Consider the following 144,179-nt stretch of genomic DNA (forward strand, 5'->3'; position numbering starts at 1 on the left):
CCAAATCTCCCTCAGCTAATCTGGAATCCCAAAATACTGAATACTTTATATTTGTAGGCTACTGCTAGAATTCCTGGCATCATTATAAGAAATACCTGGTGAATGGATGCTTCATTCTTTTCTTCTGAACTGGTTAGTAAAATTGAAAAGGACCTGAATATTCTTCAGAGTAATTTCTCCAAAACCCCAGGACACTTGTGTTTCTTTCCTCTTCTGATACATCTAAACCCATCATTATTCAAGTCTTCTCACATATGGATTTTAGGGAATCATTTGCACATGTCTCCTTTCAAACAGTATTTTGGGTTGTTTCAATCACTGCTCTCACGACCTTCTCTTCTTTTGTTTCGATGTAAATGTCAGCCAGTTTGACATATGCAAAGAAATATTCGTGGCATATTACCAAGCAGTTTGTATTCTTTAAAAGGGAGACACACTGATCTTCATTTTCAAAATAAAAACCAACACAACTGCAGAATTATACATTCAGAGGGCATACGCAATTGTGCAACACACATTCTCTGCAACTATGAACCAAATTACATGCGGTTTTCACTACAGCAGACAGAAAAGCATGTAGTGGATCAGACACCATTTGAACACACAATTCTGAAACCTTCTTAAGTAAGGGTGGGGCTGTAATACCATCTTTATCTGGATAAAGTGGAAATCGGGAAAGTTTGGAAATGTTTCCTAAAATACATAGAGGCTTTGACATTTTGCTCCACTCTGAGTCAGAATGAATACTTGGCTTTTTCAAATTTTCTGAGAAAGAAAATTCAAGGAGAACAAGACTGGGACTGATCAAGCCCTTTTGTTCTGACAACATATTGTATTTGCAATATTGCAATATGAAAATCAAAACCGAACCAAACTATTTTGAGTGAATACAAACATTTCTTTCCAAAAGCAACAGAATCTTGAGCAGTTAAATCCGGGGTGAGTCAGTATCCATCCTTGGTTACAGAGCATAGAGACATGAAAGTGCTCCCAGAAGCTTTAAAAATGGTTCAGTATCAACCATTTTGCTTAACTCTGATGTTCCACTGAAAGGACACTTTTAAATCAAATGGGTCTGTACTGGAACACTGTTGGCAAACTCTGCTCCTTATCTAAATAGACGTGAAGGAACGACACATCTCACCTGTATCTCTTTGACAGTCACCTTTCATTTTCCATTGCTATAGTGGAGTGAATCACACAGTTCTAGAAAGAGATTCTAAAAAAGATTGCTTAGAATAGGTAAAGAAAAATCACATCTTAAAAATGCTGAGACAGTCTAGAAACTCATTCAAATGGAAACATCTATGGTTTAAACCCACATCAAGTATATGACTGGGGTGAGCTGTTTTCTCATAGCTGATTTGGCATTATCCCATATGAGTTTCTTATACACATTACCATGAATTTTATCTTTTATCTTTGACACTGAATGGCGTACACACAAAATGTGGTGGCATTTAAAACCAACAGAACTGGGTAAGGCAACACTACATACTCTTTACTGGTTTGTGTATGTGTAAATAAAGTATTGGTTATATCAGTGAAAAAATAAACAGTATTTGAAAAACAAGACTTGAAAAGTGCAGGTAGCATTTAAAAATAACAATTGTGCTTATATTATTTTGTATTAGTTCATGTTTAAAATTCATATATTCCACTTTGCTGTGCATTAACATCTGAGAAATACTATATATAGTATTATAAGAATTATCTTTTGATCATTAAGTAATTTATACACTAAATTGTAAATTAGAGGAACCATATTATCCTAACTCTAGGAATCGCATTACAGTTCTTTGACAGCGTTTGCTTCTCCTGTTGCAGTAGGAGTTATGTGGAATTACATGTGACCGAAGAAGATAACTGAAGATGTTTTTTAGTACTTTTCTGTACTTCTGAGAGCTTGGAGAAAAAGCTAAAGGCTGGTGGACTGTGCATTATTTGAATCAGTTCCTTTGCACACTGAAAGATCTTGATTGTATGCATTGTGCATAAACCTGAAGCATTGAACTGATTTTTAAGCAATTGTGTGATTTCTGGCTGTATAATCAGCATTATACCCGATAATCCAGGGCAAAGAAATCTTAATATTCTATCTAACTGCATTACGGGCTGAGTGAAATTACTCTAATACTCTATTTTTCAATCTGACAGTTGGAGAGAGATTACAGATATATATCAGATATGTCATTATAGTCAATTACACTATTAACTGAAGCAAAAATTTTTCTATGCAGTAAAAACTTCAATCTTTATTTTTTTTTTCTTCTTTCTTTTTCTCTCCATTGTTTCCTCAACTGATGGTCTTACGATGCTTGGAGGAATATTTAAAAATGTCAGCATTTGTGTCAGCATTTAATCCTATCCAGCCTAGTCCAAGCAAGCGGCTGCTAAGAGTCATTGCTTCCACATGCAGGGTTTTTCCCCTGAAGTACACATTAGCGTCATGAGTGGATATCTCATGATGACTGTCTCTACCACACGTGTGGGAATACCTAGCACAATCTATCCAGCAGTCTATTTATTCTATAACTGCATGTCAAATTCTAAAATCATTATAAAAAGCACCTTCCTGAAGACCTGCATAAATCTCAGCCCAGATGAGAAGCCAATGTGGGTCATTTACTGATTCAACATTATTAGCGCTCAGTCCCTGATCACTGCTGCTACCCAATAAGTACTAACAGATTTGACACGGTCAGTTCTACTCCTGTGACCGTTGCGGGAGAGTGGTGTGCAGCCACTAAAGAAATTAAAGTTTTCTGTTGCAAGGCTTTTAACAACCTCTAGTTGTCAGAAATAATTTGTAAATATACAGCCCTCCAGTCACATTCATACAATTGACAGAGCCCACACTCTATTTATAATTATCCAAATCCTCATGTAGGATGTATTTATACATCTAGGCTGTATTTATAGAGTTCATAAATACTAGGAGTTCCTTTAGTAGTTTATAGAGGAGCTCATATATACTAAGATGAGTTTCTTCAATGTGTTCTAGTGTCTGATCACTTTTATAAGTTCCATTAGCATTATTGCCGGTTAGCCTAAAACCCCTGTAATCTGAAATTTCCAGGCGTTCTGACCTGTTCATTGTAATGGAAAAAGACTAGCTTGTTAGAGAAAGTTGTGCTTTGGAAACTCCGCTAATCCAGAAGACTTTGCCTGTCCACTAGCAGCATGGCTGATGAAACCTTTTATCAGATTAGAAAAGAATTAACTGTCACAAAAGGGGATGCAGGATGATAGAGGGGTATGCTCTTGGGAAACTGATGGGTAAACAGCAAATGCAATGAGGACTCTGGAGGCAGCAAGCAATGCCTGCCTGGAATTACAAGCACATGCTCAGTCCCGCACATCATCTGAAAAGCAAAGGAGAAAATTTTGCAGAGCTGAGAAGATGCTTTACAGCTTTACAGTTCTCTCTCAGCCTGCCAGGGGCATGGCTGTGCACCTGCATTGTAAAATAAGCGTGTTGTTTCATGTAGTTTCACAGAGTTACACTGTGATGGGCATTATTTATGGCATTTATTTTCTATGAAGTTTTTCCATAGAGTTAGGATGCCTAACAGGCTGCTGTGACTGAAGCAGGATTCCAGTGAGGAAAATGTTGGAAAGTGACTATATGGACCATAAGTACCTGCTGTGACCGGTAACCCCGCTCCCAACCCCAGTGCCGTGGTTAGCAGAACTAAGGCCATTTTATGACGCAAGCAGCCCTTCTCTGTGACCGAGCGGGTCACGTATTCGTTCCCTTCCCCTTGTTATCAGGCCCCGAAGGTCCCGTGCACCAAGCAGATAAACCAAACAGATTTCTTCTTCCCCTCCCCAAGGTTCCCGGGCGCCAGGCCGGTTACTCCCCCCTCCCCGGCCTTGAATGTCCCAGGCACCCGGCCAGCCCGGTGCTGGTGGTGGCCCCGGCACAGGGGCAGGAGGCGTGACAGCGCAGAGCGCGGCCCATGAGGTCAGCTGTGTTAGAAACTCGGTGCTACCTGTGAGTTGTGCTACGCCGACTCTGCCTGTAGAAATCCTGTGCCGTTCCCATCGTAAATGCTGTGCTACGCCGATCATAATATCCTGCTGAGAAAACGAAGCCTTAATTGTAACTACAGCTTAGTGCTGTCATCATTCTGCCAAGGATCCCTAAAAGATCCCGACTGTCCCCGCAGTGTTGAGTGACTCCTCCTCAACATCTTCATCAACTGCCTCTGTGTCTGATTTTATTTCTGATGGCTATGAGGCTCCATTTTGTCACTGTAAATGACATCCCTGCCAGCACTGTGGCTACTGAGAAGTTTTCCTTCACCATCTTTCTGTCCATTTCTTTCTCCTTCTGCTCTAGCCTATCTCTTACTTGAGAAATATATTGAATTGCTGAGCCAACTTTCCACATTCTTACAGGTTTTCAGTAGTTCTGTTAGCCTTTTCTTTTATGCCGTTGCCTTTTTAAAACAAAATAAGATAGTGAGAAGCAGTTGACATCAGTGCTTTTCAAGATCTGGACACTAAGGTGTTACTCTGCAATATTAAATTTCCGTAGCAATAAAGACTTAGGAGAATGTTAGTACAACTCCTGTCTTCCCAGAACCTCTGATGGGTTGAGGCATTTTGTTGCTTTTTATTTGTTTTTTTATGTTTGTTGTGGTTTTTTTTTTAAATATTGGAGGTACGTAGCTTTCTACGTCTCTTCCCATATACTTGAAAACCATTCTGTGGATCCACCCTGCCTGGGACACATTTGATTAGAGATGTGTTGGTCTTCATTTCAAATAAGGAAAACACAAAGTTAGCACAGGTCTTGGGGGCTATCTTTGAATTAAAAAAAAAATAATTAGAGCGTGGCATTGAATTAAATGTAGTTTTTCTTTTGAGGCTGACATAATTCATCATTCTACAGGATTCTTAATGCTGAAAGTTATTTTGCCAATCCAGGCAATGAAACAGCAAAAGAAACAAGTATCTCTCCATGACAGCTAAAGGAGACATGACAAAAAATACAAGCAAAGATACAAAAAAAAAAAAAAAATTAAGATGACAATGGTTCCCATTTCCTCATTTTAGGAAGGGCAGATGGAGATAGGCAGTTCCTACAGCTCTAATATGCAGTTTTTGCAAACTGAAATATGATTTGTTGCACCTTGTGGCTGGCCTAAATTTTGTGTTACCATGACTGCTGCTTTGCAATGATTTTCAGCAATTTAGGAGCTTAAACAGTTGGTAAATTGTAAAATACTCCATGTAACACAACATCAATACGAAGTTTTCATATTGCTGCAATATTTTTTTAGCAAGCTGAAGAAACACAGATGGGAATTTCTGTTGATTAAAATAGCCTAAATTTGATGTTAATAAAAAGTAACTTACTAAGATTTTACTGATTGATGAGAATTTTTGGATAAGCTACAGCAATTAACTGAAGTAATTCCTTCCATGAATAAAAACAAATGTGTACCACATAAACAAATAATAGTATCTATAGCATTCGACAAACCTCATTTCTAAGGCAATTTTTTTTAGTTTTGCTTTCAACAATCTGTGATCGTGCTGTATGGGTGTGTGAAAATGTCTGACTCCTCCAGTAGCTTTTGAACCTAACAGCCCAATGGTGACCAAGTCTTTACCAGGACTCACAAGTAATTACTTTTTCACAAGTTTTAGGAAAATTAAGATAAGATGAACAGATTCCCAGAAGCTCCCTCCTCTCCCTCCCCCTCAAGAGAAAGGGCTCAGGTCTGCATGTGGCTTTCAATCAAGTAGTCCACAAGTGGTTCAGTACCAGCTAGCTCCTCCTCAGGCAGTATTTAGAGAAGAAAAGAAGAGATGGTGATGATGATGGTGATGATGTGGGAAGATGCAGGAGGCACAGATGCATAGAAATGTACAGCACAGATTCATGAAAAATTGCTGCTTATGGAATTGCTTGGTTGTTTTTAATTTTCTTTCCGGCACCCTATTTTCACTGTAGCACTGCATAGCAATTCACCTGAGACTTTGCTTCTCTGCTGTCACAGTACTACTCTCAAATATGCCGTGTTTTCTGTGCCTGATAGGTAAGGTTTGCTTTCATTCCTTCCTGGGCTCTGATACGATCCATGATCTTAGCTTAGGTGAAGAGGTATGGTAAAGGTCTGACTAAAATAGTGTATTTTCTAGCTCTGCTGATATCAAAACTGTGGGATAGAAAAAGGCAGAATATGGCCAAACCCCAGCATTCAGACAAGGAGGTCATGTCAGGCAGTCACGTTGCCCAGGTACTTTATTCCCTGGGAAACAGAGGTGATGCCAGTGGGTGGATTGGCTGTCTAAAATGGTAAATTGGTTGGAAGGGTGAGAAAGCAGAGCAGGAAGGCAGATGCAGAATTGCTAGAAAGTCTGGCATAGATGCAACTAAACAAATTTATGTCAATGCAAATTACTTTTCATTCCCACAAGAATAAATTCTCCAGAGGAAATTCGAGTTACAGAAATGTGAGTTATACTTAAGCTGTAGACTGAAAGAGTATCATGTGCACTGCTGTAAATCTCTCAGATACATAAGTCCATAACTTTTTAAATTAGCATCTGCTTTAACTTGAGGCATGGAATTGCCAGGTGTTTAAGGAGAAGACAATTAAGGGTAGGAGGTAACAGCAGGATCTGTCAGTCCACCACTCCCCTGCTCACACACAAAAACTCAGAAGCACAAATATTAATATTAAGAAGCACCCTTTGCCAGTGAGAAGGGACTCTTTGTTTTCTTGTGCAGGCATAACATGAGCTAATCTGTCGCTAAAGAGAGATTTCTTCCTACAGGGAAAAAACAGATTTTAAATGAAGGAGGAGTAGGCTCAAAATCCTGCACAGATATGCACCAGTGGAGACTCAGTCCCATTGCCAGTTCGAATTCCATCAGAAAGGTAACTTTAGCCTTGTCTGAAACCTGCCAGTCTGACTTCATTCCTCCTGGAATTGCTGACCATCATCTCGCACGAATTTAGCCAGAAGCCAGAACCCTTTGTTCCCTAGAGAGAAGATAGCTTCTGATTTACTGCAGGTCTGTTGAAAATAGGCTGGAGCTTGTCTCACAAGCCCTGGAGGGAAACCGCCCATCCCTGACGTTCATGTCAGAGACAGCAAGTGCCCACCGCTAACCACAAGATGCAGAGGTATCTTTAGCTCTTGCTTGCAGTTGCAAGCTGCTTTTTGCAGAAAGCGAAGCCTCTCAGATCATCTGCTTCCTCTTCTTTCTGAAGTACTATTAAACTGCTTTCTTGCTTAGCGTTATTGACAGTGGAAGATTCCATCACATTGCCTCTGTGCTCTCCTGCTGCAGGGACCGGTCGTGCTTATTCCTTGTGTATGTCAAGGCAGCTCCTTGTTTCGCAAACTCCTTCTAACCATCTATACTGCAACTTCTCATTAGTTAGCATAGAAGGATACTAGTATTTAGCCTTCCCTAATTTTCTATTTACTGTGCTAGACCCTGTTCCTGTTATAAGTTCTATGCACTTACTGCTGTTTACATGGTAAAATTTTCAGAATAGACCCGGAGCTTTGTGTCTTCTTATCATTTACTTTGTGATTGACATACTTCTCTAAACAGTGACACCTTTCACTGTTCTACCTATATACAAATAGAAAAATCAATGTGTAATTGCTGATTAGGAGGAAATGGGTATCCTTGCAAATTGTGCCATGTCAGTGAAGGCAGCAAAGATATTCACGGGATCTGCAAAAGAGCTATACATCAGCACATCTTGGAAAATCTTAGATTAAATATAAACAGTGTGCAGAAGTTATCATTTAGATGTCATGTGTAACTAATGTTATTTATAACTAACTTTTAACTGCTCCTACAATAATTTTTCTCATGTAGCAGATGCCGTACATCAGATGCAATGTTTGAACCTCTCATCTTCCTAATCATAACGAATGTCATGTTGAAGCGTATATATCAGACTTCTACCCCTTTTAAAGTAATTACGGTCAGCAGTGATTTCACTATTACCATTAGATCCTCAGGTACCTCTGACTTAAAAGTCAAACAGAATAGTGGGATGGCAGCTAGTAATTTCTTGTTTAATATCACCTAGCATTTGATCCACAATTCGTTAAAATCCAGCAATCGCTGTGTAATTATGGTTAGATTACTCTGGAATGAGTTATACCACACTTTAAATCTATGGACTGCTTATGTTCCTGTTCCTAGCAGTTTCTTACTGTGGAACTGATTTCAAAGTCAACAACAGAAATACAACTATCTTAAATAAATTGCTTTCATACAAGGAAATACTATCATAAGCAATAAATAGAATAGTGATGGAAAGAGTAATAAGTGGACTATTTGAAAAGTATACATTGAGATTAACAAGCTACAAGGTCAAGAAGTTTTACATAATATAAACATAATAATTACATAATATAAACCACAGCACTTCACCTAATAACTTTTGCAATTAGATTAATACACTGTGTCTTAAACAAGTCCTTGTATGCTATAACAAAAATAGCTAAGAATTGGTTTTAACATATTGGATTTTAAAATTTTGTTTCTTCTAATTTAGAAACATTTCTTAATTGAAAAATTCGTCCTAGGATGGAGGACATATAGGAACTAAGCTGTAAGTAGAACAGGACACCTAAACTATCCCAGTGTACTACTTGAAGGAACTTGTTTCATGGGAGTATATACATACCCATAAGGAAACAGGAATCTTCATATTCAGAATGGATACTTCAGATGTGTAAATATGACCTCAGAGACAGTTACCAATTTTGCAAATATATTTTATATGCCTGACATGCAAATGCTGGTTTCTGTACAGTCAGTAAGTGTATGCACAAGTTTTGTTGGCACCGTGTGAGCAGCCATTTTTAAAAAATCACTGGCTTTATGCAGATCTGATGTCCATGAAATCAGATCTAGCTACATCTTAGATAAACTCACATCTGTTACATGAAACAGTACTTCCTTTCCTGATTTTTCAGGTTTCAGTGACACCATTCATGAAGATATTAATTCAAAAATATTGGTCAAAAAGAGTTGATTATTATTTTCCAGTAACTGGAAACTTAAGTGAAATTTTAAAATTAAAAAATAAATCATTTCCATTGTTATTATTTTATGAGCTCCACTATGCAAATATTTTTTGAAAAGACCAATATATAGCTATTTGTTACCCACATTACAGCTATATCTAGAAATACTCTATTTAAATTTTACACTTGAATTTTTCTATTAAGGAAGGATATCCATTTCTATTATCAATGCAGAATATGAGCCTGCTGAGTAATATATGCATTACAGTCTTTTGTTGATTTTGACACATTATGCATATAATTTCATTTACAGGAACACCTGTTAGCTACATCTGACAGAAATATCCTTTATTTAAATACAAGATACAGGTAGGTGGCTTATACTCAGTCATTGCAACTAATAACCACAAACTGAGAAATTTTTTTATTGAAACTAATGAGAATGATATATTCCTCAATAGTGTGATTAAACCATCCATTTAAAAGTGCAGGGTAACCAGCACGAAAAATTGTCCAAGCTTGAAACGAAAGACAGTCCTCCACACAACGACTGGGATTATCCTGCATAGGTTACATCACAGGTCTCAGAGGAAGTTCTGTAGGTATTATGAGCGTAATCACATTTTCCTGTTTGTTCGTTCTTATCAGGCTTTTTTCCTTTCCCTAGCTCCTGTAAAAGCACCTATACAAACATCCAGAGGATACCTAAACAGCTGCAAAAATACAAAGATATTTGTCAATGTGTAAATTTTTGTCCATCAACAGTCAGAGATACGCTGCAAAAACCTAAGGTCATTCATTGCTGAGAAACCTTATGGAACTTAGCTGTAATTAACTAAGCAGGTAAAACTATTACATGCAAAATATTTTCAAATTCAAAATGGAAAAAAATGTTGTTTGTCCTTTGTAACTCAGTTTTTCATCTCTTCTTATGGAAAAAAATGTAATAACTAACCAATCAGCTTCCAAAAATGAGGATACTTTTAGCATTTCTTTAAAAATTTTGTAACTGTTCAGTATATCTATAAATGCAGCCACTCAATACTTACAGGCTCAGGAGAGAATCTGTACTTGTTTTGTGTGAAGACGTAAATTATAAATGTAGACAAATAGAAATAGACAGGTTTCTCTCGCATTTAAATATAGGCAATAATAGGGAATTTTGATTTAAGGGCCACAGTCTTTAAGTCAGACTGACAGAGCATTCATGTAGCACTTGCTCCTATGCTACTGAACTTAAAGGGGTGTTTTGCTGTGGCCTTTCAGGGACATAAACTCCAGCTCTCAGAACTGGAAAAATTGTTCCTCACCAGAGGAAAAATCCTGGTGCTGCTTAATTAATGCTGCTTAATTAACTATTACATACTAAAAAAGACAGCAGATCTGTCAGAGAGGATACTGCTAAAGACATATATGAAAAATCACGTATGGAAAAATCACAAGCAGTTTTTGAAAGCAAATAAAATAAATGTTCTTAGGTGTGCTTTTTTTTGTGTGTGTGCCTTTTTTTCCCCCGGTTTGTTATTATGACTTAACTCTTGCAACATTTCCTTTGGAAAAATACACCATTTGCATGGCTGGTCTATTTTCTGGGCCCCGTGTCCACTTATGCCCTTGCAGTTGCTGCTCTATTTCAGGTAGAAAACACATCGTGGCAGCTACCACCACCGTGCAGTACTATATGAAAAGCAAACTCCCACCTGCTCCCTGTGTGCTAAGATAAGATGCCACCACCTCTGTGACTGAAACTTACCTCTTTATCATTTTTTCTTCTATAACACACCTAAAGTTTATAGATGGCAATTCCTTGGCAATGCCAGATATATGAACTGCAGTTTCTGCTTACTGATCAGTGTCATCCCGTCTCTAGACTAGCTCTTGAATTTTCAGGTTTTCATATAAATGAAAACACAACACTGACCATTCCTAGTACTGACACAGGGCTGTGTAAGACCATACTGCACAGCACAACACTCCAAGAACAAGCCAGCACAGGTGCACCTGGATGTGAATGTGCTATGCCTGAAATAACAAGCCTGATCTCTGAAATATACTGTTTTGTCAATATATTTTGCCAGATACAAGCTGATAGTTATTGAGATGTAACAATTACAACTAGAAAATCTGAATGCAAGAACCAGTAAAATTTTATTACCTGGATCTTTTCTTAAAACATTTACTGCAGGAGGTTTAGGTGAAGTCCTAGGACATCAGCCTAAACTTGGCAGGTAAAATGGATCCAAAAGTCAAACCACAGGGGCTTTTCTAAAAACCAAAATCCTGCAATGCCATAAAAAGCTGTAGCAAGGTGCATCAGTGAACGTGCATTTTCTCAGACAGAATGATAGAAAAGTATTTGGCCACAGGAAAATACAGTAAGTAGAACAATTTGAGTGTTCTGGTACAGTTCTCCATTGTTTTTGCTATACACAATTTCATTTTTTTGCACTCTCTTATGCTATGTGTACTTTCAATGGTATTAATCTTTACAGGCGCATTTTCATAGCACCTGGTTAGGATTTGTGGAAAAAAACATTATCATCTGCTTTGTCACTGCAGAAGGTCTGAAAGAAAAAAAAACCTGCGCACAGACTTATCAGGCAAAGGGCAGCAGCAAACAAAGCTTCTGACTCCCTGTTAGCACAGGCCAAGGTGTGGCCAGGAGGCTGTGCAATGCCTCCACACAGAGTGCTACTGAACGCTGTTCTCTTGCTTGAAATGGTTGTGTCTGAGTAATTCGCTTGCTGATATACTATATAACCTAAGACAAATATTCATTCAGATGAATACGGTATGGTTGCATTGGCATGGTACAAAACACCGAATAAAAGAAGACAGCAAATGGTCTAAAACTAGAAATGTATCAAACTGAAAAATACAGTACAAAATACACAGTATTTTGAAAAGCCATTGGTAATGTGGCAATAATTAGGGTAAAACGTATACTGACATCAGTGTATTACACTTAAAGAAAGAGATTTGTTTAAAAGTTAAAACAATTACTCTTTGTTTAAACTCGTAAGCTCTGCACAACATTTAAATGATGTGGTACAGAAACTTTCCAAATGCTTTCCAGTTCTCAAGAAAACTGCAACAGAATAGGTTCTGAGCACATCTGTCATGATGTACAAATAATAAAGGTAGGAAAAGTATTTCCATCAGTGTTCATGACTGGAATGACTCGGTTGAAGTATGGCCACAGTCAGATCAGCAAGGAACAAGATTTGCCAGAAGAAAAGATTTTGAACCTCAATGTTCTAATAAACATAAGGCTACAGACTCTAAGACGTGTTGTGCTGAGGCTGAGTATTGAACTGTAACATCAATTTGTTTCTGAAAGGAAGATTTGCTGAGTGCACTGAGGGCTCATGAAAAGGGACTGAAATACCACATGTCTATTTACACCAGCAAACCCATGAAATACGCAAAATTAGAGGGGAGAAAAAAACCCCAACTTCTCATCCAGATGCAGCCTGAAGTGAGACAAGTGAAAACCTATGCGTCTACGTAATGGTGCTGTTCTAAAACTGAAAAGAGAAAGTGAACTATACAAAAGCTTTATAAACCATTTCGGAAGGACGAGAAAAGAAACCAAGAGAACAGTATCACATACTAATAAAAATTATTACCTCAAGGTAGTTGTTCACATGTATTTTTGCATTTGTTTAAGAGACAAAAATAAAGGTAGTGCTTCTATAGGATTCAGCAGTAATTTCTTTATTAAAGTTGTATACATACTGACTCTTAAGGTAGGATACAATTTCTATTAGTATGGGGATTATAATCTTTTATTTGGGTTTAATTAATCTACAGATTAAACATTTATTTGAAAGCATATCAAACTACATGAGAACAAAATGACTAGGGACAGAAGGTTATGGAAGAGTTTGGAGGTTGAGAAAGATCATTTCTTGTGACAAAAACGTTCTTGAAAATCAATAATAATTAGGAAGTCATTAAACAAAAATAACATCTGAAAACTATTGATCTTTTAAAATGAAGGGAAAGATTTTAAATATAGCTTATCATTAATGATCTATTCAGAGATTCAATATAAACACAATATTCAATGCAAATGAAAGTTTCTAATTTGTACCATGAACTTTGGAGAACTGACAGCAAAGACTTAAAATTAAATATGAAGACAGTGATGATGACCATTCAATGATTACCTTACGATAATCATTCTGGGAGCACAGTCAGCTTTATTCCATAAAAATAAAATATAAACATGATGGAAGTGAAGAATTTAAGTTACAGGAAATAAAAACACGATACTCAAGTTCTTACCCAGACTCTGCCTACCTTTCCACCTCCCCACGTGTGGCCTCCCATAGGGTTATAACAACTATGCAGGTAGGAAGAATCAGCACTTACTCTGTAATTGTTTATTATACAGCTGTGGGAGTACAAGGGGAAGAACTGGAATAGTTGGAGCATTCCAGGTTCTTCATTACAGGAAGGCTGCTTGCTTATCACTCCATCCTGCGACAGAAAGATTGAAAATTCCCATTGTTATTTATTGCTGAGATATGATAACACATTTGGAAATGTGGAAATAATTTGCACTCAGGTAGAGGACAGAAGCAGGTTTTATGCTGAAATAAGAAGTGAAAGTGAAGGTTACATGGTGTTTGTATCTATGATCCAAGCAACACCTTCTCTATAAATAACTGAAACACTGGGTCATTCACTTTACCTGGCTTTTCATCCTAATAAGCACTAATGTTTAACAGCTTTCAAATGTTGTAAAAAAACTAATTACTCCTCTGACACATCTGTGAAATAGCTTCTTACTTTACTGATGGAGAAAGTGTAACCTTGTTCAAATGACTTGCCCAAGGCCATACAAATCAGTGACAAACCCAGCCTGAAAACTCTTAAGTTCTTAATCATGCATTCAGCTGCCTGTAACATCTCACTGCACCAATCCTATGGTATGTACTATTGTATTAGTCCCAGCTGTGTATAAGTGGTATGGCACAAGTATCCTACATACACCAGGGTCTCTGATTTAGCAAAGTAGCTCAAAGGCCTGAATGCTGCTCTAATTCATGCTACACTGCAAGACCCAGCTTTGCATCCCACAGCTTTGCATCCCACAGTCTTTGCGGTATGAACTAGCTCTGTGAAGGTCACCTGTCACTATTAATAAAGTAATGGCAATTTTGGCTGTGACTACTCTACATTAGAGAACCAAGCATCCCTGTGCATGGGCTGGGTGCGACTCCAGACAGGAGCTCTCCTGTTTCCCACGGCAGGGTGGATGCACGCAGAGTCCCAGCTGGGATGGGTGCCTGCTGTACGTACCTCCACTTCTGAGCGGCACCGAGCTGGTGGTCTGCTGGGAGATGCAGCTGGAAAGGTTGCTATGCCCTGGGCTCTGCAGGCAATGGTTTTCAAGCGCCTGAGAACACTCAGTTTTGTCTACAAGCACAGGCAGACTGTTAGTTCTCCACAGACAGAATCCTGTACTGAGAATTTTCTTTGCCATAAATCAACAAATAAACAGGTAGTTCTAATGGAAGCACTAACAAATGTGCAATGATGTACTTCTATGTGTCAGACTCAGTTTTGGCCTTTCTACAGATTGGTCTTTAAATTAGGTCAGAAAAATAATAATCTACCTGTGCTCTGACATTTCAATACTGGACCAAGGGTAAGGGATATCAGACCCAATAGAAAAACATGGATATTCCCTGATTCACCATCTTACAAACTGAATCTAGGAAATATGCAAATAGACTTCTTGGAGAATCTAGCCTGACACCATCCATGAAGCAGGAATGAAGGACTAACTATCCCATCATTTATACCAGGGACTGCAGAAAGAGACATATTTGCAAATGCACGAAAAGCATCAAGAAAAATAGTTACACTTGTTCCTTCGTCCAAATATATTCATGTAAATAAAGCCCCACGAAGGCTTGTATAATGGGAGTCAACTTGCAAGCTTTAAGAGGAAATGCAGAGCGATGTGCGTTATCTGCAGCGCCAAGTGACCGGGAACAGAAAACTTTCGCCTGCAAAGTGAACAGAAATGGTGTGTCAGGGTCAGCGATGCAAGAACTCACCTGGTCCTACTAGAAGCTCTCTTTCTGCGGAATCCTTGCCAAATTTAAAACTACTCTCCTCAAAATAAATCTCCTGAAGGAGTGCCGCAGCCACATTACCTCGTCCTGCAGGAAACACTTAGCACAGCTGTCCTTCCAGTCCCCACACACCCATACACATGCTCCTGCCCTGGAAGGCAATTAGAAAAGCCTGCCTCAGAAAGGGAATCTTATAAATATTTACACTGCATTTCTATACTTAGGCACATCACTTCTATAACAGCAACAAGGCTGTGCTAAAATAATTTTATTTAGAAATCTGTAAGGGAAAGCAAACAGCAGTAAATAGAAACCCACAGAGACAGCAGGCTACAATGTTATTTGAAATTGTAATACTGACACACAGTAATGCAAAAACAAAGTTCTAAGAAACTGCTGTTGAAACTGCAATTTCTTAAACCAGAAAAATGGCACAGTATGAACGCATTACAACGTTGTAAACGGAGGGCCGGAGCCAGGTTCTCTTTTCACTGACGCTGAGTTCAAACCTAGCATAATTCCACTCATCTTAGCGGTGTAACTAGAAGTAAATTTTGCCTTTAGAAGGCAAGATATGAAACTTCATTTCAACAGATAAAAAGAGGTTGGCTGAAGAGCTGTGAAAGTGGGAGTAGTAGTTTGTTTTAGTGGCCTCAGGAAAAATTCACTTAATACTTTTGGGTAATGCAAAGCTTTGAAAACCTGAATGTTTAGATGCCTTCTGAGAACTCTCGAGAGACATACAAGTGTCAACGTGCTGCTATTTGTCAGCTCTTTTAACACTGGGAGGTGGGGAATAAAATCAAAAGATATCTACATGTTATATTGCCTGGTAATGTTTGTCACACAACATCGTCTTGATCATAGAGCTACTTACATTCGAGGTGAACCTGGTATGCCAAGCAAACCCACTTAAGTTAGCAGAATTATTAATGACGAAGATAGGCTTGGGGGTGTGAGAGTCTGGAGGCTTGAGTAACAAGAGAAAAAAAAAAAGTACAATTTCAGAAAAGTGCAGAGTAAATACCTTTTTAGTAGCAATGCAGTCACAACTCTCACAAAATAATATCTTTTAGACTCTAGGATGTATTTTTTTTTAATTCTTAGTGTGAGAATATCAGGTCTTTACACTAACATGCAAAGGAAAGGGTCCCTCTTAAGTCAATTTCTCTCAGAAAACCAACCCGTTTGCAGCTTGGCCACCGCGTATGAAGGCAGCCAGGCCAAAGGCGGTGGCTCTTTCCACAGCCCGCGGGTTTCTGCCCCTAGGCCGGGGTGGTGGGGCCGCGGGACTTGCGCCGCGGCTGCGAGACCCGACGGCCAGATCGCGGCCCGCAGCTGCCCCCGAGCGAACCCCGCCAGGGCAGTACGGAACGCCTGCCTCCAGGAGGGCTCCACCTGCGCCAGGGGCACGCCACCGGCTCAACCACCGCGGCAGCACCGACAAAACCTACCCCCCACCTCTAACGGCGGGGCTCACAGCCAGGCCGCTCGCACAGCACGTGCCGCCCACCCAAAGAAGTGATTTGGCCATTTTTATTTTTCCCTCAGACGGCGGGGGGGGGTGTTCCCTCTTTACACGCCCCCCCCCCCGCTACCCACACGCGTGCGCCTGTGTGTTTGGGTGCGAGTGTGAGGGGGGGCGCGGCGCGCAAGCGCGGTGCGGCGCGGCCCGTCTCGCTCCCGCGCGCTCTCTGGCTGGCCGGCGGGAGGCGGGGTGAGAGCGCGGGGCCGCGGCAGCCGCTCCCCTGGCGGCCGCCGGGGGCCGAGGCACCGCGCCGGGGCCCTGCGGAGCTGCCCTGCGCGCTCAGCCCCCGCCCAGCCGGGTATTGTTCGCAGCCCGTCTCTGCCGGGGAAGTTTTGCCCTCGTCCCGGCTCCGCTCCCCGCCGGGGCGGGGCGGGGGGGGGGGGGGCAGGGCCCCTTTGTCGCCACCTCCCCGGCGTGCAGCGGCCGGTGGAGGGGGGCCGGACCGGGGGTGGGGGGGGGGTGTAAGGCTCAACATGATGGCGGCCGAGGCCGGGGGTGAGGAGGGCGGCTCGGTTACCTCAGCCGGGACGGCGGCAGCCGCCGGTGGCGCGGAGCCGGGACACTATCCTGCCGTGTGCCGAAGCAGGGGGCTGGGGCCGCAGGCCCCCTTCCCGGCCGGCTCCGGCGGCGGCAGCAGCCCGGGCGCTGGCCCCCCGGCTGGCCCGGCTTTGTGCTTGGGGCTGGGGCTCCTGGAGCCTGGCGCGGGGCCTGTCCCTCCAGCGGTCGGCGGCGCCGCCACAGCGGCCGGCTCGGGGCAGGGACCGGAGGCGGCCCGGGCGACCGATCCCGGCACCGCCGCCTTCCCCCCGCTGCCGCCGCCGCCCCCCTTGGCCGGGGGGCTGGGGACTGTGGACGAAGGCGACTCGCTGGACGGGCCGGAGTACGAAGAGGAGGAGGTGGCCATCCCGCTCAACGCGCCCCCCACCAACCAGTGAGTAGCTGCCGCCCCGCCGGGCCCCGCCACGCCCGGCCGCTCTCCCCCTCACCCCCCCGCGGGCCGCCCGGGAGCGGAGATCGCGGCGCCGGGCCCCCGCGTCCGCTCGGTGCAAAGCGTGTGTCAAACTCCCGTGGAAGTCCTGCAGAAGTTTTGCCCCCGCCCCCCCCCCCCCCCCATCTTTTCCCGGTTCCGCTCCAGCAAGAAGGCTGCTCCGCCGGGAGAGTGCCCGGGGACGGGAGTCCCGCTGCGGGCAGATCCGCCGCCCCGGCCCGGAGGCTGCTCGGCGGAGGGGGCGGCCCGGCCTTGTGCCGTGGGTGAAAGGCGAGCCGCGGCAGCAGGGACGTGAAGCTCCCTTTCACTTGGAGGTGGCATTCCGGTAATAACTGGGGTCAGCTCCTGGAAAAAGGTGCTCTGCTCGAGCCGAGTTAGGTTTTTTTTTGCAAGTTTTCATAGCGATACTGCAAGCTGCCAGGAAGAGTGAGCTATTCCGGTTGTGGTTTAACTACCTGTTGGGGAGACTTTTCCAGTCTCCGGTAGCGCCGTAGTCTTTCTCAGAAGAGCCATAAACATATTTTTTTAAAAAATAAAAGCTAACAAAAATGCTATCTGTGCCATAAAATAATTCGTATGCCATGTCATAATTTTGTATTGCATTGCTTTCTACTGAAAAAAAAATAAGGTTTTTCATTTCATACACAAACATAGCCAAAGTACTGCACACGTGTTTGGTCTTTTTTTAAACTTAGGCAGTCTTGAAACATGGATTTAAAATTAATTATAATTCCTTCTAAACTTAGCAGAGAAGCTGTTTCTATAAATAATGTCTAAGTGCTTTGCTGCTCAACCAATTTAAAATAAAGTTGTTTTTAATTAGGTTATGTTTGGAGAGAGGAAGCAGTTGAAAAAAGAAACTGTAAACCTGCAGTTATGTTTTATTATACTTATCTATCCATTAGGTTAATCGGGATTCCTGCAGTGCTGGTAATAGAATTTTGTACTAGAGGCAGACCAGTTCTGTGTTTATATTGTGTGAAATATAAGATCAGATAATGTTATATAGCATTCATGTAATTAGTAAGTACTCTAAACACAACCTTTGGATTTAACTGCAGAAAGTCTGCAGGTTTACATAAAGCACTTGCAAGGCTTGTATTAGAACAGAAAATAGCCCTCGAGCAGGTACCTTGCTCTCCCCAAAATGCAATTGCTTCAAAGGCTTCAATTGCTTCCATCGGTATCTAGAAATACATTGTTTCTGAAGTTACAGTGAGTTTAATCGATAATTTTGGGTTTTGAGGTACAGGGTGGAAGATGTGTTCAAGATACAGGTCAGAAAGTTAATCTGAAAACCCATCTGAATTTGGGTTCTCATAACTTCACTGTCAGAGAGTTAGTTTATGCACTATTGCAGGTACTTCCCAGATTTCAGGAGCCATTGCAGTTGTAAGAAGTCCTCCTATAATGTAATGTTACAGAATTTCTTTTAAATTAATCTCTCTAACCTTGACAGGCTTCCTAGTAATCCTTTATTCTTTGACTTTCTGTGGAAGTTTGTAAACATTAAGGCCTTGTTTTGTGAAGACAGTGTTTGAATTGTCTTAAACTTGTAGACTTCCCTAACGAGCTAGAAATAGGATTAGGCAGATTTGATAAAGGATAAGGAGGGACACAGAAGCACATAAAAGCAAAGTTACTTCTTCAGTATTGTGTGGCAAGCTGGTGAGATACAGAATTCTGCTCTTCTGCTTTTCTCTTTGAAAGATCAGACTGCTTCTTCTGTTAGACCCAGCTAAGTTCCTCAGAGAGCTGAGGAAAAAGCCAAAAAGCGATTTGTTTTTTATAAATATTTTTTAGAAAGTGGGGTAATTATTTATGAATAATCACCTGTTTCATTCTAAATAATTGCTACCACATTTACAATTCTGAGTGGATTTTTGCAGTCAGAATATTGTCTTGCATGTCATGTGCAAGGATGATAGTTAACTTTCATGAAAGAGGATGTTAGATTTCTGACAAGGAGTACTTGCTAGGGGAAGATTGCAGAGGCCCCGATTTAGTTTTGGTTGTCAAGGCTGCTTACTTTATTCAGACAAAGGAGACATTGAAGTTTTTGCAGGACCAGGGCATAGCTCTGTAGTTAAATGTTCTTCTCTTGGAAGATTCTTTAATACAGAAACATCTAATAAATAAAATACATTTAAAAAATTGATTCAGAAGTTCACACCTTCATATACTTAACCTTTTTCTTTGTAATTTTATCTTCGGTGTGTGACTTTTCCATGAAAATAATACAAAGTTGGCTGATTAAAATAATTAGAAGCCTTTTTCCCTTTCATTCATCTCTTACATATTTTATACAGCATCAGTTTTTACCATTCTCAGTTAAGTCATTTAATTTGACCATATGTTGATAGGTAATTGTATCCTTTCAGTGCTGCTGTTTTATTTTGAAAGTACCCTTTCTTTGTAGTCACACCATCTGCTTCTACAGAGTTGAACTCTTGATTTATTACCAAAAACAAAGATCAATACTATCTGTCATCTTATATAAGGAAAGGTCCAATATAAGTCTTTAAGAGCAGTAATTGATCTTGTAATTTAAACTTGGATTGAATTTCTCCAGTTGAATGTGATTACAAAATGCTGTTCCATTTGTTTAAATGTGACTGCCAGCTCCACCCTTTCCCACTTCCTCCTCATTCATTCAGTTTTTATAGGAGGCATGCAGGGTTGGCCTGATGGATAATTCCACGATTCTGTCAGATGGTTTTGTTTCTTTGTCTGAATTGCTTACAATGTATTATTTGTACATCAGCAAGTTGAGAGTTCTCTTTACTCCTGGCCTGGCTTTATGTGATACAAAATTACTATTCACCTGTATAAGAATGAAAATGCATTAATTTCTTTCATAACGGTTACTACACACTAGCCTTCTCTGCCTTCCCACGGACATGCATGGCGTTTCAGCATTTACTGAATGGTTGGTTACTGACTCCAAACAAAATATCTGGTAAAGGTTGCTGCTGGTGTTTCCAAGTTCATACTCCAATCTTAGATTAGACTTTCAAGTTTAAAATTAAATGAAGCTTTCTGTATAAACTTAGACACAACTTTATCACTTTTTCATCTCCTAACTTGTTTCTGCAAATTAAAAATAAAAACCAACACACACACAAAGCAACCAAAATCTGAGGTCTCAGTTTGCAAGTGTTAGGCCATAAAGGTGTTACAGACCAACTGGGTTGTTTTGAATAGGAATGAGTTTTAAAATACTGTATAGTTGACAGTCTTACTTTCACAGTAACTAACCTGAAGGGATGGGAAGTGAAGCAGATGCAAGTTCTGCACTTCCCATCAGGATGCTGTAAATATAGTTTGTTCAGAGTAGTCAGGATGTATTTGTCTTCACTAGCAAGCACCTAATGCACTTAATTTCCTCTTTTCTTTTCCACCTACCTAAGGAAAAGAAGAATATGTCTTCTCTTGGTGTATTTTCTTTAATTTTCTAGCAGTGGGTGGAGATTGTCAGCATGTGACAGGTTCTCTTTATTCACAAACTCAAAATCCCCAAGTAGGGTTGATTTTTATCTTCTTTGATCCTCAGTTAAACTGACTTAAGGCTTGTCTGTACAGTGTGTGTGTGGTTTTTCATTTTTCTGGAGCACAGCAGTAGCATGTTTATCTTGTAGCTTAATGGTAGGTGGGAGGCACAGGGTGCTAGGGAATGAAGTGGGCCACTGTTTTGGTCATTTTTTTTCCATGCTTTCTGCCCCATTTGCAAAGCTCACTGATGGAGGCTGAAGTAGTGTAAGGACATGCTGTCAGATTTAATGAATGAATGCTATTTTATTTGGTTGTAAACCAGCAGTATGTGGAATAGTTCAGCTAGTTAAGATTAAAAATCCTAAGTTGACAAAATTATTTTAGGTCCTAGTGTTGCATTAAGGTGGCAGAAGCAGTTCCAGTATATTCCAGCGAGACTGATATTTTCGTACAATGTTTTTGAGCAGTGGTTATCAGTTTGAAATGGAAATCAATTGAAATTGAAAGCTATCAACCATACAAAATGAAATAGGCTGTCAAAATACAGTCTGGTTAAAATAAATCTTAATCAAAGCAGATGTATTTCTGCAGTCACTGTTGGTGCCCGTTGAGGCAACATAATAGTGAGGAAAAGAGCTGAAGACAGATGAAGAGAGAAATATTAAATAAGTGTGGATTGCATGAGACTATTTTTCTGCCTGAACATGGTGTGAAGTTGTAGTTTCTTCCTATGAGTGTCGAAGGTGGCAAGTCCAGAGTTCAGCAGCATTTGTTTATTTTAGTAACTCATGAAAAGGAATTTTTTTTCTGAATAATGGTTGAAGGCCTTTTTCCGTACTGATGAATAAATCTGAAAACTGAGGGGAAATAATACTGGCATGTTCAGTTAAATTGTGTGTAAACAATAAGAAATTAAATGTGTTGTAACTTGATTTTAGTATATGAGGTTTCTGTTTCGCAGTTAAAGTGGTTAGCAGGTAAACTTTTTTTAGATAATGAATTTTTTTATTATTATTTATTTATTTCCCTACTGAAGGGAAACACTTTTCTAAAAGTTGATTGGTACTGTACTGATTTGGCCACTTAAAAAATAGACCTGAATATAAATCTGCTTTTAATTTTGGCTGAATGTGTGGTATTAGAAGTGCTGTCTGAAATGAATGGTTAAAAGCAGAGCAAAATTGTACCTAGTCATATATAGGAAGTGAAGCAGTAAGTGAACTGAGTATGTTAGGTACGTGTATAAATGAAAGCTTCAGATGAAGAAAACCAGAAGTAGAACAGCATTTAATGCTGGAAAAAGTTGGAAGAGGATTTTTCAGTAGTTTAGTCAATATTTCTAGTTAACATCAGATGATGTCATTTGTTTAAACAGTGAATAGAGTCTCTTGACCTGCACTTTATCTAGTTTTTATTTTGTGTCACATATTGACTCCCAGAACTTCAGTGTGGGACTTAAGCACTTCATCTACTGGCCTGCCCTATTGAGAAGCATAATATTGTGCTGTATTTCTTCACTTTTGCTTGTTTTAATGTTTTGTGTCTGGGGAGTGGGGAGGAACACTAATTTTACCCGTGGGGACACAGGTCTGTTCTGTGTAGGACCCCTGTTCTTTCAGCCATAAATTCTTAGGATTTCGTAGTATTTTTCCAGTTTCCCACATATCTTCCTTTCTCCTTGAACAAAATAAAAAATAATCTTGGTATGTGTCTCGCTGGTAGGCCCAGTAGGAGGGAGGAGAAGGCATCTTGTTTTAGCATTGTCTTTTTGCTGCACAGAAATATTGCAGTGAAACAATTCTGTGTCCCTCTGGAGTGTGGTCAGCACCAATAAAATCTTACCAATGCTCAACAAGTTTTATATACTTGTCCTGTTTTATATACTCTTCTGTACTATAAAAGACTGCAAGCAGTCTCTAGTATTTTTTATTTTTATATACAATATCTGCTTTATCACTGTGGAGCAGAAAAAAAATTTCTGTTCTTCCATGAGTCTATCTTTAAATTATGTTTTGCGTTGAAGATAATGGGTAGTAGTTAGCCTGGATTTATGAGGGGGAAATTGTGCTTAACCAACCTGACAGCCTTCTACAGTGAGGTCATTGGCCTGGGGAGAAGTGAGGAGAGTTTACCTCAGCTTTAGTAAGGCTTTTGGTACAGTCTCCCATAGCCTCCTCACAGACAAGCTGACAGTGTACAGGCTAGATAAGTGGACAGTCAGACGGATTGGAAACCGGCAGAAGGGCCATGCCCAGAGAGTGATGATCAGCGTTACAAAGTCCAGGTGGAGGCAAGTCACTGGTGGTGGTCCCTGGAGTGTACCCAGGGACTAATACTCTTTAACATTTTTATTAATGACTTGTATGCTGGGACAGAGTACACCCTTGGCAAGTTTGCAAACAATGCAAAACTGAGAGGGATGGCTGAAGCACGAGGTGGGTGTGTTGCCATCCAGAACGACCTAGACAGACTGGAGAAATGGGCTGCGAGGGATCTCGTGAAATTCAGCAGAGGAAATGCAAGGCTCTGGCACTGGGGAGGGATAACTCCAAGCGCATTCCGGGGGGCTGACCAGCTGGAAAGCATCTCTGCAGAGAAGGACTTGGATGTCCTTGTGGACAGAGCCAGCAATGCACCCTCATGGCAAAGAACGCTAACATTATCCTGGGCTGCACTGGGAGAAGCATTGCCAGCAGCTCGAGGGAGGTGATCCTTCCCCTCTGCTAAGCACTGGTGAGACACATCTGGGATGCTGTGTCCAGTGCTGGGCTCTCCAGAATGAGAGAGACATGGAGTTACTGAAGCAGGCCCAGTACAGGGCCACCAAGATGATCATAGAATCCTAGAATGGTTTGGGTTGGAAGGAACCTTAAAGCCCATCTAGTTTCAACCCCCCTGCCATAGGCAGGGACACCCTCCACTAGAGCACGTTGCCCAAAGCCCCATCCAACCTGGCCTTGAACACTGCCAAGGAGCCAGGGGCAGGCACAGCTTCTCTGGGCAACCTGTGCCAGGGCCTCAGCACCCTCATTGCAAAAAATTTCTTCCTTATGTCCAATCTAAATCTCCCCTCCTTCAGCTCAGGGCCATTACCCCTTGTCCTGTCACTACATGCTCTTGTAAGCAGTCCCTCTCCAGATTTCCTGTAGGTCTCATTAGGTACTGGAAGGTGCTGTAAGGTCTCCCGGGAACCTTCTCTTCTTCAGGCTGAACAACCCCAACTCTCTCAGCCTGTCCTCAGAGGAGAGGTGCTCCAACCCTCTGATCAGCTTCATGGCCTCCTCTGGACTCGCTCCAACAGCTCCATGTCTGTCTTGTACTGGGGACCCCAGAGCTGGACACAGCACTGCAGGGGGGTCTCACCAGAGTGGAGTAGAGGGGCAGAATCTCCTCCCTTGACCTGCTGGTCACGCTGCTGGGGATGCAGCCCAGGACACGGTTGGCTTTCTGGGCTGCAAGCGCACACTGCCGGCTCATGTTGAGCTTCTCATCCACCAACACCCCCTAGTCCTTCTCCTCGGGGCTGCTCTCAATCCATTCCTTGCCCAGCCTATAGTTGTGCTTGGGATTGCACCGACCCACGTGCAGGACCTTGCACTTGGCCTTGTTGAACTTCATGCAGTTTGCACGGGCCCACCTCTCCAGCCTGTCCAGGTCCCTCTGGATGGCATCCCTTCCCTCCAGCGTGTTGACCACACCACACAGCTTGGTGTCGTTGCCAAACTGGCAGAGGGTGCACTCAGTAGGGATGAAGGGACGTCTGTCAGATGAGGAGAGACTGAGAGAGCTGGGACTGTTCAGCCTGAACAATATGCTTGAGTGGGTCTTATCCATGGCATATAAATACCGGATGGGAGGGAATGAAGACAAAGGAGCCAAACTATCCTCAGTGGTGCCCAGTGACAGGGCAAGAGAAATGGAAACAAATTAAAAAATGTTTAAATTCCACCTGAATATTAAAAAGTGCCTTTTTTTTTATTGTGGAGGGTGGTTAAACAGTGGCAGAGGTTGCCCAGAGTGGTTGTGGAGTCTCCATCATTGGAGATGTTCATTACTCGAGTGAACGCAGTCCTGAGCAACCTGCTGTAGGTGACCCTGCTTGACTGGGGTAGGAATAGGGGGTTGGACTATGTGCCCAGCAGTCACTTCCAAGTTAAGTAATTCTGTTTGTGTATAAATACACTGTTTATAGTTGAGGATCAGTGTTACAGGACCTATTTCCTGAAAATTATTTCTTGAAGTAGACAGGAATCACATCAGTAGCAGTAGCTAATAAGAAAGACTTTAAAGGAAAGTACAAGAAATCCTTAGGTGGGTAAATAGAGTATTTCATTGTTTTCTGTGTAGGCAGATTTCCTAATTTCTGCTGTAAAAGCTGAAGAATTTGCCTTTTTTTTTAGTCTAAGTTAGCTAACAATGCTGCTTAAATATCTAATAAATTTGCTTAGAATGTCTACCTTTTCCTTCTAAGTTATCTTTTTATTACAGTTATTAATGTGTACAAATTAATGTATACAAACCAAGATAGCTAGTTGTAGTTGATAGTTGTATTTCAACAGAGGACTATCGAGGTCGCCAGGACACTCAATGTACCCAGTGTTTGGATAGGTTAGCAGTCTGATTCCGGTGAAGATCAGGCCCTTAAAAAATCATTTTCATCTTCAAGTTTTGATATTTTCAACTGCTTTTCAGGCCAAATTCATACCAAATAATTTTTTTTTGTTAGGGTTTCCTCTTTTGTTCAACTCAAACAGTAATAATTGTTCATCTTCAAGTGCTAACTGGGATTTGTGAGTGTACAGTTTCATCAGGGTTGGAATATATCAAATCATAGAGCTGTAAAACAAGGCTGGAGGGACCCTGAGACACCATCTGGTCCAGTCTTTTGTGGGAAAGGGAGCATAGCTGAGGTTATGTAGCACCCTGCCGAATCTTATCTTGAAAACCTTTGGTGATGGGGGATCTACCACATCTCTGGGTAGTTTGTTCCAGGAAATGATTGTTCTCACTGTAAAAAAAAAATAAAAAAAAGTAGTGGAATACTGTGGTGAGGTCCCCCTGAACCTTCTCCTCCCTAGGGAGAAGACACCTACCTCCTTCAGTGTTTCCTCGTGGGGCAGGTTCTCCAGCCCTTTGATCTCTCATGACCCTCCTTTGTATCCTCTTCAGGCTGTCCCCATCTTTCTTGAATTGTGGGGACCAGAACTGGACTGTACTCCAGGTGCAGCCTGACAAGTGCTGGGTAGAGTGGGATGATCAAGTCTCTATCTCTGCTAGCAACGCCCCTGCGATGCAGCCCAGGATCCCATGTGCCATCATTGCTGCAGCGGTGCTCTGCTGACTCCTGTTCAGCTTGTTGTCCACCAGAACCCCCAGGTTCCCCTCAGCAAGGCTGCTCCCCAGCCACACAGACCCCAGCGTGGGCTGGGCTCTTTGGTTGTGTCGTCCCAGGTGCAGGACCTTGCACTTGTCTTTGTTAAACTTCATACTGTTCTTGCTAGCCCGCTCTTCCAGCCTGCCCAGGTCCCTCTGTGAGATGGCTCTCCCCTCTGACGCGTCCATCTCACCACCCAGTCTGGTGTCATCAACAAACTGTGAGGGTTCTTCAATCCCATCATTTATGAAGATGCTGAACAGTGTGGGGCCCAGATAGAATACAAACCATTGATCACCACACTCTGAGTGGTGGGCCTGTGACCCAATCTGCTATCTATCTTGGAGACCACCCATTCAGTCTGTGTCTTGCCAGTTTGTCCAGTTCATGTTAGTGTTGAGTTGCTAGCTGTATGTAATTATACTTGAAGGAGTATGTAACTACATGGGAATATTTAAAATGTTAGAGTTTGCTGTTAAGGATTACTGTCACTGGCTCAGCAGGGGTGGGTATATGATCTTATTAATAGCTACTTACAGATATTTGGACAAGGATTTCTTCTATGAACTTCCCCTTGCAGAGTACACTGCTTTCTTTTCCGGAGTAGTTTCCAGAAAACATCTAGGTTTAGCCAACTTTTGAGAATCAGCTCAGGAATCATACGGTAATTCTGTGTAGATTTGTGTAAGAAGTTTTTCTAAAATTTGTCTTTTTTTTTTCTTATCTGTGACTTACTCATTGGGTTTTGTGTGGTTATTTTATAGATAAATTGTATCATCTTTTTCTATATATAAAATTTAAGAGTATCCATAAGTCAGTCAATTCCTTTTTTATATTGCCATCTGTTAGAAGAGTGACATAGATTCACACATTGGTAGGGGTTGGAAGGGACCTCTGGGGATCATCTAGTCCAAGCCCCCTGCAAGAGCAGGATCACCTGGAGCAGGTTGCATACCATTGCATCCAGGTGGGTTTTGAATATCTCCAGAGGAGACTCCACAGCCTCTCTGGGCAGCCTGTTCCACTGCTCTGGAACACTACAGACGTTACAAGACTCAAGCTTGGATACTCACTTAATCCAGAAGATTAAGGAATTGCTTGCATTATCTTGTTCAAACCACACCTTTTTCCCAGATTTTTTCTTGCGTAGATTTTTGTGCTTTTTAAGCATCTGTGGAGAGATTTTCTTTTTGTTCTTTCCACTCCTTGGCATAGAAGGGATGCTGGAGAAGTGGATTTATTCTTACAAAAGCAGTATGTAACCAAGCCTCTGTAGTAATCATATCGTTCTATATTCAAGTCTAGAAACAGTGTTTTTGTCTCTTCTTAATTGTACACACAGTTCTTTTATGTCACGCTATTGGATTTGTCGTGTATGGATTGTACTCTCTAGGTTATATTCCCCCGCTGTTGTTCCTAGTACATGTGGGAAGTATTGGACATCTTTTAATTCAGGTGTTTTACCTATCTGTAATTTTTAGTGCGTAACAGTCAGGGTTTTCTCGTTATAGAAGCAGTTACGTATCCATGGGTGTGATGCACCTCTCTAGGGAGGCATTCTAGCTTGCAAGAGGAGGCGAGAGTGAAGCACAAAAAAACTCCTCTGCTTGGGTAGAGAGGATGAGGTGCAAGGAGGAGGAGGAAGGTTAAGCAGTATGTGGTACATTTAATGCAGTTAATGGCAGACAAGATTAACATCTTGGAAATTCCTTAATTATTACCAAAGAGTATCTGTTGATTTGTTTAGCAGTACTAACATTGTTTCTGTAATAGTTACTTTTAGTTCAAAGAGAGGAAAAAAAACCCCATATTTTTCACCTGAGAGCACAAGTAGGAAGCATGTAAAAATGGGAAGCTTATTTGTAAAAACCTTAATGAGTTCCAGAATTCACTTCCTAAGCTGATCCTTCAGTAAGAAAATATAAGCTGTTTCAAGAACTATTTCTAGCCAGTTTAGCTATATTTCACCTGCTTATCAGTGGCTTTTGCAAAAATGAGTTAGCCAATCAGTCTTCTTTCCACTAAGTATACATCAGGTAGGACTGGAAGAAATCTTTTGGCTATGTCAGATATTATACTGTTGTCACATCTCTGTCTCTTTTAAAGTTTATAGCATTGTCACAGCAATTGAAACTTTCAGAACCTTTCTTTCCTTAGTGATTTAAATGTATTCCTTTTAAACTGTCCGATTATCTTTGCATAGTCATTTTTTAAAGATGTACTGAGGTTTTTGGTTGATCTGTTTTGTTCTAGCCCAGAGCTGATGTAAAATCTGCTGAAAGTGTTTTAACAGCTTTTTCTGGTGGTGTGTGCAAGTCCCACGGTTCACACGTTGGCACAGCTGTTACACTGAGGAGTGCCTATGGTAGTGACTTCCCATGTTACTTGGCAGGTTCCTGGTCTTGAAGTGCAGCACGGTGCAGTTTTCCACATGCTGTTTCTAAGGGGTTTTGGAACACTCAAATGAGAAAAGAATTATTCTTCATTAGACTTACATGGGTATGCTTACATGCATTGTACTGCCTCTTAGAAAAAGGCATAGCAATGCAAGGGGATGAAAACACCTCCCTGCCTTTCCTAGAAGAGTATGTGACACTCAATTTCATGCATACTGGACAAAGAACACTTAATTAGCTTCACATTAGTTTCAGCTCTTTTTTCATTATTTTAAAGGTGCATCCAGTTTAGTGGTTGACACATATTTGCAGAGCTTTTTCTGGCAGGAAGTTCTTTGTGATGCAGAGAACTGCAAAGACTCGGTCAAAAATTGATAATTACTGAATAGTAGTAACTAACAAGATAGAAGGAGGACATGAATTAAAGTCAGAGTGAAACAATCTTTCCAAATAATGTGCATAAAGGAAGTAATGCAGCCTTAAAAATGTGACAGAGATGGGGGTTAGAAGTGTTAAAAGGCAGAGTCTGGATTAAAATGGTAAAACCAGGAATGTGTTTTAGGCTGAGAGAAGCTATAAGACTGAAATGGAACTTGAACAGTGAATAGGAGCATCAAGTCTTCAGATTGAAAGCTTGAGAGGGGTGGTTGGTATCAACAGGATAAGAAGAAACAAAAAAGAATACAGGATTATTTTTTTGTGTTCCCTCCTCTGTCTTCATGAAACTGTACTTGAGATTTCTGTGTGCCATTTGAAGTTGATTTTCCCAGTTCAAGATAGTCATCTTTGCTCTCTTTTGCTTCTAATGATAACAGAGCTCACAGAGGTGATAACAAGAACTTGTCATCTGTGAAAGGTACTAAGGCAGTGACTGAATTGATAGGAGGGGAGCTCTGACCATGACTCCTAAAAGTTCTCCATTCTTACAGGTTTTGTTCAAGCAGCAAGGTATGGCTAAGAAGAGCATTGAGTGAAGTGGCAGTGGCATTTGATGACTGTTTTTCCAGTGCACCATAACTTTTTTCTAGATGGAAATAGATAGGTCTGCAGCTATTCTCAACATCTGCATTTGTACTAAGTTGCTGAAAAGCACTTTTACTCCCCTGCAGCACTTTCTCCTGCATTCCCTCCTCCCTAACGTACTATGTTTCTAAGTAAAAATTGCAGTGTACTGTAACAGCAGAATCTTTTAGTGGAACAACAAAGCTTTGTAGTATTTGCTTTTCCCACATGTAAAAAGGAAATATGTAAATAAAAGGATTTGGTTCAACAATGTGACATGTACAATAGCAGCTGCCTCCTTCCAGATGGTAAATTTACCATCTGCTACCTCTTTGCGAACAGCCTCTGCCTTGTACGGACCTTGTGGTGTGTCCATGTTGGGGGCCAGAAGTCCTTTGACTTCCTAAACTGTGAACTTGCTAAAGGGATGCAGTGTAATTGCATTCCTGCTCACAGTAGAAAGTGTTGGCTGGGCCTAATGAGGCTGGTGCGACTGGGTGTCTGGTACCCAGCATCTTCCATGGAGCAGAGGAAAATTAAGGAGCTCTTGTTCGCAGGCCAGAGGTTGCACAGCTCTAACTGCAGTGCAGCTCATCTCATGAGGTTTATGACCTGACTTAGGGCTGTCAGCCACATGATGCAGCTGTGGCTGTAGCGCGGGACCATTCTCCTACGCAGCTGTGTGTTGCTTGTGTGCATATATAAGCTGCTTGCAAGTTGTGTCTGTGTTCTGTCTGTTTGCTGTAATTAAGATTGTTATACATAGGGTTGGAGTTCTGAACATGCTGCCTTTGATTTAAACTGGCAGATGGGAGTATTTTCTTGCACAGCTTCTGACTGGTTTGTGAAACCTGCAAGCCTATTACTGGTATTCTTTTAGAAGCAAAATAAAGGTCTCAATCTAGGTAACAATTTTACAAGTTTGTTACAGCAGTTAGGGTGGTTGTGGAAACAACCATCTAAATTGTGATCTGTAGTTGCTAAGACATTTTATATTTGAATCACTCCAAAACATTCTGTTGCAAGGATACTTGCATTTTCTCTTTTACTGCATCTTGTAATAGCTGTTGTATTGTCAGGGCTCTAGCTGTGATTCAGTGTCATTTAATTATGTTTGTTCAAAACACTGTGAAAATAGTGGGTTGTCAGCATTTAAAAATTTGCAAAGTTAATGTTAGAAATACGAAAGTGTTCCTAAGTAGGACTAGGCAAGCAAGCAGAGGTGACTGACTACAAATAATAGGGATCTTGTCTTTGGCAATGATGGAGGATATATATCTAAGTGGTAGTGAGTTATGGTGTTGAGTACATGCATTTGATAAGTCACAGCCACAGGGGCAACTTTATATTTATGAACAGCTAGGCAGGTTTTTTTATTTGATACCCTCCTATCCAAACCTTAATTCCTTTCACGAGACTCAGTGCACTGTAGGTAGGACTGCCTTTTACATCTGTTCAGAAGCTGTATTTGATGTAAATCAAGAAATCTGGTTAAGCATTGCTTCTGACTGTGAGCACATTAAACTTGAAGCTGTTACAGCTGAAAAATACTGAAGTTGTTGATCTTGACCTATAAAACTTGAAATAGTGCAGAGCCTCTGAAGAGGGCTCCAGTTTCTTGTGATGTATTTTTGCAGAAACGCTGAACTCAAGCTTCATTGAGATACCTGATTGAGGGTTAAAGCCAGAGGATCTGGGATTTATTTCAGAATTTATGAAAGCCTGGTCCTACCTTCGGAGTGTTTTGCACTCTTTATTCTCTGATGAAATTATGAGTAGGACGAGTTCTGTAGTTCATTTCTGTTAAACTTTCTTTGGATAGCATTGAGTATTGGCTGGATTCTTCCTTTATAACTGATAATACAGCATAAGTGATCTTACCATTTTTCACTAGTATGAATTTATGCTCAGTACATTAGCCAATATTCAGAGAAAAATTGATCTACAAATGTATTTCAAAGCAAAAAAACCTCACAACCTTTTAGCAGAAGTATTGAAAAAAGATAATGCCAATCCTTAATTGAGCATCTGATATCCTTAAATCAGATTGAGTACTGCAGTTTCGTAAAATAGTCTTTACTATTTGATATCAAGCTACTTGAAGCTAATAATGCAAAGTTGCAGAGTGCATCTTCATATAATACTGAAAACAGGTAATAGCTGGATGAAATATAAGACGGGCACTTCTGAAAATTAAGTCTTTCAACACTTAATGCTTTCTGTTGCTTGAATAAAGAGGTTCTGTCTAGTGATGAAACTCTGCTCTCTGGAAAAATGCAGTTATTTCTCGACAAGCATTTTGCACGCTCTAATGCTATCTTAAAAGCTTGTACTTCAGTGTGTATCCTGTTTTTTAAAGATGTGTGCTATCTACAGAGGCTTCCTGAGGATATCACTTGAGCTGTTTTCTGCTATCATTGCTCTATATTGTCTGCTCTACTGCTATTTGTATCTTCATATCAGTTGGTAGCTAAATTCAGTGTTGATGCTTAGTTCTGTAGTTAGTGGTATAGAGTAATATGTGTGTTACACGAATGTACAGTGAGCTGTAAAATACAGTGTATTTTGCATCAGCTGTTAATACTTCAAATATGTGCTCAGTGACACTGAATTTAATTGCACATAGACATTAACTAGAAATTTTTATTTCAGAAAACAAACTTCTTCTGAAATGAGGAAGCAAATAATTTTTAGCCCTGCTTCTACTTTACCTGGTAATAAATGTCATCTGTTATGATTGATATAAAACTGTTGAATGGGAGAGAATATATATAGCCTGTTCAGCATTAGAGGAAGTAATCTCCAATATGGGGGAGATATATATATATATATAGATATATATTGCTGTCATCGGCAAGAAGGGTGTCCTCTTTGTTCAAAACTTCTGGTCTTAAAATTGGAACACCCAAGCTTGTGCTATCATTGTAAAAAATCCGGTCCCTTACAGAAAAGTTGGAATGTTTTGTTTGCAAGTAATCCTGCCTTTTTGTTTTCTTAGGATGTTTTTATTAGTAATTTGCATTCTTACTAACACTCCCACCTTCCCCATTTTGAAAGTGTGCCCTTCAGTTTGGAATGACACAATGTGTCTCTCAATAGAGTTAAGATAATTTTAAAAATAAAAGCTTAGTGAACCTATTGTTAGTTTAAAATAGGCTTCATGGAATGTTGGTTTCAAAGAATTTCTTGATCAAGAAAGTTTCTTGGTTCTCTGGGGAGTTTTTTACTTGGTGACAGTTGGTCTATCCAGAACAGCAAAGCCTGATTGTTGTGAATGTGCTGGGAAGGAACGAACAAACTTGGGTTTTCACCATGCTGTGCACACTGAGAAGCAGAATATTTCATCCCAGGTGCTTCAAAATAGATGGTCTTGATGTTGTTTCATTTCCTAAAGGACCCTCCTGGTGGGTGTAGTGTGATCCACTTCTTTGCAGACGATCTTTAAGCGACAAGTTTCTGCAATGCTCTGGAATGGGATGAGACAGGAGCTCGCTGGCGTAACTCGACCTGCAGCAGCCTCAAGTGCTCTACCTTGTACAGACACAACAGCATTTTTCCTGGTTTAATTTGTTTTGATCAGCATGAGGAAGAGAAGCAAAGGAGAGCTGTGCTAGCAAGCACACAGCTTTGCCAGGTTAAACACTATCTACACTGGTGCTGCTTCTGCTGGTGTACATGATGGTTATTGGTTTAGTCTATCTGATTTTCATTCTGATAAAAGCTTTCAAGACCTTTGCTTCCACTTTGTAAAAGAAAAATGCTTCTGGTCAGATTTTATCAGCAGCTCAGCTATTCTTTTTTTTTTTTTTTTAAGAACTGCAATCTGTGCAATTTTTGGTGTTGGTTCAAAAGGTCATTTAGATATCTCTTCCAAAATGCATTTTTGTGACTCTTGCAAGGCATATGTGAACTGTAAGAACTAAAAGGCGAGTGGTCTGAAATGGTAAATGATTTAAATTGTCTAAAATAGTGGCTGTGTGGAACGTGATGTTTTCTTGAGCGTGGAAATTAAAGGTTAAATGGAGCATAGTTAGACGATGGATGCAGAGCAGATAAATTATTACAGTATGTAGCTGTGGCACATGCTGTGGCTTTATGAAGGTGATGAGAACAATGCTTGGCTTTATATTTGAATGATGCTCTCCATTGCTGCTTTTTTAAAAAAATAAAGTAATACTTGAGTGAAGTGTTCTGACAAAGCTGTGTAAATAAACTGAGGTAATGCTAATGAATTCTTGAATGGTAGCAGTCTAACCTTTACTTTAGACTGAAGTGTTCCTTTAGCAGTTTGTGATTTGCCATGCCTCTATCTGCACTGTCTTTTAATTGGTAGGGTATGCATTGTGATTAGGAAAGACTGTTTTGGGGCTGGATGGTGGTCTGGTGGCTGCTCTCCAATTCAATGCATGCTCTGCTACGGCAGTATGTGTGTTTGTCAGCTGAGAAACAGGTTGTTACAATTCACTTCTCAGTTTATGCTTTTGGAAAATCCAGCCTGAACTGAAGCCCGTGTAGGCTTCAAAATACAACAGTTTTCCGAGTCACATCAGTCACCTCTGGTTCTGTTTATTTAAAATAAGCAAATTAGAGAGGAGACAAAAGCTGATGATATCTATAGAGCCTCTGCCCCTTGGGAGGAGTATGTTATCTGAAAAACTATGTTTATTGGAAATAAGTAAACTGAGAGGTTGAACATGTAAAGATGTGATAACTTTGAAACAAGGGTTTGGAGTTAAATCAGTTTTGACTGAAAGTTTTTGTTAGTTTCACAGGTCTTAAGTTCTAAGGATAGCCATTATTATTCTTTTTTCAGGTGGTATCATGGAAAACTTGACAGAACAATTGCAGAAGAACGTCTTCGACAAGCAGGAAAACCTGGAAGTTACCTTATTCGAGAGAGTGATCGGAGACCAGGTTCATTTGTGCTTTCATTCCTTAGTAAAACAAATGTCAATCATTTTAGGTGAGCATTAAATGTTTTATTTTAAAATACTGTAATCTGTTTATTTTTGGGTTTAGAACACAATAGAGTACAAACAGAAAAAAATCATTGTATTATAATTGAATATTTTCGACTCTTCATTCTTGCATGGTACATCTTTTTACTTGTGTTTAATTGTTTTAAAATATGCTGCTTAAAAATTACTTTATAGGCTAAAGAACAAAAATGTGAGGAAACTAGCATCTGGATAGAGAAGCCTGTCTAAAGCAGTTGTGAATAGACTTAAAGCGACATGTTTCATTAGTCAGTCAGGGAGATTGTTTTGAGTCTGTCCCGTAGTAGCCATTGTAGCTCACAGGACGTACTTAAAGTGCTAGCACATCTGGTTGCTTCTTTAATTTTGAGAGAAAAACTGTCAAAAAACCCCAAAACAAAAAAAAAAGAAACAAAGAGATTATATATTTAATAATCTGAAGGTTTACTGGAAACAGCTTTCATTGTGTGTTAGAATTAGTTGTTCTAAATACAAGTAGCTCTTTATCCAAAGTTGTAACTAGGATTATTTTATCATTGCCAAACTGAGTACATTAGTAAGTTCATTAATTCATTAGTGTAAATGACATGTATTCTGAGAAGAACTTGAAGGTTAGTCAGCAAGTGGAGTGCTGCAGTATGATGTTCATCTTACAAAATAAGAAAGCAAATGTTTCTTCGGTAGTAGAAGTCTTTGTCAGTTGCCTTGACAGCAACAAAGAAATTCAAAGCAAATTCTTCAACTTCTGAAATTGGGAATTATCCAGAATACCAACATATGAGCCACTGTGTGCATGGTTTGCAAATGTAGGGGGTTTTTTGATTGCATCTGCTGTGTGATGAAGTGTGGTTCAGAGGTCCTGATCTACCATTGACATGAAGGCATAATTCTCTGAAGGTGCAGACAGTATAGCACAGAAATAGTATCTCATGTTTGCATCTTGCCATCTGAGCTATCAATTTCAGCTTTTCAGCTATACTGATGCTGTTTGGGAACTGGTTACTGTGTAGCAGTAGCAGAAAAGTAAACTGTGCTAATACTTGCTTTCTAGTGCTGTTTTAGAGTCCTGGATTACTTTTAATAACTTCTCCTTTTGTAGTCAGTATCAGGTAGTTGACTATTGGTTCATGCCCACCATAAAAGTGTTTCTGGCATCTCAGGTAAAAAATAGTCCAATGATTTCCGATTCCCTAAGGAAAGGGTCCTGAGAACATTTTCAAACCTTAAAGAACCTTTCATTTTGAGATCCATAAAGCACACAGAGATAAATATCCAAAGGGAATTAATTTGTTAGTTAATACTGGTCTTCAGAGATTGAACATGTTTTTAGTTTCATTCTTTGACTGCCAAGTGTATATTTTTGTTTGTTATTAGATAGACAAGTGTTACATGCAAGAACATTGCCTACCTCAAGAACGGCAGCCTTAAAGTAACTTTAAGCAAATATAGGGGTAGATGTCCTATGTCCCACTGAGCAGAAGTGCTGTTTTCACCAAAGCTTGATCTTTGCCAGTTGCAGCCTAGCAGGAATAGGTGAAACTTCCATTGCTAAAAAATATCCCTCATATTTTGTTTCCTAAAAGTGTTATTTTTCACACTAAACTTAGATTTCTGTGCAACTGAAATCCCAACATTTTAGATGAAAGTTTCTTAAACTCTTTTAATTCTTTTGGTGCCTCTTGAAAGTTGCATGAAGACATATTCTCATGCAGCATATGATTGCTTTATAGCATATGAATCTGTCAAAACTAAATTTTCTTTCACTGAAGTGTTACCTTTTTTTGGTGAGTCAGTGATACAAAATATTTTGAAGGAAAATATTTATAGTTTAGTCTTGTCCTTCAGAATTTTCTGTGATTACAGAAGTCTTTCTGTGTTTGCTAGATCAGTGTTCTGAAGAAAGGTTTCATTTAAGCTTGGTGAAATAATAATCTGAAACACTAAATTTCATTTAGAACCTAATCTCTATTGAATAGTTTTACCAAGCAATCTTACAGAAAATATACCAAAAGATCTAGCCTATATCCTTGAAGTTATATTGTTTTCCGACTCCCCTTGCAGTGCTGTATGCTTAAAAACTTTAGATTTCATCTCTGAAGATTCATCTTTGTATACATGTTTGGGATACATCACTGGGAGAAATAATTTTGTTCAAAGAACTGACCGAGAAGGAAGATTTTTGGGCAGAAATGTATCAGAATACTGACCTGCTAAAGAAAAAGAGTAAAAATGGAAGAAACCAATAAAGATTGTACTCGTTTGGGATGAAGGATAAGTTTCTTGGCAATTGAATGTTTGGGCTTGGGGTTTTTTTTCCTCCATTTGTTTTTGAGTTGTTCACAAGCTTTGTGAAGAGTCAAAGTAGAACACTAAAAAGAGTCAAATACATTTATTCTTGGTACTGTAATTTATTTCAAAATATCCTTAAGATAATTTGTCTCTCTTCTGGAAACTGGAGAGACAATTAACATCAGCTTTTAGATTTTAGCGTTTTTTAACAGCAAAATTTACTTAGCTTGGTAATAATTTGTTTCTCAATTTCTTACATTTTTGTAATAATGCAAGTCGGCTGCTACTCCGGACTCTTGTCTGATCTGTGCGTTGCTGGAAAAATTCAGGTCTGCTTGATGCCATCGATTTCCATAATACGATCATTTCTTTGGACTATCTCATCAAAAATATAAAAGTTCTTTCAGATTAAGTTCTTCTTCACTTTTGCAAATGACTCTTGAGTGTAACAGGACTGTTTTGAATACTGTTAACCCTTTTACCTAAATAATTTCTGACTGCTTTTAGAATTTGTATTGATTGTCAATGTGAACAGACATGGTACTTCCCATTTTTTATATGACAATGCATTAACAAATCTCTCTACTTTCAGAAAAACACAACCCTTAAAGAATAAAGTAAACAGTTTTGTGAGAATTCCTTGTTGTGTTAAACTACTGAAATGTTTTTGTAAGCTTCTTTCCCATTAGTTAGCAAATTTTTAAATTGAGTATAAGGAGATACTTTGATTATTCCAAAGTAATTTCTTAATTTTAATAAGGATTCTAAACTAACTGTAAGCAAGTGACTGATTTTTGAAGGAGTTTGTTTTCTGCATTGTATAATCAAGTGCAATTATTTGTTGTTAAGATATTTTAATACTTTGTTAAATATGTATGAAAGCCTGTCATAAAAGGTCTGTGTCCTGCATGATACGGGTAATAATGCTGTTTGATCTACTAGTGCATTATTTCAGTTTTCAAGACACTCACAATTACATTTTTCTGGTTAATTTCATTTAGTTCTGACAAATGTACTGGCTTTTTTTGTGAATCAGCACTTCCTTTACAGTCTTAAAATACTGGTGCATCATGTGATATATACTTACATGCTATACAGAGCTTGTAATACTGCATTTTGCTGAATATCGACACTGCTTTAATAATTAAACATTATCCTAATTTCCTTTTTCTTAAAAAAATGTGGTTTTATGTCAAGCTTTTTTTTTTATTAATAGGATTATTGCCATGTGTGGAGACTATTACATTGGTGGACGTCGTTTTGCTTCGCTGTCAGACCTAATCGGTTATTACAGTCATGTGTCCTGTTTGCTGAAAGGGGAAAAGCTCTTATTTCCAGTAGCACCTCCGGAGGCAAGTAGTAAAGTTTTTATAGTAAAATTTTTAAGTGTCATTTACTTAAATGTTAGTAACTTTAATCACCATTCATAGTTTTCTTCAGAAAAAGCATTGTAGAAAGTTCCCTGTAGTTCTGGATAGGTTCAGCATATGTTGAAGTAGAAGTGTATGGGTTTGCATGGCAAGATTTTGACAGGGGTGGCTTCTGTGAGAAGCTGCTAGATGCTTCCCCCATGCCCGATAGAGCCAATGCCAGCCGGCTCCAAGATGGACCCAGCCAAGGCCGAGCCCATCATGATGGTGGTAGTGCCTCTGGAAAAAGTATTTAAGAAGGAAAACAAAAAAGGAGCAGCAGCTTTTGCAGCTAGAGGGAGGAGTGAGAAGATGTGAGAGAAACAACCCTGCAGACACCCAGGTCAGTGCAGAAGGAGGAGAGGAGGAGCTCCAGGTGCCGGAGCAGAGATTCCCCTGCAGCCCCTGGAGAAGACCATGGTGAGGCAGGCTGTCCTCCTGCAGCCCATGGAGGTCCATGGTGGAGCAGAGATTCCCCTGCAGCCCATGGAGGACCCCAGGCCGGAGCAGGTGGAGACACCTGAAGGAGACTGTGACCCCGTGGGAAGCCCACGCTGGAGCAGGCTCCTGGCAGGCCCTGTGGCCCCGTGGAGAGAGGAGCCCATGGCGGAGCAGGTTTGCTGGCAGGACTTGTGACCCCGTGGGGGACCCACGCTGGAGCAGTCTGTTCCTGAAGGACTGCACCCTGTGGGAGGGACCCACGCTGGAGCAGTTGGTGAAGAACTGCAGCCCGTGGGAAGGACTCCAGCTGGAGAAGGTGGTGGAGGACTGTCTCCCGTGGGAGGGCCCCCAGGCTGGAGCAGGGGCCGAGTGTGAGGAGTCCTCCCCCTGAGGAGGAAGGAGCGGCAGAGACAGCGTGTGAGGAACTGACCCCAACCCCCATTCCGCGTCCCCCTGTGCCGCTGTGGGGGAGGAGGGCGAGAAATGGGGAGTGAAGTTGGGCCGGGCAGGAGGGAGGGCTGGGGGGACGGGGTTTAAGCTTTGGCTGTATTTCTCATCGCTCTGCTCTGATTTGCTCGGTCATAAATGAGGTGATTTTTTCTTTAAGTTCAGTCTGTTTTTTCCGTGACGGTAACTGGTGAGTGATCTCTCCCTGCCCTTATCTCGACCCACCAGCCTCTTGTGATATTTTCTCCCCCCTGCCCAGCTGAGGAGGGCAGTGACAGAGCGGCTTTGGAGGCACCTGGCCTCCAGCCGGGGTCAACCCAGCAGAATAAGGAATATAAAAATGCATTCTTACTGATGCAAAGTAGTGATTAAAAAATTTAAAATTGCTGTTTAAGAAAATGTGTAGTGAGAAAGCTAGGTGTCAGATGTTGCAGTTATCTCCAAATGTAGTAATAGTGTAGTAAGTAAACAGAATTAAAAAAGAAAATGTGCAGTTCTTGGCTAGTAAAGAGCACCATTGTAATATAACCTCTATTCTTTTATGCCATTTTGTGTATCTAACAATGATTTCAAAATATGCATCCTGGAAATAACCAAGGTTTCTGCAAATGGGGCTTCTTTCACATGCCCATCCTTAAAACAACATAAGTAATTAAAATGAAACAAAACACTGCATAATGGCACTCCACAAACAAAACCCAAAATGTAAATAAAGATGTTTCTGAATTTTGACCTTATGGAAATTTTCACTCTAAGTGAAAGAAAGTTTAAAAATAAAATTTTATGGGAATTATCTTACTGATAATTTATTTTGAAGATGATACACATCTGTCATGCTAGAAGATGGAATAAAATGAGAGCTCATGTAGCTAATTCTGTGAATTACGCTTTTCTCACTCTCAGTGGCTTTGAAAATTTAAAACTTGCAAGGGGATATAAGTGACTGTTACCAGTCCTTTGCTTCAGAATAGCGTAAGGCTGGGGAGAAGGATTCTACACTGCAAAGAGGAAAAAGCATTATCTTTGCTCTCTTTTAAATTGTAGCCTGTGGAGGACAGAAGGAGAGTTCGAGCAATTCTACCTTACACCAAAGTGCCAGATACTGATGAAATAAGGTATGTTATAATAATAGTAGCAGTTGTGAAATTCTCAAGAGTATTTATAAATACTAATGATTTAAATATGTGCTCATATGCAAATACCATCCAGTTGCATCTTAAACTTAATGCGGTTAGGTTAAAGGATGGTGCCTTCCTGTTCAGTTTTTTGGGGGTTTTTTTTTTTGAAAATAGCAATAAGAATTTTTATTCTCAGTATATTTTTTTGTATTAATTGTAATGAAAGTTACATTAGGTTTATAGAAGTAAAATTAGAAACTTGTTGACTATTTTTTTCTAAGTTCTCTTTACTTCTCTATTCATAAAATGGAGAGAGAACGATTCTCCCTTCCCTTCTCATCCCTCCTTCCTTTTGGAAAGATTCTGTATTGAACAAATTGTACTTTTAAATTTGTCATCTTCCATAATTTTAAGATCTTAGAAAATTACTGAATCGCAGGCCTATCTCTCATGTTCTCATACTTTTCTGTTAACTGTTACTCACTTCCTTTCTAACATTGGTACCTCAATAATTTCTTAAGGATTGTCAGTACTCCTCACCTTTCAAGAGATGCTATGTGGAAAGGAAACAAACCAAGAGTCCCATATCCAATAGAAGAGGATATGCTGGTTACTTGGAATTGATACTGCTTTTTTGAGATGTCAGAATTATTTTTTTTTCACACAGAAAAGTAGGAGGATTTGAAAGACATTTGTCATGATTTCTAATCTCTCTAATGAGACAGTCTGGGTTTCCTAAGTTGATTTAACACACCAATTGAATTGGGAATTGGCTTGGGTTTGGGAGCACTAGCCTAAGATACAGAGAAAGGCATATGGAGCTTTATATCCTCATTGAGATGGAAATTTATCCCAAGGCTCACAATCCAGTCCGATCTGACCTCTTTAAAGAATGCTGTGAGGATATTTGTCTTTGAGATGATATTATTCTAAGCAGATGAGAAGAAGATGGTATGACAGGGATGGGACTCTCTAATTGCATATTGCAAGTAAGGCTTCCTACTATGTGCAAGAATAAAAATACAGATTGAGTCCATTAAGCGCCTTATTGCACCTACCAACTTAAGAGGAAAAAGGATTTTATTACTTTGCTATCATAACAAAAAATGTAGAAGATTATACCTTTTTCTCTCTCTTTTAGTATGCAGCTAAAATGAAAAGTTCTTGGGTTTTGAGATCCACATGGCTAAAGTAGTTCTGTTCATGGCATAGCTGGGACCGAAGTTCTCAGTTTGTTCTAGGTTGAATTAATATGCTCTTGAAGACTTCTGCATTTCAGAGAATCTTGACTTCAAATTTTAATATCGTAGTTTTTAAAAAGTTTGAAGTATTACAAGCTTAATTTCAGCCTGTGTTCCATGCAGAAACTTAATGTATAGTTCTTTGTAATAGAGCTGATGGAGGGTGCTCTTGCTGTCTGTCACCCATTCTTAGGATTTAGATTAATTCAGTATTTAGATTCATTATTCTGTGTTTTCAATAGTGTTTTGTTGGGTTTTGTTCTTGCTGTTTGCTTAGTGCACAAGTTAATGCCTTTTCTGTTAGCCTACTTCAAATTAAAGAAATGCTATGGAAATTTGATATGTAATTTTGGACTGAAATAGTAGTTAATGAGCTTCAATACTTTATTGTTATTTCCTGTACCCTGATCAAACTTGATTGAGAAGTCTTGCTGTGCTACAGTGAAAGGTTTTCATATGACCTGAGTTTGGGATAACACTTAAGGAGTAACTTAGACTAACGTTCCAGAAATGAAACTCCCTTAGACAAGTTAATGCTTCCTATTTATGCTTTTCTTGTAGCTAATTGCATGGCTTCTCTGCTAACTGTTCTGTATTCTCTTTGTAGAACTTGTCTTCATACGTGATAACATAAAGAGTAGATATTCCACGGGCTTTTATTATACAAGATTAGTTTTTTATGAAAGGAGTATTATTTTCTGAAGGACAATTAAGGGTATCTCTGGTTATTTTACTTGTGTTTAGTATTTGATCCCTCTTCATAAAAGAACAATATTACTACTTTTAATATTGTGATGTTATTTTTGTTTTATACATCCTTAGCACACTTCAAAGTTGACAGAACTGAACTATGTATTAGCTACTAAATGTAAAACAAAGTATTCATATGCAGTAGCCACTTAACTGTGAGGAAAAAGACATGTAAGGTGGTTGGAGTATCAATTCATGCATTTTTCAGGTTTCCTCAAATATTTTGCAGAAATTATACTCAAATTCATTGTGTTCATTAAACTTAACATTATGATTGTATCTCTGATTTAAATCTTGCTGTAACCCTATTCAGTTTCCTTAAAGGAGACATGTTTATTGTCCATAACGAATTGGAAGATGGTTGGATGTGGGTTACAAACCTACGGACAGATGAGCAAGGTCTTATTGTAGAAGACCTGGTAGAAGAAGTGGTAAGTAATTTTTATATTCAAATTTCTTAAATTAATGAGTTTTTTTGGTAAAATAATATTGAAATAAACCAAAGCTAGCCTATTTTCTAGTTCTGTACTTTTCTAAACATAGTAATTGGATCTACTTGTTTTAAAACAGTATAACAAACCTTTAAGCCTAATTCAGTATCAATAAAGTACTTATTTATGTGTTGTCCAAAGAGAAGTACAAATGAATGGTGCTGTAAATTTACTAGGCAGTTTCCTAGACTTGACTGTCCTGGTGAAGAATCTGCTACCTTTTTATATTTGCCATGAAATGTTCACAGCTGTACAGAATGTAATTTTGCATTGTGGTAGGTCTTTCTCTTTTTTTAAGGATGAAGTGTGGGTTAAAAATGTATTGATGAGTTAAGTATACCTAGAAGGGCTTGTGTGGGTGCAGGAAGCCAACCAGGTGACCTGCAGATAATTCAGTTCCTGTAGGTAAACAGATGGTTTAATATACTTCGGGGGGGGGGAATAAATTTTTTTTTTTTAACAAGCTCAGCATTATCTTGAAGTCAAATATTATCAAATATTTTTTATAATATTTTTCGGCACAGTACATGTGTTTTGCTAATAGCAGTGTTACCTGCAGGTGCTTCTCACGGACCTGTCAGGATGTGAATAGCTAAATTGAAGTCACAGTACCAGACTATTGAACTGTAGGATGATATATCAGTGGTTAGGTTAACCTTAGGAAAGCTGAGATTTTTAAAAAGCTACCACCTCTACAGAAGGACTTGAAACATGACAGAAGCAGTCCTCTGAAATAACATATTTTGGCTGAATTTCCACTTAGTGAATGAAGAAGAAAACTTCTTTACATGGAACTGCAACAAGTCCTTTAGTTAAAAAATGTCTCAGACTTCTTAACGGGGTTTTTTTGTACAGAAGGTCTTAACCTATGAAGGTCTATTTTTTTTAAACTGAGCTGTACTGTTGTCATGCACTTAATATGTTAATTTTCTCATTAGGGAAGAGAAGAAGATCCACATGAAGGCAAAATGTAAGGATTTTTGTTTTGTTATTAAAAGCAGTCATAACTGTTTGTAAACTTCAGCTATGAGATTTCCCAACTTTTGGGAAGGTGAACCAAAGAGATGTATGTATTCATCTCAAGGCTTTTTTCTATACTAGCTGCTGAAGATGCATGGATAATTAACATGAAAAAGTGATGTAATAGGTATGCCTATTGCTAATGGGTTTTGCAGTTTTAACGTCTTAGATGAGTCCCTGTATGATCACTTTCAGCCAAAATACGCACAGTGGAGTATTTCTTGAACATAGTGTTTGCCTTAGAGGTAAACTTTTTCCAGATCTGCACAACTCTAAATGCTGGAGAGAGAGCAAAGTACCATTAGAAAAATGGTAGTGTGATAGTTACAGCTTGTCTCTGTTACCTTCATGTAATAACACTTAAGCGTTAAAGAAAAAGACAAAGGACTATAAGATGTGTTCCATTCGCTTAAATATTTTTTTTAAAAGATTGAATACAATTTAGAATCAACAATGTATTGATATGTCAAGTTGTTGACAGATTATGTTCAGTAGTAAAGGTGAGTGACAAAGAAAGTTCAGAAAAACTTCTAGTGGCTTGATTATGTCATTTGTCCTCCATTTGCTTGCTGTATATGCTTCTGCTGCTTTTTCTCTATTGCCCAGTTTGTGGTCTCCAAGAGGCTGATGGCTGAAGGAGGCATTTTTTGTTACCTTAATAGCAGAAGGAAAATCACTGGCGTGTTTGTTGTTTATGTACTGTTTGCTAGTGTTCTGCTAGTCAATTTGGCAGTAGGGATACCTTCAACTGTAGGATTTTTTATTTATTTGTTTGCAAAGTAGTTTGTAGCAGATGCCTGGAGCTTTGATACTCTCTGCCCACAGTTATTTGTGCCACTCAAAGGAATCCTGGGGAGACAGCGATTCCTTCGAATGTTCCAGTAGCCAGAAATTATCCTTTAAAGGTAGTACAGAAAAAGAAAATTAAAACTAGAGCTCTTTTCTGATATATAAAAAGTCCATAATTTAGCTGTGCTTTACAGGACAGAATAAGCTATTAAGTTGTAGCATGTCAAGCTGTTCTGTATAGTCATAATTATGAGGCTGAAACTGGACAGAGGCTGCTGAACATTTTTAGGATACTGCTCTGACACAGGACTCTAAAAAGGTATGAAGTGTGAGATCAAAGGAGTTTGTATTCAATATTCTAACAAAGCCAGGTTTTATTTCCACAGCTTTAGCAAAATTGTTTGAATTTTTCTGAACAGCATTTAACCTCCTTGTTTGAGCTTTGGATTTCATGATTCAACTAAATTGCTGTATTAGACTGACTACAAATAACGCCTATCAAACTATCTACTGTTTAGACAATTCATTTTCATCTCTAAACACAGTTGGATCGGACATTTTTATAGAAATCAATTTATTTATATACCTGTTGATGTTATTTTTTTCATGCTATTGTTAGAACAGAATCATTAAGTAGCATAATCATTGATTATCTCATCTATATGTATTAGGTCTTTTTAAATAAAGATCAATTCATAGGTGCCAGAGCCTTGGATGTCACCACAGCCAAAAAAGAGAGCTGGTAGTCTTGCTTTCTAATTTTTCTCTTCATCTTTGTTAAGATGGTTCCACGGGAAGATCTCCAAACAAGAGGCTTACAATTTGCTGATGACAGGTACTTGTATTTCTGATTGAATGGTAGTGAGATGGCACAAAGTGATCCTATTCCTATTAAACTATGGCAAAACTTCCTTTTATGTGTGAACACACGAGTGTCTTAGTCTGACCAGCCCCTGTGGTTGTTACCTCTGTAAAATACTACATTGGAAGAAAACTGTTGTGGCTGTGAGTTGGGTATGTTCTCAAGTACAGTTAATTTAGTAATTTTTGATTTTTTTTTATATTAATATATCTGTAATAAATTATTTCACTTAATGATATTTTCATCAAAATGCTGTGGAGAAAGAAAATATATTACAAACTTTTTTAGCTTTCATAGAACAAATATTTCTTTAAATGAAAACATCAAGATTTCTGACTGAATTTGTTAAATAGCATACTTTAAATATTAGAACAGAAATTAATTTTTAAAAAAATGTTGTCAAACTATTTTTTGTATGCTCTTGTAAAGAGGTGGCAAAGATGTGGCTACGTTGCCAGCTACAGCTAAACTATTTTACATGAATTTTGGCAACTCAGTACTAGCTCATCTAGTTCGAGATCACTGTTTGAACTTACCTTATAGACTTTGTATTTCTTGAAGCACGCAATTCTTGCTAATATACATTGGAAATAGATTTAGTAAGGGCTCGCATATAACACTAAGAAAAGTAACACTATTACAATATCTTTTCAGTTGGTCAGGTGTGCAGTTTTCTTGTGAGGCCTTCAGATAATACACCTGGTGATTATTCACTTTATTTTCGGACCAGTGAAAACATTCAGCGTTTTAAAATATGTCCAACATCAAACAATCAGTTTATGATGGGAGGCAGATACTATAATAGGTAAGTTTTAACAGTAAAATGAATTGTGCGTATTTTGTATTTGTGTAAAGAATTTGTATAACTTGCTCCTGATAATTATTACTGCTATGATTATGAGACTGTAGTTTTCTTAGTAGTATACTAACAATGTTCCCTAACTTGTGTAGTATTTACTTGTAACTGAGCAAGTTTTTAAAGCTTGCAGAAGCCTCAGCATAGTTTGTTTCTTTTGAAGTATTGTCCTCCTTCTGCAAACCTGTTTCTTCACACTATAAATTGGGGATTGCCCATTCTCTACTTATGTGGCTTATTAGGAGGACAACAGGCTAGGAGCCCACACTCTAGGTGATGTCAAACTAATTAGCAAATTAGTGGAAGTCTTATCAGTCTCAAATGGTTTTGCAGCATTAAATAGTGTATCTTCAGAAGGTTACTACATTAAGCAAGCTACTACTTTAGATTAGAATAGAGTGCTGGATTCACTTGAGGCATGTATATAAATTACATTTATCTGAAGAAGATTCTTTCCATGGTGTTGAACAGAAAACAAGATTGTAAAGTTAAGCAGCATGAAGTTATGACAAAATGCTTTTAGAATTTTTTTTTTAATATTTTGGTACCTAGTTTGCGGAGATCTTGCTCCTGAAAGAGAACCTGAATAGCTTTAAAGGCTTCATTTCTCTTGCATGCTTCGGAGTATTTGTACTATGCTCCTAGGCTTACATTCAGTCCAATTCAGTATGTACTGCAAGTTGCTAAACATCATGGAAGTTCAAGCATCTAATGAAGTATGCAATGCAAGATAATAAAGGCACAACATGAAGATAGTAACTGCCAAAATCCTCTAGAAATCTCCTGGAGAGTGCAATAAATTAGGGGTGGGAAAGAGGGAATAACTTTGTGGGGTTTTTAATTCTTGCATTAGTTCATTTAATGGGGACACTATAAGAAAGAAATCTTTAAGTATGTGAAGACTAATGTGGCTTTGTTGTATGGAGTAATCAGAAGTGGCTGAAAAAACAACAAATACGGCATTGAATCCAGAGTGGAGATATACAAAGTATGAATTTATGCAAGATAATGAAACTATTTATAAGCATTTCTTGGTGCAGGGGGTTCTGTCTTTGTGGCTTATCTAAAAATGCAGTGTTGTCTTCAAGGTGAAAATTTCAGATTTAAGAAGTGCTGCTTCTTGTTTAAATTCATCTGTTCAACAGTTTCCATTAACTTTTAGCTTTTTTATATTAAGCTATTTCAAATAAATGCTTTTAAGGTATCTCTTTTGAAATCTGGTATTAGCATTAGAGTAGATCTTTACAAAACAGTCCTTGATAGTAGAGTATTTTTCATATTCTCTTACAATTTTTGTGATTGTAATTGGAATAAAATATAAAATGAAAGCAATCTGCTCTTTGGCTACAGAGTATTGGTTACAGTTACAGTCTCAATAAATTATAGACCTAGATTTTCTATACAAAAGAAAGAAGCTAAAGAATAGTAAGGAAACACAAAATGAAAGAAGTTTGTTTTATTTCTCTGACATTTTGAATATCCATACATGGGACTGGAACCACTATAACCTATATAAGCAACAGTACTTCTGCTTGTGTTCCAGAAGACGTTACTGCAGGTGATCATAGGGAAGAGGTCCTGGGTACTTCTTGGGAATCTCGTAGTCTGTGCTCGTAGGAAGACTTATTTTTTCCACCAAGCTGTTCCTTTTGTGTGTGTTTCCACCACTCTGTATGTAAATTGCTTAAAGTTTCTGTTGATGAGTGTGACCGACAGGCTGTGTTTGCAGTCTGTCGTACAGATATCTGCTTTCATTATTTCGTTCTCTTGCATCAGTTCTGCAGAAGAGCCAGCCTGTGGTCTTTTAGGTGTTCACTTGAAGGTCCCAATATATAGCACTTGTATTGCATGCATATTGCAGGAATCATGTTGACTATGTAATGAGGAAGTATTTTCCCATGGACTTTGGTAAACTATTTAACTTTTTTGTGGATCTTTCTGTTTATTCCATGGATAACAAATTACTCCATTAGTCATCTTTCTACATTTTCATGGGAAAATTGGCAAAGCTATTTCTTGGTGGTTGTACCGAGTCTGACTGGTATGGAGTTAATTTTCTTTACAGTAGCCAGTATGGTGTCGTGATTCAGATTTGTGGCTAACACAGTGTTGATAACACACCAGTGTTTCAGCTCTTGTTGAGCAACGCTTGCACAGTGGTGAGGCTTTCTCCGTTTTTCAGAGACCCAAACTGACCAAAGAGATATATTGAGTAATAGAAACTGAAGGGGACGTTGCGTCTTCCAAAGTGAGTGTTGCTCAGACTGTTTGAGCATCAGTCTGCTTGTGAGAGGTGGTGAGTAATTGCTTTTGCATCACTGGCTCCCTCCCCGCCTTCGCTTATTAAACTGTCTTTATCTTGACCCATGAATTTTGTCACATTGGCTTTTTGTGTTTTCTGCCCTGTCCTGAGGGCAGGGAATGAGTAAGCACTGGAGGGTGTTTAGCTGCTGGCTGAGGTCACCCCTCCACAACCTTTTAATGCCCCTCCTCTTCTTTCTCCTTTTCTTGAGGTTTTTATGTCTGAGTGTGATGTGGCAGGGAATATCCCTTTGGACACTGCAGGCCAGCTGTCCTGCTGTGTCCGCTCACAGATACTTGCAGTGTGGGCGCAGGGGAGCAGAGTGGGGAAAAGAAAGCCTTGGCACTGCAAGTATGGCTCAGCAATAGCCAAAACACCGGTGTGCTGTCAACACAGTGTTTCAGTCATACATCTAAAACACAGTGCTGTGTGGGCTGATAGGAAGAAAATTAACTCTGTCCCAGGCAGAACTTGCACAGTTGTGATTTTAGTAACTGTGTTGTGAGATCTCAGTCCAAAGATGCACAATTTGTGGTGTATGGCTTTTACTGTGAGGGTGGTCAAACACTGCAACAAGTTACCCAGAAAGGTATGGAGTCTCCATCCTTGGAGATGCTCAGGGTATGGCTGAACAGGGGCCAGAGCAGCCTGCCATCATCATTGGCCCTGCTATGAACTGAGGGCTTGGGCGAGGTGGTCTGCAGAAGTGCCTTCTGTGCTCAGCTGTTCTGTGAATAACTTCCATATGTGTTTCACAGTGTTTCTATGTAAGACAGCATTTATTAATGTTTCAATTCTGATTTTGGAACATGTGGTAGGAAAAGCATACCAGGCCATTTCTCCATCCTCCTCCCTATCTGCCTTCTTTCCAAAATTCAATGTACGTAACAGGTAGCATTAAAAAAAACCTGTAAAATTCGAGATGGTTCTTTGTTTCTGGTGATTCTATGTCAAAGGAGAAGATAGGAAACATTGGCCCAATAGTTTATAGAGTGATCAAGCTTTTAAGTTATCTTGAATTTGAGACAGCGTAATTTGAAAATTTAGTAGATGATTAACAGATAATTTTGTTTCAATGGGTAGATTAATCTGTATTGTGATGGGCTAAACAATTTAACATTAATTCCTTGCCTTTATAATTAAACAGTGTATAGAATTCTGTTGCTTAGTACTGCTTTCTGGATTCTTCATTATTTCAAATGTCAGCTGTTCGGATAACTCTCAATTCACTCTTTAAATATTAAAAAAAATGGTACTATTTGTGATGGTGAGATAGTTTTAAAATCATTCAAGTAGCCAAGGCCTGGGGAACCTAACAAGCCCTATACTGAGCATTTTAAAATTACTAAAGTAACTGTAATGTTGTACTGAGATCCATCTTTATTTCTGTATATCAAACCAAGCTTAGCGTCTTTTTTAAAATCTGTGCTTATTTGTACCTTTCTTGATACATTTTGTGTAAGTAGGATTTTTGTTGCTGTCAGACATTGAGGAAGGCTATGATTCATTTTCCTGTCCCCTAGATAAGTTTTGTGGTCAGTCTGATTTCATGCTTGGTGTTTTACATATTAGATAAGTCTTATCACTTGCAGATTCACATTCTGTAGTGTGCTTGTCTGGAGATACCTGGTATCTTTGCAGTGTTCAGTTTGTTCAGGCATTTGAGCTGTCATAGCAGTAAGGCAATATACCAGTGGCCATCAGAATCGAATTTGCTTGCAGGAGAGGACTGCAGAGCCAAGCCTTTGGTCACTCTGTCAAGGCATAAAGTCCTAGTCTGCATGGTGCTCTGACTGCAAAAGGAGTTTTCAAATGCAACTGAGTTTATTCTTCAGCTCATTTTATGAAATTGGAAAAAATTAGGCACCCTCCTCCTTATATTGAGGAACTTGTGCTGGTATTTTTAACCAAGCAAGGAGAGGAGGCATTGGCAGTCAAGGTATTCTTGTTTTGATGAGGGAGAAAAATTATATAAGGCTGTTTTACTTAATACAAGATGTTGGCAGTAGCTATTCAACATGCAAAATATAATGACTGAGTCATTATTTTCTGTAGTGTGGCAAAATTTAAATTTTTATGCAGAAAATGGCATATGCAGATTGCATCTCAGTAAAAATGGAAATAAATTATTTGATTTCAGTAATACTGAAAGAGAAATTCATGTCATTATACATACCTGGAAAACAAAAATATTTATGGGAAGAGTAATCATTGTATGAATCAGGTACTAGTTCATAGCTTTGGAATGAGAGAAAAGTAAACAAAAATATCTTGCTATAGCTTTATTTAAATGTTTTTGATATTATTTTTAGAGTATCAGATATTGTTCCTGTGTTGAACACAACTGTATCCAGTTGTAACAGCTCAAAGATTTAATTGCTGCATGCCTTGTTGATTGATTATCTTTGCACACAGCTAAGTATGCATGAAGTGAGAAGACATGCTCAATATATTTTTGTTTTCTACTTAATTATTTAGCTCTTTTTTTTAGGTTGGTATTTTTCATATGAATGATTAATTTTTATTCATGTTCATGTTCCTGTTCTTATTACAGTGTAAATTTCAGTAAGTGCAAAAAAAAGTTAGAGCAGCTCAAATGCCTTGAGTTTTCAGGTTGTATCTGTCACTACGTCTCTCATGAGCCTTCCAAATGCAATTGCAGTGTCAATCTGGCGAGTAGAATGAATGCTTCCCTGTAGAGGAGTGCTACCGACTGAGTATTTAATTGCACAGGATAGCTCCGTGATTTCTGAGTATGATCTGTGTAAACTCTGCTTTAAATCTTTTCTGTTCCTGTCTTCCTAGAAAGAAATTTCTGTGCACTTGCGGTATCTCCCATTCCCCTTCCCTAGTTATTTTAAACTTTGAAAATTATTACCAATGAAACAGCAATTTTTAGCCTGGTTGGGGAGCTGGTAATGCACATGTGCTACTTGAGTCTGAAAAAAGTAGTGTCCTTATCTGGCATTTTAAGCAACGAATTAAAATATTTTGCAGAGTTTAGAATTAATACATTCTGAATACAGTTTTGTGAACTTTCTTGACTTCAGTATGTTAGTAAATTCTCATTGCTACAAATGAGATTATGATGTTTAATGCTTGATTTTATTAAAACTTTGTGAGAAAGTTTTCTGTGGTTGTATGGAAAAGCAAATTCTCAAACAGGAAAAACTAACCTGTTTTAACATGTGCATCCTCTTTTTCTTATTGGAACAGTATTGCTGACATCATCGAGCACTATAGAAAAGAACAGATTGTTGAAGGATATTACCTTAAAGATCCTGTTCCAATGCAGGTAAGACTTCATCTCTGAGTGTTTGTTGTTGAAGACACAGACCTAATCATCATCAAATCAATTTATGAACTGAATTACAGCAGATACACCAACAGCATCATCTCCAATTTTATTTTTTTCAACTTATGTGTTTCTTTTGTTTTATCCTCAAATGCATTCACTTACCAAAGGTTGGCTTGTAGTCAACAGAAAATATGGTAAGCTCTCTCTGTCCTTTGAGGTGCTCATCCTCTGCTATGTGCCTCTAGCTCTAGTCCTTGGCTCAACCATGCTGTGCCTTAGTCCCGTGTTAGGGGGAACCAGGCTGCCCTCCTGTCTTGTGTCTGGGGTTTTTCTTCTGCCAGAGGAAACCTGTATGCACAGAAGAGCTTCAGGGGTGATTGCAGGACTGGTTCTGGAGCGCTCTTGCCCCATAACAGAAGTTCATCCTAAGAGACCACCAGTAATAAGCACACCACATCATTTAACTTTTCATAACCTTATAGCTTGTTATAAAGTATAGATGTATATTTTGTTCCCTCTCTGTTCCCAAACTTTCTTGTTTCAGTGGTTAGAAATTTGCCTCTAATTTCCTCCCTAAATTGAGTTATGATCAATTCATACTCCTTTGTGCAATCTGTCGTATTAATACAAGAACATTTCTTGTATTCTTTCTTAGTCAGCTCACTAAGCTAAGCATAGCAAACCTGATCCTGTCCCCTTGTAATGTTCTCGTGGTTGCCCTGCTGCCATCAGTTGTAGTGCAAGCTTGCCCTTCTTGAATGTGGTGGACCAGAACAGTTTACAGTACGATGTCATAGGTAATTCCCTTTCTCTCTGGAAAATACTTAACAGAAATCCTACAATAGTTGTCATTTTCTGTGGTGGGTTGACCCTGGAGAGCAGCTAAGGACCCACACCTTTGCTCACTCCCCTCTCCTGTAGATGGAGACAAAAGCAAAAAAACTCCTGGGTTGAGATAAATACAGGTTAATAAGAAAAGGAAGGGGTGGTGGGAGTGATGCAAAGGCAATCACTTGCAATCTCCCACAAGCAGCCTGATGCTCAGCTGATCTCTGAGCAGCGGTCACTCAGGAAGACAGACAGACAGAGAGACATATACACACTCTCACACACCCTTACTTTTATTGCTGATCATGATGTTATATTGATGGAATATCCCTTTGGTAGTTAGCATCAGCTGTCCCGGCTGTGTCTGCTCCCAGCATCTTGCCCACCCAAGAGTCCCACTGGAAATGGAGAAAGTCCTGGGCTGTACAACCACTGATCAGCAAGAGCCAGAACACTGGTGCCATACCAACACTGTTTTAGTCACAAAACCAAAACACAGTTCTGTAGGGGCTGCTGTGACAGAAGTTAACTCCATCCCTGCAAGACCCAGTATATTGTCATAGCCATGTTATGTCATAGCTCAGTCCTCCTGTGAATGACTCAGCTGTTCACGTTTCTCATTTTCTGTTTTCTGGTGGTAAGTATCAACAGGTGTAACTTTTATGTTGTACTAGTAGACTTACACCTTGTTATTCCAATCTTTCCTATACTGCTAATTGTCTCGTGTCATCAGTGCTTCCCAGTTGTTTGCTGCTGTTAACTCTTGCTCAGTAATGTGCTTGGGACAAAAAGCAAATGTGAATCCTGAGACTGCTCGTTGAAAGGCTTCACTAATGACTTTCCTCATGCTCCACCATTATTCTTGAATCATGGCAGTACTTGTCTTCATTTTAGCTGTTTGCATATGCACTTGCAGTTCCTGTATTAATAATCTGTGCATTGACTAATTTTCTATGTGAGACTACTTCAGATTCTTTTATCCTGTTCAGATGTATTTGTGATTTGCTTTGTTTAAAAATTCAGTGGTCAGTGGTGCAATTTATTTGGCTTTGTGATATCTCCCTTCCACGTACTACCATGCTCTATGTTTTTGAGGGTGGGAAAAAAATGTTCAAAAGTCTTGCACACTTTTGTCAGTCAGATTGAGTGCCTGTGTATAATATGAAATTTACTTGAAAATATTTGTCACTAGATCTGTTGTTTTCTGCACTGTTCATTGTGTAGTTATATTATGGAGATTACCTTGAGCTCATAAACACCTGGATGTTGCTTCCATTGTACATCCTGTAATTCCTGTTAGTATTACCAAAGTATTTTTCATCTTGCTTTTGTCATATTGTTCAAAATCATAATTCTTGTAGATATATGGGCAGGAAGAAAAGTAGAATATTTAGTATGAGCCTGCTCATGTATTGCTTTTCATCTCAATGCTGTTCTCACTGCTTGACAGTCTTGCTTTTCATGTTTTCTTATGGCTAAAGAACTTTTGCTGATCAGCTTACTTGGTAAGGTCAAACTTGGCTTGACTTTTGGCCATTCTCATTTGTCACTTGCGTTTCCAGATCCTACAATTTTCTGTGTGAATATATCCTTTTTCTGTTTCTAGTTTCTACTTTCTTCTCTTGTCTTGAGTTCTATTCAGTTAGGACATGTGAGTTCTAATGAGATTAATGAGAGACTGTGCAACTTCAAGTGAGTCGTTTTTAATTGTAATCTGCACCATTCTTATTGCTTCAGAGTTTATCCATGATTAGTCAGTCCTGAAACTTTGGTGGAAGACAATTAGAAGCTAGATAAATCTTGAAAGACTTGCATGAATTTAACACAAATCACTGAAATGCTGCTTTCTATTTAATATGAAAAAGACACAATGTTACTTTGTAGAAGTTGGTCTGTATTGAAAACTTTCTTCTTCCATCATAATTCTGGAAATATGGAATTAGTTATATTACATTTATAGCAAAGGTATTGTATGTAAAATGGTATTGCTTTACTAAAATGCATGAAAGAACAGTAGTAGTGAGCAGGTAACATTCAGTAAGATGATCTTGGTTGTGGTTTCATAGTATGCAATTTTTTAATGACAGTTTCTGAGCTTCAAATATGTTTTTCTTACATGTTTACCAGCACCAAGAACAAGTGCTTAATGATACAGTGGATGGAAAGGAAATCTACAATACAATTCGTCGGAAAACAAAGGATGCTTTTTATAAAAATATTGTCAAAAAAGGTTATCTTCTGAAAAAAAGTGAGTTTGCTTCTATAAATTATTTTTTTTAAAAAGAAAATGCAGGTATGGATTATAGAATCCTAGAATATCTCAGGTTGGAAGGGACCCGTAAGACTCAGTCCAGCTCCCGGCTCCTCACAGGACTATGTAAAACTAAACCATATGACTGAGAGCATCATCCAGACGCCCCTTGAACTCTGAGAGGCTTGGTGCCGTGACCGCTTCCCTGGGGAGCCTGTTCCAGGGACCGACTGCTCTCTCAGTGAAGAACCTTCTCCTATGTCCAGCCTGAACTTCCCCTGACACAGCTTCATTCCCTTTCCTTGTATCCTATTGCAGGTCACCAGAGAGAGATCAGCACCTCCCCTTCTACTGCCCCCCTTAAGGAAGGTGCAGACTACCATGAAGTCACCCCTCACTGATGAGGTCACCCCTCAGCCTTCTCTTCTCCAAGCCAAATATGAATACTTAGTGAATTTAGTATAGTAGTGGTATTAGAAAGGACAGAATTGAAGTGGGGAAAAGGTTCTACAAAGTGTACGGAGAGTATGAAAGACTTCGTTCGTTTAGTAGAACATTATTAGAACAACATGATAGATAAAATGACATGCAATGTGAAAATGTTGATTAGCAGTTCTGAAAAAAATCAGAGCGCAGCACAAAAAATAGGCATCCTTGTCAAAGGTAGCATTCAAACTCATTAAAGTATATTTTCATAAAAAGTGTTTTTATTTAATACAGAATTCGTTAAATTCTAGCTGATGGAGTAGGTTAGAGAGAGATAGAATAGTATAAATCTGTGCATTCATTGGAGAGCACAGCTGGTTTTATTTTGTTATTCCAAGTTAGGTCATATGTTTTAAATCTTAAATTTAAAATGTATATTCTGCTGTACAAGATACATAGTGATTTTTTTTAGGGCTCCAACACTGACAAGAGTCAACATAACATAAAATGAATACATTAAAAGCTGACTGCTTGACTCATCTCATATAACCCTGAAGAATTGCCATTGAGCAAGTCTTTGAAGTTCTGAGGAAGCTAGTCCCTTACTAAGTGTTACATTTCTACTTTTTAAAAAATCAGCATTAATAGAAACAGATAAACTATCAATAATAAAATTTCTGAAATGACAAGAGACCATAACTGGAAGGATAAGCTACAGATTGTAATCTGAACAGCAACCAAAACTGAGAAAGAAGGTATGATTTTAAATATAGCTAAATATAAAGGAGACATTAAAAAACACAAACCACCCCAAACTGTAGACCCTTTGAACTGAACAAGAAAAGCATCTCTTCTATTGAGAAGGCTGATTTTGAGAGAAGGTGTCATAGAGTGAGGAATCAAGTAAGAATTAATTGAAAACCTTTAGCTAAAAGAAATGATGAGATACTTTAGATGTGCAAACCGGAATACAGAGTAGGTGTAGATAGATGCACATAGTTGCATATGGAACAAACTCAGTAAGATCACTTCCATCTAGGAGGCAGAGTGTAATAGCTGGATGCTAGACTTGTCTTTTCAAAATAATGCTAGTACTCATTTACTGAGGTCCATGGTGGTTTTATAATGATCAAAGTATAAAATTAAGGCTGAAAGTTTTTTCTGAATGGTACTGTGACTTATGCATTAATTAGTTGCAGAAAGTTCCTAATCCATTGTAGTTCAGAGAAAATTTTCTGTGAAACAAGTGGAACCAGCCACATGCTTAGATATGGTTGTGTTTGGGCCATGGTTCGGATTTAAGTTTTCATAAAACATATTCCCATTTCTGTTCTCCAGCCATACTGTTTAAATCTGTACTGTAATACAATCTGTTAACATTAGTCAGAGGTTAGGAGTAACTTTCTCGTGTCAAGAGTCTGTTTCTTCATTAAAATTGTAATAAATGGGATTCACAGCATCATTATTTGCAAACTGTTTAGATACAGAGTCTTAACGCTGACAGGAACCCACTGTCCAAGCAGCTCATATGCACTTGCTTAATGCTGTTAAAATCAGTGAAAATGTTCAAAGTTGTGCAATGCTACCTGCATCTGTGAAGAGGGTCTAGTTGTAGCCACATGTTGCATCAAATTGAGTACGTATACTGATAATATAACTTAACTCTGATTATCTGTACATTGTTCTTCTGTTTGCAATTTGACAAAAACTTAACTGCCCTCTTGTTTTCTTTATTTACAAAATTTATACTTTCTTTTAAACAGTATTGTAACTTTTTGCTTGACCTCTCCTACAGGTAAAGGAAAGAGATGGAAAAACTTGTACTTTATATTAGAGGGAAATGATGCCCAGCTTATTTATTTTGAAAGTGAAAAACGAGCCACAAAACCCAAAGGACTAATAGACCTTAGCGTGTGTTCCGTCTATGGAGTACATGACAGTTTGTTTGGCAGGTAGGACACTGGCTTTTAATTCTCGTATGTGCAGCAGCAGAGTTGACTGCTAGTTTGAGGCATGCACATGAGACATGGGCAATGTGTTGCCCCATCTTGCATTGTGGCTCTTGGTTCATACCAAGAGTCTGTAGTTGGTGTGGATTGCAAGAGCATACCTAGACAGATGTAGCTGGTGAATAGTAACTTGTTTAGCAAGTAACTGTTTAGTAACTTGGCAACTTGATTGCTAGCAACTGTACATAAACAACTTCTAGCTAAACATTTTAGAATTTAGTATTAAATTTTTATTGAGAAATAAGATGTGATGATTTGCGCTTTTTTGCATTGTAATTTTTGAATATTGAGTGCATTAATTGTTCCAGCTTTCATATTACAATATTAGATATTATGAAGCGAGGGTTTTAATCCTTTTGACAAGATAAAGAATTTTGTCGATTCCAAAAGATCTATGTTCTTTTGATAGGTATTTGAAAGCTAACTTGGTTAGACAGAGTCTGTAAGTGCTTTTCTATTTAAGAACAAGTACTTTTGTTAGATTAGACCGACTTAGTAGTAAACTAGTTCATATAAGTCAACGTCCTCAGAAATGTGGTTTTGCACAATTAATATATTCAGAGCTAATTTTCACATCAAATCTTATTTACTGTAGTATTTTGAGATTCAAAATATGCCAGCTGCAAGGGATGTGATTATCAGCAAAGAAGCTGAGAATCAAAAGTCTTGGCTATCATTGGTAATTAGCAAGAAAGAGTTAACATATTTGTTCATTGGTAGTTGCAAAGAACCCCTGTGCCGTCCTGTATTATAACATCATGTAGAAGAAATAGGTATGCTTAGTCCTACAAGTGTTAGACAGAAATTCTGGTTATCCCATTGACCTTAATATTTATTAAAAAATGATATATAGTCAACTTCTGGTTATTTTTGTGAAAAAACTTCAAGACAAATGCTTAAAATTAGTGGCATTTCTTAAGCTGCAAAACTGGTGCTTTTGTTTGATCTGATTTGTGGGGTTTTTAAATCTTTTTAATAATTTTGAAAAAAATGGTTAAACTAATGGAATGAGGAGCATAGATACAAATAAAGAGTACCAGAACAGTAATTAAAAAAATACTGAAATGTTTCTTATGTAAGTTGGCAATTATGCAGGAAGCTTTGGTGTATATTGTAAACAAGGAACATTTTAGTTAACAGTGACTGCCTCTTAAACAGTTTTTAAGAAACACTGTGCTGTGGGTTAAAGTGTAGTTGGACAGTAAGTGGTACTAAACGAGGGTAGGAGGAGATGCATGGTTGCACCAGCTTAGGAAGCTGTTAGTGAGAGACTGTAGCTGAGACAAGGTTCCTCCTGTATTTTAAGTAGCTGGTAAAAACTGACTTTTCCCTTTTCTCAGAAGTACAGTGAAGTCTAGCTTTGATGGTTCTTTGGTGGCAATGATTTAATTAGCCCCAGACTCGGGCTACTTCCTGCTCTCCCCCACCCTTCTGCGGATGGCCACAGAGTGCTGTGTCAGCGTTTCTCCCAGCAGTAAAATGCATGGGGGAACTGACGACTGAAACTCCTTTGCAAATGAAGTAGGGTCCTTCATGTAACGCTGGTTTTGGGAGAGCTAAATTTCCTTGAGCACAGCGTGTAAGGTCATGAGTGAAGCATGCACTTTAAATAGCTTGTAATTTAACAACAGGAAGTACCTGTGATTGACTTTTTGGCAAATGAGTGGAGGTACATAAAAAGGCAAAAACACTATAATTGTGTTTAAGGTTGTAGAGGTTTGTGTCACAGGCATTCAATGATCAGTATATGATCCAATACACATTTTATTGGTCGTGAGAGCTGTGGGACACGTTCAGATAGGGGATTCCTTCTGTTAATATTGTTTCCTGAACTCCTGAAAGAACAAATCCTTAATGTACGATTAATTGGTTGGGAACTAATTCTGAACCTCTCCTGCTTTTAAAGTCTCTGGGAATAGTCCTTGTTGACAAGTCTTTTCCGTTACCAGATGGCTATTTTTTGCCTTGACTGTAAGTCAGCATGCATGCCTGTTCAGTACAGGCCATTCTAAAAGTTTCTTGATATTCCAAAACAAACTAGCTGTACTGAAGTGTGGTTTTCTTAAAATGACATAATACATTCAAAACCAAATGCAGTTTTGAAGAACCTGAGAAATTTTTAGTTGGAGTTCTTTCTCTTGCCATGTGAGATGATGCTATGTGTATACAAGCAAAAAATGATGCAATGTTCTATACTCCATACAGACAAACAGCAGAAATATATTAGTTTGGTGTAAACTTTGTTTTGGCACAGATGGACAAGTGAAAGTGTCTGTTACTATTACACAGAATAATAAAACTTAATTTGTTTTGTTTTGTTTATTTTTAAGGCCAAACTGTTTTCAGATAGTAGTTCAGCACTTTAGTGAAGAGCATTACATCTTTTACTTTGCAGGCGAAACTCCAGAACAAGCACAGGTGAGAGCTTTTGTTGGTAAATACGATTTTTAAAGTAACTTTTTGCCATATGGTGTTTAATGATATTGCCGCCCTTAAACAGGAAGTGTATCACAAATAGTTAGTGGCTGTGTCTATATTAGCAGGTGTTACAATGGAGTAGCAGCGGACGTGTAAGGGGAGCAGTTAGAGCTGAGAATCTAGCACCTACGTTAACCTGCACTTGGGGATTTTGCTTTGGTCAAGTTCCAGTCAGGTCCCATGCACTGAACTTCCATTATTTTCCATCGCGTGTTTCTGGAGAACATTTTTTTTTTTTAGGTAGTTCATTTCAGAAGAATAGTTTACTTTCCAAGACTTTTGCATGTTATAAACCCAGGCACACTGTGGGAGGTTTCCTTCAAAGGCATATTGCTGATATGAACTAAAATGCTAATGCACATATGTGTGCCCAATGACCAAAGTATATTGAACACCTGCCTTTTGCAGTTGCTTATCCTGTCCATAAATTGGTGCTTGTTCATGGTCTTGGGCCTGGATCGTGCACAGAAAGTAAGGTTTTCTGGTTTTAGTTGGTATCCTTTCATTACTAGCTCTCTAGCGGTTATGTTTGCTGAGTAAGAATTGAAGGATTGGAGCATAATTCTCTGAGATTCACTCACCAGCAGAAGGCAATATCTAAGATGAGGCAATGTCCTTATTAAGTTTATAGCTCTGAAAGTCCACAAGTCTGAAATACAACTCTTGCATCAGAAGTTAAGCTTTGCATTTGATTTTATCTGAGTGGAATTGAAGCTGTTTAGAGCACTTGTAATAGACTACTATTCACTAGACCGTGAAGGCTGTATAAATTTAGTATTCTTCTTGTGCTGTATATAAAGGAAAGCACAAATTTTCTTGTTAAATTACTACAAATTTATGAAAGTCAGTGAGATGACATCAGAATGATGCAATGGCATTTGTCACACAACTCTTAATGTACTGTCTTGGAGAAGCAGCAAGCTGTATAGTAATTGAGAATATATACATTAATTTCCACACTCATTACTGTACATTGATTTTTGTCACCTCTGCAATGTCTTTTATGTTCTAGAAATTAAAAGAATTTAGAATGTGTAGAAGGCAGAATATCCTGTCTTGTTTCCTGAACATTTGGTATAATCTGATTTTGGTCTTGATCTGCTGAACAAGCTGTTCACTGCATTTATACAGAATACAGGGTTGGTTTTTTTATAATATGGCTTTGGCCCAGGAAAGTTTATAGATATTTCTCTTTTGAGAAAGTTCAGCTTTCTTTGGTCTGTAACTTTTCATGTAAGAATAGTTTTATTTGTATATTAAGGCTTTCTTACAGTAAATATCAAAGCAGTGCCATCCTATGGACTGCATGTTGTCTTTGTTTTGTACAAAAGCAAATGTAAAATATAGCCTTATGTGCTAGTGTCACTGCGCTTTATGTGGCACATTGTTTATTCTCACTGCTGTAAGCTTTGGCATTAAACGAGAAAGGTTTTCCAGCCGTGAGTGAGGATAGAGGCTTACTATGCATCCAGGAAATATTTCTGTTAGAGTGTTTAGGAGACATTTGTTTCTTCGATTGCCACTCCTTCTGAGAATAAGGAAACAAGCTGCTGAAACTTTGTAATGCATAGTTGAAAGCTTTTCCTTCTGTGGAAGGTTTTGAAAGCTGAAACTTGACTCACAAAGTGGTCTAGCTGAGAATATCTGCAGTGCATGTTCCTGTATTTTTAAGATGTGGAAGATATTGTGAAGGATAAGATTGAAACAGTGTTGTGGGTTTTTTAATGACATCGTTCAATTCCACTTTCAGAATAAATGGTGGATCTTTGAGATACAGGCTTAAGAAGGCTGTTGGTCAAAACCTATGTTTTGTGCTTTGCAAGAGCTATACAAAATTCGGTGGCTGGGGAATAAAAGTTAGAGAATGAGGCTATAACTTATCTTCCACCTTCCAAAGGCCCCTTGCATAGCTCCTCTGTTAGCAACTTTCTCACGCTGCAGTGACTTTTTCAGAGGTGGCCTGGCTAGTTGGCAATGCCTCTTAGCAACTTAGTTAATTAAAAAAAAATATGCACAAAGGTTCTACAGTCAGTTTGGTGTTAGACAACCTGTTTATTTCCTTGATCAAAATGGAATCTATCCATCCACTCTGCTTTATGCATTTGTGAGCAAAGTGGGGAATGTTGGATATGTGGTTCTGTTAACACTGTCTTAGTTTTTGTTTGAAGTATACACAGTATTATGACTGCCATACAGAAGTACTGGAGAGAATCACCAGAACAGTTTGGCTTGTTAACTGTAATTTTCTCAGAAGCAAACAAGTTTTGCTTCATTTTTTATACCGTTTGTAATTTCACGTAATATTACTAGACTGGAAAATTGGTAAACATCACATTGTATATCTATTAGTAATGCTCGATATTTCTAAAAGAGAAAGTGGTTCAGATTTGTAAATGCTTTATTAGGTTTTGCTCAGTAAATATTTTGCTTTAATATTCAAACTTGCATACTTTGGAATTACAGAAAACTTAGGTTTTGCCAAGCTTAAGGGAAAACTTCAGATACTCTTTTTAGATACATCTGTTGCACTACAAGAAGCTGTATCTGACTTTGTTTTATTACACTATTCTGCATCCTTCTCTATTAGGACTGGATGAAAGCTCTGCAGATGTTTTGCAGTTTAAGAAAAACCAGTCCAGGAACATCAAATAAACGTCTGCGTCAGGTGAAGCTGATACTATGGGATTGGTGGTGCATGTGCGGGAGTGTTCTATCTCCTTGTTGCAAAACAAGGATAAATTAGAGAATTTTCCTCTCAACAGTAGTAAATCCTGCATGTACTTACTTCCCTTTTTGGACTTATGCAGTACCCTTATGAAGCCAACCAGAATGACTTACACTTTGGGTTTTATGTACATAGATATTATAACAAAATAGCTTTAGGCAATCTGCACATGCTTTGCTAGGTATTAATTTCTGATGACATTTGATTAAAAGTGTAAATAAGTCAGTGTTTGTATAATCTTAACTTTTAAAATTTAACACATATGGGAAACTTTTTAAAAATTTGACTTATGAGATGTGTAAACAAAACACTTCTTTAACTACTGTTATTCATTTCCAGTAACAAATACACGCTGAACCATGCTTGTGGCTTAATTTCTCTTGGCCTCTTGAAAGTGCTGTGTTTGCCAGAATTTCCTCAGAGGTAGAGGACGAGTAGTCATAAATGGCTACATCTGCGATGATTGGAGAATAACGGGAAAATACTTGAAGAATCCATGATATTTTTGAATGTTAGGAACATTGCATGTGATTGTTTTAACAGACAGTGAAGAAAGAAATAAAATGGGATGTTTTTCAGGATGCACAACTATTCTGTAACTAACATTAAAGATGTAATTAACATTAAAGATGTTTGGATACTTCTGAGTAAATGAGCTAAATTAGGTGAATTCACAGTTAAAGTGGCAGGTGAAATTGGGGGCTTCAAGCTGCAAAAACAAAGCAGAAAGAGTGACAATCTGAAATAATTCTTTACTTCAAAAAGTGAAGAAAATGTTAATCTACATAAAGGAATACAATGCAATGTGTTGCACAAGGGAATTGTACGTAATCTGTTAGGAAAGCACCAAATAAGCCATTGTGTTTCAATTTGTCCATGGCTCTTCTTCAAGGTGCCAGTCTTCAATTTTGGTAAAATTTTGTGTGCACAGAAAATGTAGTATTTGCAAATCATAATGCCTCAAAGATAATTGTAGAAGAAGAAAACAAGATGCCTTAAAAGCATGGGGCTATACATTTGTTTTCAGTAGTTATTGGAGTTACTCCTACTTTGTCACTGCTGCCTCTTAAAATGTTGTTCCATTACTTCTGTTCCTTGCTCTCTTTATTAGGAAATTTTAGTTTGTATTCAGTATTCATATATTAACGTTGCTTCCACACTGAGAATAAAAAATAATCCATTCATGTGGTTTGTATTTCTGTTTTAGCAACAAAAAGTAAATTATGTGTGTTTCTTTTTAGGTCAGCAGTCTCATTTTGCATGTAGAAGAAGCTCATACGCTCCCAGTAAAGCATTTTACTAATCCATATTGTAACATCTACCTGAACAGTGTCCAGGTAGCAAAAACACACATCAGGGAAGGGCAGAACCCTGTCTGGTCAGAAGAATTTGTCTTTGAGTAAGTCTTAATCTTCTTGAATTACTGAATTTCACTTGTAAGTTGCATTGCATTTAAGGTTCTTAACACTGCACTGTTTTGCATATGCTTTTTAAAAATACTGTATGTGTATTTATACAGCAGCAACCTTTCAGCCAAATTCTATATGGGCAGAATTTTCTGTAGGCACCTAAATACCTTTGTTAATACAAGTGGTTTTGGCTGATAATGACAACTCAGGATTGAAATGAGTTTAGAATAAGCATAAATGCAGTCAAGTATAGTATTAATTGAGGCTTTCTGTCTTTTCTCCTAGTGATCTTTCATCTGATATTAATAGATTTGAAATAAGTCTTAGTAACAAAACAAAGAAAAGTAAAGATCCAGATATATGTAAGTATTTTTCTCTTAAAGATGCATATATATTGCAGCAATGGCTACTTCGGGTGGTTTTCATTACCTTTGTCAAACATTGTCACAAGTGAATGAAGTATTTATTACACTCACCATTCTGCTGTGTTTGTATGTTTTGCGTGTCTGGTACTGGCCTTGCATTAATGTTTTTACAAACCTGCATGTTTTTTAGTAATAAAATGCACAGTAATCCAGACCTGATGGTTTTCCTAGCTCTACTCTAGAGTTGCCATCATGCTTTACAATCACTGTGCTTACCAGAAAGCAAGAGGAAAGAGAAGCTGTCAGTGTGAGTCTGCTTCATAAAATGCTAAGTTCCATGGAGTTGTAAGTCTGATTGCATGGAATTCCTTTTCAGGTTTTTTGTTGCTTCCAGTGAGAAAGAGAAAGGGAGCAAAGGTTGTACTACTTTCATCATTAAATTTATTGATTTTTTTTTTTAAATTTTGGCAGTCTCCAAACAAAATTTGCCTTGTTTTCCTTTCATTTTACCTCATATATCTACTTTCTTTGTACCACCTTGTACGTTGGGCTTAAATCTGCAGTTATGTCAGTATCACTTTGAATGGGAAAGGATAGATATTTTCTTCTGCCTTTTTACAGAAGTTTCCAAGAATTTATTTTCCTCATCTAACCCAGACAGCTGGTTCTTCAACTGTGGTTTTGTTTCTGTTCCAGCAAATTAACAGCAAGGTGGTGAGATCTGTCAGCTTCCTAGAAAAGAAGGGTTTGAAGAACATGGATTCTGAGCCCATCGATAGAAAAAATTGATTATTTTTTTTTTTTAAATTGTTGGGGTTTCTTTAGGTTAGTTCTCTTCCTATACAATGTGGGTTTAGTTTTTCTTTTTTTTTTTTTTTTTTCTTTTTCTTTCTTCTTATTCAAGGTATCTTTTTTCCCACCATACTTGTTCTGGAGCAGCTTCAGCTCCCTGCCTCCTCTTTGCTGCCTGCAGGGCAGGATTCCCTCCCTGCCCCCTTCAAATTTGTTACAAGATTTTTTCTTTTCCATTGCATTCAGAGCGGTCTGTTCTAAAGCCTGTCAGAGTATTTATAATCTATTGCATTAGTTTTCAGTTATATATATATTACATATATTGCTTTACTGGCCTATTACATATGCCTCAGTGCTAATTTCTTTATTTTATTTTCTTTTTTTTCTTTTTTCTTTTTTGTTTTTTCTTTGATTTGTAGGGAAACCTTGACCAAAGTAGAAGAATTACTATTTGTTTTGAATGCTCGTGAAGAACCTAATTCAATTTCAAACCTCTTTCTCCTTCCTCTGACTAGAAAACTTTTTGCATAGCAGGAGGAAAAAAGATACATTCTGTCTGACAGACAAAAGGGCTCTAGTTGCAGTTGTGACCATGTTCTTGCGCTGTTCTTTTATTCATTTGAGCTGGAAAACCTGTTACCTATCTACAGCAAAGTTCTGGTTAGTAGACGAGTCTTTAAAAGGGTAATTCTTGAATGGAATACTTGAGTAGCTTCTTTAACAGTGTTTTTGTAGTTTCCTCCTCTGTCCAGATGAAGGAGGTTGTGTTGGCTTTGGATGCATCTAGCTGATGGGAGGTGATAGAAGGTTATCTAGCTCAGGAGCAGGATTGGCTGAGTTTCTTGATTGCGGTTAGGTAAACTCTTATAGCATAACCCAACAGTCCTTTTGTTTTTGGATAAGGATTAGACTAAGTCAGCTTGAATGAACACATACCTCTGATTACGTCCCCAGCCCTATTAAATACATGAAGTGCAGGGGGTGGGGAAAGAGCTAAACCAGACCTTATCTAACTTATGTATGTGCTGCATTGCCTGAGTAACCCTTGAACTCATCAAAAGCAAGAGAATTGGTTCCTTTCCTGGACGTTCTCCTTTTCAGCCATAGCTGTTAAATGTGGACTGCTGTGAAGTGGGAGTCATGCGAAGCTAGTACTATCCATCTTCCCAGTTAATTGGTTAAGCCAGCTTGTCTGATTGCTTTTTTGCCACGTAATGCAGATTGAAGACCCCAAACTCTGTTATTGGTCTCACTGCTTCTTTCATCATAGTACACAGAAGTTAAATACCAAAGTGATATATGAAGGCTGTTTATTCAGTATTTTAAAACACATACTGAGTTTTCAAGTCTTTGACTTTGAAGTTGGCTGATTATGAGTATTCCGTAATTATTTTAGTATTTTTGGTTTTAAGAAGTATTTCCAGTAGTCAAAATGATAGTAAACAGTTTAGTATCAATCCTATTTAAATTTTCTTTGTTTCTCTAACTGCAAATCGCATAACGATTTATTCAAATCAATATATATAATCTGGCTAGGAAAAAATAAAGCCCTAGAATGTAGTATCAGACTTCATCTGCTGCTACTGCAAACTGGGATGCTCAGATATGATTAGACAGTTGAATTAGTAAATCTCTCAGGACAGTACCACACAGTGTTGAACTGGAGTGGAAGTTCTGGTTTGATTTTGCACCATGATGGTTAATTTCAAATTAGTTCTTGTTGAAAAAGAAATATTTTTATAATGGAGGCAGTCACCTCATGCAGGCAAGTCCATAGAGCAAAGTATTAGCCAATGTCTTTCCTTTCCGGCACATTTGTTATTTGCAGTAGTGCCAAAGCTTGTTTTTGAAACTGGTAGCTGAGATGATGCAGCTGGCAGGAAGAAACTTTGCTCTGGTGCACATTTTCCAGGAAGCAAGCACTAAGCTTGTCTAGTGCAATGCATGTAGCAAGTGTGTTCATGTAGACATACATGGGCTTTGGGCAAAAGGGAGAAACTCAGGCTATGGAGCCCATCAGAAGCTTATTAATGGTAGTGAAAACATAGTGCCTGCCACCACAAGAGAACAAAAGGACATTACCAGCAGCACCTCTGAAGAAGTAGGCGAGTACAAAAGCTTCCAGTCCTGAACAGCTCCTCACCAGTTTGTAGGATGGACTGTGCTTATGCAGCAGTGACTTGTGGCTGCAAAAGGCAGGATTTAATATGTCCACATATCGAGGAATTTCCTCTTTCTCAAGATTTCAAATTACTTTTATTCTGAATCAGTATTTAGATTTTTCTAGGGTTTTTTGATGGCTCCCTTTTGTTCTGGCAGGGTTAGACAAAGGCTTCATAGTAAATGCAGGTTCATGTCCAGTCTAAAGACTAGAGCAAACCTAAGTTTGAACCACTTTTCACTTTGATTCCCAGGTTATAATTACTAACAATCAAAACACAACCTTGTTACTAAATATTATGCCCAAAGTTTCATTAGCAAATAAGCCATTAAGAAAGCTCAGTCTTATGTTTTTTGTACTAATGTTCTTTCTGAATCAAGATTGTTGTCAGGAGAATTCTTACTTGTGTCTGGAGAGGAGAGATCAGCTATTGTTTGTTTTGATGATTTTCTGTATATTATTTATCTTTTAAAATGTGCTATATTGCAAAGTGCAAATATCCTGATTTTTTTCAACTAATAGCATTCTCTTACTGAAGGTAGCCTACTAATTCAATGTGAGCTGCTAAGTGGGAAAAACTCTTGTTCCTTTAAAGTTATTGAATATAAATTATAATAGCAACTGTTCTGCAGTCCCTGTATGGATATTTCTGTTCTAACCTTTTTTTTTTTTTTTAAATCAAAGCAAGATTATAGTATTTATAGTATAGCTACGATGCGCTACTGTAACCACAGGGAAAAATGAAATCATCAGTTTATTCTAGATCCTGTATTGCATTTACCATTCCTCTCACTGAACTATATGTGCCTTACAAATGCAAGCGAAATAAGAAGAAAAACACATTGCTTAGTTGCAGGTACAGGAGTTTTGATGATGGGGAGAAATATTCTAGGAAAGTCAATTGATTATCTGATCTAAAGACGTACACGTCCACAATGGTGATAAGTAGCAGATGATGATAAATTGCTTTTCACACTCCTTGGCTGATTTGAATACATTAGCTTATATCAGTTTAGCAGCTCCAAAGAATATGAAATAGGCGACAGGAGTTTCCTGAAGCAAGCATTATAAATGTGATGTTTTTCTGTTCCAGTATCAAATGATAGCCTGCGGTGTATTTCAACACTGGGGCAATGGGAAATCTACTGGAATTGTTGACAAATTCTGCAAGGCAGTGTTGTGCATCGGCTTTGCAGAAATGTGAAAAAAAACAAAACTCTTGGGTTTCGGTTTTGGATTTTTTTTTTTAATCTGACAAACTGAAAAACAGATCTCACTGAGAGACATGGAAGGAGAGGGTGTTTGCTTGAAACATCCAGACTGATGGGCTAAATGTGAAACTTGAGCTGTGGACCAACACCACTGAAAGGTGAATTAATGATTTGGCTGTTCTTGAGTTGACTTTCATTATCTAGGCAGCAGGCTGCCTGCGAACACTTTTTTTACATAAATCGCATAAACTGTTACAGCTTTAACTTGGGAGTTACTATAAAAGAAATAGGTATGGCAATGTTTGGGAAAGCCATAGCAACACTTTAATAGTAAATAGTGAGAAGTAACAAAGTGTTTAAGGAGCAGACCCCATGGTGGTATCAGCCCAAGACTGGAAAGAGGGCAGCGAATTCTGAACACTTTATCTGGTTTCAGTTTCTGACTGCTACTTGGATTTTTTTACTTACTACTTGGGTATTACAAAGAAAAGTGTGTCAATATCTGTGGCATTATTGGATGTAGATGTATACATTCTTTACACAACACTTTATGTTTCTTCTTCATTTTACAGGAGTCTGTTAAACCATTGAAGAGAGAATCTGTCAATGTATTGATGACAAAAATCTTGATTACTCTTATTAATACTCTTTTTCTGAAACAAGATGACATGTGCTGAAAATGTTTTTTTATTCAATAGTAGCACTGTTTCACTGGAGATAACTTGAACAATGCTTTTTTCCCTTAAGTGTTTATGCGTTGCCAGTTAAGCCGATTACAAAAAGGACATGCAACAGATGAGTGGTTTCAACTCAGTTCCCATGTACCATTAAAGGGTATAGAGCCAGGATCTTTGCGTGTTCGAGCACGATATTCTATGGAGAAGATCATGCCAGAAGAGGAGTACAATGAGTTTAAAGAGGTATGAAATTGTTTAACTTTCCTTGGTTCATCTGTCAAAACTCATTTTGTTGTTTGTTTGAAATGGATCTCAGTAACACTAGTTGACATCATTAAATAATATTTATAGTGACATCTATCACTACGGATGTATGATACCAGTTTTTTCAAAGCTGTTATACATTAGGAGAAGCTTCTGAATATTTTAAAATTCTGTTTTTCTTTCAGCTGATACTCCAGAAAGAACTTCATGTAGTCTATGCCTTATCACATGTTTGTGGACAGGATAGAACACTGTTGGCTGGCATTTTATTGAAGATTTTTCTGCATGAAAAGCTTGAGTCCTTGTTGTTGCGAACACTAAATGACAGGGAGATAAGCATGGAAGGTACTGCACTAAATTACAGTTTACTGGAAATCTGGGCAGGTGGGGAGGGAAGGGCTTTTTTCCTCCTTCTTTAGTTACAACATATATCAAAGTGTAAACACAGCACATTTTTCCTTTACTTTTTGTTGTCTCCTTTTCTCACGTTTTCTCCTTGCTGTCTTTTTTTTTCAGATGAAGCTACTACCTTGTTTCGTGCCACCACTTTAGCAAGTACACTTATGGAGCAGTATATGAAAGCCACAGCAACAAGTTTTGTTCATCATGCACTGAAAGACTCTATATTAAAGATAATGGAGAGCAAGCAGTCCTGTGAGGTGATACCTAGAACTATGTTTTTAAAGATTTTTCGTTTGTTGACACAGTTACCATTGTAATTGCATTAAACATTAGCTTCAGAGACATTTATTAACCTCTCAGAACTAAAATTCATTTACATGAGACATACAGGAACTGAATTCATTAAGAGATTTTTTTTTCCTAGATGTTGGTTTGAACAATATTCATAGTAGAACTTTTAAAGTTTTTTAATTAAAATTTCTTTAAATTATGTATTTATTATTTACATTTGTAGGCTGATCTGTACTAACCTAAGTAATGACTAGTAAACTCAAGATATCATAGAAGTCAATGTCTAAACTTTAGTTTAATTTAAAACTTCCTGATATTAAATGATTGTTATTAATCCTGAAACTGTTGTTTTTAAAATGACTCTTCTGACCTCTGTGTTTAACTTAACTGTGGAAAGGATGAGATCCCTCAGAAATTTGGATTGAGAGAGACAAAAAGGTCATGCAGATGGATAGTGGTGAATATCTGAGCTGTTAAAAGCCTAATGCATTAGAACCTAAAACCATTGCTTCTTCACATTTCGTGACTAGCCACTGAAACAGACTTGTGAGTTCTATAGCACTTGTACAGCAGCAGAGTATTTACTTTACTTTGAAGTGGTATTCAGCATGTAATATTATGAAACTATATATGTAGTTCTAGTTAGGAGAAGAAACAATCTTTTTCTCTTTTTGTTTTAGTTAAATCCCTCAAAGTTAGAAAAAAACGAAGATGTAAACACTAATTTGGCGCATCTACTCAGTATACTTTCAGAATTGGTGGAGAAAATATTCATGGCTGCAGAGATACTGCCTCCGTAAGTTTGCACTTTTCTGTTCGGATTTGTATTTGAAAATTCCCAAGAGGTCAGGGAAAGAATAATAAAACTAGTCAATATCTTATTTCCAGAAAAAGGTAGCAGACAATTATATTATATTTGATAACAAATTCTTGCCAGGCTTCCTCCTCTTACACAGAGATGGAATTATTAACAGCATATTAAAAATAGAAGCAGGAAATAGTAGAATGATACCATGCTAGGATTGCTTCTGTGTGCTAGAGAAATGCAGAGATTGTTTTTTTCACCTTTATTTTAATTGCTAAAATAACAGGCATTCATAGTTTAGATTTGAACCATCTAATAAAAAGTGGATAGTACTAACAGTTTTCTTTCACTGTGTCATTTAGCTTTTGAAGTAAACAAAATCCTCAATTTTGAGATGGCAGAGTAGGACAGAAGTGTTTGCTGGCAAGGTTAGCACTAAAAGCTGCACTCCTTTTAAGTATATGATGCAGCTGTCAACATTTTCTGAAATACACCACAATTTTCCCGTTTTTTTCATGGGAGGAGACTATTGCTGTGGTTGCTTAACTCTTAAATACCTAACCCTCATTTACAGAAAGAATAGTTGTTGTTTAGTTAAGAAGATAAACATTTAAAAAAAAAAACCATCAAAATTGTCTTTTTTTTAAAGGAAATAGTATTTAAGAAACAGGAAACAGTTATAAAACATTTAATGTACATCTGTATAATCACTGAATTGCATATAGAACTGTGTATTAATGGAGGTTTTTCCTTGTCATTTATAAATTTACTTCTTAATATAAATTTATAAATTCAGAAACTTACTTTTTATGAATTTATTAACTTACAAATTAACTTTTAGTTAAAGTTAAGTTAAAGCTTATGTCTAAATTATAAACGACATCGATAATAGTTCTGTATCAAGTAGGAGGCTAGTCTAGATCCCTTCTGACCAGCTTTTTTGATTCTGTACGGTTAATGGAATGAGTAATTAGCTATGATTTTTGCAGGACGTTGAGGTATATTTATGGGTGTCTACAGAAGTCTGTTCAAAACAAGTGGCCAGCTAATACCACCATGAGAACCAGAGTTGTTAGGTAAGTTACTTGTCACTTTTTTCTGGAAATAATGTTTTCAAGTGTTGTTACAGACATACTTCAGAGTGCTTATCTATGTTTGTTTCAATGACAAAACTGTATACTACTTACATAGGTTACAGCAGTGTTTAAGATACTTATGATGCTGAGGCATGATATCCCAATCAAGGATTATGATCTTGCTAGATTCTTAATCATATTCTCAGAGCCTTGGCAGAGTAAGGTGATGTTGTAGAGAGGTCAGTATAGCTTTACTTAATAGTTTTCATTCTGAATATACTTGCATTGTGTCAAGTTTTACAAACTAATCTAAAATAGCAATTTCCCTTTTCGTGCTGGGAAAGAAGAACAACTCTGAACGCAATAGTTAACCATTGTGATATCTCTAGAGAGCAGTGATCTCGGAAGATTGTGTTCCTGTCATATGCCATCTGGGAGGACTATGCCTTACCCAAGGACTCTTACGTAGTGTGTGTTAATTGCTGGAGAAATCTTACATGGTTTAAGATCCACACCCCTTAAAATGCAGACCCAACGTGGAAAGGAATCTAATGGCTTCTCATAAAGACAACTGGGGTGTTGTCAGATGTCACTGAGGTACTGTCTGCGTTGGGATATGTAGTTCTCTGCATCAGAGGAGCCTCCTGGGCTGTGGTGTTGGGCTGCTGGTTCTGATCACTCTGAATCAACACTCTGTGTTGGTTTCCGAAAATACGTAATTCTGTGCCATCCCAGTTTTGTTTCATTTCTTTGCTCCAGCCCAATCATGTTGAAATATTCCAGAGCTCCTCTAAAAATGTTGCAGGTTACTGAACCTGGCTCCTCTGAACTCACACCAACCGCAAAACCTGCAGTGAACATTCACACACCAGTGCAATACACAAGTTCTTCCTCTAGCACTGCCCATTGCCAGTGCACATCAAACAAAAATCCTTGACGAAGATGTGGTCTTGACACTGTTTTTCTAAAGCTACTGGGGGTTTTAAGGGCCACATCTTTCCTTTTTTGCAGTGTCTGGCAGTCATATGATTTGCTGAAGTTAATCTCCCATGGAGGGAGTCTTTCAGAGGATTTGTCTTTGGTGTGTGATTATCATTTTGAAGCCAGAAGCCTTATGTCTTCCAGGGTATCATGCAGGGCCATTGCCTTCAATATCAGTCAGAAGGTGCTGCCATTTCTCTCTGATTCTAAAACCCCCATATAGATATTGACTCATTCTTAATTTAGGCAGCTTGACTAGGGTAAGAAGCACCAGGTCTTCTGTATCAGCAAGGTCCATCCCTGGATTCATACCTCATTGGCCTTAAACTTTGGGCACTTTAAAAGAGGAATATGTGTATATGCCATGAGTTCAAAATTATTTACTTCCTCATAGCTTTAAATCATATCATAGAATATATTTTAATTTCACATAGGGCCAAGAAGCGTTGTCTTACTAGCCCATAATTCATGGGTTTTGGAGAAGAAACATCTGTAACACTATATATTATGTGTCTTGCACATATGGAAGGTGTGTTAACCTCACTACTGTGTGTGTCATTTCCAAGCAATATGGACATTACCATCACTCTGTATTAAGAACAGGCAAGGTAGTGTAAGGTCTCCTTCCTTCTTTTAGAAGTGGTCAGGCTTTGGTATTGCTGTAGTATAAACCAGTCAAGCACTCCAAACAAAATCAAAGAAGATTTAGATTGTTTTAGTTGGTCCATATGAATTTGAGGTGGATGTGTTTTACTTCTGCTATTAACAGAAAGCTAGATTTTTCTCATGCTACTGAAGTTCTCCTGCTATTCTGTGTTTCTATTGAATGAGATCCCAGTTCTGCAGTCAAAACAGAGCACATTTTCCCCAGATTTCTAGATGGCAGCAATTACTTCAGGGGGGAAAGTAGCAGATCCCTTACTATTTTTCTACTGTAGCATCCTGTCATCAGGACATGGATGGACTTAAAGTGACCCAAGGCTGTGTTGCTGCCAAAAGAGAGGTTCCCTTTGCCCACCGCTCCTGCGCTGCTCCTTATGTTGGCATGGGAGAGCGGGTGGCTGCGGGATGGATGCCTTGCTGCAGCAGACAATGGAAAACCTTTGGGAGGTCAGAGACCAGGGGCTGCTCCTTTTTGAAGCTGGTGTGGTCCGATACTGGCTTTACAATTGAGTTCTTCCAACGTGGTTTCAACCATTCACCTTAATTGGGAAATCAATATGCCTATTCTTTCAGCTTTTATCATAGTTGAAGTCATAGCATGACATTCTTTGTTAACGTATTCACAGAGCACAGGCTGGTTGGTTGGTGTCTATCTCAAAGAGAATCCATGCTAACTTGAACCTTTAAAAACTACGCAATTTTACATTCATTCTCTAATTTTATTGAACAAAATACCATTTTCTTCCTATTTCAGTGGCTTTGTTTTTCTTCGACTGATTTGTCCTGCTATCCTGAACCCAAGGATGTTTAATATCATCTCAGGTGACTATGCTTCAGATTGAATTCATATTTCATACATTAGTAGGCATTAAATTAGTGTCTACTGTAGCAAAAGATTAAGTTTTTTTGAACACTGTGTCCAAAGTTATGCTACCCACTTCACTTGACTGTCATAAGGCAGTCAGCGTATGCTTTTCACCCTCAAAAGTTAGATTGTGGTAATCCCTAATGTTGTTTTAAAGTCCAGAAAAACATGCATTGTGGTATTTAATACAATTTTGAGTTAAAGTCTAGCAATGTGGAATATACTCTAGCAGTGTGAACAATGCGTGTGTGATCTTCAGATGTCACTTTGAATACAATGCAATGCCAAAGTTACCGGCTAAAATTCAATGGTATCTGTTAAATAAGCAAGATTTATAAAGTTGAAAATGTGTCTGCAGAGCTCAGAAGACATTTGTGCACCTAGAAAGTTACACTTGAATAACTTGTTTGGACATCCTGCTTAGATAGCTTCCACTGGAGAAGTCTTTGACTCATTAAGTACAGTCCATCTCATATTCAGAATCTTAAAGGTGAGAAAGAGGGTGGGGGATAGCATTTGGAAAGGGTGGGTTGTGCAGACTTGAGATGGTCATCTTGGCTGACGTCAAGGCCATCAATAGGAGAGCTCCCATGGGCTTGCCTACATGAACGTTCTCACCATGTGAAGTCTCACCCAGTTTTTTGATGCTTTGTTGGTAGAGTGCATCTAGAGTAGTTAACTAAAAGAGCAAGAACAGGATTGCTGAGCTGCTCCACTGGCCTGTGGCATGGCACTGTTCTCCCAAGCAGCTCCCGGGGTGCCTGGGATGTGGCACACAGCAGGGACCGCATCTGGCATGCCACCGGCATGGGGCTTTCCTGTTGTGAAGCTTTAACAGGGCATGGATCATCCCATGCCAATGGCCTTGAGCACCTAGAAATGTCTGTCGGCGTTTTTAACTTCGGTGCAAGGAAAAAAGGAAAGTCAGGAACTACTGAAAACTCTATTACTAAACTTAAAATATTGGGACATCTGAGTTGCTTGGTTTTAAAAGTTTGCATACGTTATATTTCATCTTTGTTTCCTGTTGTTTTTTTCTTGACAAAGATGACCCCAAGCTAGAGGGCTTTTAGTTTGCACTAGACATTGCTCTTCCTCTTTCCCTCCCTAGCAGTTTTTCTCATGTTTACCAGTAAAATGCTGATTTAGAAATAGGAGGAAATCAGAAATCTGATTCAGAAACGCTTTTTTTCTTTATTCAGACAGTTCTTAAGACAATGTAGCATGCTTTCTATTGTCTCTCTTTAAGCTATAGTAAATGAGAAGGGCTGTGTCAAACAGAAAGTTCCTTTCTCTCACCCAGTAATCATTTCCGTACATGCTTTGGAGAAAATATTTGAGAAACATGGTCTGGTACACAGTGATCCTCTCTTTAGGATTTTATTTTCTTCAGGTAATTTGCAAGTTAGGTACCTCCTAACTTGGGTTGCACTGTGTCTGCAGGTGTAAAAAGTTATCTATAAATTCGAGTAATCTCTTTTAAGCTTGTCTGTCAGCGTTAAAGTCCTGCTCATGTACATCCAGCTAATAATATTGACTACCGCTAAGGTAAACTTACAAACTCCATGTAGGGCTTTTAGAGCTGATCAAAAAAAGGGATGAGGCAGTCCTTTGGGAGCAAAGCTTCCACCATACCTTCTTCCCTTAACAGGGAAAAAAGTATTCTGAAGGCTGGGTGTATAGGTACAGCTCAGTATCAGCAGCAGTCCTGTCACCTTGACAACTGTAACTGAAAATAAATCTTTGCTTTGAAAGTTAGATCCTTTCTTTGAGTTTAAAGTAATTCACTTCCTTAGGTCAGTTCTAACCTGAAGTTCCAGATCAAGGCTAGTGAATTTTTCCAGCATTGCTGCTTCAGAGGCTTGTACTGCACCAAGCACCAGAGATGATGAACAACTGACATTAGCTGCATAGCTCCAGCTATGCAAGGAAAATCAGAACTTATTTTTCAGTGGATTTTGGAGGGGGAAGGGAAGAAATAACAACAAAAGATGCCGGTAGACAATGAACAGCATATAGCATTCTTATGAAGAATTATAAAATATTGAGCTTATATAATAACCATGTCAATTTTGGAACACCTCACACCTGGCTGTCAGCCCGGCCACTTACTGTAACTGGAGGGTTAAGATACTACTGGGTAATAAGATTTGTTGGAAAAGGAAGATTTAACTGACAAAGTGGTTAATGTCAAGTGTTAATAAGTCTCATGTACTGTGCAGTACGTGACACTAATTTCATGGAAATACAAGCCGTGATTGCATGTAATGTTTGCTCTGTTTTTCTGATGCCAGTAAAGTATAACTTGTGTAACTTGTCAGAGCCCACTTATGTGGGTATACACAAACAAGGAAAAAGGTAAACGTTTTATTTTTTTTTTTAAATTCTGCAGATAAATTAAGGGTTTTTTATTCTAACAACAAATAATCCTCCTTTCAACAGAACCGTTTCATTTTATGAAAATGGTTCTTACTTTACATGACTCTTACTAACACCACCTTACTTTCCATATTTGTTCTGTATGCAACTATTACAGAAAATGTGATGTTCATTTTAGTATATTTTTGTGGACGTTACTAAAGCAACAGAAGTTTACTTCACCAAGTGAAATCTTCCACATGCAGCTCTGTTATAATATTAAAAATATTTTATTCCATGAAAAAAGAGAAGAGCTTTACTTTCATGTGACTGTTATTCGTTTTAAATGGAATGGCCAGTAACTCTCTACTTTGTATTCCTGCCAGATTCTCCTTCCCCTACTGCTGCAAGAACGCTGACGCTGGTCGCCAAGTCTGTGCAGAATTTAGCAAATCTGGTTGAATTTGGAGCTAAGGTGAATATAATTTTACACACAAAAAACAGCCTAAAACTATGTTTCCAGTACTCTTCAATGCTCCTGTTTAATATGTGCAAAAATTTGTTGCTGTTTTCTTGTGCAAAGCCCAATTACATCACCTGTTTGACCTCATCAGCAAGGAGGCCTTGTTGCTGCAATTTCTTCTGTCCTCTTCGTTTAGAGCTGAACAGGGTGTCAGTCTGAATTACAGCAGTAGGATAAAGTCTGGTCAAATTGGGAAGAGGAGCCATAATCATTTGAGAGGAAGTGATCTAGAAACTCAGGTTCATGATGTGGTGCATCCCATGAAGAATTTGAATCTGGTAGGAGGAATGCCAGCAGTGGTCCATTGAAATAATTGATGAATAAATGACCATGCATACCCGTAGATATTACAGAGCATGATGCTACCATATGCTGATGCTATGAGAACACCAATAAACTCAGCAGGCATCTGTTCCACTAACAACAGAGGAAGTATGCAGAGCATTATTTTTTTTCCATTTGCAACAGAAAAGGTAGCAGTCGTACTCCAGTATTTCCTGCGTTAGATGGGAGAAGTGGGAAAGGAAAGGCAGGCAGCCAGCCCACCACAACAGTATCTGTATCAAAAAGACAACTGAAAATTGTTAGAGCAGGAATCTGTGATGGTAAAGAATCAGAAGGAAAAATATTCTGCCTTAAATAGATGATGGCAGCTTTTTTCTGCATTTCTATTGATTATTTGGTGTCAAAGGGGAGGCATCTTTCAGTAACACTGGCGTGCTTCTGTACACAACCTTGAAATGTGTTCCACACGCATGTTCTACCTATATGTAGTAATTAACTTTCAGATTGAGATTAATCAGGCTTAAATGCTCAGTTTGGTATAGATTATCCAATTCTGAAACAAATGAAGAACTGCCAACCTCCGACTCTTTGCCCTCCCCTGATTTCACCCTGCATTTATTTACTCCTTAGGTTGGTGTTTTCTGTGGTGGAGCACTTCAAAGCACCCCTTCTATCCATACTCTTTTTCAAACTGCCAGGCATAATTAATGCTGTAAACCAAGCTTTCAGCAAAGTTTCTATTATAACACCAAGAGAATGCCAGCAACAACTGGTCTGTCTCGGTTCCCAGGCCAAAACATGGCTGAAAAATAAATCTGTTGACTTCAGCATAATGGAAGTGACTTCAGGCCGGCATTATGAAGTTATTTCTCTGACACACCTAACTCAGAATGTCAGCATTACTGAAAGAACAAGAACGAGGGCACTTATTCTGATCATACCTTTGAAAGTAGAGCATTTGTTCATTGCAGCTGGGTATCAAAAGACATTCGTCTTAACGTAAATTCGTGTCAGTATGCATGTATAAGAAATACTCTGAATCTTCTGAATATAAGAAAATACCAAATTCTGCAGTCTTTTGACTGGCTGCACACTAGACATTAGAAATTCACTTGGAAAAAATAAAATCACTCCAGATGACGTTTGGCAGTGTCATTTGTCTGACTGCACTGTGTTCACATTAGGTATGACAATTATCTTGGCACTGATTTGCTCTAATGAATACTTTTAAAATTTACTAGGAGCCATATATGGAAGGGGTAAATCCATTCATCAAGAGCAACAAACATCGCATGATCATGTTCTTGGATGAACTGGGGGTAAGTGGTTAAAAAAATCTTTACTGAAGTTACATAGCAGCATTGTAAATGAAAATTCTTTACACTTTTTATTAACTAGCTCAAAGCTGTATCAGCTCCCACACAGTTTTGAATGCTTATAACTGAATAAATTGTTCTTACGTATGTCTACAAGCTGCACATTGCTGGCCTGTCACACAGAATTAAAACTATCAAATGTCATCTCAGACTTTATTCATTTAGTGCCTCTGTAGCTGTAAGAAGCTCAAATAGACTTTATAGCTGTGAGGATTAGAAATTTGGGCCAGAAATGCAAATCTTTAAAAATATGTTTTAAAGCAAAATTTCCTTATATAATTTGTCATACGGTTTTATTTTATGCTTTAAAAGCCAGTAGGTTGAATTTCAGTTATGCATTACCAATGTATCACTGCGTGCATTCTAGGTATTGTAGTTTGAAAGTGAACTGCAGTTACTGTATTCTTTTAAACTTACTGTTTTGTGTATGATAGCTCTAACAGGACTTAAGTCCTCATGTTATATATGTGTACTTTTAAACCAAGAATTCACTTTAAAAAACAAGATGAAAACAATGGGCCAAGCTTCCTGAATTGATCCCTTAAAAGTGACCTAGAGGACATCTCAGAATATTTTGATATAAAAATGAATGTGTCATTCGGGTAGGTTGCCATGCGTCACCCTTTTCTGGTTAATTTGCAACTTCTGCATAGTATGATGCATCAGTTTTCCTTAAATGACAGATTCTGCATAAGGCCTCTGAAAACTGTTGGTTTGAAAATAACTGTTGGATTAATCTACAGTTTTAATTACAATAGTATTGGTCTTTGACCAGTGTAATGAATTACTTGATAGTTGCTGAATTTTTGTTGCTGCTGTTCTCTCATTTAGATTGAAAAAAAAAAGCACCTAGTGGGTGGATTCCCCCTCATTTAGGGGAACAGACTGATAAGGAGTCTCTACATGCAGTAGCTTTCTGGCCAGCTCCACAGTAGTGTAGCAGTGCCAGCTCTTTTAGTGAGAACCCTTCTAGCAGGAGCAGAAATCGCAGTACACTCATACAACACGTGCTTGTGTAGAGGAGGAAATACCTAATTCATAGTAAGGAAAAACTAACGTTGCAGTACTTGTTCGCAGTATAAAATGCTTGTGTCGGCAGAGCTGTAACTTTTCCTGTGCGCCCTAACCCTGCTCTCGTCTCTTTTCTTGAAGAATGTTCCTGAGCTTCCAGACACTACAGAGCACTCTAGAACTGACCTGTCTCGTGATCTGGCGGCCTTGCACGAGATCTGTGTGGCACACTCAGATGAACTCCGGACCCTCAGTAATGAACGAGGTGTAATGCAGGTAAGTGACAAAGGTTAACAAACGGTACAGTGTGTCTTGAGTCCTTCCTTCATATCACAATACTTTTGTTGTATTTCCGGCTAGCTGTATGACTGATAAACAGTTTAAAATACACACATTTCACTAGGAAGCTATCAGCTGTAAAGGTAAATACTTAGTCCATAGTTTTGTTTCTTCATGCAACAAAACCAAAGACTTTTTTTAAAGTTTCCAGAGTAAGTTTTAGTACGTAGAGGAAACCTAAAGCCACAAAATTACTGTCTCCTGACAGGCTCTTTGGGTTGTTAGTTTTAAGATCTTGGTTCTTTTCAGCTGAGAGCTACATTTACTTTTGTTAGCTTTCTATTGATACTGCCAATTTCTGCTTCCTAATTACCTTTGTAAACAAGCACAGCGAACTCTTCCAGCAAACCCCGCAGTGTGTTAGCAGTACGCTTTCTCAGCCTCCCTGTTAAACCACAAAGCAGCAAAAACACCTGTGGGTGGAGAGGCAAAGTCCATAACACTAGTTTAGGCTTCCATTTTGAAAGTAATGTCTTACTGAGCAGGGAATCAGCTGGGGTTTTTGTTTGTTTGAGTATATTATAAACTACCCAGTAGCAGGTCTGTTAGGCTGATGCTGAACACTTCTCAAGCAAGACTGTTCCATTTCCAGTTGCTAATGTGTGGTTTTACTGATACTTTTTCTACAGCATGTTCTTAAGAAGCTTTTGGCTATTACTGAACTGCTTCAACAAAAACAAAATCAGTATTCAGTGTCAAATAACATCAGGTAGCAGCCCTCTATCTGAATTCTGCATGGATCCAGCATGCCCAACATGGCAACTCACACCAGTATCACTTTCTTCTTGCTCTTGCCAAAAATAGCACACCCTGTCACATTCCCAGTGATGTGTGAACTATGCAAAAAGAAAACAAAGATTCTGTTGGTGAATGATTGTACCAGCAGCTTTTTAAGCTATCTGTGCAGGACATTTGCACTTTTTTTCCACTTGGAAACGGTTTTCACAACCTCTGAGCCTTGGTGTACAGTTCACCTTCCGCAAAGAAAATGCTGTGACTGTGTCCTGAACTTCGAGAATTAATTTCAGCACCTCTGATTGCCAAAGTTTTGCTGTCTTGTTGGAAAAGAATTATCAACTGACATGAAAAGAAATGCGCTGTTTTGACAGCTACATATAACTGGATAACATTTCTTACTGTAATTTCTGACTGGTTACAATAATAACGACTTTTGACTGTTTCAACCACTTTAACTTGTATTTACAGTTTCCAGAATTTGATGTTATGGTAGGAACAATCTTTACTGTACACTTTTTATACCATGCTGTTTCTCTTGCTGGAATCATGTTGAAAGAGAATATGCAGAATGGGTCTTGTCAGCTTTATTTTTTTGATGTGCCACTGATTCAGTCTGAATAGTTCTTCCATCAGGAACTGTATATCCAGATAAATCACAATGCTTTTGTAAAATGTTTACAACAGTAAATAATTTGAATTCAGTAAATTTATTGATCATTGTATCAGACATGCATGCATTCATTAAACCATTTTATAAAATATGTATTGGTTGGTCTTTTGTGTACTGTAAGTCTACCATAAATATTATTTTTATAAGTGAAAATTAAGTTTTTAAAATAAATCAAGCTGCAGATGAACTCTTTATGGAAACTGCCTAACTTTGGCTGGTGTGGATATTTTTTACAGTGTCTGCACACATGATGTACTTCGAAATGTTCATGCCGTGTCACTTTTTTAGCATGAATCCTCCACGTGCCTCAATTTGTACATACCTCTCATAGGGCGAGAAAGTGGATGTTAAAACTGTTAAAAAAAATTAGCAGCAAAATATGCAGTTGATTCAGGGGTATTTCAGCATCGCTGTTTGTAACTTTTCTAGGCAGTGATCTAATAAGGAATAAAAGGGTGCTGAGATTGACAAGACTAATGAGATAATTGCATCAGTAATTGTGTAATTGGTGTTGCACGCCATTACAACTGCACAGTACCTCCTGCTTTTTCCATTCCCTGCCACACTACATTGTTCAGCCTTATCTTTGGGTCTTTGCTGTTGTACTAGTGCACATCTTCGAGGTTTGCAGTTGGCTCTTGCAGTGCTACTCCGCTCTCCAGCTGGGGCAGCTTTCTTGAATGCGGGTGCCAGCACTGCAAGAGCTCCCAAGTGCCACGAGTACTACGCTTAGTAGACAGAGGGGATGCTCTTAGTACAGCCTAGTGAAGACAGAGCTGTTTGCAAGACCTTGGTACTCCTGAATTCTTTTTTAAACTGTCCCTCAAGCCACTGCTTGAGCTATTGCTGCCAAGCCTGTATCACACTGCATCTCAGAGGAAAAGGTAATTAATCTTTTTTCCTGCCCTACTCTCTGTACACTGTTCAGTCACATAAGTCACAGTCCCCACTGTAACATTTTTGTGTGTGATGAGTTTAACGCTCTGCTTGTAGCTTCCCACTAGTTCAGAACTTAAAGCACACAACCTTACACAGTGTTAAGTCATGCTTTCTTCACTTGATTATGAAGGCGGTGTGTAAATGGCGTCAGGCTTGCTGAAGTGAAGTTGCGATATCTGCTTTTCTTCCCTGGCTAGTCAACTGATGACCCTGGTATAGAAAGATTTGTCAAAACCAAGGTGGATAAAGTGGGTTATTTTGTAGATTTAGTTGGCTGGGTGTAGGTAGTACAACAAACAGATTTGGCTGGCTATTTACCCATTACATAGAAAATGCAGTGCTGAGAATTGAACCAGGAAATTCCCAAAGTTGCAGTTAGGTGTGTCTACTATAGAATTGCTTGTGTTCTAAAACACTGTATGAAAAGGAAGTGGACTTCACTCTCAGTTTGGAAGACACGTAACTACTTAGGAAGATTTTTTAAAATAGTCTTCTCAGTTGCCCCCACGTCAGTTAGTCACAGCAACCTAATCTGAGATCACAGCTGCAGACTAAGTCACAAAGGTGTGATTATTACTTTCCATATTGTAAAGTATGTTGCTGCACCATTTTAGTACATTTGAGAAGAACTTCCCAAACATACCAAGTGTCATGTCACTGCTTCAGTGACAAGCTTGGGCAGAGGGGAGCACATCCTGCTCTACAGCTGGTATGGGTCTGTTACCAGATCTGTCCCCTGCTTGCACCTACCCTCTTCACTGAATGCCCAGTTTGGCCTAAGTGCAGTGTTGCAGCAAGGCAGCAGCTGAAGTCAAACCCAGTACTGTTCCTGAACCAAGACTCTCCCCTGAGTGACAGAGTTCTTAAAGCAAACATTTCTTAATATTAAGTTTGACCATGAATGGATGAGGGTTTAATGGAACTACAACTAATTATTTTAGTAAAGTCACATGCTTTATTGCAAAGATAAAGAAAACTGACAGAATACCTCATGACAGAGAGTAAAGAATGTGTGGCAGACAGGCACACACTTCACACCAAGCCGTAGTTTCTGCAGTGGTAGGATTCCTTCTTCCTTCACCCTTACAGTGAGTCCACAAGATCATCGTCAGTCCACTCCTCCTAATGGAAGGGAGAAAAGCAACGCCTTGAGCAGCACGTGGCTGCAGGTACACATACTGCTGCACATGCTATCACAGTGACTTCTACATATGCCAGTTACTTAAATTCTCCAATGCAGATTACGTTTCACACACTTTTCTGTGCCTGCTATCAGTAACAGCTTTAAATAGCAACTTTAAACTGATTTGAAACGTAGTGCTTGTCCACATTACTTGACAGATGAGCGATTTGGCCAGGACACCTGACCATGCTTATCTTGCTCTGTTCTACTGCCGCACTGTCAGTCCTGGTTAACTTGCCAGGCTAGCTCAAACTGGAAATAAGAATTCATGCAAGGCCTACACAGAAGTTACTTGACGAAACACACATCAAGTTCCCCTTCAGATTCTCATGACATGCCTGACCCAAGGTCATGGCCAACAACTGCTGAACAACATGAAAGGGTATTTCCTTTCCTTAGGCTGCCCACGATCTGGATTTCCGCTCAGACTTGCTCCCACTGCTAAACACGAGCACAGTTAAAGGAGCTTCTTTAAGTGTGCACTAATCTGTTGTGAGACTCCAATTAAGTTTTGATTCCTGGATTCATTTGAAATGTTTCCTGCATGCCCCTCCCAAGCACTATTAGCCACTGTGCTCAGTGTCTTGTGCAGGGAATAAAACAGAAATAACTTAGTCAAGTAAATATATCAAAGTGAAGATTTTTAGGTATTTTTTTTAATTTTAGCTAGTAGTGGCTAATCCCAGGACACAGGACTGAAAGCCTCATGGGACTAAGCCCTACTTCATTCTGCAAGCATGCCACAATGCTTATCAAGGACACCGCCACTCTCCCCTGCCAAACCCACACCAGAAAAAGATATGCTTTTACAGCCAGGATTTAATACCTAACAGGTATTCCATGAACAGAAGACTAAAAAAGATCTTAACTAGTGGTGACTAAGGCCTTTAAACTTAAAGTCATGGTAGCCCAGTCATTTTAGCAGCCCCTCTTTACCTCCTGTTTGAGGTTCAGCTCATGCTTCTGCATTATAGACAACTATGTAGAGATTTCCCCAAGAGCTTATATTGCAACCTTTTCCTAATATCTTGTGGGTTTTGTGGCTTCGTTGCCTTGGCAGAGCTGTCATCTGTGCCCAACCCATACCCTATGTGTTTCTTCTATGATTTCCCATTGATGAGACCTCCATACCAATTATGGCCTTGCTATTAACTTCAGCTGTAAACCACTACATCAAGAAACAAAATCTTACAAATAGATTAGAAGTGATTGTGCACTTGTACACCACAGCCTAATTACTTACAGATATAAATATCATTAACATCAGGTGACTACAGGATTAGTAAAGCCTCAAGGTCTGAGCAGTATGCACATGCTATAAGCTTTCAAAAAGTTAAGCACACTTTCTCCTTTATGTCCTGGCCAGCTCAGATCTGTTCTTGCATGTGATAATTACTCAGAAATGAAACTGTACAAGTACAAAACCCGTGGTAGTTCAGATATATCAATATTTAAAAATCCTAAGTTTCAAGAGCTGTTAAAACTGTGAAAGAGTTTATCGTGAAATGCTGTAGGCTATGTCAATTATCCAATCAGTTTATTCCTTCGGAAAAACAATTGTGAATATAGTAACAACCCACAAAATCAAAACTGCCTCAAACCACAGCAGTGTAACTAAAATAAGACCCCCCTCCAAAATAAACTGTGGTAGGGAAGAAGCAAGTATCCAGAGCTTAGTTGGAGCCATTCTCCAAGTCATTTTGTGAGAACATGGAAAGTTATGAAAGTGCTAGTTTTACAGAGCTGCCAGTTTCAGTATGATTTTTCAGACTGGCATTTGGAGTAAACACTACTCAAAGTTTTTAAAGCATTAAATAGTTATTGTAAAATATGCTTCAGGTTCCACATTTGTTAGAACGTATTTTCAATGCTGCCTTTATTATAATCTTGTTCAAATCATTTTTAGAGTCTAGTTTGACATTACAGCATCAACCTACTATGATGATTTGTAATAGCAAAACTCCCAGAATTGTAAAAAAGCCCCACCCACACATCCTGCATTCTATGTTAAGATTTTGACAGATGACCCTCTTCAGCTATTCAAAGGTTTTTCTTCAGGTGTCTTAGACTATCAGGATGTACAATGTCTTCAGTATCAAGAGAAGTCCAGTTAAAAGTGTTCTTCACAAAGCTATTCCTCCAGCAGAATGTATTCTCTACATCTTCCAGTCAACACTACAAATGAAAACTCCAAAAGGTGTTCAGATTGGATCTAAAGGATTACCTTAATTCTGTTTTCATTAGTTGAGTCACCCTCCTCGGTCTGTTTCCATGTTATTTATACTTGGTCTTATAACCTGAGATACTAGCTACCCAGCTGGAATTTATGCAAGCCTTCCTAGCAAATGGGCTGACATAGAAATTTAGTCCAGCAGCTGACTTCTGCTTTGTGCAAGAAGCCAAATAAAGTAAATGAAAACAGTTTCAAAAATGCTTGCCAGCAGAAAAACCACCACATAAGACTTCCGTGAAAAAAGCCTGCTTAATTATATTTCAGCATATACTCAAATATTTCATCTGCATTCCAAGGAGTGAGTTTCCACCTGTAGAGCTAGGATTTCTCCTCAAGTATTCAGCTCCTGGCATTCCAAAACCTCCTTTCATCACAATATTCCAAATCTCAGTTTTACAGCTATTTCCCCTCACTAGCATCACAGAGTTTCACACGCTGGAATTAAGTACTAATCTTCATGTTTTTCTATGGTTTGTCAAAAGACTTTCAAAACACAGGAAGCCACTGGGAGGATGGCCTATGTGTTCTTTCCCCTCCCCACAAAAGACTGGTATTTAAGAACACTCCCAAATGCAGGCTAGTATGAACTCTGGCTCATTTAAAAAAAAAAAAAAGAAAAGAAAAAACCACACGTAAAAGAATATTAATAGATGGAGAAGTTTGTTTCAGGAGCTATGTCACTTTCGTCTTGGCAGTTAAGAGTGGAAAAACAAGTACTTGTACAATAGGTTTACTGACCTCATCCATTTTACATTTCTTTGTGACATATTCATCATCTTCATATCCTTTCCTCTTCTTCCTAACCCCCATCCAGGAAAAAAGTGAAATGTTTAGGTATTTTTGTAACTCGGGGTCTCCTTATTTGGCCACAAGGTTAGTTTACAGACATAATTGTCACAAACTATCAAAGCCTCAACTAACAGCTTTAGTGGGTACTAAAGTGAAAATGGCAGAAATGAAAAATCAGGAAGTCCTTTGCCATCCATATAAGTCTTAAGAAAAAGTTAACCCATTACACAATTCTTGTTTTAATCGCATGACTTTAAAGCTCTTGATTCTCATTACATATGACATCAAGTGGCCAGAACTTAGAAGCCACCTGGGATTCCAGTTCTGAGTTACAAAATAATCAGTATTGCAGCTTGCAGTGCAAATCAGCACAAAACAACGTATTTACTTATTACTGAAAGCACTACTTTTAGTTTTGGTTCTCAGCTTCCAGTAGACATTCACATAGTAAGCATGTGAATAGACATCCTTGTGAGTACATTTAGACATCTTCATTTTCAATCACTCACACAGATCAGGGAAAGTTAATGTTTCTATAGCAATAAAAGAGGCAGAAGTTTAACACATTAAAGAGTAAGTCTCTACTTACAGGTTTGCATTAAGTGAAAGCTCCGAGCTGTGACACTTCTCTAACTTCTGTTTTAGAGCAGCAACCTCTTCAGGCCTTGGCAGTTCATATTTCTTTATAAGATTTTTCATGCCTGCAAAAGCAACACAGCTCTAAGCAAATTAAATTATTTCTGCTCTACCTTGTGAATTACACAAGCTTATCAATCAGTAGTATGGCTACTGTTATTGCTTACCCCTCATACTTAAGCTTGAACCAACAATTTACCCTCCCTTCCCTCATTATAACAGGAGCACAGTACACATTTTCAAGCAGCTTCTACTAGGGGAAAAAACCAAAAACAAACCTACACACACACAAAAAAAAGATCAAAATGGTACTCAGAGAAAAAACAGAATCTAAGAAGTTCACACTTTTGTAAGGTTTTGAAAGCATCATATCTAGATTTTAATAAGACTCCAAAGACACTACAAGGCAACATGCAACATATTGCAAACAGCTGAGACAGAAAGCTTACCAAGAAAAATACTTGTATTTGTCAAAGCAAGCATTAGACATTCAAACTAGTAACTCCTCCCAAACGGCTTGCTTACAAAACTTCCCATCCCACATAGCACTCAAACTTTAGAGGATCTAAGATTACATATGTAAGACTTAACTATCATCTTGCATCTGAGGATTGTAACATCAAGGTACAGCAGAAGCTGAGCACAAGGAATTACACTGAAACAAGTCATTAGCACCATTGATTCTGGATTACCTCAAGGTCAGTTATAATAATGTAAAGTTCACTCTTCTCTGCTAACAAGCTTCAAAATATACAGGGGTTTTTTTTTTTTCATATAGCATTGTACCTCACTCTTAAAAAAAATAATAAAATTGTTTTCCGTCTTCTTAAGAATATAAATGAAATTTACAGCTACCCTGCACGAAACAAGACTTTTTCCTCTACCACCAGTTCAGTGTAAAACTAGTAATCTACAGACGCTTCAAGATTCCCTTCCAGGCATCATGTTTACAGAAGAGCTGCCTTTGGGCTACAGCTACCTTCCAGAACAATGCAAGTGAAGAATAAGAGATCCCAGCATTCCCTTTGCACCTCAGCAATGGAAACCTGAAGACTGGATTTGTTAGCAGGAAGAGAAAGGGAAGAGCAACTTAATTTTAATAAATTCAATTGAAAATGAATTTGTAGACCCTGGTGACTTGTATGCTGCAGTCAGCTTAGTCAAAGGACTGCATTTTTAATGCTACCACTCTCCCATTTTAAATGCATGCATCAGCTTAAAGCATTAAATAACAGATTACCGGAAATTTCATATCCTAGACTTTTAATTTAATTAAAAAAATTGTAATAATCAGTGTACTATATTCTCTGTTATCTTTACTAAACCATGCTAGCGTTCTTGGTATGTATATATATATTCTCATACTAGCAAACCTAAACACCTTTTGAAACATCTTTATAGCTGCAAAACAGCAGTGAAGTATAAATCCCGGCAGATCGCTTAACATTAATCATTTAGCTTAGAAAAAGTACCCTCTGGTGGTAGTAGTAGTGATGTGCAGGCTTTTGCCCAAAGGTGTAATTTTGAAGTCACTGTGACTGAAGAGAGTCATTTCATCCTGACTTACAAAAACCATTATCTAGTTCCCAAAACAGATTTCTCACTCTTGAGTCAGCTGCTAGCACTTAATAGACTATAGCACTTATGTTTGGAGAAGCATCTGGCCCTTTGCCTTTTAATTTCATCTGTTTATATCACAGGAACGTCTCAATGTTTTCTCCCCTTGCATCCAAGTGCCAGGTAGTTCATTCTACTACCCATGTTTTACTTACTTACCTTATGCCAGCCCGGAGGTGAAGGAAACCACTTGAAGCACACCCTTCTGCTTAAAGCTTTTGTTGTTTGGAAAAAGCTATTTTTCTTCCTTTAGACATACGCTTAACGTATTTTTTCCAATGTTTACTTACATTTCATGCAATCTAGTAGCTTGGCTAAGGATATTCTGTTTTCTTTCAGCATAAGACTTTCTGATAAATAACTGCAAAGAGACACGGAAGAATAAGTTCTTAAAATAAAGTGTCATAATTATTTGTGGCAGCTACCATTAGTTAATAAAACACATTATTCATTATTTACATCTGCTGGAGTTTTATGATTAGACTTAGTAAAAACACTTTGGTTACATAAGTACTATGAAGCGATCAAAAAGCAAATCTGTTACTTGCAACATTCTTCTGTAAGAACATGACAGGAAGTATTCCCCAACCACATAAAAAAACAAAGTTCCAACACTGCAGAATTAAACATTTGTAAGTAAGCCTTGCTGAGTTAAGACAACTGACGCTGAACATTCTATGAAGTGTCACACTAACATCACAATATTGCACAGTATGACTGCTGGAAAAGCAAGTACTACAGAAGAGTAGTCTTCAGACAGACCAACAGGCAGCAAAGCTTGCAATACTGCTTCTGTTGGCAGCTGAAAGCAAATCCCAAATGCTGTCTTGCAGAGTCTTTCAGTCCCTTCCTCTTCCCTCAGAGATTCAAATTTCCTTTTAGTAAGAGCATTACCACATGCACACACCACCTGGGGAAAACCCCAACACATGTGAGCAACAATCCTCACCCAGATCCACAACAAGCAACTAGTTTTATCCCTTCCCGGGAAGTCCACTTATGGATATATTACAAAAATCCGAAGACTCCAAAGTGCATCAGTCTGTTCAGTCTGTCTTAACTTCAAACTTGCTTAATGGACACACACAGGTTATCAGTTGCAGCTCCCAGACTGAGGCACCAGCACTAAGAGCTGCTCTGTTCACATCACTGCTTTTCTATAGCTCAAACTTAAGAGTATTATTTAACCTTGTGCTGATAACAGAACTGACAACTAATTTGGAGCCACCTGTTTGCCAGAGCACAGTGGCACCTGTTTTTATCTGAAGCTGTAACTTTTTGAATACTTCCATTGTGGGAACAACAGGTTTTCAAACCTGCCAAGTTCCATCCCACCTACTCACAGGTCCACAAGACCTGAGCTGTGGCATTAGCTTCTCTCAGGTCCAGCAGCCCAAACTCAGGTAAAACAATAAATAACAAGGTTACAGCAAATGTATGGTGCGGATAGGTGACAAAGACTTGAGTTCTTCATGAATATGCAAAGAAAAAGTCAGCACACTTTGATTCACACACTATCTACAAATTATTCTAAGTTCTTTTTGTAAGCACACTTTTCTGAATTTTGGCACAAGTAGTACAGCATATAAATTCAGCAATGAGATCAACAAGTTTCAAGTTACAGTAAGCACCTGAACAATTTTACACTATTCTGAGAGGACAGTGAACCCTGTAGAGGATACTCCCGCACCGTCTCACCCTTTTAGAACAAGAGAGATTTGAGATTCATTTAGGGCAGTTGAAAGGAGAGCTTCTTTAAATAGAATTGTTTGCATTTAGCATCAGCCCTTGTGCCTGTAGGCATTACACTCTAGATACAAAATGCTTACACAGAGCATCATGCGATTAAACCACTCCAGATATAGCTCCTTACAGCAACTACTTCAGCTGGTTTTCTGAAGAAAACAGTGTTTTGTCCTTAAAAAAAACCCAAAGCAAAAAAACATGTATCTCAGCAAGGCTAGCCAAGTCTTTGGTAATGCTTTTGCAACCACCAGTGGCCAGACCACAGAAAGGTAAGAAGGGACTGATTTAACAGTTATTAACAACTTACTGTTAATCTGTTTCCATGGAAATTGAACAGTTGTACCAGCCAAATACAGCCCTTAGTTTCCATATGCCTTGTAGCTGTCAGTTCAGTATAAATTCATTTGACTCTGTAACCTTAGATACCTTACAATTCTTTTTTTTTCTTTAGGTGTTTCATGCTCTCAGTTTCCACTGCATTTCCACTTTCTTCACTCTAATCTTCAAGATGAGTCTGAAATTCCTGTTCTGTTCTGATTAGGGCCATGTTGTCAGTTTGAAAAAACTTTGTTTCTTCTTCCAAAAGAATACAAACTCCAGACACCAACTAATTGCATTTAGCACCTACTTCTTGGAAAACAAACAAACACCAGTACAGCTTCAGTTTTGAAACATACTTAACATACCAGAGTGTTAACAACCTGTAAATACACACTTCTACTACTTAAGAATGTCTAGAACAAAAAAGTTTTATACAAGAAGCAAATAAACTGTTGAAATCATACCTATAACAAAAAAGAAAAGATTACCTTTCCATATTAATTCCTGCTCTTGAGCCACTAGATAATATGGCAGTGAGAGCTATCTGCGAGGGAGTAAAGAGCAGATACGCATCTGTCAGAGCCACTCGATTGAGGAAGTCATCAGCTGTTTTCCTCAAAACTTCAGGATTCTCCAGCATTGGATAGCGAGTCTAAAAAAATAAGTATTTAGGAAATTAAGCAGCTGTTCCTTGTCTTCTGGTTTGTGAGCTCAGAACACACAATTCAACACTAATTTTAAAGCTAAAAAGTAACAGGCCATCTTCTTATTCCAAAAATAAATCTAAAGTGCTTAAAGACCACAATTTAACTGACTTCCTTTCAGGTATTTTCCTATCACTTTAGAAACTAGATCTTTAAGATCACAGGCACAAAAGAAAATAAAGTGTTCTAACACAACCTGCAACAGATTTGAATTACATTAGTATATAGAGTATGTAGCATATAAAACAATACTACCTTCAAATCAATTAGAAATCCCTCAAATGGCCTGTATGGGTTGTGGACGATAAGATGGAAGTTGAGCTGCTGAATAAGTAGTAGTTCATATTCCAGTATTTGTTCAAGAGCTTTTTCCTGTCCAATAGGGCTTTCTCGAAGGTTACCAACAAACTGTGCACTGGACACATTAAATTCATCTACTTTACAGGCCAAAAATGCACATGTTAGCCTTGAGGAGGGAACAAAAAAAAAAAAAAAAAACAAACACTTATGCAGCATCCATCTTTTTATCGAGAGTTCTGTTCAGAAAATGTCTATCTTCAAAACACCATGTTCTGAACACATCAAACTTTTCCAAATAATAAATGAAAGGGACCATACTCTATCTTTAATCATCTTTAAGCTCTCGGATTTCCTTTCTCATTTTTTCAAGTCTTTACAGATATAAGGATTATACCTCAAGTGTTCTGCCTGATAGAGTAACTCATGATACATTGATAACTCACATTATTATCCGAGGATGGTACTCCATCACCGAGTTATTCAGGTAAAAGCGTTTGAAATACATGCAAGCTGTTCCCTAGATTAAAAAAAGGTGAGGGATAAGTAAGCATAGAAGCAAAAAATAGATTAAGAAAAATATAAATAAATTAAAAAAATAAATCACAAAACAGAACAGGGAAGTTTGAATATATATTACAGGCATACACGATACACTATGGCAGTAAAACACACACAATGCCATGCCGTTAAATATTTCAAAGTCTAATGCGTTTATGCCTTACGAAATGGCAGCTTGGTTATTTCTCCTCCATTTTTAGACATATGTGGGAAGACAATGCTTAAAAAGCCTACAATATCTTAATGAGAAAATATGATATTTAAATTAAATTTACAAAACAAAGACTGAAAAAATTATCCTGAAAGTTGTGAGTAATCCCAGCCAAGAGATCTGACTTTTTAAATCAGTAAATTTCCCAAAATGTTTAACAGTTATGCTTCTCTGCGTGTCTAGAAGTACGTCAGTCTGTCAGTGCCAAATTTCCAAGCTGATCTGAACGCCATTGGCATGACAGCAGATGTTTCCCAAAACCATTACTTGGCGACTCTGCACATACACTCTTACAGGAGCCACTTCTGAAACATAAGGTCTGGCTCCACAGAGCGTGTAAGGGCAGCCTACTGCTACGTTTCAAACACATCTTCAGACCAGACACTCTTCATCTTTGTTATTCACCATATGGAATAGGGAAGGACTGACAGCGGACAATGTACGTTATACATCTTAACGGCTAGGTGACAAAAAAAGCACAATTTCATTCCCTGCTTCAGCTTTTTTTCCTTTCAAGGCTAGTTTAGTGCAAGTACAGGTGTTTGAAGCTGCTTGCCTTGTAGTCAGTCAGGCACCAAAGCCTGAGATACAACTGGACTAGACAGTCCAACTTTGGGACCGCCTCCTTTAGCTACATTGAGATTTCATTGTATCATCAACCCATATATTGTAAGGGTTGTTTCTACTCTTTGCTAACATGTTTTCTTTCCTGTCCCTTAAGCCATCTACAGAAGTGTAACAGACACAAGGAACAGATGAAGTTGAGAAATAACTCTCTGTTTTTGAAACCGCTGCACTGCCCAGAAAATAGAATGAGATAAAAAGCACTCTGAAACAGAGGCTGCTGCACTGAAAGACAAAAAACTGGAAACCTATACGTGCTCTCAAGAATAAGACAAACAAGCTGCAAGCGAAGAGAGGAGAGGGAGAGGGCAAAGCCTGCGGCTCAGTCGCTGGTCACACCGCAGACCGTGAGCGGACCCGAGCCACCCCGGGCAGGCGCTGCACTGCTGCTTACCACCACGGATCTCGGCATGGCGGGCTTGAAGACGGCGCAAAAGTCCAGCAGCCGCTTTTCGTAGTATTTGCATATCGCCAGCTCCTCGTGGGGTTCCAGAAGCACAGGGTCAGTCTGCTGGACCTTGAGGGAAGCAAAGCTGAGCCTGACTCACGGGCTGCGCTCCGGCACGGCCGCCTCACACACACACACACCCCCCCCACACCACCACCACAGGACGGACGGACGGGAGGGAGGGAGGAGGCCTCGCCACCCCCCTCACAGCCCTCCGCCCCGCACCTTCCCGCTCGCCACCACTTTGCTGCGGAACTTGCGGTTGGCGTCGGCCCGGCACCGCGCCAGCTCATCCTCGCCGCGGAAGGTCCAGTGCCGGCACTGCGTGCTGCTGTGGTACATCGTGACGATGATGGCGGCGACAGCGGCGACACCCGCTCCCCACCGTCCGTACTTTACGGCAGCGCGCTTTACGGCGGGCGCGGGGCGTGCCGGGAGTTGTAGTTTGGCGGGAGGGAGGCGGGGAGCTCCGTGAGGGCTTGGGGCCGGGGAGAAGGCAGTATGTGGCGGGGGGGGGGCGGCCCCTGTACAGCGGGCAGCCGTGGGCAGCGGGAGCTCGGAGGGCTGGAGGGAGCTCTGGCGGAGCGGGATGAAGGTAACGAGCCCTGCTGGAGGGGACGGGAAGGACCCAGGCCGCCATGGGGGTAGGGACCAGCTGGACTAGGCCTGAGCGAGGTAGTTCTCCTTGGAGCCGGGGTGCCAGTGTTAGCTGCAAAACACCACGGAAAAACACCGTTAATCTGTCGTTGGGTCTTTTCATGGAATAAAAAAGTACTGCTAGGTAAGGCAGAATGTCTGCTCCGCTTACACTGGATCTGGGGAGCACCGTGGCCTCGTGTCCACACATGGTACAGAGGCTTTAGCTTACATGGTCCTGCTTGCGTCATGTTACAGTAATATATGGCTATAAAATGCAGCTGCATGATTTTTCAAGCTTTTTAAAAGTACCATGAAGCATGCTGACATCAAAAAAGAAATTCACTGTACAGTTTCCATCCATGTAGCTATGAAAGCATGTAATTTATCAACATCAAATAATAATACTGTTAGGGGGGTTAAAAAAAGGCAGGGAATCCTTTGTATTTTACCACGTGCAATCCATCTCAGTGAGTTTTCAAAGAAATACATGTGAGAAGAAATAGTCCTCTAGCAGTTCTAGTCTATAGTCCAATCACACGTCAGGGTTGATTTCATTACCGTTAATCATATCCTGTAAGTTGATGTATGGTTTCTATGAATATCTCTACGAAGGCGATTTAACAACTTGTCACGGTAGCTTGTCCCATCGCTTCTCTCGTGGTTTAGCCCCAGCCGGCAGCTGAGCACCACATGGCCACTCACTCAGTCCTCACCCCTGGCAGGATGGGGAGGAGAATCAGAGAAAAAGGTAAAACTGGTGGGTTGGTATAAGGACAGTTACCAGGATGGCAAAGGAAGAGGAAAATAACAACAATACTAATAACGAAACATACAAAGTGGGTGATACACAAGGCATTTTGCTCACCGCCGACCTGATGCCCAGCCCGTCCCTGAGCAGCAACCACTCCTACCCAGCCAGCTCCCCTTTGCACACTGAGCATGACGTCATATGGTGTGGAATGTCCCTTTGGCCAGTTTGGGTCAGCTGTCCTGGCTGTGTCCCCTCCTAGCTTCTTGTGAAAATTAACTCTATCCCAGCCGGAAACCAGGACAGCTTCACCAATCGTATGGTTCTCTCCAGTATTTTGCATATTTTCACTGTTGCCACTTTCATTTAATATAATTATTCAGCTGCTTCTATATAGGCAGGCCAATGATATTGACATTCAGATACATACACCTGAGTTTCTATTCAGCCTCTTTTTCTAGGCAGCACGTACCCAGTTGTCAGAACTTTCTTTATACTGGTCTTACCTTGCAAACCTTTTTCCAGTCTCATTTCTTACGATTTTTTTCCACTATTGTTTAAAAGAGAAAGTTAAAAAATTAGTTACAAAATGACTGTGGCTCTGGCCACACATTCTGCTCCTGCTCCAGTGTGGGCTGACCCCAGCCAAACACCTACACAGCCGCTCACTACCCTCTCTTGTGGGATGGAGAGAAAAAAGGAAGGCGAGAAGATGTGTGGGTTGAGACAATGGCAAACCTACAGCAATACCCAGTGGCTGAAGGGACATTAAGATTTAATCACTATTTGCATACTTCTTTTTATGGCCCAGCACAACCCAAAACCCTGCTGTGTTATCAACACTGTTTTAGTCACAAATCCAAAACACAGCACCATGAAGGCTGCTGCGAAGGAAGTTAACTTCATCCCAGCCAGACCCAGTGAGTACACGTAGGATGATCCAGAGCTGAGATTATAAGTTAAAAATTCAAGTCTATCTGAAAAGTTCCTCAAGGAATAATAAGAACCTTGGCAAAAAGCACGTGATAAACTCCTGCAGAATAGCAACATTCTGCTTCTCTTTCAGTTTTATCCGTGTAGACCTGCAGGTTCATAATACTCCCTTCGGTTTCTTCAATAGTCTCTTGCTCCCCCAAAATACTCATTACATATAAGATCCAATTAAGTTATGGAAGCAGGATTTCATAGCCTTTGTGCTTTAGCAACCAGATTTTAGATGTTATTGCATTTGTGTTTGAAGTATGTAAGATAAGTATGTTAAGCTCATGTGGATGTTCACAGGGTTGGAAGTTAAAATGGTTTCTTGTGGTCTAAAAGGTTCTTTTCCTAAACTACATAGGAAATTATTTTATTGTCTACATACTCTCAATCTGTCATTTCTTTGCCTTAAATTGCAGCAAACATCTCTAGTTTGACATCAGAACAAATCTGATTTTTAAGAATCATAGATACCAAAAATATCAAAACAGTATACCTTTTTGTTGTGCATCTAGTCATAACACTGCCATAGTAAACTAGAGAATCATAGGAATTGTGTAGTTGAATAAGCAGTCAATTTACTGAGGGAGTATACGTCATTTCAGGTCATCAGTGTTAGTGTAAAACATACAAGAATAGGAATGACAATTTCTGAAAAGGAGAAGAACAGTAGAGAGGGTAAAGCAGATTTTTTTTTTTTTAAATATCCACTGATTTTATACCTTTCACTTTTCAGTATGAGTTTAAGTTATAAGGATACCCCACAACTATTGATTGTATTGATTTTAGTCCTACATTGACTTTAGGTGGTATTCTGCATTATTAGCGATTTTAAAATTTAGGCTGAAAGTGGAGAAAGGCAGCTTCAGATAAAACATTTGAAAATGTAATCATAAAATACTCAGCCAAACCTTTGGCAAGTCTGTTATCAAGCCATGTGCAGAACCAAAAATTTACTGTTCCTAGTGCTGTGTTTTGACTATAGCACTTTTCACAACTTTTTTACCTACAACACGATTTTAATATATTATCTTTTAGTTGAAGAAGTTAATAAAAAGTAGAAATGATGCAGTGTGGGTTTTGTACAAGTAACAAAATCTACAAAGAAAGGTGTAGAATACACTAGTATAGTCTAGAGTAGTTACAATTTGTTACTAAAATCAGAAAGGTAATGACAAGAACAGAAAGTTTTTTGGGAAACTGAAGTCTAAGGCTTTAAAAACCAGCAACTTAATCATGAAATGCCAAGCCATGTTGGGCAAAGCATCCACAGGCAGCCATGAGGTTAGAGATACGGTCTGAATTTTCATAAGTAACTGTATGGGTTATTAATCAGTTGCTCTGTTCAGTCAAATGTAAATGTTTGCAGTGTATGTTTTATTCTGGTTTTAAATATCACATGTACAGAGATACTTTTCAGAATTATGCAAATACTGAGATAACAGAGCAAACCTTGTGAGATAATAAAAGTTATCTGGTTGCCTAGGCATTTGAAAATGTGCTTAACAATTTCTTAGAAAAATTACCTGAAAGTGTAAATGATGTCCACCACCTAATTATTATAAACAGAGCATAATTTACCTGCTTGTATCAACACGTGCCACAGAGGTATTCCTGATGCAGTGTCTGAGCAGAGCTGGAGTGTTCTTCAAGAAAAAAATTCTTTAAGGACATCCATTTTTGGAAAGGTAGGAAGGAGTTTCCTTGAGAACAATTCTGATGAGAAGTGTGTGACAGGAGGTAAAGGGTCTGAGGCTTGCCTGGGGAGCACAGTGTGGTTTGATGATAGGGTAGGCTCATCAGTGTGGATGCAACTTACTGAGCAAATAGGTGTGTTTGCTATATATAGTCTATAAGGTAGACCTCTCCCAGTGCTTTCCTCTTTGAAGGACAGGTTTCCCCAAGGCTTCCAGAATTCGGTTGTATGGCAAGGAGAAGCACTGACTTCCATGGGAGGAAGTTTAGGAAGGCAACAAATGGTAATCCTCAAGTCGAAATGAGACACATTGGCATCCCAGGGACAGCATCTCTTCCTCTCTCTTTCTGTGGCCTCTCCCAGGTTTGTAGTTCTCTGCATCCTTGGACTCTTCTTTTGCTTCTAGTTCCTGGGAGCTTCCCCCTTCAAAGCAGCCATGGGTGGAGTTCAGTCACGTTTTGACATGTGAGGTCTTCTTGTGACTCCCTACTCCACCCATTCTCAGGGAGGCTAATGCTCACCAGCGAAGTCTGCCAAGAATTTTTGTCTGTGATGTCCTTTTTGCCTGAAGGGAGATGGGGTGGAATGGCCCTGTGGCACAGGACTCTCATACAGAAATAGCTGACAGTTTTCCAGGATCCCAAAAGTGTTCTGCCCCTGCTACATACCCAGAATAAGTGAGTAGCCCACTATTTAAATTCAGAATAAAACTTCCATTGCCTTCAGTGTGAGCCAGCTGGGTTCTTACTGTCTCTTTATAAAACGCCTTGTCTCACATAGAGCATAAGGGTCTTGCAGATGGCCACTGTGCATTTTTGCAGTCTTCACTGCAGTTGGATTCACGTACAGCTCTGCTCTTGTTGGTACTGTTGTTACCATAGGTTTGGCCTGAACAGGAGGCAACACATGTATTTCTTCTTCGTTCAACAGGGAAGGTTTTTTTGCACAAAGGAAGTGTCATCAAGGGGTCCAGCCTTGCTCAACTCAGTCCAAGGTGCCCTTCAGACTTGTGTTCCTTCTAGCCCGAGAAAACCAAAGTGCTGCGATGTTTTTATGATGGCCATCGCTGCTGTAAATGTTCTTTTTTTCTTTGTTGGGTGATACAGAGAACCAGGATCTCTTGGAACAGCTAAAGGTGATTGAGCAGGGCCAAGAAGCACTGCACACGCCACCTAAGAAAAGACACATAAAGCCCAGTGTCTCGCCCTGTAGAGTTTACTGTTGAAAATAATCATTCATAAAATCTTTCAGTTGTCCATAGTGTCCTTTTAAAAAATACGGGAGGAGAGATATTGTGAACACAAGCGCACAGCCCTTCACTTGAGTTGCAAGTTTTATTTACATAATACACGTACAAAAATCATTACCAGAAATACAGCCGTGAGTCTTCTGAAAAAGCTTAAGTAACTGTGGACGCAGGCAAAGCTCCATATTCATTTTTTATGAAATGCATCACAATGTGGATGTGTTTTTAAAACCACCATGAGTTTTTAAAACCACACCACCCTCATTAGGATGAGTTTGTTCTAGGGGTAGTCCCTTGTTATGGTGATGTAGGAAAGAGACACAGCGTGTATTGAGTTTGCATGTGCATGGTTTAACCCCAGCCGGCAGCTCAGTACCATGCAGCTGCTCACTCACTCCTGCCCGGTGGGATGGGGGAGAGAATCAGAGGAGTGAAAGTGAGAAAACTTGTGGGTTGAGGTAAAGACAGCTTGATAGTTAAAGCAAAAGCTGTGCATGCAAGCAAAGCAAAGCAAGGCATTCATTCCCCACTTCCCATGGCAGGCAGGTGTTCAGCCATCCCCAGGAAAGCAGGGCTCCAGCACGCGTAACGGTGACTTGGGGAGACAAACGCCATCACTCCAAACATCCCTCCTTTCTTGTTCTTCCCCCAACCCCTTATATGTTGAGCATGACATCATATGGTATGGAATATCCCTTTGGTCATTGGGGTCGGCTGTCCCAGCTGTGTCCCCTCCCAACTCCTTGTGCACCCCCAGCCCACTCGCTGGTGGGGTGGTGTGAGGAGCAGAAAAGGCCTTGGCTCTGTGTGAGCACTGCTCAGCAGGAACGGAAACATCCCGGTGTTACCAACACTGTGTCCAGCACAGATCCAAACCAGAGCCCTGTACTAGCTACTGCGAAGAAAACTACCTCTGTCCTAGCTGAAAGCAGGACAGCATGGCAAGGTTTTGGTAGCGGGGGGGCTACAGGGGTGGCTTCTGCGAGAAGCTGCTAGATGCTTCCCCCATGTCCGACAGAGCCAATGCCAGCCGGCTCCAAGATGGACCCAACGCTGGCCAAGGCCGAGCCCATCAGTGACGGTGGTAGTGCCTCTGGGGTAACAGAGATAAGAAGGCGGGGGAAACACAAAAGAAACCGGAGCTGGAGAGAGGAGTGAGAAGATGTGAGAGAAACAACCCTGCAGACACCAAGGCCAGTGAAGGATGAGGGCAGGAGGTGCTCCAGGTGCCGGAGCAGAGATTCCCCTGCAGCCACTGGAGAAGACCATGGTGAGGCAGGCTGTCCTCCTGCAGCCCATGGAGGTCCATGGTGGAGCAGAGATTCCCCTGCAGCCCCTGGAGAAGACCATGGTGAGGCAGGCTGTCCTCCTGCAGCCCAAGGAGGTCCATGGTGGAGCAGAGATTCCCGTGCAGCCCATGGAGGAAGGATGAGGGGGTGTAGAGATTCCCCTGCAGCCCATGGAGGACCCCACGCCAGAGCAGGTGGAGACACCTGAAGGAGGCTGTGACCCTGTGGGAAGCCCACGCTGGAGCAGGCTCCTGGCAGGCCCTGTGGCCCCGTGGAGAGAGGAGCCCATGGCGGAGCAGGTTTGCTGGCAGGACTTGTGACCCCGTGGGGGGACCCACGCTGGAGCAGTCTGTTCCTGAAGGACTGCACGCCGTGGGAGGGACCCACGCTGGAGCAGTTGGTGAAGAACTGCAGCCCGTGGGAAGGACTCCTGCTGGAGAAGGTGGTGGAGGACTGTCTCCCGTGGGAGGGCCCCCAGGCTGGAGCAGGGGCCGAGTGTGAGGAGTCCTCCCCCTGAGGAGGAAGGAGCGGCAGAGACAGCGTGTGAGGAACTGACCCCAACCCCCATTCCCCGTCCCCCTGTGCTGCTGTGGGGGAGGAGGGCGAGAAATGGGGAGTGAAGTTGGGCCGGGCAGGAGGGAGGGCTGGGGGGACGGGGTTTAAGGTTTGGCTGTATTTCTCATTGCTCTGCTCTGATTTGCTTGGTCATAAATGAGGTGATTTTTTCTTTAAGTTCAGTCTGTTTTTCCCGTGACGGTAACTGGTGAGTGATCTCTCCCTGCCCTTATCTCGACCCACCAGCCTCTCGTGATATTTTCTCCCCCCTGCCCAGCTGAGGAGGGCAGTGACAGAGCGGCTTTGGGTGCACCTGGCCTCCAGCCTGGGTCAACCCCACCACACATGATATCCAGAAGCCGTGGAGACAGGATGCTGCTCTTCTCTGTGAAGTGTTATCTGTCCTGTTTTCCTCCCAAGTCCCCCCACTTCAATACAGCCATATCTGATATATTGTGGGGACCTATCAGTAAGGTCAGGCAGAGTGTCCATCCATTGAACAGAGTTAATTTAGCCCTGATCAATGGGTGTGTAGAGGCTTGACCATTAAGACCCATGATAGAAACTAATTGCCTGCTAAGTGGAGGCTGTCCTTTGTAAGTGTCAGCAGTCCATAGTTGGAATCCTGTGACCTTCATCTCGATTTCTTTGCCTAAAAATTTAGTTTCTCTGTTCAAAGCATACCATATATGCAACACCACGAGAAAAGGTGGAACTTGAACCTGAAAAACTACCTGGAATTATGTTCTTGTAAGCTTCCATGAAGGAAAAATTAGTTTCCTGAAGTATGATCAGAAACACCTATAATTAGGAATCAAAACTTGTTTTGCTGACCCACTGTCTTACATGGGACACTTAATTTCGATTTATGACATCCCTGTTAATATTGATGCTAATTAACCTTGGCAGGCTTTTTTTAACAACTGTAAATTAAAAGTCCTGTACAATGGCCTCTAAATGTTAATGAATTATGCTGGTACTCTAAAGGACATATAAACAGTAATTACTATACAGTGCTTTCACAATAATGAATGAAAGATGGGAAAACTGTGGAAAAATCTATGTCACATGTATTGTAAAACTATGGAGGAGCTCAGAGGAGCTGCATTTCACCAAATAATATAGAAAAATTTATTCAGGCTTATGTGTGTGAGTGGTGAAAAAAGAGCAAGCCTGTGATTTAATGATAAAATTGTTTGCTTAAATTTTTAATAATAGTCTTTGTAAGTTTTAATAACATAAAAAAATTGGATTTTTGTGAAGGTACTCAGAAGGAAAATTGTCTTCAGATACAAATATTTTCAGACTGTTGTCAATGAGTGTGTTTTCCTCCTCTCAGGTTCTTTACAGGTGCCTCATTTTTTTCGAATCCAAGGGCCTAAGTCCATTTTCATTCAAATCAATCGCCAAATCCTAGTAACTTTAGGAGATATAATTCATTTTTCCCATAATTCATCTGAGTACAAGGATAATTAATTTTCTATTATTCTTGTGTTGTTGTTGTTATCAAGCCTAACTGCAGAGACTAACTAGCTTCAAAACATGGCGGTGGTACATTCAAAGAAAAAATTAACCTTATAGATGGTCCTGGAGAGCATTAAAAGCCTTAGCAGGGAAAACGCATCAATTTATTACCACATGATTTTAATATTTACTATATTTAATGCTACTGAAAATTTGTCAGTAGCCATAAATTTAATATTTGAAATACTATGTTTTAGTCCTGACTTTGTTGAATATATGAATCTAAAATCATAGGGACTTCTACTTGATTTTGCAGTATTTCACTATCTATTGTCCTAACATTGAAACTAGTTAAAATTAGTTTCTTACCTTTCTTGCTTTTGCTAAGTACTATATTATTTTTTATTTGGTCTCACTGATATGAGCGTGATTATTTTGTCAAAGAAGTGCTATTCTGTATTAGCAAAATGTACTGGTCATTCAAACCAGTACAAAAATATATACATATATAGCTATAATTCATTTACATTGATTATGCAATACAGAGACATAAACGTTAGGATTTTTAGCAAAACCACAGACTTTAAATCAGCAAAAAAAGACCAGAAACAACAATTTGGGATTCCTGACCTTTACATTTTTAAAATATCAAGGAAAAGCTTTTGCATTTAATAATGTACAACTTCAAAACCACATTAAGTGCATGCTCTGAAAGAAATCACAAATCATGGGAGCAAAACTTAAATATGCTGAGGTAGAGATGTTTGTTTATTCTTAAATTACAGGCATCACATTTATTCAGCAGTGGGGACTGATGGTACCCTGAAGTTAAGAAGAAACTGAGGATGTGGACCTCTGAGTCATTCACTGCAACTGTCTTGATATTCAGAAAGTGCTGTTGTGGCACATTTGCAAAGATTTATTGGAACCAAGTGTGCTTGAAATGTGCTTTAAAAGTGATAGAACTTAGACACTGCAAAATAAGCAAATATCTTTTGAAGGCCACATAAGTAGGAGAAGTAGGCCCCTTCCAGCCTAAAAGATGTGGTGTGAACACCTCTGGTTTAGTTTTTTCAACATTTCAAACAGTTTCTTTAAGGTTTATGATCATGAAAAGCCAAGATAGCATGTGGATCCGTAAATTTATGTTTAGTTTGCACAAGCAGATACCACTGTTGTAAGTAAATCAGAGATACAACATGAGATCCAGGTCTGGACCTGAATTGTACCAGAACACAGTGCTCAGGGCTGGGGCTTTGGTTCACTTTAACGTAAAGGAAAAAGGTTGTTGCAAAGGTAATGTTTGATGCAAACTCTGCTAAATTTCAGGGTTATTTGCTGCTGGAGTTCTTTCTGAGACCTTCAAATTGCTATGTGATTGCAAGATCTGTCAGTTGTGTTGACCCTATAGGTATAGCATGAAGATATCCATGAGCTCTTTTTCCCATCCTAAGGCATCAAAATACTGAAAATTAAAGTTACTTTATGTCATTACTTTACGTGCTTTTGGCCATGGCATTCTAAGAAGCCTTTATATGTGAGCACCTCATATATGAAAGTGTGGTGTGCCAATCTCATCCTTCTTCCTGCGCTTCTGCCATGCTGTGATGTTGTCTCTGGGTGAGGCAGTGGTAGTGGGAAGCCAGGCAGATGTGCTGCACACAAGGATTTCGGAGGATGTAGTTACCCTGGCAACCACAGCTGCGTGGAAGCAGACAAAAATACTTCTGAGCTCATCATGTGAGTTTTTGCCCTCTGGTCTAAATGCCGCAGATAATGGAGTTGGATGCTATGCATCTGATTCTGAATCTTTTGTACCTGATGGAATTACAGCAAGCCACAGGAGCTGGAAGCATCTGAAAATGGATAAGTGGCTCTTAGACCATAATATATTAATAAGAAATTTTCCTATGAAGAAGTCGCTGCTTTCACTATGTCGTTGAGACAAAGTGGACAGAGAGACAAGGTTGAGAATTCATTACCTCTTCCAGAGATCATGACAGTGACATGACCAGTAGCAATTATTATGAAGGAAAGTAATTATTTATATCTTTAAATAAATGAAATAAAATTAGGTAGAGATGAGAAACTTCTCAATGCTGACAATGAACCCAGGAGAATCGAAACTCCTTTCTTAAATGCAAACAGTTAATACAGTTTGGCAGTTTGTATTTTACGGTTTGTGGTATTTACTCTTTTCACATTGTTCCTTATTAGCTATGGCATCCAAATGTTGTGTGGGAATTGCATAATTTCTATTCATAGCTGTGTTCATGAATGAAAATAAACTTCTAAATTAAAATATTTCCCCATATTTGTGGTTTTCTAACTCATCTTACCCAGAATCCTTTACTGAGAGACAAAGCCTGACCTATCCTATGTAATTACTTGAAAGACTGGATAGTAAAGATCCCCATTTTTTCTACTACTTTAGAAATGAGTGGTGTTGCTTCCTTACTTGGCTTGCTCCCTCTTCCTCTCGTATCTTCTTTGTTAAAGAGCAGGTGTTTCTACAAGGAAGAGAGGAGGCAAGATGACTGTCTTTCCACACCACCCTTTCACTGAAAATGAGACACTTACCCGTCTTTTTTTTTTTCTCTGAAGATGAAGAAAGAGTAATAGAAAATAAAAGATTTGTAAAATTCAGGACAAGGAATGAAGGGATTCACTAAAACCTAGCAGCTCATGGTCTGTGAAATACCAGGGATCAAATCATTCCTTCTCTTCTTCATCTTTGCCATAAGCCTGTTTTAAGTGGCATGTTCCCCCTGCTTGGCTTGCTTAGGGTGCCAGAAGAAAGAATGCCATTCTGAGCAATGGATGGTCCCAAGTGATGGTGTACCATGTCACCTGCATTGCCAAGCCAACATCTCCCATACACTTCATGGCCTATAGCATTCTGAAAGTTGTTCTTTGCTGGACTTAGAGAGGTAGCTCTTTACAGAGTTCAGCCTTGTATAAGTGGGTTTAGCTGCTTTTTGTTCTGTTTAACTTCTTAATTGCATTAAATTCAGCAAGAAAACATTTTCTTCTTTCTTGTCTGTAGGATATGCTGAAATGAAGGAATTTCAAGGCATTTAAACTAAAATGCCTGAAATAACTGTAACAAAAAGGAATCTGATGAGGGCTGGCAAGTGCTTTTATAGCTTCATTGTAAAGGCATAAAGAAAATGAATGAGGAATTTGAGAAATAGATGCTCCAAAATTGTCAGGCAAATCAGATGATATGAAACCTCATATATAAAGTACTGTTCTGACCCATTACTCAAAATATACTATTAACTTAAGCCCATCAGGGAGCAATTTTCTGAGGGCTAAATAACTACTAGCTACATATAAAGTTTCCTGACTTGATAACCACTGACTTGAGAACATAGGAGGTTGCAAGAAATGGTACAGATCTTCTTTTTGTTACTCAAAAGTAACTTCCTTGCTGGAAGAGGGTTTGGGTTGCAGAGATGGGGTACCTGCCTTATGGAAATGCCTTTGCAAATCTTAAAATTTCACTGTGCTGCCTCATGTTCGCTGTCACCTTTTGTACTGCTGTGTTGGGTTTGCGTGGCAGGGTTTTGGTAGTGGGGGGGCTACAGGGGTGGCTTCTGTGAGAAGCTGCTAGAAGCTCCTCCTGTGTCTGATAGAGCCAATGCCAGCCGGCTCTAAGACGGGCCCGCCGCTGGCCAAGGCCGAGCCCATCAGCGCCTCTGTGATAACATATTTAAGAAGTAGAAAAACACTTAGAGAGAGAGAGCTTTTGCAGCCGGAGAGAGGAGTGAGAAGATGTAAGAAACTCTGCAGACACCAAGGTCAGTGCAGATGGAGGGGGAGGAGGAGCTCCAGGTGCCGGAGCAGAGATCCCCCTGCAGCCCGTGGTGAAGACCATGGTGAAGCAGGCTGTCCCCCTGCAGCCCATGGAGGAAGGATGAGGGGGTGTAGCGATTCCACCTGCAGCCCATGGAGGACCCCACGCCGGAGCAGGTGGAGGCACCTGAAGGAGGCTGCGGCCCGTGGGAAGCCCACACTGGAGCAAGTTCCTGGCCGGACCGGTGGACCCGTGCAGAGGGGAGCCCACGCCAGAGCAGGTTTGTAGACTTGTCACCTCGTGGGGGATCCCATGCTGGAGCAGTTTGCTCCTGAAGGTCTGCACCCCGTGAGAGGGACTCCATGCTGGAGCAGGGGAACGATGAGAGGAGTCCTCCCCCTGAGGATGAAGAAGTGGCAGAAACACCGTGAGATGAACTGACCGTAACCCCCACTCCCCGTCCCCCTGTGCTGCTGAGGGGGGGAAGGTTGAAGCCGGGAGTGAAGTTGAGCCCGGGAAGATGGGAGGGGTGGGGGGAATTGTTTTAAGAGTTGATTTTATTTTCTCATTCCTCTACTCTGTTTTGCCTAGTAATAAATCAGATGAATTCCCTCTCTAAGTTCGGTCTGTTTTGCTCGAGACGATAATTAGTGAGTGATCTCTCCCTGTCCTTATCTCGACCTACAAGCATTTTGTTATGCCTTTTCTCACCTGTTTGGTGAATGAGGGGAGTGAGAGAGCGGCTCTGGTGGGCACCTGGCCTCCAGCCAGGGTCAACCCACCACAACTGCCAAGGTCTTCTTTGGGGACAAAGAGGAGTAGAGATTTAGGGGAGCAAGCAGGACAGAGGGCTTTGGCAGCCTGGACCCTGACATGCCTTAATAACCCTCGGCTTGTAGTGAATATTTTGGAAGAGATTCTCCTCAAACTAGACTTTTCATAGGAAAGAAATCCTTATCTTTCCCAACAGACTGATTGAGAAGAAATGTTATTAGAAATATAAATGGTTCCCAAGAGGACTTACAATTTTCTTTTGGCCCTGGAGAAAGAGATAAGTTGGCTGTGACTCTGCATGTCTGAATAGCCTTGAATTGCTAGCAGGGCATTCTGATGACCATGGACATTAGCCTCTTAAGTATTTTCTCTTCTCCTCGACATTAAATAGCTAACAGGTGCAGAATTATTTCTACAAAAAACATCTAACATATTCTGTATGTTCAGAAAAGACAGTGTCAAATTAATTGTCCCATTTTTCCTTGAATATATGCCTTTACATGTGGGATAGGAATACTTTGTGATGTGTGGAAAGCCAGTTTAACACTTGGAATTGACTATGTTTACTCCTGTTTTATTGTTAAACCAGGAACAGTGAAATTATTTTAATTATCACAGTAATGATTTGTGATCAAGGGAAAAACCTATCAGTGGGCTTGAGTAGGCTTCCATAAGAGTCTGTTCTGCATCTTGTATGCTCCATTAGTTTCACCTGGGTGATATAGTATGTGTACAAATATTACATTTGCAGAAAACTGCAGCCTGGGATGCTCTGCAAGTGCATTGGAAAAGAGGATTAGGTTTAAAGTGATTTTAAGAAAATTTTATGAAAGTGCAAAATATGGTTATGCAGGATGAGCTGCACAAATACTAGATGCAAAGCACCTGGCTAGTTGGTTATTCCTTGGTGCGTAGCTATCCCTTGGAAAAGCTGAATATGAACCAATGTCAGGCTGCTGCAAATGGCTGTGTCATTATTAATATTACTTTTTTGCTCTGCCTAGCACAGGTAAGGCTGGACCTCTTCCCCATTTGGGGCACTTTCAATAAAAAAGTATTGTCTGCTTTGAGAGTCTAAAACAAAGAAAGAAGAAAAGCTGGAAATTTTGATAGTCGTGTAAAGATGGGAGTTGTCTGAAGGAAACAGAGAAGAAGCATGAGGAGAAAAAATTGTCATAGACAGAAAGATTGTGTGTCTTTGAAGGACAGAACTTTGGGCTGAAATGGAAGAAAAGAGAACTCAGTTTAGATGTTAGCAAAAACATAGGATTGCTGTACAAGAGGTGTTCCTTCGCAGGGTGTCTGTCAGAAATGCCATGGATAGAAGGTGATTTTGACTTGGCCAGTGGTCTGTAATGAACTCTTAAAATTTTCTTCAGCCCTATGGTTCTGTGGTCATACTGGTTGCCAAGTAACTGAGATCCTATGCTAACATCTCGTACGTGCAGTAGAAAGGAAATTTTCTACTGAGATTAGAGTTTAAGAATCTTTTTCTTTTCACTTCACATGAGAGTGTGTGTTTTATGAATGCTGTATTCTTGATTTTTTTAATATTAATTTTTGCAAGTTATGAAATTAAATATCTTACATGTTTGGAATATACGATACATTTCATTTATAGGTATAACCTACTTTTCTCTTGATGATGACAATCACAGTCATTCAAATCTGCAATAAATTGGGCTTTGAGTTTTCTGGGGTGCTTAATGAAGAACCAAATACATACTTAAATGCAACTAAACCTTTGGATATGTCAGATCATAACTCAAGGTTCATGATTTACTCCTGTGATCTCCCGCAAATTCTGAAGTGGTCTTGAAATGATGTGTCTGGGAACATCATCAACATATGCCTCATGCAAGAACTTAAAAGTGAACGTGTTTAAAATTACAGTTGCTTTATATGTATGCCAATGAAGAAGGCTGGATGTAAGAAAACTTCTGGGCATGAGAGAATTTCCTCTTTCAAAGTTTACTGGTGGAAAATGTAAAACATGGTATCTGTTCCTGTAGATAAACAAGCTGAACTTGAGTACAATATTCCTTTAAAATGTTAAGGGAGGTGTTGATAGGTCTTCTGGTTCAAAACACTATAGAACATGGCCTGACAGATTCTTCCAATATTAGGAGATGGTCATAAATTAACACTAAGCATGTAATGTAACATATAGATGCTTATTTATAGGAGGAAAAGTGTCATCTACATGAACTTTTTTCCCAATAAAATCGGATGTCAGGCCAATAAAGGCAGCTTCCTTCTGTTCATTCAAAACCAGTACCAGATCTCATCAGTAAGTTCTGGACAGGAGTTACCACTTCTGGCAGGAAGCAATTTTTGTCCCTAAAGAGCCTCATTTATCAGAATACCATGGTCATGTTTCAAACTCTGTGTGCTGCGGACTCACCAGAAAGTAAATTGGGGGAAAATTGGCATTACAGAGATGTGGTGGGATAGCTCCTATGACTGGAGAGTTGGGATGGAAGGGTACAGGCTCTTTAGGAAGGACAGGCAGGGCAGGCAAGGAGGGGGCGTCACCCTCTATGTCAATGACCAGCTGGAGTCCATGGAGCTCCACCTGGGGATGGACGAGGAGCTGACCAAGAGCCTATGGGTCAGGATTAAAGGGAGCGCTGGGGCAGGGGACATCATAGCAGGGGTCTGCTACAGGCCACCTGACATGGGAGACTGAGCAGATGAAGCCCTCTATAGGCAGATAGGAGCAGCCTCACATTCACAAGCCCTGGTCCTTACGGAGGACTTCAGCCACCCTGACATCTGTTGGAGGGACAATGCAGCAGAGCACGAGCAATCCAGGAAGTTCCTGGAATGTGTTGATGACAACTTTTTCCTCCAAGTGATAGAGGAGCCCATGAGGAGAGGTGCCATGCTGGACCTGTTCTCACCAATAAGGAGGGCCTGGTAGGGGGTGTGAAGCTCATGGGCAGCTTTGGCTGCAGTGACCATGAAATGGTGGAGTTCAGGATCCTCAGGGCAGTGAGGAGGGTGCACAGCAAGCTCACAACCCTGGACTTCAGGAGAGCAGACTTTGGCCTCTTCAGGGACCTGCTTGGTAGAATACCATGGGACAAAGCCCTGGAAGGAAGAGGGACCCAAGACAGCTGGCTAGCGTTCAAGGGTCACCTCCTCCAAGCTCAGGGGAGATGCATCCCAACAGAGAGGAAGTCAGGCAAAAACACCAAGAGGTCTGCATGGGTGAACAAGGAGCTCCTGGGCAAACTCAAACAAAAAAAAGGAAGCCTACAGAGGGTGGAAGCGAGGGCAGGTAGCCTGGGAGGAATACATTATCCAAGCAGCCAGGGATGAGGTTAGGAAAGCCAAAGCCCTGACAGAAATAAAGGTGCCCAGGGATGTCAAGGACAACAAGAAAAGCTTCTATAGGTATGTTAGTGATAAAAGGAGGACGAGGGAAAATGTGGGTCCCCTCCAGAATGAAACAGGCAACCTGGTAACCCAGGATATAGAGAAGCTGAGGTACTCAACGACTTCTTTGCCTCAGTCTTCACTGGCAAGTGCTTGAGCCACACTGCCCAGGTCACAGAAGGCAAAGGCAGGGACTGGGAGAATGCAGAACCGCCCACTGTAGGAGAAGATCAGGTTTGAGAATATCTAAGGAACCTGAAGGTGCACAAGTCCATGGGACCTGATGAGATGCATCCATGGGTCCTGAGGGTCACTGGCAGATGAAGTGGACAGGCCACTCTCCATAATATTTGAGAAGTCCTGGCAGTCCAGCAAAGTTCCTGCTGACTGGAAGAGGGGAAACATAACCCCCATTTTTAAGAAGGGTAAAAAGGAAGACCCAGAGAACTACAGGCTGGTCAGTCTCACCTCTGTGCCTGGCAAGACTATGGAGCAGATCCTCCTGGAGACTGTGCTCAGGCACATGGAAAATAAGGAGGTGATTGGTGACAGCCAACACGGCTTCACTAAGGGCATATCGTGCCTGACAAATTTGGTGGCCTTCTATGATGGGGTTACAGCGTTGGTGGACAAGGGAAGAGTGACAGACGTCATCTGCCTGGACTTGTGCAAGGCATTTGACATTGTCCTGCAGGACATCCTTGTCTCTAAATTGGAGAGACATGGATTCGATGGATGGACCACTCGGTGGATAAGGAATTGGCTGGATGGTCACACTCAAAAAGTTACGGTCAACGGCTCAATGTCCAAGTGGAGATCGGTGACGAATGGTGCTCCTCAGGGGTTGGTACTGGGACCGGCACTGTTCAACATCTTTGTCAGCGACATGGACAGTGGGATCAAGTGCACCCTCAGCAAGTTTGCGGATGACACCAAGCTGTGTGGTGTGGTCGACATGCTGGAGGGAAGGGATGCCATCCAGACGGACCTGGACAGGCTGGAGAGGTGGGCCCGTGCAAACTGCATGAAGTTCAACAAGGCCAAGTGCAAGGTCCTGCACGTGGGTCAGGGCAATCCCAAGCACAACTACAGGCTGGGCGGAGAATGGATTGAGAGCAGCCCTGAGGAGAAGGACTTGGGGGTGTTGATTGATGAGAAGCTCAACATGAGCCAGCATGTGCGCTTGCAGCCCAGAAAGCCAACCGTGTCCTGGGCTGCATCAAAACCAGTGTGACCAGCAGGTCAAGGGAGGTGATCCTGCCCTCTGCTCCGCTCTGGTGAGACCCCACCTGGAGTACTGCATCCAGCTCTGGAGTCCCCAGTACAAGAAGGACATGGAGCTGTTGGAGCGGGTCCAGAGGAGGCCATGAAGCTGATCAGAGGGCTAGAGCACCTCCCCTACGAGGACAGGCTGAGAGAGTTGGGGTTGTTCAGCCTGGAGAAAAGAAAAGGCTCTGGGGAGATCTAATTGCAGCTTACCAGTACCTAAAGGGGCTACAGGAAAGCTGGAGAGGGACTGTTTATCAGGGAGTGTAGTGACAGGACAAGGGGTAATGGGTTTAAACTGAAGGAGGGTCGATTTAGATTAGATGTTAGGAAGAAATTCTTCCCCGTGAGGGTGGTGAGGCCCTGGCACAGGTTGCCCAGAGAAGCTGTGGCTGCCCCTGGCTCCCTGGCAGTGTTCAAGGCCAGGTTGGATGGGGCTTTGGGCAACCTGGGCTAGTGGAAGGTGTCCCTGCCCATGGAGGGGAGTTGGAACTAGATGATCTTTGAGGTCCCTTCCAACCAAACCAGTCTGGGATTCTATGAAAATATTGCAGGTGTCATACTGAAGCCACCTCCCAAAACAGTCTTTATATGAGATAGCTTAATTGGTAGAGCAAGTTGTTTTTCATCTCAGTAACAGTTCAGAACAGGTCCTCGTTTTCGTTTACAAAATAAAAGTCATGATGCTGAATCAAAGACTAGAAATGGCAGGAATTTTTTGTAGAGCTATTTACAGTGGCACAGCAGTCTCAATGCTGCTAGTGTAAACTGCTGTGGTACTTGTGCAAAGTGGTAAAAAGAAAGTAGTGATGACAGAGAACTTGCACAGCTGAAGATCTTTTTATTCTCAAAATAATGTATTGGGCTTTTCTCTTTTTCTCTTTTTCTCTTTTTCTCTTTTTCTTTTCCATCATTTTTCAATCTGCTGATAGGTATATTATATTTTTATAAATTAAATATAAAAACCTATCAAATTTATTCTTCTTCTGTATTACTTTTAAAGTAATAAATACGTCTGAGAGGTGAGCAGTGTCATCAATCCAACAAGAAAAGATTTGGAGATCAGTTTATGCTTGGAGAAGCCCATCTGAACCCATTATTCCTTTAGTGCTTTTGGATGTTATCATCAAGATTCATCTTTCAGAAATACTTTTCAGCTTATTATGTACTGTGTTTCAATTAAACCAGCTGTGAGTTATTGACTCTATTGGAAATTACGAGCACAGAGCAAATACAGGTCCCTGAGTTACCCCTCTTGAAGTGCTTTTTCTTTTAAGAAAGAAAAGGCATTACTATTCTGGGGTGTATCCAGGGATATATTTCAGTTTATTTTTCCTTCTGTCTCACAGTGAATTCAATAATTAAAGCAGCAAAATGGCAAACAATTGATTTTCCTTTTCTTGCACCTTCCTGATTTATATCTGTAAATTCAAGATGCTGACAAAAATGTGACCAAGGCTGCAACACATGGACCTTTCTGTTAACTGTATAAACCAGTCAAGCTAGAGAAGTTCAGTTACTTGGGTATTTTCTAAGTGACCACAGTGTAGAAGAATTAGATACAGGGAAGCCAACAGAGAGGCAGGAACCCTAACCGGTCCATCCTAATTCTTTTTAATATGCTGCTCAGCTGTTGCACATATGTAAGACAGCATTGGAAAGCAGAACAGGACCAGTGCTTGTTATCAGGAGTGACTATAAAATTATACTACAAAAATACTTAGTCTCAGTGCTGGGAACATCTTCTCTGTCCATAGGTGTCATTTACTGCTCACAACATCCCATTAAGAACAATTATTTTATTAGCTGAAGTACTGCACAGTTTGTGCGCACTGCCTACTGAAAGCACCCAGTGACAAAATGTCTAAATGTAGCCCGGCAGGCATCTTCTTGTGCTGCTATAGAGGTTCTGTAATGTAGGTCCTATGGAATATCTTTATAGAGACTACCTAAAATCTCTGACTAATTGACTTCTACTACCCATGTGTATCCATCCCTACAGCAATTTTGATTCTTACAGTGTTACACTATATTCATTTTCCTCCTCTTATAACAAAGCTGTACGGGTTGTTTTGCATTTTTACAACAAAGAAAGAATACGTATATTAAATTATAAAGAGTATTTTACACATTATGCAACACCTTTTATCTGATGATTTCAGAATGTGTCCCAAAAAATTATGTCCTGGGAGGTTTATGGTTGTCATTCATAAAGCCCATTCATAAGTTTCTCCATCTGAAACTTCGTAGATTGTTTGGACCTAGTATTCTGACGGGAGGTTGTCATAGAATATAGTGTCCTAGAAACCATTAATGTACTTTTCAGTCTACATGTATTGATGGCCACGTTAAACACATTGTGTTTTGGAGCAGGACAGTTCATTAGCTTAAGCAGATCTTCTCCCTCACCCTTAGCCCACAGTTTATCAGGTTCAACATTTTTGGTGTCCTGTAAGGCAGACTTTCTATTTCTCAGGTCATGCAAATGTACTTTCTCATCACAGAGTCCAGTTCAAATTTCCTTTGATCTGAACTGTATGTCCTGGTAAACATCTTATCATTGCTCTGGGTAATGGCATTAACACTTTTCTGTCTGTGCTAGAAGAACTTTTCCTGATATGGTTTAGATTTTCTGGTTTGGGGTTTTTTTGTTTCTTTGTTTTGTTGTTTTTTGTTTATTTGGGGTTTTTTGGTTTGTTGGCTTTTTGGTTGGGTGGTTTGGTTTTGGTTTGTTTTTTTTTGTCATGGCTTCATTATAGCACAGTGATCCTATGATCAACAAAGGCCTCAAGTGCTGTGTTTGGAATTTGCTTTTACCTCTTGTCATTTTCAGTGTGGACTCAAAATTCCTAGTGCAAATTCTGGTGAACAGCTGAACACATGGCTTTGTATTTCAAGCTATAAAATGTCATCCTTTCTCTGTTATTCTCTTCCCCAAGGTCACCTGGTTATTCCTGTATGATATTCTGACCCTCTTCAACAATGCAATGGCATCCAGCTTAGGTGCTAGGTTAAGAAGCTTCATTTTCTGAGACAAATCATGTTCTCCAAGAGATATTAAGGGACATATAAGGTGGAATTCCACTCTGGACCATCTTTTTAAAAATCCTCTCTGATTCCCTCCATTGTCTGTGAAGGGATATTAATTCATCGTGAGTCTTATGCCAAATGATGTGAATATTCCTTTTCACACTCTAAACCTGTGTCCTTAGCAAGAGTGCTTGACATGCGCTGATTTTTTTTTTTTTTTTTTTTTTGTGACAAGGTCACTAATAGAAATATTATAAAAGATAAATTCTAAGGAAGCCCACTAATAAATTCCTTTCCGACACCCTTTTTTTACTATTTTTCATTAACTATCTTGGTATTAAGCCTCATCCTTTCCATGTTAAGCTCCCATCTGATATATCAAATGCTTTACTAAGAAAGAGATGCTTCACTGGGATCCATACTGAAATGAGATCCACTGCAATTCCTTTGTCAAGGTAATTGATTATTGAGGAAAGAGGCTAGTTCACCATAATATATATTAGATAATCTTATGTTGTATTTTACCTTATATCCCACTTACCTTCCTGAGGATATAATAAATGCAAATGTATAAGTATTTGTGCTAGCCTTTCTGTCTTGTCAGGAAGCCTCAGGTTTCTGTCCTTGTCTCGATAGATTCATTAAAAAAAATCCTTGCAACTGAACTTTAAGTTTTATATACCAGTTCTTTTGGGAAAGAGAATTTCAGTGCACAGGAAAAATGGTGGATGTGCATCTGCATCAGATCATGCCAGTCATGAGATCTAGATTGTCGAGATCTGGTTTACTTCCCTGCTAAGAGAAAGTGTCAAGTAATGTCTTTCTAAAACTATGTTATAGTACAGGTTCAGCAATTATTAAGACAAGATAGTGCCACAAGCTGAACTATATTCCTAAGAATTTTCTTTTTCAGAAGTGCATGACATCACTAGCAGTGATAACATCAAGAAGGTATTGCCAGGGCATTTGCTATTTCATTTGCAGTTGCATTTGGTATTTGCAGTGACTGTCCCTATGGATGGCCAGATCAAACAATAGTCAAGAAACTCGCAAGTATTTATGAATTTATCCTCAGAACATTGCAATAAAATTGGGATCTGTTACTCCTTTCTGTATTACAAATAGGAACTAAAGCACTAAGAAGTGATCATTGAATGGCTTATCGAAGGTCATGTAAAAATCTGTAGATGTTTCAAGAATTGACCTTAAACTCAGTCCAGTGCTTTAACCAATGGATAATACTTGTTCCATAACGTAAATAAAAAAATAGGACAAGAAGGAGTGACACACGCATTTCAGTATTTGCTAAATAAAAACAAAAGTGACATAAATTATAAGGAAATAAAGGGGTGTGTTATAGATAAGGAGCAAAACCCAATGTAAACCTCTAAAAACTAACCAATGATAGCATTTCTTCAGAAAGACTAAGTGTAGAAATGGTGAAATGCAATTCTACCCTGATTGTGTAAATATTTTGGGGTAAATATCCTTTGGTGAGGGTAGATATGGAAAAGCAGAAATTCTTACTCTGTATTGTTCCTGCAAAGAGACACCAAATAAAAACTAGTCTGAGAAGAATGATTCAGTATAGTAATATAGATACTCCATGGTATTTTTCTAGCTTACACAAATGTATCTAAAGCTTTTTAATAGCCAGTCAGTGACTGCAAAAAGTGCGCCATCTCAAAACTACTGACCAAGGCAACAGGAAGCATTACAATTTTTACCACTGAGTTTGATCAGTTTCTGGCTGATATATTTTTCCTGAGGTTTTCACGAGTGACATTCTACAGTATTTTCTTAGCAGAGAGGCAAAGCTAAGTAAGGTTTTGCATCTCGTGGCAGAAAGCTTAACAATAAACTATTGTTAATAGACATATTTTTTAATGTTTATAACAACAGTGGTAATGAGTAACCTTGTATTTCCTACATTTTTGGTTTTGTCTGTCCATCAAAGCTGATTTTGAATTCCTGCTTAAAATTAGGATGAAGCAACTAAAAATATGTATTCTAATGTTTCTAAGTCATATCTTACTATTTTGTAGTAATATACATTTCAGTAGAGTAATGCTGCCATACACGATGCACTGAACTATGATAATTGAAGGGTGGCAAACTATAAAAGCAGTGAGAGGTGGTGAGCTATTCGGTATTGCTGTGAACTGTGTTTAGTAAAAGTTATTAATAATTTTTAATAAATTTTAATAAATAGTTGCACTGGGCACACAGAATGAAGGCAGTCCCTGCCCAGAAGTACTCTCAAACCTAATGAGGTTTGCATCACTACAACACTGGGACTCCCATTGCTAAAACCTAGGGTTGTAAATATATTTCGAGATCCAGCTTTGTATCTGACAGTTTTTCCTTTCTGAAGGCCAAGTCTGTGCATAAGGGGCATAAAACTAGGGTGGTGCCGCTGTACAAGAACAATACTACAACAGGAAAAAATACAGTTGGACAGTAGAATTTTGTATCTCAACAGTTTTACAGGCTATTTGATAAAGTTTGCATTTGTTGTGGGGGCAGGAGAGCTAGGTGAGTAAGGAAAGGCTAGTCCTGTCAAGTCACATGCAGATGTGTAACCAACCCCATCGTTTAGATAAAGACCACAATGGATCTTGAGAGACATTTGTCCCATCCCACTCGGTGGGTTAGGGTGAGGTTAACTTTTAAATTCTCTGTGCGGTAATCAGGAGTTACGACAATTACTCTAGAGGTTCAAACAATTCACAAATTTACTTAAAACTCAGAAGAACTACAAAAGATAGTGGCTTGGCAAAAGGTATAACAATACTTAAAACTTAGCTGAATTGTGAAAGGTAATGGCTTAGCAAATCTTGTGACGATATTATCTTAAGGTGCTGAAAATGAAGTTAGAGACAAAGAGAATCATAGAGGGGAAAAGAAGGAAGGAAGGAAGGAAGGAAGGAAGGAAGGAAGGAAGGAAGGAAGGAAGGAAGGAAGGAAGGAAGGAAGGAAGGAAGGGTGAAAGAAAGAAAGACAGAGAAAGAGAAAGACAGAAAGACAGAGAAAGACAGAGAAAGACAGAGAAAGACAGGAAGACAGGAAAACAGGAAGACAGGAAGAAAGGGAAAGAAAGTGTGGTGGGTTGACCCTGGCTAGAGGCCAGGTGCCCACCAGAGCCGCTCTCTAACTCCCCTCATTCACCAAACAGGGGAGAAAAGGCATAACGAAATGCTTGTAGGTCAAGATAAGGACAGGGAGAGATCACTCACTAATTATCGTCACGAGCAAAACAGACCAAACTTAGAGAGGGAATTCATCTAATTTATTACTAGGCAAAACAGAGTAGAGGAATGAGAAATAAAATCAACTCTTAAAACACTTCCCCCCACCCCTCCCATCTTCCCGGGCTCAACTTCACTCCCGGCTTCAACCTTCCCCCCCTCAGCGGCACAGGGGGACGGGGAGTGGGGGTTACGGTCAGTTCATCTCACGGTGTTTCTGCCACTTCTTCATCCTCAGGGGGAGGACTCCTCTCATCGTTCCCCTGCTCCAGCATGGAGTCCCTCTCACGGGGTGCAGACCTTCAGGAGCAAACTGCTCCAGCGTGGGGTCCCCCACGGGGTCACAAGTCCTGCCAGCAAACCTGCTCTGGCGTGGGCTCCCCTCTTCACGGGTCCACCGGTCCGGCCAGGAACTTGCTCCAGCGTGGGCTTCCCACGGGTCACAGCCTCCTTCAGGTGTCTCCACCTGCTCCGGCGTGGGGTCCTCCACGGGCTGCAGGTGGAATCGCTACACCCCCTCATCCTTCCTCCATGGGCTGCAGGGGGACAGCCTGCTTCACCATGGTCTTCACCACGGGCTGCAGGGGGATCTCTGCTCCGGCGCCTGGAGCTCCTCCTCCCCCTCCATCTGCACTGACCTTGGTGTCTGCAGAGTTTCTTACATCTTCTCACTCCTCTCTCCGGCTGCAAAAGCTCTCCCTCTCTAAGTGTTTTTCTACTTCTTAAATATGTTATCACAGAGGCGCTGATTGGCTTGGCCCTGGCCAGGGGCGGATCCATCTTAGAGCCGGCTGGCATTGGCTCTATCAGACACAGGAGGAGCTTCTAGCAGCTTCTCACAGAAGCCACCCCTGTAGCCCCCCCGCTACCAAAACCCTGCCACGCAAACCCAACACAGAAAGGAAGAAAGGAAGAAAGGAAGAAAGGAAGGAAGAAAGGAAGAAAGGAAGAAAGGAAAGAAGAAAGGAAGAAAGAGAAAGAAAGAAAGAAAGAAAGAAAGAAAGAAAGAAAGAAAGAAAGAAAGAAAGAAAGAAAGAAAGAGAAAGAGAGAAAGAAAGAGAGAAAGAGAGAAAGAAAGAAAGAAAGAAAGAAAGAAAGAAAGAAAGAAAGAGAGAAAAGATATCACCCCCCTTGGATCCAGCGATGTTCTCTGCTTGTAGTTGTAGGCCTTGGGTGGTGGGTGCGTGCCAAGAGCTTGTGTTTCCCCTTTTTATAACCCAAAATGCTCTTCATAGGCAGGGGTCTGTCATCACTGAGCAGGCGCAGTATGTGCTCAGGAATGTTCCAGAAATGAGTTGGTGGGCTGTGGGGGTCTCGAGGGTCTCACAGTGCCCCCCCACTTCGGGGCTGAGTGAGTGATGGCCTTTCACAGGCACGCACAGGACACAGATGGTCTGTTGTCTGCATGTTTCAGGAACAGGGAGGGGCTCACAAGACGGTGTCCTGCCTCCGCAGGTTCTGACCTTGGCCAAGACAGATGTCTGTGCCATTCCCTCGACATTCCCTCGTTATCAGTTTGTCCGTGCTTGGGTCAAGACAGATGTTCGCGACATTCACTTGTTATCAGGGCCTTACAACGTTGTATAGCTAGGAAAAAATGGTATGTAAAAGAATGGATTACTCAAAACACTGTAGTGTCTAGTTATTTCAAAACCCATCCTTTCCATACTCAGAAAGAACATCCCTTTCCTACTTTGGTTTCCCATAACATGCAAGGGATATATACAATGCAGCTGAGATAATAAATATACGTAACTAAGAGAATTAAGTCATGAAAAATTTTATTTGGGCTCTTACTCTTCTGATTTCTTTGTGTACTTTACATATAGAGGATAATGTTTTTCCTGTTCTCAAAAATGCTTTATACAAACCTCCAATTGCACAATTTCTGCCTTTCAAACAGGCAACTGGCTGATCCTCATGGCTGACCTCTTAGACACTGAGAACATTTTGGGCACTGCAGGTATTGTGACCACTATGTAGGTATATGCACTGTGATAGGGTTAATTTTTTTTCGGTGATTATGATTTTTGTGGTAAAAATCTTCATTACCAAGGGTGTTGGAAGGAAAGAACAATTAATGAATGAAAGAATGCTTTTTAAGGATACTAACAACATTTCTGTAAACAGGTAGCAAAATTCTAGTGACAAAAAGTAATTCATTGAGACAAAGTAAAAGCTTTAGTGGTAGTGCTGTATTTTTTTTTTTTCCTAAGATTTTACAGCAGGGCTTTTTACCATTTTCACCTATTTTCCCGCAGTCACTTACACTTCTTTAGTATTAGATAGCAATGAAGAATTAGTATGCCTCTGCTGGCACATTTCTTGTTGCCTTGAGCACAAATCCTACCCAGGGAGTCGCTGTAGGATGGTGACATTAGGATCTCTCCAAAACCCTAGCCTGGCAGCTGGGCAGACAGATAAATTTGAAGCTGCAATTTCGTTCTTGTGCTTTCTGCTGCTTTTTGGTCACTGAATTTTTCTGTTTCATCCAGGTGGGTTTATTTCCCTTCATGTAATTGTTAGGAAGCATGTAGACAGTATTTAGGCTAACCAGAGCACATGCAAACTATGCTGAAGCAGAGGTAATTCTGAATTATTCTTTATGCTTCTGCTGTCCAGAAAAGTGACGCACTGTACTCCTCAGGTGCAGGTCTGTCCAGTGCCTCATCCCTGGCAATGCAGGAACGACTGGAGGGTCAAGGAAGTAAATCACATTTTCTCATTTAATGCGTGCACATTAAGACACCAGTTTCAAGAATAATTGTAGCAAACCCTTCTACTGTTCAATGTATTTCTCTTTGCCTATTGTTTACAAATGAATAATTGAAAGACAGATTGTAATGACCTTTGTGCAGATCTCACAAATAAAAGAGTACTTCACAAATAAAAGTGTGTTTTCCCCTTGAAAGCCTAGGAAACAGTTTTACTGTACAGAGGTTAATACCAGTACATAATATAAAACTCTCTGCAACCTTGGAACTTCCACAGGTATTTTTTTCCTTTTCATTTTATTGATTGTTCTACAACTATTCTCTATTGTACAGTCTAAACTCAGCAGGCAGAAAAATTGAAAAGCAACAGCTAGTATTTTTTGCCTTTGAACAGAGAGAAAGGCAATGGTACTGCATGTAGATAGGTGGCACTCATCACTCGTGTCTCAGGAACCTCTGCAAGTTGTGATCTGTGGAAAACTTCATCAAGATACAGCAATATTGGCGACACAAAGAAAGTTAAGGAAAGAAGAATAAAGTGGAATGCTTTAAAATAATTTTGTTCGACATTAAAGTTTCTTACCTAAATCTTTATCCCACTGACCTTTCTTCCCAAAGCAGATTTCTTCTGGAAAGAAGATTTCTATGTCTGTAAGGACAAGTAAGTGTATTCTGTTGAGAGCACAGGGAAGCCAAATGGGATTTCATCACTGTCACACCCTATCTTCTGAAAAGTATTTTTCGTAAGGACTAAAAGGGCTGTCAGTGCCTGTTGCTGTGCAGTCTCTGCTCCATGCAGGGTGCACTGGCTGCAGATAGCTCTGCTGCTGGTGCACATAGATTGGTAAAGCCAAGGTTTAATATTGTATTCTGGAGCCACGAGACCGATTTCATAGCCAAGGCTGTTTAATGGTTTCCTTTATAACCCTGAGTTCATCTGCCCAGCTGGTTTGGCACAGGGGAGGGGAGAAAAGAAGATCTGAATGTAGTGGCAGGAGGGTAAACTGTTTTCTAGCTGAAATTTACTTTTGATTACTTCAGCACTGGGTATTTTTTGTTGTTGTTGTTTGCTGTGATTTTTGTCAAATGGACAGAAATATTGTGGTTGAGATACTAAATTTCAGAGAAGATGGGAAGCAGACAAAGTATAGTGGCAAAGATGTACAGGATACTATTCACAGAGAGCTTTTATTTCTTTCTTCGAAACAGGATCTTCAGAAATAAATGGAAATCAGTAAGAGTTCTCTTGGGATCATACTACCTTTTAAGATGAGATTTTGAAAGAGGAAAAGATCCTACTATCATCCTTTTACTCTGGATATTTTTTTATTTGGGCCTTCCATATGAGGGGTGGTGGGCTTGTTCTGCTTGCCTTTGCACGAATACACTGATTCTGGCAAGAAGGATTGTTTTGATTTAATTTTCTTCCTCCATATTCAACATCTATTTGGCATTCTCTTTTCCAAGCCCTTTTTTGATTCTACCCGTTTGCCCTGGGAACATGGATTTCCCCTTCAAATACTTAGCATGTGATAGCATATAGTACCTGTTAAGAATATGATATTTCTTAGGCATTGTTTAAAATGCTTAAAAATTAATAAAATTGCTTTGCCAAGTATATTAATCTGTCACATTTGTCTAGTCTTCTATTGTGTACTGCTCCACATAGTGTATTCTGCCTAATGTGCCCTGTTTACACATTTAGTGAAAGGCCTGCAGAAATAATATGTAATCTGTAGGAAGAGCAGTCCTTAAAAATACCACTAACTTGGAAGAGCTTGTCCACACTGTTACCTGAAAAGATGGCCTGACATTTTTGGGAGACTTAGATGTAACCTAAATTTGCATCTCTTTCTCCCAGGTACAAGGAGATCCTCATGTCTCCCCTTCCTCTAGATTTGTTCTGGATTTCTAGTTTCCATCAGGATTACTTTATGACACTCATTGTATGTGATCTTAAACCGGGCATAATTTATTCTCTTGGTTCTGCATGAACATTGATTTACAGTCTTGAAGTGTGTCTTTACTGGAGAAAGGAGAAAACAATAAGGCCAGTCTTGTAACACAAGATGTGTCACTGCTACCTCACCACCACTTGCTCTTACATCATGGCAGCGTCATGCTTTGCTATTGTAAGTGAAAATCAGATGCACTATTTTTAGGCAGCTGGAGGAATGAAAGTTATTTGGCAGCTGTCTAATTACAAAAGCAGAAAGAAAACAGAAAAAAAATGTAGACACCCAGGACTGAAGTAATAACACCTTCCCCCCCCACCCCCCACCCCCGGCTTTTAATTGAGTTATACCATCTTGTAAAATCTAGTGATTTGTTTCTTTTCTAATGGGAAGATATCTGTGATTTGGAGTATGGGTCATTGGTAGATTGGCATACAAATGAGTTTGTCCTTCACTGGAATGTCATAAATTGTGCAGCCCTTTTATTGTCCTGGAAAAGGACTTTAGACTGATTGATTTAGACTTAGTGGTAGACTTGGCAGTGTTAGGTTTATGGTTGGACTCGATGATCTTAGAGGTCTTTTCCAATCAAAATGATTCTATGACTCTGTGGCCTTAGGAGTATTCTCTCTATCTTCTGCCCTTGCTGCAAAGCTTTTACTGCATCCACAGAACAGTGAGATAAGATTTTCTCAAAGAGGGAATTGACTTTCCAAAATGGACTTGCTGCAGAAATCTGAGCTGTTAGAGACCTGAGGAGATTCCAGCTGCAGTCTGTTATTGAAAATCAGCAGAAACAGCTTAGGAAGCAGCTGTGTTACAAAATATGTTGGAGCCTATTCACAGATAATCAGAAAATTTCTCTTCACGTATTCTCATTTGATTAGAATTCTATTGTCTTCCACTCTTTTTATAATCTTTTCAAAAGAAATATGTGAAAGAGCAAGTCTGTTGCTTATATATAGGTGACTGTCACATGGAGGATGAAAAGAAAAAAAAAAAGAAAAAAAAGCTGTGTTTTGCAATGGTTTTATTATGGAATTTATATTTTAAAGGTCCTGTGAGTAAAGAATAACTCAATGGAATTTAAATTCTGATAACAAAACTATAAGCCTGATACAAATCTACTTCAAATCAAATAAAAACTGCAATTTCTGCTGTCATGCTAGCATTTTTAAGTGATTGATCTAACTGCTGATATAAACGTTCTGGTAATTAAATGTGCTACAAACACTTTCTTTTGATACAATGAACTCGGTTTAGCCATGCCTGAAATCCTTTCCAGGAGCATTTCTACGACACCACAAACTGCAGTAATTAATCCCAGACTCCCCAAACTCTACAGATTTCCTTACAGATTTTCTATACAGCACAAGATTTTATCCCTGTCCCCCCACAAAGAGGAGATCTCAGAAGCACCTCTGTCCCATCCGGAGACAAGAAGGATGAAACAGGCTTCCCCAGCACCTACCACCAGTTCCCATCTGCTGGGTCAGGTCCCTGAACCGACTGCTGCATTGGTCTCCAGCCACTTTTGGGGTGGAGTTGGGTGGCCAATACGTCCACATAGGACTCGCAGGTGTGACACAGCACCCATGGGAGACTTGCACTATTTCAGAGCATCAAAGCCAGCCAGGATAACCTGCAGCATCTTAGAATCATAGAATCACAGAATGGTTTGGGTTGGAAGGGACCTCAAAGATCATCTAGTTCCAACCCCCCTGTCATGGGCAGGGACACCCTCCACTAGCCCAGGTTGCCCAAAGCCCCATCCAACCTGGCCTTGAACACTGCCAGGGAGCCAGGGGCAGGCACAGCTTCTCTGGGCAACCTGTGCCAGGGCCTCAGCACCCTCACGGGGAAGAATTTCTTCCTAATATCTAGTCTAAATCGACCCTCTTTCAGTTTAAATTCATCTTAAATCGCACTGGACACCAACATGCAGCAGAGTTCAACCAAATCCCCTCTTTGTTGACAATCTTTTTGCGGTTGCATAATTTAACATGCACTGGCTTCCTTTCACACCAACAGTCCATGCTTGTGCCATCATTTGAAGTGGTTGGAGTCAGGAGAATTGATACGATTAATCAGTGTCACATCTCTATTAAGATGCTGTTTCAGAACAAACAAACAAAACACACTTCAAAATCCATACAACAAGAAAAAAGAAGAGCTTATTCCCTCTTGGGTAGAAGTTGACATTGTCCAAATTGTGTTCATGGCGTTAAAGGCTGCTTTTATTGTAGCTACTGGTCTTTATCCGCAAATTAAAACAGACTTATGTGAAATGAAAGCAAAGGGTTACTTTTTACGTGTTGAAAGACGGGGTTCCAGTGTTATTGGTCATCCCTCCTTAATGTAGAGTTATGTGCATGTTAATCAATTGGTAATATTCAAGAGATACTGTAAGGAATAACATTCTTCGATAAAGAGCTGTGATAGATGCTGCACATTTCCAGCTCTGTATTTGAAATTGATCCCTGATACCTGGAACCGGCAATACTCATTGCCAAAGCAGGTGGTATACTGGACAATCCAGGAGGAATAAATTTTAGGCATCACAATTATGTTGAATTTATCCTGGAGGAAAAAGCACGTGTCCCTGAAGTACTGTTGGGATCCTCAGGCTGAAAATTACTGTGTTCACTAATTTTTGCGGGGCTCCTACCTTACACCATTGCCTAAGATCTGCTTCTTTCAGGAGCAGCAGCAGTGGTGGTGACAGCCAGAAGGGCTTGGTCATGCTTGCCACGTTTGTCCTTCCTCCTCAAAGGACCGCAAGCACTCTTCTCACTCTGTTCTTACTGCTTCTGTGCCTGTTGATATGTCATGAGACTGTGAATATTTAGTAGCTGGGGGGACCTGGATCATTTACTGGGGAAATTAGGAATATTTAGCACTGGCAAAATCTAGAAGTAACTGTAATTTGTTTTGTAATCGTTCTTGACTACTGCTAGAAGCCTAACTAGTGATCTCTGTAGTCTCAGTTATATATGCTAACACTAACAAGAAATCATGATACCACTTGTTTGCTATCAAATATAGAAGAACAAATGTATCATCTAGCATCCAGTGCCAAAATAACACATTACATCTCAGATTTCTGTGTCCATGGAATCCAGATCACGCTTCCATTTCATCTGTTTAGTTTATCTCCCTGGAAATTACCTTAGAAATCATAGAGTAACTTCTGCATCTACCATGGATTTAGTCTGGTATTTTAAGAGGTAAGTTTTATGTCTTTTTATTGCTGATACAGCATCAGTGTTACAACATCTAAGGATACCCAAACACTTTCTTAAAACATGATTTGCAATAGCCAGTGTTTTGTATAAAAATATCAGCAGTTTTCAAACAGGACATTTCTGTACAAAGACATGGAAATAATTTCTTCACAGTGTTTCAGTGCAGAGGCTGTTATTGTGTTAATGTTGTTTAAATAACAAAATAAACTTCATGTACTTGTTTGCTTAGTGTATCAAGTCTCTGAAGACTATTATCCTTTCACTGCACAATTTCTCATTCCATAAAATCCTGGCAGTCTGATTGAAAATATAGACTTCTTCCCGTAATAAACTTAAAAGGGTTTTCCTTTAGTTTATTTGAGAAACTATTGTCTTGTGATCCTGAAGTTTCTAGTCCTAATCCTATTAAATAAAAACAAGTATTTTTAGAATTTTACAGTGAACACCTAATAGTTGCAATGCTGCCTTTGATCTATAAGTGGCAGTGTGTATTTGTTGGAGCTGGTAGAATTTGTAGCAGGAGTGTCTGGTGTTTGTGAAGTCCTGTGTGTCACATTGCTTCACTTCCAACTATGCTGTACGTAAATCAGCTGCAGCTTTATGCCAGCAAGAAGGACAATTTGCGGAATAATTGCTGGTGTTTTGCAATGATTACATTTTTGCATTACAGCTCAGTATACATTTGAGACAGAGGTCTTCATAAACAAAAATCCCACAAATATTCTGCAATCACCCTGGTGATTTTTGTTATTTTTGTTTTCTCCATGTTCAGAAATGCTTTTCCATTGGTTTATTATTCGTCCAGTCAATGACTGTGCAGCAAGTGGAATACATTGTTCTAATGCCATCACGCATGTGGTTTGACATACCCACATCCTCCAGTTTTGGCTAAGCTACAGTAGATGGATCTAACCCTCCCAAGTCTTGTGGAAGGACTTGGAATACAAGCCCAAATCTGTTCTTCAGCTGCTGTCTCACCAAGTGTTTACTGACCACACCTTGAGCTCAAGTTATAATGCAAGATTTGTGCTTAATTTGGGTGATGTCTGTATAGAGAAGATCTCAGAGGTGTCAGTCATTTTCACCTGAGCTGGCTGCGTTGTTGAGAGTCTTAGGTGACAGCTGCCAAGTGCTCTCCTGTTGTCTAGCGCTTGTATGTTTTTCAGCATGTTCCTTTGCCACCCTACCTGGGCACCTGAAAGAGCAGCATTAGAGACTCCACAGTCATTCTGCACTGAAGGCATATCTTTGAGTGGTCCAAATAAAATCTCCAAGACTAGTACTTCTACAAACTTTTTTGAAAATGGGGGTGAGAAATTGCGCATACCTGGCCGGATACTTTTAGATCGCATCACTCCCTAGTGAGTATGGAGGTGATTTTATTGTAGGGTTGTTGAGCCCCATACAGCCCCACAGAGTCTGCCTTGTACTAATACCCATCCTGTTGGATGTCTGCCTCTGAAGCGTCCTACTGTAATTGTAGTCACCATAAGCTGAAAGAGGACCATTGCATAATACGTGTTAAAGTATTTCTGTACTAAACGTCATTAATTTAATTGTCTCTGCTTTATAGTCAACTATTGCAGCCTTTCAGAGCCACTTGTTGGATGTGAACGAGACCTTTCTGAAAGAACAGAAATTCTCTTTCTAATTTGGCAGTTTATAGTACTTTTCAGCTATGATATTCAGAGCTAGGAAGGGTGTTATGTTTGAAGACTAAGAGCTGCCCTTCTTGAATCACAATGAGTATGATACATTTGCTGCTCAAGAGATTATTTACAGAAACATAAGAAACACAACCATTAACAAAATTGCCTGAGTAATGAAAAAAAAAAATGCTGAAAGACTCTAGGATATCAGACTGGCTTTTAAACCTCTTAAGGGTTACACTGATAATTTTTCTCAAAAAACCCCATGCTCACTCTAGTCAAAACAAAACTTTTACTGTGTTTCTTTTCCTTAGTTCAACCTCAGCAGGGGATTAAATACCTAGGCTGCTTCCTAAAATTGAATAATGATGTAGTTTGTTCTCCTTGCATAATAGTATCTATCTCACTCGGTCCTTTCACAGTCACAGTGTTATCAGAAAGGTATATATGTTAATCTTTCTGTTAATACACATTTATCTTATATTGATAGATTTGATATGTGTTTGTGTGTATATATATATGCAGGAGCTATCAGGTAGAGTCTGTAGCCAACAATTCTGTTCCACGGTATCAGAGATGTTGAGTACTATATCACTGAAATATAGTAAGACGCCTGTATCAAGCAGTTGGTGTCTGAGATTGCCAGACTTGTTTTGTACAACACATTCCTCAAAGACACCAAGTCTTTTCAGAGAGGTCTGAATGCAGAAAGTTCTTCTCTGGAAGAGTCTTTCGAGTATATCCTGCTTATCATTGGGTTAACAGCATAAACTAATTGCAGTGCTGTATTCTCAGACTTCATGGCATTGAGCGTTTCTCACTGCAGCCCTGAGAGATGAGAATTGACATAGTAATATAGGTCCTCAGCTCCTTGCCCTGAGCGATTTTTGACGTTCATAGCAATGTTGCTCAGATACAAAAATCCAAACCCTTGCCTATGTGTTTCATTATGGGCATTCTTAAATGATCTCTGTACTACGCATGTAGGAAGACAGTGATGGAGAGGTACTTAATCTGTAAGTACATGTAGGAAAAATAAGGTATGGACCAGTGTTCTGGAGGGAGATGTTTGGTATCAGAAGTCATTCACTGAGTGTTGCTTGTCCATGTAGGATTATGGGTCCAACTGCCCACAGTATCTTACACACCCTAAAACCAGCTCAGCAACGGACTTACTGAGATATTTTCATTTTATAACCCTGGTGTTAATTGCTCAAAAATCAGTGCTGTGGTAGAGTGGAAAAATGTCTTTCAAAGCCCTTCTTTCCTCTCAGCCACCTTGACCCTAAGTTTCCTCTGTTTCTGCCTCTGGTTTGTGTGGGTTACCTCAGGATTTATGCAAAATACCCATATTTTTAAAGGAACATGGATTATTTGAGGTGCAAATTGTAAATCTGCAGTATTCCAAAAGGTGCTGGTTTTGTTAAAATGCATTGTGGAAAAATTGCAATACAGAACAGGAAAACAATTTCCTGCTCCCAGTAAATGTGTAATTATGCAGCTGTTGTCACTCCATAAGTTATGTATGCTCCTAGCTTAGGTCAAGCAGCAGTTGTCTTTAAAGAATGAAAATTAGAGTGATTTTACATAACGTAACACGCATGTAATATATTATGTGTTATATTCATTAATATTGTGCAACATGTGTAATATATAGCATGTGTATGATGTGTGTTTTCGAAATAATATAATGCAAAATTTAAACACATTAGAAGGAAGTTACTAAATTTTGTATCCAAATACATGAATCCAAGATCAATGTATTTGTGCTATGTGTGCTGCTCAACTGCAGAGGGCTGCAGAGTCAACTTTGAGGTAGAAAGCTCTTTCACTTACATGCTGCTCCTCCTCCTCCTTCTCCTCCTCTTCCTCCTCTTGTCACTCATGATGGCTGAATGAAATTTGCATTTTAACCCTTGCCTGTGTTTGCATAATGAATGTGATCTTCTCTAAAACTCTTCCTTTCAGAAGATAGTATATGTACCTCGGTAATAGCTTGTGTAAATGGGTGGAAGGAGGAGCCTTGACTTAGAAATGTTCTGGTTTTGTTGGAAAGAGTAAGCTTGAGACATTTTTCTATTTTAGTAGGTTTTCAGGGGACTGTTCCAGCTCTTGTAGTTTTAAGTGTATAACTTCCCTAAAGCTAGCACTACCAAATCTCCCTAGTGCCTTTCTGAATGACTGAAAGGCTCACAAACTTTATTTTGTTTTTATATACTTGCTCCAATGTAAATGTTGAAAAATATCTCTGTCCTAGAAGCCAGAGAGTATATTTGGTTTCCATACAGACTATAACATGATTACACTCATTTTTAATTAGCAGGTGTAGAAAGGCCACATGTATAGATCCCCTGCTAAGGTACAGTTTAAGCAGGGTATTTTTAAATCACCGTTTTACCTCTTATTCTGCTTTAGTATATACTTCCGCCTTCGATAATTTACATAAACATACATAGTCTATGAATAATGCATAAGACATTTTAAATGCAGGGCTTTCAGTTCCCACAGTGCAGTATTGTATACAACAGTTTGATTGGCTCTGCTCTGTTTTCATTACTGGCAATTTCTGGGAACACAAAAGAGGTTGAAAAGGCTGACAGGAATGGACAATCTTTATTTTGTGAGAAATATTTGTAGCCTTTTCAAGGCAGTTGTATTGCAAAGTTTTGCCTGTGATTGTTGTTCCTTGATTTTATTTTTTTTTTCCCCCTGGGAAGAATGCATTAAAAGGTCTGTGAATGCTCTTTTGTAGATTCAGTCAGATCTGTGATTTTTTTTTTTTTTTTTTAAAGGATACTGCTGGATTTTTTCCCTATTTGCATAAATGTGAGCACAAGCCATAAATAAGTAAAGAAACATCAAATTTCTTAAGGTCTCAATTAAAGTAACAAGGCAATACTAAGGAACACCTGAAGAAGTTGAAATGTTTTGGCATACAGAAATTAAAATATAAAGGTTTTAGTTTGTAGTACTTTAGGGGTTTTTTTTAGGGGAATCAGATGGATTCCAAAATGTACATTCATCTTTTTCATCTGGGTCAGCTGATGCTGTCACAACATATAGGTTATCCTTACTTTAAACAGTCACATGTATAGAGGAGAGAGACACAGTGTTAATTAATCAAGATGCACAAAGTTTTGCTTTTATTTTAGCAATATCTTAGTCATGTCATTACGTTCATGCAGAAGAAAAATAGATTCTTTCTCTTCCTCTCCCCTCAAAGAACTTTCGTCTGTTAAAAAGTTTTGGGGTCTTGATGCTTCTGATGATTTGATTTGACCAGTAATTTTCCAAGTTCTACAGGCATGTTCATGAAAGTAAATAGTACTTCTCCCGAAATAAAGTGAAGGTCAGTGTGCCAGCCTGACTGCACCTGTAATCATCCTTCAGTTTCATCCAGATACACAAACAAAGGTTTGTTTTAGAAATTTTTGTATCTGCAAATGACTTGAAAAAAACTTTTCTGATTTCTTTCCATATTATGCAGAAGTGTCCGAGGTTACTATAGAAACAGTTTCACGAGGTATTTAACTGGCTCTGTAGGTGATTAGGTCATCTACAAGTTCTCACTGTTAGCTTTGATTAATATTTTTAATAGCTGAGGATACTGTCATTTCACCATCTGCTGCTTATATTAATCATTCTGTAAATGAATGGTTTTTAGCTGCCAATAGCACATCACATCAAAGCAACAAATACACAATGCTGAAATTCCTTTTTTTTTTCCTCTTTTTAACAACGACAGCTGAACTTTGTCAAGCAGTTAGTATTTCAAGTCCATGACAGCTTGTTCCTGATAGGTTTTATTTTATTTTTCTCAGTCCTGACTTGACCAAGACAAGTAAATGGATGAACGAATGCATAACCACAACTTCTGAGGAGTAAATAACCCATATAAAGGCAAGGCAAATTGCAGAGCCTGCTCTTCCACACATCCTCAGGGGTGCGGAGGTGCACAGGAGGGAGGTGTGACCGTGGCTGTTTTCCACCTGCATGATGCCCGATTGTGCAAAGGGCAGTGAGTTCCCCGCACAAGGGCAGCTGGTGGGGAGTGTTCCATCTCTGAGGACTGCCGGTCTGCAAGGCAAGTGCCAGCTTAAATAAGTATGTTTTCTGTATGTGCTCCTGTATTTTGCTATTTTGAAAACCAGTTCCAAAATGTTGTTAATAATCACTTGAAAATATTTAAAAGGAAGCACTTCTTCCTATTTCTTTGCAAAATCCTACTGCAGGGTTTTGTTTTGATTCTGTGATACCATCAGTTCTGTCATAAACACATACACAAATGTCTGTAAAAAGTATTTACCCAGCTGCTAAGATGCAGAGCACCTTTCATGTTGCTAATCACTGCAGAAGAGAAGCTTTTTTCCAGCGACATGCAAATGTCTGGACAGAAATCCCAAACCTGCGAAGCTGACAGATTACATAGTTCATTACAAACCAATAATTCAGATAGTTTTCTCTTACATTCAGAAACTCAGGCCCTCTTTTAGCTGAAAATTGCACTAAATCAGCTTTTGATTAGATTTTTTTGTGATTAAATTGGTGGAAAGATAGAAAGCTAAGTTGTGGGATTTGGAGGGTTTGGGGGTTTTGTTTGTTTGTTTGTTTGTTTTTATTTTTTTTTTTTTAATTTCCTGGCTGAGGAGCAAAGGAAGGCAATTCTTGTGCATTGAGTAATTCTAAACAAACAAAAAAAAAAAGCAGAAAACCTGTTTTGGTCTGCTTGGCTCCGATCTTCCCACAAGTACTGTAAATTTAATACAGTGGAATCCTAATCAAGATGCCCTGGCAGATGGACCTTTGTCTCCATTTAGAAGAATACTTGATTAACTGAAGACATTACTTGAATAATAATTTCTTTGGGAAGATACAATGCCCATCAAATGACTGAGAGGCTCTCAAGCCAGTTCCTCAGTGGGTACCAGTGAGAAGGGCTCTGCTGGAGCCAGCAGAAACGTCTGAGATCTGCAGCCATGCTTCCCAAAGTTGGAAACCAACATATCTGAGTACAAACACAACTCCAATCCTAAAAGGTATTTGGGCACTTGAATCCTGTTTACGCAGTGAACTGCAAGTGATTGGCCAAATCACTTGCCAAATCAAGGTTATCAAAGGTGACTGAATCAGGTTATCTGAGGTGGCTGTGAGATATCTGCCATGGTAACTGGTGATGTGCAGCTGAGCTGAAACAAACCACTGAGATGCAGGAATTAATGTTAGATTTGCTGTGCACTAAAGAAGACCAGGTAGTGGATGAAAATGCTCATCAAGAAATCAGAAAAAGGAATTGGTGAAGTATGGTGACATCAAAAAGTCACAGGTGCCACTGTGTCATGCCCCCGATGTAGACAGCAGTTGTCTTTATTTCACGGTGATCGCTGAAAATGAGAATTTCATTTAAACTTACTCCTTTGTCATAAAAAATTGTATGATACAGTAGCTGTAAATGGTCTTAACAGGACAGCTTTCCTTTAAAAACACCTTTTCTTGGCTAGTATTCAGCAACTGTAGTGTGCAAAACACTTTCTAGTTCTAATGACTTAAGAAGTGCTCAGCATCCTACAAAAGAGTTCATTCCCTTCAGAAGTGGGTCATAACATCTTCCTCATCACATCTACTTTTTCTATACCTGATACTGATCTGTCATGCCTCAGCTCCATCCTGTCAAGATACAATCAATCATGAAACAAAAAAAATGAAAACATCTCATTTTGAAACTATTTTTCCTCTTTTTCTGTAATTACAAAGATTCTGATTCTTGAGGTTCTTTCCTTTCTGAGTAGACTATTCAGTAAGTGTCATTTCAGCAGCTGTGCAATTATTTCCATTGTTGGCATATTGCGCTGGTGTCAAAGTGTTTTTGCACTATTAACATGAGTGTTGGGGCTGGGGACTGTTGGATCTGGAGCAGACCTGAATGCTGAACAGCCCTGTGCTGTGTCGTTTTGGGATGCATGGAAGCAGTTTCTGTGCAGAGGAACAAGTTGCATCCAAGCTTCCAGAGGCTGGGCAAACTCATGTTGTTGCAAAACCTCCCACTCAGAACGGTCTTTCCGTGAGGATGCTGGTCCCAATCCCACTCAGTAAAACTCTTTTATCACTAACATGGAAAGAAAGTTAAATCGCAACAGTCAAACGCTAATCCTGATTCAGGTTTTACCATGAATGTACCAGAGGTGTGAGAAGTTCTGTGAAGTCCTCAGTAAATTTTGCCAATGGTTCAATGCTGCCATGCAGCCATTGCCATCATAGTAATTCACCATGAGGCCTTCATTGCGGTATTCTTAATTTCTGAGTGTTCCTCCTGTTTTCTTTGCAGATAGTCTGACTACCAATAATTACTACAATTTTGGGATCGGGAGAACTGATGGCGTCTGTTTTATAGTGCATGCACACCTGCACATGCATGCCTTTCACGCACCTTAAACCAAGTCAAATGGTTATCTGGATGTACTTCAGTGAATCCCAGAAATTCTGATCTGATGTCATGCGTCAGGCACTGTTCAACATTATCATTTTTAATTGGGAGCTGAGCTGCTCAAGTACTACATTACAATTTTTGAGATGCCTTTTGAAGTTCAATTTGAAAGTGTCGATGTCACCATGAGCCAGGTTTTTTTTTTAACTGTGGTATTTTTTTGTGCTTTTTCTGTTTCACAGAGGAAAACAGATAAAATCAAGACATGGCTTGTTCAATATGAGCAGATACACAGTGATTCCATGGAAAACACTCTGCCTCAGAGCAATTGAAGAAGGCACGTCCGTTGGTCAGTGCTGTTCACACGAGCAGGACTCCATTAGTTGCTGTGAGCACGAGGAAGGTTACCTGACCCAGCTGGAGAGCACTAGCTTCTTTCTTCTGTTATGAAAAAATTGCTTTGCCACTTAGGTCAGCATCATGATGTAAATCTTAATGAAAGATTCTGAGATGTCTGAGCAAATCAAGCTGTTTGGCCACCCTGATGCTCCTTAATCTATCTCCCTGCCTTTTTCTCCTTGTACTTTTCATTTTTGAGGTAAGCAGTAAGGGGAAAACATGGTTTAGTTATAGAGCAGTGGCTACTGCAGCCACCTTAGTCTTTTCCTCTCTTGCAGCCTGGGCAGAACTGGCATCTTGATTATTATTATCTTTATGAGACTCCTTTCCTTACTGGAAGTGAAGCAAAACTTTAATATTTTGAAAATGATTCCTATCAATTTGAATTTTAGTCTTCTGGGGCTGAGTCCTTAAGTCCTGATGCAATCCTTAGTCAGTCAAAACTCTCACTGCAGGTGTTTGCCTGATTAGATTTTCCTGATCTGCAGGGGTGGTATCGCAGTAATTTTGGACATTGAGCCTGCTGTTCTCCTGTTCTATAAGAAAAGATGCATTTCTTTCCTATTGGAGAAGAAAACCACCCACCTTTATATATTACAGTACACTGTAATAGCCATCAAACTTTCGTAGCTGTTTTTCAAAATGCTGGGAGACAGATACTTAGCTGTTATGAATCCACTCAGTGAAGCTGACTTTAATGGAACTATATGTTCTTTATCTTTGCTGATTATTTGCCCGTAGATTTATTGAAGAGCTACAAAAATTTTGTGCTGATTCACTGTTGCATTCATCTGGAAAGACATGACATCCTAGAACTTCCCCCCTTTTAGGACCTCTTTGTTCTCCTCATCTTGCTAACCAAAACCTAAATGGATGAGGACTTCCATCTGCATCCAAGAGAGGCTATCCTTACAGGTTCATGCATTTGACATCAAACTAAAATTCCCAAATTAATTCAATTAACCCCCAGTTGACTCACCTTTCTGAGGTTCCAACTTGTTCTCTTCCTCTTCTTTCACAGAAGATTTTCATTTTATAGTATCTTGGTTAGTTGTCAAGGAGAGTTCAGTGGGAAAAGCTGGCATTCCTGGGGATATGTGTCTGTGAGTAAACTATGCTTTTCAAATCCTTTCAGAACACTAGTGTAAGAGCCAGTATTTCTTGGGTGGCAATTTGTCATTGCCGTGGGTATGCCTAGTGGTGGATGATGTGTTTTTAATCAAATATCAATGATTTCCTGACACTTGCCACTGCTGCCTTAGAAAGGAGTTGTGAATGGATTCTCAAATCCAAAAAAACCTTTTGTTAGGCTGAAAGATGCATACACAATCTTGAGAAGCTTATCAGGAAAGTAGCTAAAAACCACTGTAATCCTAGGAGAAGATCAGTTACTCTGAGAAAACACTGACAACGATGGAGGTGAGGTACAAGAAAGATCCTCAAAAATATCAAACTCAACAGAGCAATCCCAGAATCCATATGTCCAGGAAAGCACAATTTGGATTTGCATTCTTTCTCTCTCTTTTTTTTTTTTTTTTTTTTTGGGGGGGGAGTGGGGGGGATTAGGATTTAGATCTGAAACACAAATCCATTTGTGTCATTCAAGAAATAGAGATCCAAAAGAAGACTAGGCTCCCTTCAGCATCCACAACATGCAAGTGTGATTTGATTTATTTGGAGAACTATTTATTTTGTTTAGGATGTCCAAATCTTAAATGTCACCTATACATCAGATTTCCATCTATTGCTATAATAGCTGTAGAGTCAAATAAATATAGGGGTTTCATTATCCTCGTAGACATGCCAGAAGGATGACTATGCATGAAGACTTCCAGCACTCTGTTACACTTTTTGAAGTGCTTCTTTAGGTCTGGTTTTGCATGCTGCTGGAGTGGGCTTCTGACAGCCTTTGGCCTAGATCACTGGAAGAAAGCTTTTATTTATTTTACCACTTGATGCGGATGCGATGGGTTTGTCCAGCCACCTCCACGGATTTCATCTGTCCTTGTGCCAATGCGAGGAGGTGACGAGCACATTCCTTGATGGAGCCTGACCTTGTTGGTATTAATTTGAAAATTATGCAATGCAGCAAAATAAAACTGTAAATGTAGCCAGTGCTAGTTCAGTTATGCTAATTTAAGTTTAAAAATGGAGGCAAGCGTGGTAACAAAGGCACAACATGGTGATATCCAGGAGAATATTGATCCACAGTTCCCAACACCTTGTGTTCCAGCTACACTGGCTGAAACCCACCTTGACCCATTTTTGTGACTGCTGTAATCTGAACCAGCCAGGTTAAGTTAGCTCTCTATCTGCTGGCTGTGTTTTGCTGCATAAACACGTTCTTGATCTGAATATGATTTCCCATAAAAAGAGGATGATAAGAGAGTTCCTTTTGGGTTTAAAATCTATTCATCTACAGAGGACCATTTCCTTATAAACATGCATATTTTCCCTATTTGCCTGGGAGCTATGGCTCAGAAACCGAGTAATCCACACCATTCCCATGCTTGCTGTTGTTTTGACACATCTGATGCAATTATTCACATTCTGTCTCTGCATAGCTTGTAGCACACTGACACAAAGCTGTATGTGAATGTATGTCCTTTATGCCCTCCTGTTAAGGCCCTGCCTACTGTGACCAGTGCTGCTTCTATTCATATGATAAACAGAAAGCTGCAGCCACTTCACATTATTATTATTTAGCCTATTAGTTTTCAGGTGGTGCCCTTGTTGGCTGGGACTGCTGTGGGGAAAAGGAGCCTCATTACACAAAAGCAATTGCAGATTTTACATTAAAAAAAAAAAAAAAAGAAAAAGAAAGAAGAAGAAGAAGAAAGCAGCTAATCTACAGAAAAGGTAAAGACAGTTCGAAATGAAGTTTTACAGTTGCTCTGGGCCACTGGAAATCTCAACAGATAAATCTGATAGTTCAGAGTCTCCAGCTGGAGATTAGCAAAGAGCGTGAAGTGGGATTAAGACGTGGGAGGTTTGTCACCTGCTGTGTTCCTGCAGGTTATGTCCAATGTAATACCAGAAATTTGGTTTATAAACAAACTATGTCCGATCCTGTTAAAAAATGCAAAGTAGAGACTCTTATGAGCACCACAGTGATCCTGCCTTCTCAGGCAGATGGGTAACACAACTTGGGAAGAACCTCTTCAAAACATCAGGATCAGATGCTTAATGACTCACTAATTTGTTTGCTTTTTGCACATTCTTAAGAAATTGCTGATGTGCTCAGGCTCCCTCTTTTCCTCAGCAGAAGTGAAATTTGTTGATTATGAAGGCCTTTAATAGCATCATCCAAGCAGAAAGCTGAAAGATTATATGTTAAATCAAGTTTCTGTGTTGGCCTGTACTGTGCTTTCCAATATTTGTATCCTATTTCCCCACTCTTTGTGCGAGAATAGGAAGAGGAATGTATTTTCTTTAAATTTTATCTTTTTGTGGCAGATGTCCTAGACATCCAAGAAGCTCTTGCTGTTCACCATGCAAGACCAAGGAGCTGTCCCTTCTCTGAAACCTCTCCTTGTACTGCTAAATACTTTAAACTTTCTTTTATTCATGGCCATTACTTCCCCTTAAATCTCAACAGCCTGCCTGTAAATTTAGCCCGCAGTTTTTTAAGGCAGAGATGTTTCCCTGACTGCCCTTAGTAGTAATGCCTTTTTTTGTTGCTCGTTTTTCTGCATCCTTTCCTCCAGTCCATTTCTATGTAAATGAAGAGGACGTGGGCTGAAAAAGCATGTGTTTCTCCTGACACTCCATTTCTAGACAGACTACCAGGACTTGATGCTCTTTGCCCTTTGCTTAAAAAATGAGTCTGCAAATGCAGCCATGAAGAGTTTTTGCATCACATGTGAAACGTTGTTCAAAACGGAATGGTACTTCCAGGTGAAGAGTTGTTATGTGTGTGTGAGCAAGACTGGGCCATTGGCTGGGAGCTCCACCTGCGTCGCCAATACTTGTAAGATACTGATTAGCAGCCCTCCTATATTGTTACTGACTCGTCTTTTCCTTTCCTTAGTGGGTATGAGATGGGCAAGATTTCAAGAAGGTAGCCAGCATACTCTTCAGAAGCTAGAATAAAATTGAATTCTGTATTCACTCAAAAGCATTTTTTAGGCATAGCATTGCAAATAAATCTATCCTAACAGAAAATAAAGCTTATTAGCTAAGCCAACAAAGGCTTATTAGCTTATGTCAACAAAAGAACTTCTTTCCATCTTACACCAGTTTCCTGATTAAAACATTAAAATCTGTAATTTCTGACCATTAGGATTATGGCAATGGTAGTTTTTGCTGATCACTTGGGAATCTGTAGAATCACCAGGTTTTTTGGTGGAGCACTAAAATCAGCCTTGCTTGGTGGAGGTTCAGACAAGCCCAGTGTGCAGCAGGCTTTAGCAAGGTGGTGAGAGGTCCTGGCTGCCGCTGAGTGAGGACTGACGAAGCACGATGCTTCAAGGGGTTCAGTCTTGTGTTAAGGAGAACTTGACTCTATTGGAGTAATGATGGACATCAAGTTAGTCAGTGGGCACTAAGAAACAAGAAAGAAGAGATATTTGAGAAACTGACAGCACAGTACTTTGCTTCTGAGCACCTTGTGTAATCGCTACAAGCTGTGTAGCTACCAAAGTGTACGGTGGAGCAAAACTCTCAGTGTGCTCCAACATAGGTTTAGACCACACTGGAAGTGATAAGGTGTAAAGCAGTGGAGAATCAAAGATTGTTTCATTGCAATAAACACAACCTCTTCCATCCCAAACTTTACATAATGGGCATTAAAGGACTGTTAGAGGTTTTCTAGGTTTCAGAGTTTCTGATTAACATTATGAGAATAAAAAAAAGCCTAGGAGCTAGGCTACATTTCACTGTGCATATTAAAATCTTATTTCAGTCCTTATTATTGTACTTTTGCTGGCCTGCAGTATTTATTGACTTCAGATCTTGTTGCTGTTATCCTATCATTGTGTGCCTCCATGCTGTTAACAGTTCAGAGGAGTTATTGTTGGTAAATGTTCCAAAAGTTGTAATGGCTTACTGTTAGGAGAATTGCAGTTAAATATATTACCCATTGGAAGGGAAAAAAAGATAAACCTTTCAAAGCAATCCTTTAAGAAAATTAACATATTTATTGTGTTTCTTTTGTGTATCAAGGTCATCTTTGGAATTTTTTCTTTCCTTTAGCTAAAGGCATAAATTGACTCTGAAAGCCGGGCTAGGGTCACTGTGCCACATTGCAAACATCAATTCAAGAGTGTAAAATCATATGGCAGGTCTGAAAAAGCTAAGTTTTCATCCAAAAATTGCTTTGAGTTGAAAAAAATCTGCATGGCAAAATGGAACAAAATTGTAAATGCTTGAATGAAGATAGTGGAGAACTCAGACCCAAATCTGCAAAGGTGCAGTTTTGCAGAACCATTCCGAGGTTTTAGTTAATAAGCTTTATTTTCACAGTTGGAACAGGGTGACTCTGTGCAACCAGCTGGTTTCTGTGACTCATTTGACAGATGGTAATGTATGATGTCACCAGCACTCATGATTTATCCTGTACTTTGAGCGTTGATTTTGCACATACATGTACATGTACTATCAGTCCACTCTTAGGAAAATGATAGATATCTGGTTACATTACCTGTCTGTTAGTTTTCACTGAATAATTCTTAAACTTTTTGGCCAGTTTTGACAGCCAGCCAGAGGGCTCAAAGATATCAATTTCTTGTGAATGCTGTAAAGAATTGGCAGCTAATCACAGAAATGGACCTGTATTCAGCCATGGCAAAAGTGGAGACATGAAGAACTTGGCCGTCCTCTTCTAGCTGGCAGTAGCCAGCAACCTGTAGGCAGGGTGGAAGATGCAAGCCCAAATTAGTGTCCCCTGGTGAGGTAAAGGCAGTTATAATTCAGATCCTTGCCCTTTCTAAGAGACAACAGCCAGCTGGTCAATCAGCATGCACGCTCTGGCTGATCCATCAGCACACACATAATCATGGCATGTGCTGTCATGCATGGCACATAGGGGATAGGAGAGGGAGGTGGATAAGCAGCAGGAAGAAATTAGGAGGCACAGGGCACACGTTCTTAGGAAAACAGTCTTTCTTAGTTCATTTACTACACAGGGAACAACTTTCTTCCTCCACCATCACCATGTGTCCAGCCTGGAGAGACTGGCTAGCAGGAATATTTGAAAGAGGAGATGCTCTTCAGCATGAAGCTCTGATGTGCTTGTCACTGCTTCTCCTTTCAGCAGCTAGTTATCTATAACATGATCAGCTATATATAACGGGCAAAAATCATGCACACAAAGAGTGGGGTTCGGGTAGGATTTGGGGTTGTCAGGCTGAAAGAAATGTAGCAAAAGCCAATGATCATTCTGTAAGACCCCAGGAGTTTGTATGAATATGGCTAAATCTGCACTTTGAAATTCATTATTGGCTTTAATCAGACTTATCCAGGCTTATAAGTCTAATGACTTAGGTGACCTTTAAAAAAAGGTCAGGCTTGTTTGCCAGGTAGATTTTCTGCATTTGAAACATGTGTAATTATCATAAAAATTATGAAGAGTTTAGATCTTCCTCAAATTCAATGGGAGGCTGTCATTTTATTCTTTGTCTTCAGCAGTAATAGCTGAGGCCAGTAAACCCTGTGATTTTATTCATATGCTTTGTTTTGGAAGGCATAATTTTCAAAATATTCAGTAAGTCACATTTTTAGAATTGTTCATTTTGTGACATGATTATCCAACATCTTTGGATCTCTCATTTCCCTTCTAGAAGAACAGAAAACATTCATCTAAACTCAGACGTTTGATCCATCTGCATTCACCACATTTCAGCAAGGTACTTAAGACTGCTGCTTTATTGATGTTTCAAGAGTTGCTTTGGACAGAAACAAACAAAAAATGGGTCTGATACCACCAGTAATTTCTTTTACAAGAGAACAAGGAAAGAGGTGCTTCACTGTCTATTTCACCTGAATTATTCCCTGCTTTTCCAACAAATGCAGTTAGAAGTGGTCATATCTACGGCCTCAGTATGGGGCACATGTCTTATCGGTACAATTCCAAGTAAAAATCCTTTAAAGCATTTTTCATCAGAGTAGCTGGCTGCTGTCAGATGTATTGACTGTGGTATGTAGCACATGAAAGGCAGTGCGAAAGGAAGGGTAGAGTGTGGTTCTTCTCTTTCTTTGGATATACAGGGAGTAATTAGAGTTTGGGTACAGGGGCTGCCTTTATTAAGACCTTACAATTTACCTGGATGGGAATTTGTAAGACATGGTATGGCAGATCGCATGGTGGAGAAGAGGCATTTGGGGACTCATATGATCAAGGGAGGGAGGAACCACGTGAAGTGACAAATTCCTGTCGGTTGATCTCAGTTCATCTGCAAAACCATAGGCTGAAAGAGACTGCCAAAAGCCTATCCCTTTTCCAAGGGCAGGAGCAGCTCACCTGTGCTGATTGTGATACTAGCTCATCTTAACCATTCACAGAAGTCTCTGGAGATGGAGACTCCATAGCATCCCCAAGCAATTTCTTTCAGTGTTTCATTACCATTACTGTTAGAGACTTTTTCTAACAGTGAATCATCCTTGCTCAGACATGGAGATACTGTTCCCTGCCTTTCTTTAGCATGAAGTTTGAAGTTTTTGAAGTTTCTTACCATGTTCCTCTCAGTTGCCTTTTATCAGGATGAGATCTCACACATGTTGGAGGATGATCTGGCCTGTTGAAAGAGTTGTCTCCAGCATTCTACCACCAAAACCCACATTTCCCTACTGTCTCTCAAAGTCAGGATTTGTGTCATGTTTTAACCAAAAATTAAGCTTAAGGAGTAAATGCAGCTATGTTTTATGGGCTGAAGATCCACACAAGTGCTGAGGGGCCAGAGCACCAGGCTGACTTGGGAACAAGGACAGTTTTTAGCAGTAGTGGTGAGTTATTTCCACTTAAACTGATCAGGGAATCACTTCTGTACTAGAGAAACCTGCTTTTCCCGATCTTTTCCTCTTGCGCTTTGGCATTACTTATCATTGCTTTGCATTAATTTCCTCAGATTGGTCTGTATGTTCCTTTGGGAGCAGTGTGTAAAATCAAAAATCATGTGCATGTGAGACCACACCAGTAGTGGCAAAAGACCTTTGAGTTTATTAATTGGCAATGGTATAGGCCATACTTCTGTTTATACATCACTCTATTGCTTGACTTTATTGCCAGTGCTGTTGCTGACTCACGTTCAGCTGATAGCGTACAATGGCCATATCCCATGTTGCATGAAGGATATTGAGATAAATTCACACATGAAGATTTATTGGGAGGGTCCATAACTGAAGGCCGCTAATGGTGGAAGTTATTCTGGGGGAAAATAGGGGAAAAAAAGAAATGAGAGAAGATAGAAAAGGGAAAAGTCCCTAGTGAGCAGCCAGGAAGAGAAGCAACAGGGGTCCCCAGATGAGCATCATACCTTGGGTGTCCTCTCTGGTGCTGCTGGTGCTTCCTCCCCAACTCTACTTTCTTTTCCCAGGGTAGTGATATCATTTTCATTAGCTCCTGCTCAAACTTCCTATTGGTTGTTTTCCTGCTTGTGATGCCATTAGCACCAACTGGAGCCCGTGTTGATGAGGACTGGGTGCTGTGTGCTGGGTGGCTGTTGAGCCCTGGACATTACTGGGTCCCCTAACATAAAGCTACAGCCAAAGCTTGGCAAAAGGGGCAAAGAAGGTGTGATCTTCACACTGAGGGCCATTGTTTCCCATGAGACCCCGCTGTAGCAACGTCGTCAATGCAAAGGCTGAGGGACCTTCAAGCACTGTGCAGCTCCCAGGTCCTTCACCTCATCTGTTCTCCCTTGGTGCATCATTTGCCTGGCTGCTACCTCCCAAGGACAATACCTTGCACTTGTGCATGTTGAAAAACACCCTATGCTTTCCTGCCTTGTGTCGAATTTGTTAAGGTCGTTTTGAATTCTAATCTCATCTCCAATCCAGTGGCAGTCCTTCTCAGTAACCTATTGTCTGAAGATTTATTAGGCGTACCTTGTATTCTGTCAACCAAGTCCTTAATGAAAATTAAAAATCAAATGTTACTAGACCCCAGGCAGCAGCTTGCAGAGTCTCACCGGTTTCATCTTCCCAGTTTGACAGAAATACATTGATAGCTATTTGCTAAGTACAATTCTTCAGCCATCTGTACCCACCTTAGGTGTA

The 144,179-nt window shown here is 39.6% G+C and overlaps 2 protein-coding genes and 1 long non-coding RNA gene across 4 annotated transcripts; 1 reads left to right on the forward strand and 2 right to left on the reverse strand.

Annotated features, from left to right (window-relative positions):
* Positions 1–13,389: 13,389 nt before the first annotated feature.
* Positions 13,390–17,293, reverse strand: LOC129199251 (uncharacterized). The gene is made up of 5 exons (XR_008574635.1): positions 17,159–17,293; positions 15,991–16,083; positions 15,195–15,264; positions 14,899–15,044; positions 13,390–13,506 (listed from the first exon to the last, which is right to left on the reverse strand). It is a non-coding gene; the product is annotated as an uncharacterized LOC129199251 (long non-coding RNA).
* On the forward strand, positions 17,114–82,252 carry RASA1 (RAS p21 protein activator 1). The gene is made up of 25 exons (XM_054809417.1): positions 17,114–17,572; positions 34,707–34,856; positions 38,375–38,510; positions 40,500–40,570; positions 42,878–42,995; positions 43,994–44,025; positions 45,647–45,699; positions 46,381–46,531; positions 52,101–52,179; positions 55,138–55,258; positions 57,483–57,639; positions 60,027–60,114; positions 62,762–62,839; positions 64,141–64,298; positions 64,594–64,670; positions 69,585–69,757; positions 69,964–70,123; positions 70,295–70,437; positions 71,152–71,267; positions 72,266–72,352; positions 74,751–74,818; positions 77,606–77,694; positions 79,269–79,346; positions 80,556–80,690; positions 81,383–82,252. The coding sequence occupies exons 1-25, from the start codon at positions 17,115–17,117 to the stop codon at positions 81,464–81,466; spliced, it is 3,060 nt and encodes a 1,019-aa protein (XP_054665392.1). The 5' UTR covers position 17,114; the 3' UTR covers positions 81,467–82,252.
* Positions 82,253–82,366: 114 nt separating this feature from the next.
* CCNH (cyclin H) lies at positions 82,367–94,842 on the reverse strand. Of its 2 annotated transcripts, XR_008574634.1 has the most exons (10): positions 94,696–94,842; positions 94,417–94,539; positions 93,073–93,146; positions 92,585–92,795; positions 92,114–92,277; positions 89,849–89,919; positions 87,895–88,006; positions 87,255–87,315; positions 84,089–84,222; positions 82,367–83,310 (listed from the first exon to the last, which is right to left on the reverse strand). XR_008574634.1 is itself a non-coding variant. In XM_054809418.1 (9 exons), exons 1-9 carry the CDS (start codon positions 94,810–94,812, stop codon positions 84,184–84,186), a joined length of 972 nt encoding a protein of 323 aa, XP_054665393.1. In that variant the 5' UTR covers positions 94,813–94,842; the 3' UTR covers positions 84,036–84,183. The 2 variants fall into 2 exon arrangements, 1 of the variants encoding a protein (XP_054665393.1); XM_054809418.1 differs by lacking the exon at positions 82,367–83,310 and having other exon boundaries at positions 84,036–84,222.
* Positions 94,843–144,179: the final 49,337 nt, after the last annotated feature.

The sequence above is a fragment of the Grus americana genome, chromosome Z (genome assembly GCF_028858705.1).
Source record: "Grus americana isolate bGruAme1 chromosome Z, bGruAme1.mat, whole genome shotgun sequence".
NCBI classification, from domain to species: Eukaryota; Metazoa; Chordata; class Aves; order Gruiformes; family Gruidae; genus Grus; species Grus americana.

Bases quoted from the DNA above. Each gene is read 5' to 3' on its own strand.
- CCNH (XM_054809418.1), bottom strand. From the start codon at position 94,812: ATGTACCACAGCAGCACGCAGTGCCGGCACTGGACCTTCCGCGGCGAG. The intron at 94,540-94,695 runs GTGCGGGGCGGA...GCTTCCCTCAAG, and splicing joins AAGTGGTGGCGAGCGGGAAG to GTCCAGCAGACTGACCCTGT. The intron at 84,223-87,254 runs GTCAGTAAACCT...CCCTTCCATTAG, and splicing joins AGAAATGTAAAATGGATGAG to GAGGAGTGGACTGACGATGA.
- RASA1 (XM_054809417.1), top strand. From the start codon at position 17,115: ATGATGGCGGCCGAGGCCGGGGGTGAGGAGGGCGGCTCGGTTACCTCA. The intron at 34,857-38,374 runs GTGAGCATTAAA...TTTTATTAATAG, and splicing joins ACAAATGTCAATCATTTTAG to GATTATTGCCATGTGTGGAG. The intron at 44,026-45,646 runs GTAAGGATTTTT...ATCTTTGTTAAG, and splicing joins GATCCACATGAAGGCAAAAT to ATGGTTCCACGGGAAGATCT.